This window comes from Pestalotiopsis fici, assembly GCF_000516985.1.
Source record: "Pestalotiopsis fici W106-1 unplaced genomic scaffold PFICI_Scf_7, whole genome shotgun sequence".
Lineage (NCBI taxonomy): Eukaryota > Fungi > Ascomycota > Sordariomycetes > Amphisphaeriales > Sporocadaceae > Pestalotiopsis > Pestalotiopsis fici.
In genome coordinates, this window is record NW_006917097.1 from 1 (window position 1) to 106,196 (window position 106,196).

Consider the following 106,196-nt stretch of genomic DNA (forward strand, 5'->3'; position numbering starts at 1 on the left):
TTTTATTATTAATAGCTTTTAAGCGTATTAGCTATTAAAAATTATAACGGTTAAAAATTATATTAAGCTTAAAATTAATAATAAAAAATTTTAGTATTTACGCTTTAAATATTTAGGAATAAATATATTTTAAAATTTAATATATCGAGCGAAAAATATTAAAATTTAAAAAATATAATAATTTAATTATAAAATATACGTTTAAATTTCCGTAAGCTAAATAACTTTTAAAAAAGCTCAAAAATATTAATTTATAAAAAATTTTTTTATCGAATTTTAATCGATATAATTTATTATCCGAAAGCTTTAAATAAATTTTTTAAAACGCTTATTTTTAAAAAAAAATAATTTAAAAAATAATTTAAATATTTATTACGATTAAAAAAAGCTTTAAAAGTTATTTTTATAATTTAAAATTTTATTATAATAATAAAAAAATAATATAAATTAAACGTTTTTATATTATTTTTCGACGGAAAAAGCTTTTTAATATTATATTAAAAAAAAGAAATTTTAAGCATTAAATATAATAAAAAAATATTAAATTAAAAATTAGCGCTTTTTATATTTATAAACCTTATAAAAGCATTAAAAAAATTAATAAAAAAATCGAATAAAAAACCGTAAAAATATTTTAATCGGCTAATTTTTTTAAATTTTTATAAAAAAAAGCTTTTAAAGCCGTTATATATTTATATAATATAAGCTTATTTTAATTAAATAGCTTTAAATCCCTAAATAAAACTTTAAATTTTTAATTTTAGGGATATTTTCGATAATATATACCGGAATTAATTAAAACTTTAACCGATAATTTACGGCCTAATTAAAGCTTAATATATATATATAAATACGCGTATTATCCTTTAATTAAAAATTAAAAACAAAATTTAAAATTAACTTAATAAAAAACTAAATATAAAGCTTATTTAAATTATTTAATAGGCTATTATATAAATAACTTTTTTTAAATTTAGGTTTTAAATATAAAAAATATAATTATAATACGTAATATTAAATTTAATAAAATACGGTTTTATAAAAAAAATATCCAGAAAAAAAAATTTATTATTTAGCAATATAAATACGATAATATTATTTAAAAAATTGTTTTAAGGTATAATTGGTGGATTATAAACTTAGGCACAGGGAAGCGTTTATATAATTCGTAAAATTAAGCCGTAAAAGGTAGTTATAGGGCTATATAACTGATTTATTAAAGCTTAAAGAAAGAATAATTAATTACGGAGGAATAACTACCTTTTATACCTATAAAATCAACTAATAAAAATATTTTGGAATATATTATTAATAAATTGGATTTATAATTAAATTAATTAGTAATAAAGTTAATTTATAATCGAAGAAATTATCGAAATTTATAGATTTTTATAATATAGGTTACCTTATAACTTAGGGCTATTATAGCCAGGTGTATTAGCTATATTTAATAGGGCTGGATTTAGTGGAATATTTTATTAGATTTTAATAGGTTTTAATGGCTATAATGGCTATAATAGTTAATTATAATAATTTATTAATTATATAGTATTATAAATAATAGCTATAAATGGTATTATATTAATTATAGGTTAATATAGGATAAATTTTACTAATTTCCTATATATTATTATTTAACGATATTTCGATAAGTTTTATAACTATTATAACGATATAATATACGTTATAAAGCTAATTTTATGCATTATACGATATTATATTAATATTTATATAATATTCCTTTTATTAAATAGTATTAGTTAAATTTAATAATTTAATAAACTTTTAAAATTTATTTTTAAAAAGTGGCTTTATAAGGCCGTTTACTAATATATCGTTAATTAAAATATATTCGATTTAAATATTTTTATTTTTAATTTTTTGCTATATATAAAAATACCGTATAGCCGTATATTTAGTACGTTAGTAATATTTCGGATTATATGCTAAATTTATAGCCTTTATATTATTTCCTTTAATTAATACGGTATTTATATTAATTCCGATTTTTATAAAAAGATTTTTTAATTATATTACTTTACGGGTAGCTTATTTTAATCCGTTAAATTCGGCTTCGGTAATTAATAAAAAAATCGTAAATTACTATTTTAATTTCTAATTTATCGGCTTATTATTTAAAATAAATAAATAACCGGACGTTAATTTACGGGTTTCGTAATTATTAGCAAAATCGGCATTAAAATAATTTATTAATCCGGGTTTTATTTTTTTATTAAAAATAATTCTAAAATAATAATAGGATTTTAAATAATTAAATACTTTTTTTACCCTTTTTATCGTAATTTTCGATAGGTTTTGCATATATCTGGCTAGATATACTATAGGATAAGCTAGGTCGGGCCTAGTTTGGATTATAATATATATTAATCCACTTAATAAATGCTAATATAAGTGGATAAATTCTTTTAAAGCCGGTTTTTCGTTGCTTTTTTTTGCCGTATATAACGATTTTGGGAATTTAGGACTAAATAATATATTAGCCGGTTTTATATCGGAAAATCCGTTAATTTCCAATAATTTTTTAAGGTAAATTGCCTAGTTTATATAAATTATTTTATTTTTTCGATTTCTTTTAATTTATATACCGAGAAAATAAAAAATTAGTTTTAAATCTTTTATTTCGAATTTTTTCGAAATATCCTATTTTAATTAGTCGATTTTACGTAAATTAAAATTAAAAATCAAAAAATCGTTTATATACGTAATAATAAAAATATTAGAATTTTTATTAAAATACGCTAATTCGTTTGAAATAAATGGATTAAATCTAAGCTTTTTTAAATTGTTTTTTAGTATGATTTGCTATTAGCGTAAATTTTATTTAAAGCCGTATAAAGCTTTTTTTAGCTGGATTACCTAGGAGTTTTTATTGATTTTTTATCCGAAATTATTTAAATCCGGGTTTTCGGATAAAAATTCGGATAATCCGTTTATAAAGGTAATATATACTTTTTCGTATAATTCCCTATTTAAAAAGGTACCGATTATATCGATTTATTCGATTTCCTAATTATAATAGGCTGCTAAAGCTAATAAAAGCCTTTAAATAATAGATTTTATTTTTATAGCAAACGTTTCAAAATAATCGATTTTATATCGTTATTCGAATTTACGTATAACTAATTTAGCTTTATATTTATCGATATTTCCGTTTTTATCGGTTTTTTTTTTAAATACTTATTTTATAAATAATAGGATTTTACCGGCTTTTTGGACTTTATTTCGATCGATAGCTTAAAAAGTTTTTTTTTTAAATTAATTACCGTAATTTAGCGTATATAGCCTAGTTCTATTTTTTAGGGCTTTTTAGCGCTTATTTTATAATTTTCGGTTCCGTATAGCCTAAATTTTTAATAATTAAATAATACGAAATATTAGCGAATAATTCGTTATATTTAACGAATTTATTTCGTTTGGAATCCGTAAATTTCGGAAAAATTACCTTAATATTTGATTTATTCGGAATAATCGAAAAAGTATTATTAATATTTATAAATTCGGAATTTATATTAGATTTATTATTTATATTAAATTTATTTTTAGGTAAATCCGGTCGATTATTAATTATAAATTTATTCGTAATAAATTAAAAAATTCGATTATTTCTAGAAGGTAAATTTATTAAATTTACTATTTTCGGGATTATTAATTAGATAAATTTACCGTTAATAAAATTTTTATTTAATATTATTTCCTAATCCGGTAATTCCGAATCCGGTAATTCCGAATTTAATAATTTTTCTCCTTTTTTTCGATTTTTAAATAATAATCGAATATAAAAGGTCTGTATAATTTATAATTTATACGGTCGATTAGGAAAATATACGTAATAAATTTTATTACTATTATATTTAATTATTTTCCTATTTTCGGTAATAACTCCGAATTTATCGGAATTTTTATAAATATTTTTCGGTTTATAAACTAAAACCGGTATTCCTAAGGCATAGATTTAAGATAAATTAAGCGTATTATCCCTTTTTAGCCAGAAATAATCGTAAAATTCCTAATAAAGGGTAAATAAACCGGATGCCGTAATAGTAAAATTTATTAAATAAATTATTATTTTTATAACAAATTCCTAAAGGTTTTTCGGGAGTTATAAATCGATAAAAACCGTTTTAGTTTTTTCGATAATAATCCGGTTTATACGTTTAGTTATATCGTTTTATTTTAATATATAAAAAGTTATAGGTTTAAAAATAATCCTTTTTTCGGTTAAATAATTTTTTAATTTAATTAGGGAAAACTCTTTACCGTTATTTATGCGAATAATATTTAGATATTTTTTAAATTAGGTTTTATAATATTCGATTTTATTTATTATAATATCGAATATATCGGATTTTTTTTTTAGAAAATTTAATTTCCCGAAATCCGGTTTTATTATCCGTAAAATTAGTTATATATTTATAATTAAAATAATTAAAAAAGGTAATATAAACCGTATCGATATAAATACGATATAACGGTTTATTAGCTTTATTCGGATTTATATAAAATTAGTTTTGGGTAAATTTTCCTAAAATATAAGATTCGCAATTTAAATTCTTTTTTTTTTAATTTCTTTTTAAAAAATCCTTATAATTATTTTAGCTATTTTAGCTAAAATATCGTAGCTAAAGTAGCTAAATCGTTTATATTATTTTTTTATAACTATAAGGAAATTCGAATAATTTAAAATTAATTCGATTTTTTTAAAATCCGTAATTTCGTTAAATTTTATATTATCCGAATTCGGTTTCGGATAATTTAAACTGGTTATACGGGCTTTTTTTATTATTTTTAGTAAATTTATAGCTAAATATATTATATTAGGTTTTAATTTATTAGTTAAATATAGGAAAAATTTACGTTTTTCTTAATTTAACGTAGCAAAAGGCCTAATTTTAAAATTATATAATTTATTCCCGTTTATAATACCGCTTTTTTAGTAATATAATTAGCCGGATATAATATTTAATAAAAATTTTAATATATAAAGCACGTTTAATAACGTTATTTTACGTATTTTCCGGTTAATTTCGAAAAAAAAGCGTAATATTTTTAATTTTTTTTTGGAAATATTTTTTTATTATTTATAATAATTAGTAAAAAATCCGATTTTATAATAAAATTATCGAATAAATGCTTATTATTCGATATATGGTTTAAGGAATTAATATCGTATAATTATTAATTTTTGGGAACGGAGGTTAATTTTTTTTTTAATTTATTCGAAATATTCGAAAAAATATAAAATAATTCGTTTTCGTCCAAATTTTCGTTATAGGGTAAATTTCCCCGTTTTTTAGATTTCTAATTTATAATAAAATTCGGCTTATTCGAATTATTATTCGAATTATTCGAATTATTCGAATTATTCGAATTGTTCGAATTATTGGATTTTTTTTATTTATTCGATTTATTCGAATTTTTTTTATTTCCGCTTTAAGTTCCCTGTTGATTTTAATTGGATTAGGGAAACCGGGATTTTTTATTATCCGTATAATAAGAATTTTTTATAGCCGTATTAAGGTTCCGTTAGTTTTTATTTAATATATCCGTAATTAACCCTTTAAAAATAAATAGATTTAAAGACCGTAAAGCATTATATTAACGGTTAGCCTATATAAGGTAAATTAATTAAAAGGTTATAATAAAAATCGTTTTTTAATCGATATTATCGATTTTTGCCCTAACGCTTAAAAGCTTTAAAATACATTTTTTAAAAATAAACTTAAATTTATTTAACGAATTATAATTTTCGAATTTAATTATATAAAATTTAAAATATAGTTATTAACGTAATACGGGACCGGTACCTTAATAGGCTAATTATAAAATAAATAAAGCCTTATATAAATTTATTTTATTAAATATTAAATTTAACGGTTTTATTATTAAATTTTAACAAATTAAAAGCAATACCTAGGCTTTTTAAATATCGGTTATACCGTTATATATATCGGTAATTTTAAAAAACCAATCGATTTCTAGCAATTTAAGATATAATTATAACGTAGATTTTTACGTATTTTAGTTTCCGGATCCGGAAAGTTTTTGTTTTTCCGGCATTTAGTATTTAATAATAATACGGATAAAGTTATTTATTTTGCCGAATTTTTTACCGTTATAACGGTATAATTATCGTTAAAAACGGTAAAGGAATCGTTAAAAAATAAAAATAAAAAAAATAATTTTTTTATTTTATCGATAAAATATATAAAAGGGATTTAAGTGCTATAATATAATATAATAAATGTTATAGGGTATTATAGCAAATCGGTTATTATAATAGGAATTAATTATAAATAACTTTATAGCCGTTATATAGTTATAACAGGTAAAATTATTATAATTAGCTATTTAATTATAATTTTCGATATAATTACGGTTTATATAGGCTTATATATAGGCCTATAAAAATCGGCTATTATAACGGAATTTTAAAGTTTATATTAAATTAATTCGTTTAAAAAAGCGGCTATAGTTTTCGATATAATTACGGCTATATAAGCTTAAAATAAAGCTTATAAAATCGGCTATTATAACGGAATTCCGGAATTTACGTTATATTAATTCGTCCGGGAAAGCGGCTATAGTTTTCGATATAATTTAAATCCGGTATTTAAATATAATCGATATTATACCGGACCGGGCTTATAACCTATTTTAAGGTATAATTAATAAATTATAAATTTAGGTATAAAAAAGCGTTTGTATAATTCGTAAAATTAGGCCGTAAAAATAATTATAAGGCTATATAACTAATTTATTAAAGTTTAAGGAAAAAATAACTAATTACGGAAAAATAATTATTTTTTATACCTATAAAATTAATTAATAAAAATATTTTAAAATATATTATTAATAAATTAAATTTATAATTAAATTAATTAATAATAAAGTTAATTTATAATCGAAAAAATTATCGAAATTTATAAATTTCTATAATATAGGTTACCTTATAACTTAAGGCTATTATAGCCAGGTATATTAATTATATTTAATAGGGCTAGATTTAATAGAATATTTTATTAGATTTTAATAGGTTTTAATAGCTATAATAGCTATAATAATTAATTATAATAACTTATTAATTATATAGCATTATAAATAATAGCTATAAATAGTATTATATTAACTATAAGTTAGTATAAGGTAAATTTTACTGATTTCCTATATATCGTTATTTAACGATATTTCGATAGGTTTTATAACTATTATAATAATATAATATACGTTATAAAGCTAATTTTATGCATTATACGATGCTGTATTAACATCCGTGTAACACTAATTTAATTATTATTTTTTTTATTATTTATAATATTTTTAAAATAACGCAATCGCATTATTTATAAAATCGATTTCGTAATTTTAATAAATTTAATATTTTTTTATTATTTATTTTTTATCGCTATTTTTTTTTTGCGCAAAAGTTTTTTTATTTTTAATATAATAGCTCCCAATATTAAAATTTTATATATTTTTTAATTATTTTTATCGTAATAGCATAATAGCCGATAATATTTTTAGTTAGATTTTTTTTAAAAAAGGAATAATTCGTAATAGCCGTCGTATTAGCTATATTATTCCTAACCCCGCAAGCCGTCCCTCGAATATTCCTTTTACCCGTAAAAGCGAAATAAATTTTTTGCAAATTTTCTATTATTTCTCTTAAAGTCCTTTTTTAACCGCGTTTTATTATAAAACTCGTTTTTTAAAAATTGCGGACGCGGTAAAAATTTTACTTTTAATATATTTACTACCGATAAATCCGCCTTTTAGGATATAAATACTCTTATAAACAATAATAAATTCGACGATACTCTTATTACAAAATAACGCTAAAGTAATAAAAAAGCCTAAAATAACCGTAAAATCGAAAAAATATATCCTAAAATTAATTTCGCTATAACCCGCGCCAACTTTAAAAAAATGCTTAATTTTAATATATTTAACTATATTAATTATAAATATAAAATATATAATATTACTAATAAATAAAAGCTTATTACTTTAAAAAATATAGCCGAATAGGAATTACGCAAATATTTTATCGCTTTTAAATCTAATAAATTAGTTTTTATAGCTATTAAAATAGCTATTTTAAAGCTTAATATATTTTCGTCTATTTTTTCCTTATTGCGTAAACATTTGTTCACCCGTTAAACCGATTAAAAATTCGATTTTATTATAAATCGGCTTTATATAAAACTTTTATTTCGTATATATTAAAAATTCGCTAATATAACTATAGGTATATATTTTAAAATTATTAAATTAAATCGGTAATTAGCTCGCTTATAATATTATTATTATAAAAGGATTTAATATCGTTAAAGCTATTATTAATTTTTATTTTAATATTAATTTTTACCGTTTTTTATACGGTAAATCTAATTATAAAATCCTAAAATTAAAAAAAGTTTTTAAAAAGCAAAATTAATAAAAGCTCGCTTTTTAATACCTGCGATAAGAATATATTAACTTTTTTTATAATTTATTTCCGGTTATTAAAAAAAAAAGATAAATGCTAATATAAATCTTTTAAAATTTATTTTTCGTTTTTTTTAAATTAACAATAATTTATTAATATTTATTTTATTTTAATTTAGCGTTAATAAAACAGCTTTTCCCTAAATTTTATATTTGCCTAAAAAAATTATATTTATTTTAAATATTAAGGGTCGCAAAAATTTTAATATTTTTATCGATTTTATAATTGCATTCGATTTTTTTAAAACTATCGAATTAAATTAGTTTTTTAGGTGAAATATAGTAATTTTATAAAAAAAAACGTAACTTATAAAGCTAGCGGATTGGCTTTTAAACGCTTAATATTTAAAATCGCTGCTTTTAATATATGTATTTTAATATTTTTTTTAAAATTAATAGCCCTTATATTAATAAATTCGGTAATAATTAAAGTATTTTTTTTAAAAGCATTTTTTAGGGCTTTAGTTTCGGTAGTCGTAATTCGGGCAGAATTTTTCGCTTTAGCGGTCGCTTATTTAAAAAATTAAGCTTTAATAATCCTTTATTTAACCGTAAACGTTTGCGATTTAATAATATTAATCCGGATTTGCTTATTAAAAATTAGCGTAAAATTAATAAAAAATAACGCCGAATTGCAAAAAAGCAGTATTTCGCTAAAAAAAACGAGATCGTATAATTAAAAAAAAGCTATAAGCTAAAATATAGCGTAAAACCGAAAAAATGCAAAAGCCCGCTAGTTAAAGCGAAAAGCGTAATAAAGGTATTTTAAGTATTATTAAACGTCGTTTTAGCCGCCGTAATAACGGTAATAATAATAATTAAAGCAGCTTTATTATTATTCGCAAATTTAACCGACGTTTTTTTAATATAAATTATTAATTATATCGTTATTTTATTTTATAAAAAAAAGAAAATTATATAATTTTTTTATAATATTCCCTTAACGCCTAATTTATCGTTTATACGAAATTAATATTTTCGAATTTATTAAATATATAAAAAAGGCAGTTTTTTTATATTCGATAATAATAGCGATTATAACGAAAATTATTAAGATTTTTTTAATTACGATAATTTTTAAACGATTCGAAATTTTTCGATTTTTCGTAATCGCTTTTTAAACCCGATTATTCGATATACCGAACGCTTTTACCGATATCGAGCAATATACCGTTAAATAGTTTTAATATAATTTTTTTATTTTTTAATTATAAATTTTATATTTTTAGCTTAATAAAATTATATTTTTTCGGTTTTATTAGTATAATTTCGAGTTTTTCTTTTTTAAAAATTAACTTTCGTTTAATTTCTAATTATATAATAGGCTATTTTACGCGAAAAAAAATAATTAATAAATTAATTAATTAATTTACTATATAAAAATAATAATAATAAGCATTTATAAAAGGTATTTTAATATATTTTATAATTATAAAATAAATTTTATAAGGAAAAAGCCTAAATTATATTATACGATATACCTTTTAGTAAAATTTCGCCGGGGGATACCTTAATTTCCTATATAATTATTATATTTTACCATAATTATTATGCCCTATAATAATTATTATATTGGCAAATAATTATTATATGCAAAACAATCATTGTGTAACCCCTCAATTTCCCGCTATGGTAGGTAGGGAGTCCCAAATAGTAACTATTCGCTTAGAACAAAACATGAAGTACACAACCATACCACCCTCAGTCCAGCAATAACTCGACGTCAAACTCGCGATCTGTTTTCAGCTGGTATTGCGGCAGCGTGGCTGGTCCACAGCTCGCAGTGCCCAGACCATGGTGATACCAGTCCAGCCTCACCATGGTGTCATCCCTCTTGACCTTCTTGAGCTCATATGGATGTTTGGCCTCGTCTAGATCCGCAGTGCTATAATGCATGGCGCTGAAGCTCGCGCCTTCGTGATCGCCGAATCGTGCCCGGAGGAGTCTTCCACTCTCACCCACACCCCACTCTTCGCGGAACTCGACCCACCGAACGTCTGTGCGGTTGCCGCAGTCCTGGGGAAACTCGTAGTTGGTGAAGAGACTATCTACAGTGGCGCCAAATGTGTTCACATGCTGTGCTTCTTTCTTGTCGATATATGACTCACCCGGTCCGCGGCCAAACCACTCCACAATCCGTACGTCCTTGAGACCGAGAGTGAGTCCAAAGCGTGCAAATGTACTGGGAAGTAAAAGCCCCTTGGGCTTGGCTTTGATGCTAACGCTACAGTAGTTTGCCGTGACGGTGTACGTCGTTACAGTGTCGACACTCCAGGCAAGCACAGGAGGAGCGACGCGACCTTCCACGACAATCTTGAGGACGCCATTGTGCTCATTTGTAGCAACCTTGGTGAAATGCTTTCGCGTTTGGTGGACCCGGCGATCAATCCATTCTTTGCCGTGACCGGGTCGATCGTTGTCTGTCAATGCACGGTAGAAGTCCAGACTTGGAGGCTCGGTCATGAGATTGTGATTGGGACGCCCAATCTGTGCAAGAGAGAACAAGTCCCCGTTGATCGTGTTGAAGCCAAATATGGTACCGTTTTCGAGCAATACATGGACTGCGTTATCTGTTCTTCGCATGCCAGGCATAGCCGGGTCCGAGATGGTCTTGAGCGTTGCAAGAGATTCGGGTCTGCTTAAAGGTAGCTGGCTAGTTGCCACTGTGTGTCCGGCATACGCCCATTTTGTCCTTTTAGACAGGACAAAGTCCAAACGCAGCCAGGCTTCACCTGCAAAGATCCGGGGTAAATCTGGAATGATCAGTGTGGCTTTCGTGTGTGGCTTGATTCCCTTCGGAAGCTTCACTCTACGACCAGAAATCTCCTGTCTGTCCATAATGACACCGCAGAAGCAGTCAATGTCGTCGAGGTTGAGGAAGTCATAACGGTTGATGATCTCGACCTCCCAGTTCTTGCAGCCAAGGACTTGGATGGGTTGAATCGCTTGACCATATTCCCACAAACCTGGACCGGGGCCATGATTCGCAAAGCAGAGGCCGTCCATGACGAAATTCCCATCGTTTGGATCGTCGCCAAAGTCGCCGCCGTAGGCCATGTAGTCCTCCCCATGCTCATTCTTTGTCTTCAATCCCTGCTCATGTGTGAGCTTGATGGTCACAGAGTCGTCGAGTGTCAATGGTACTCACATGATTAGCCCATTCCCAGACGAATCCGCCCATAAGTCGTGGGTACTTGTAAAAAGCCTCAATGTACTCCTTGACGGCTCCTGGACCATTGCCCATCGCATGCGCATATTCGCACATGACAAATGGTTTCTTCCAATCCTTCTCCTTGGCATACTTCACCATGTCATCAACGGAAGTATACATTCGACTGTAGATGTCTGCCGTCTTTGCGTCTTGGTCTCCCTCGTAGTGAATGAGTCGTGTGGGGTCCACTCGCTTGATCTCATCGTACATGGCCTGGTGGTTCCTCCCATAGAAGGATTCATTGCCAAGTGACCATAAGACAATACAAGGTTGATTTTTATCCCTCATGACCATCTGCCTGGCGCGGTCTACATAGGCTTCCTTCCATGCAGGGTTGTCCGAGGCGAAGCTAGCCGGATCACCACCGACTTCGCCGAAGCCATGACATTCCAAATCTGCTTCGTCTAGTACCCAAAGACCAATTTCATTTGCGATTTCATACAAACGTGGGTCATTGATGTAGTGTGAGGTGCGAAGGGCATTGATACCAAAGAACTTCATCTGGAGGAGGTCGTCCTTGAGCAAGTCGTAAGGTACAGTTCTTCCGGATTCGCTAAGAATATTATCAGTATCGAGGCAGTCCAAATGCTTCCTGACACCCAAATGATTAGGCTTACGGATGATGCTCGTGACGATTTACACCACGAAGCTTGACAGGCTGTCCATTGACACAGAACACGCCGTGAATCAGCTCGGCAACACGAAAGCCAACCTTTTGGGCTACGTGTATACCAGCTACAGACAGCACAAGAGTATACAAATAGGGTGTTTCTGCAGTCCACTTTTGGGGCGATTTCATATATCGACTGAATTTAAAAGAGGAGTTTTCTGACGTGTAGACGTCGCTGAAAATGACTTTTCCGTCCTCATCTAGAAGCTTTGCCGACAGATCAACGTTGGGCTTGTTGAAAATAACATCGATGGCTAGCTCAGCATCTTCATAATCTTCATCGAGGAGAGTGCGAACGTGGAAATCTTCGATGCGGGTGGACGGGAATGAGTGCAGCCAAACATCTCGAAAAATACCACTCAACCACCATTGATCCTATCATGTTTAGCAGAGCGAGAACAAATACAAGAAATAGTTGGCCTACCTGATCCTCAATATAACTTCCATCACAACGCTGGTAAACTTCCACGGCAAGATAGTTTTGCTCAGAGTCGAGGTCGAGGTACGTCGTCACATCGAATTCACTCGGGTTCCTCGAACCCTGAGAGTAGCCCACCTTTTCGCCATTGAGCCATACAGTGAAGGCGGAATCGACTCCTTCGAATCTGAGGCGCCATTGGCATCCATCCTTCAAGTGTTCTGGTACTGCAAAGGTTGTGACATAACGTCCACATTCATTGTCATCATACGGTACATTGGGTGGGTCTACCGGAAATGGATAATTCACGTTGGTGTACTGAGGTCCTTTGCCATAGCCTTGGCATTGCCTACGATAATAGTCATTAGCCGCGATCTCGGTCTGCAACCCAATAAGACCAAGGATGAGGATTTCTGAGGAGAGGCCAAGTCTCTCGAAATGGCTACGGCTGGACTAGATGAAGTCCGGGGCGGTGATCTAATGGTGGAGCGATGGGAGAACTAACCACATGCCCGGGACCTTGACAAGCGGCCATTTGGTATTATTGAAGCCCGGCTCATAGAAACTCGTGGGACCATTGAAGGGGCTGTCGGCCAGATCAAAGCCCCAAAGACCAGAGAGCAAAAAGCTTCTCGCCTCGGAAGGTTGAGCTGTGATGGCATCGTCCTCGGAATTGTACAGGGAATAGTGGCTCCTGGGTGGAAGGGTATTTCGATGGATAACACCCAGATTATTCCAATCCGGAGTCTCTTGTGGGTACACGCCTTCTGAGTGGGCGTTATTATGTAGTAGAGCGGTTGATTGACTGTGGCAGTCCGTGTCTTCCAACCCGTGGCAGTCGCCTTGGCGCGAAACACCGATATCCAGATCTAGACGAAGGCTTGCCTGTGAGCGAATCACCAAGGACTTGGCCGGCTGTTGACCTCCGGCGGAGGACGGAGGGGATATGGAAGTTTTCGGGGCCATGGGGACCGAGCGATGTGGAGACTGGGGAATGTGGTGGAATATTGTGCGGAAAACTGCAAGGCTAACGGGAACTTGTTTTTGATGTACAACCAACGGGACCAAGTGTTGTAATCAGTATACCTACTACTCAGGCATAAGACGGGTGAGATGATTGTTAGTTAGCTTTACTCTCTCGACAAGTGATCTTGTCCAAGACTGTCCAAGCAAAGCCGGTCTTTCAATAATACGACTGGAAAAGTATCCCGCATTTCCCACCACGCGGCGGCGCTACGTACGCGGGCGGAATGGACGTTGCTGCACGTATTGCACCACTCACTGGCTGTGGGTTGGGGGCGTTTGCGGGGGGCGTGCTGCGGGTGGTTTCCGTGCTAAAGTACCAGCCTCACGTGATTTGAGGCGGCAGGACGAACCGAAATCCAGTCAAATGCGCGCGCCCTATGAATGAAGAGGACGCAGCAGCAGTGAGCAGCAGATCATGTTAGGTAAGTTGGTAGGTAATGGGTGAGGAAAAGTTGCATGCAAGTTTGGGAAGATGCGAGGTTCAATTGCGTGTGGGGTTGGTTTGGAGAAGGAAAGCGGAGAAGGAAGCGGAGGAGCGCTAGACATTGCTGATTGGGCGGCTTGACCTAGGATAGCCCATGCGCCCCTTCCGAACCCACGTGAGAGTCAAAGATTCATTCAGGATGAATTTTACTCCCGTGTTTATTAAACTTGCAGTGAATGGGTGACGCTGTGCATGGATTATGCTGTCTCTCGATTACACTCTCGGTAATCATGATTTTCTATTCTTTTTGGCCAGTCACATGCCTCTTCTGCTCTCTTTGGAATCGAGGATTGAATGCCGATTTTGTTTGCTCGATCGCTTGCTACCTTGAGTTACGCAGTTGGCTAGTACAGAGTATTCCGTACCTGTAGTACCGGTAACCAAACTCCTTAACCACCCCCCGCCGTTCCCGTTTTGTAGATGCAAGTGGAAACATTTTGGCATGGCGCCAATATCGAACCATGACCATTCGAACGCCTACTTTTGCCCGTCCCTCGAGCTAGCGGCGGCCAAGTCTTACCTTTCCCAGTTCCTTGTCCCAACTTGTCGGAAAGCCACTTGCCGACGATTCAAGGTAGAATATTCCGTATACAATCGAAAAGTCACGATGTGTGATACGCGATGCTGCTTGTCGTTTGTGGGATTCCCTCCCAAACTACCGGCAAGGCGGTTCATCTGCAAGTCTCTTGTGCGGAATACTACAATGGGCAACCACCTCGGCAAACCTGAGATCTGAGGCTGGACCAGAGCAGAGCCCCCTTATGAGATCGATCACTCAGCTGCTCGTGCCCTTCCAAACCGACCGCCCAGATGCATCCACACAAGACAGGCCTTGCCTCGTCCGTGTCGATCTGGCGGTCTAGGCAACGGCACAGCGCACTGCACATATTATTGATCTTTCTACGTGAACTTCTTTCCCTCTTCTTATTGTCATGCCTTTGCGCCATGTGTGTGTGTGTGAGTGTGGCTGCAGTCCAAGAAGGGATGCAAGTAATTCAAACCGGGGGTCAGAAGCCGACTGAGCGTTGGCTGCCGTCGTCTGGCTGTTTCCCGCCTATTGATCTGCAAGTCAGTGTGAGAGGTGTCGCTCTTGGATTCTGACTCGGTTGAATTGCCCGTATACCTCTAGAGCCACGACCCCAACTCCCCTTCTGGCCAGTCCCCCGAAGCCATCGCCCCCTTCACCTCACGAGCTGCATCGGGACGTCCAGGGTCGTGTCGCTTGGCCATGTGGGGAAAAGCCAGAGCTGGGGTCGGCCTTCCAAGGGTTCGGCCACGAACTGGGGCAACGGCGCCGATCTGGGGAATATCTGGGTAGCCAATTCTAGCCCAAAGCTACACGGTGCGCACCGGACCGAGCAAGCATGCCTTTTTGTATAAGTTATGCCCTCGGCCCTCTCTCTGCTCTGGGTGCGCCGATCACTCCTCTCAGCATACACGCTCTTGGGCATACTGCTCCGTGAAAACTCGATTGTAGTTTCTCTCTCCCAGCAAGCGTCTGGTATCTCCAGTGCACCATGGCCACGACTGACGACCACAAGGCCGAGGTTTCCCTCGCGCATGAAGAGGTCCCCCATGGCGAAGTCCGTCAAGTCCAGGCGGCTTCCGTGGCCCTCGCGTCTGCCGTTGCGGAACAGAAGCCCAAGCTTTGGTCAAAGAACATGAGACAGCTGTATGCGATCATGGGAATTGGTTACCGGTAAGTGTTGCAAATGCCTTCTTGGAATGCTCTGGAATAACATGCTAACTGTTGTCATGCGTAGTACGTACTAAATACGAGTCGAGCTTTTTCGAATGATATCGTGACTTACACAAAGCAAATCTTTAGTTGTCTCCACCATGAACGGTTTCGATAGCTCGCTCATGGGATCAATCAACGCCATGAAACCGTATCAACAAACTTTCGGTCTATCGGGAGAAGGATCCAGCGCTGGTATCATCTTCATCATTTACAATTTGGGCCAGATTGCAAGCTTCCCTTGTAAGTCCAATGCGCATAGACTACAGGATGGAGGTGGCTAACTTGTCAAGTTTGCGGTCTGATTGCTGATGGCTATGGTCGTCGTGTCTGTATTTTCGTTGGATGTCTAATTGTCTTGATTGGAACTGCTATCCAGGCTTCAGCCCACGAAATGGGGCAGTTCATTGGCGGTCGTTTTGTCCTTGGTTTCGGTGCCAGTATTGCGTCGGCTGCTGGTCCAGCTTATACTGTTGAGTTGGCGCACCCGGCATACCGTGGTACCATGGCCGGCATGTACAACAACTTTTGGTGGTGAGTAGACATTTGCCAGTGTCACAATTTCTCTAGACCCTTATTCTGATCAAAATATCCAGGGTCGGAAATATTCTCGCTGGTTGGACAACATATGGCACCGACCTGCACTACACTACTTCGTGGGCCTGGCGTGTGCCGACCATTGTCCAAGCCGCTCTTCCTGCAGTTGTGATGTGTCTCATCATGTTCTTCCCAGAATCGCCACGTTGTAAGTTACCCTGATCAACGGCAACATGGACTGTCACTTACAGTACTAGGGTTGATCCACAAGGACCGTACCGAAGAGGCCCTCGCCATCTTTGCCAAGTACCACGGTGACGGCGACGCAAACTCTCCTCTTGTGCAGCTTCAGTACCGCGAGATTGTCGAGGAGGCTGCGGCGACCCATGATCCCAACCCATGGTGGAACTTCAAGGAACTTGTCAACACCCGTGCTGCTCGATACCGATTTGCTATGGTCATTGGAATGTCCTTCTTTGGACAATGGTCGGGTAACAATGTTGGTAAGTAGAAACGTCTGCACTGAAAAGAGAAAGAGAAGAGAAACAAGACTGACATGATTCAACTCTTTAGTCAGCTACTTTATGGTACTTTTACACCCGTCCACCCCTTGATTTGGCCCCAGACTAACAATATTAGCCATCAATGATTAAATCTGCTGGTATTCTTGACACAAGCAAGCAATTGCTTATTAATGCTGTAAGTTGTGGTCAAGGATACTTGCATATGCCCGCAAGAAAGCGAAAATGCTAATACCAGAACAGATTAACCCCATCTTCTCCTTCATCGCTGCAGTCTATGGCGCGACGCTGCTCGACAAGCTCGGCCGCCGACCTATGATGCTTTACGGCCTGATGGGCTCTCTTGTCTTTTATATCCTCCTGACGGCGTTCACCGCCGAGACTACCAATCACCCTAACCTAGCTTACGGAACCATTGTTTCCATGTGAGTAGTTAGACATTGTGGCATTATCAATTTTTTGCGTGCTCTTGGGAAGCTAACACGAGAATCGCCAGTTATTGCTTTGGTATCTGCTTTGCCTGGGGTTTCACACCACTTCAAACTCTTTATGCCGTCGAGTGTTTGGAGAACCGCACTCGTGCAAAGGGTTCTGGTGCCAATTTCTTATTGTAAGTCATCTCTGACCTTTGCCAAATGATTTTAGAGTCAGTCGTCTAACATGCATTTACCAGTTTGAACATTGCAATGGTCGTCAACACCTACGGTATCGCAGTGGGTATGGAGGCTATTGGCTGGAAGCTGTACCTGGTCTACATTGGCTGGTTGGTCGTCGAGATTGTCGTCATCTACTTCTTCTTCGTCGAGACTGCCGGCAAAACCCTGGAAGAAATGTCGGAGATTTTCGAGGCCAAGAACCCGAGAAAGGAAAGCACCAAGAAGACCAAGGTCGATCTCGACGCGTCTGGCCGCGTTCTGCACGTCGAGAAGACCATCTCCGCCTAAGCCGCGGGGGAAAGCTTTGAACGTGAGAAAATCCTTTTGGCGAAGGCAAAAGGCCTGGCTGGATCAGTGATTCTTTTATGGTTCATGCCTTTTGCTGCCACCTCATTACGCTTCTTGCAAGAGAATGCTTAATAATGATACCCATACAATAATGAACAATGATACTTGGCCGATGCAGTGTTGCACTCATGAAAATTTTCTGTGAACCTTATTCAAAGTGAAGACTAAAAAGGTATATTTCGGATTTAAATTATGTTTCCGCTCTAGTTACATCGGATGGTCCGGTCCCGGAAGCAAGAGTACCGTAGTCTGGAAGCATGCTTTTATTCACCTTGGACGACAAAGGTATGACTTCCGCCATCTACACTTTTCGGGTATCCAATACGCTTGCCGACAGCGCCAGCACTCCAAGTTGATACGTCTCCGTCAAACTGAACAGAGGCCTCGGTAGAAGAAGTGTTGAGCAGAGGCAGCAGCACCAAGCCCGACGTGCCACTTGGAGTTTCGACGGTGACATTGTAGCCACCTTCTACCAGGGCCCACGAGGCCCGGTACTTGCCCAACCACGTGGAGAAGCCGCCCTCGGCAAAGTCGAGGTCGCCGAGCTGCGGCATCAGGGTCCAGGCGGAGCCCGCGAGCCCCGTCACCTCGAGGCCCACGACAAAGTTCGTCAGCGCCGACGTCGGCCCGGCGCTCCAGCCGTGGGCGTGGCTCGTGTACGACGGGTCGCTGTAGCCGCGGTTGTATCGATAGGCAAAGGAGCCATCGGCCAGGTAGCCCTCGACCACGGTCGACTGTGTCCCGTTTTCATTGTTCAGGTACCAGCCCCAGCTACGGCGGATGAGATCGAGAGCGCGTCCGGCTTGGCCGGCCAGAAAGTGCGCCTGGATCTCAAAGGACGAGATGAAGGGTGATATGGTTCCAGGCAGCTCTGGCGAGACGGCACCAATGTCGTTCCAGTTGCCCGTCAGCTGTGACGAAATATTCTGGTCCTGCGCCGCTGTGGTCACGTTGAATAGGACGGCGAGGGAGTTGGCGTCTTGCGGAAGAAGCGTCGTCTCTGTAGCGTTGTCCTTGAACGCACCTGCATCGGACACCCAGAGATACTGGTTGATGGCGGTTTGTAGATCAGCTGCACGGCTGGCGTAGGTACTGCTGAGCTCCGAATCGTCAACTAAACTGGCAAGCTCAGAGCCAGTGACGAGTGTCCGGTAGAGCCTATACGCCCATTAGCATACCATTTGGCCACGGGCGTAATGGATTACCTACAGCATGTTGGCTTCGCTGTTGTTAAACCCTTGTTGCCAGCGCGCCCAGTCTCTAACGCCTGTTACATTGAGAAGGCCCGAACTCAAAACCTTGCCGTAGACATTATCCATGGCGGCGGTATACCTGTCCCAATTCTGAGTCAAGAAAGTCGTGTCGTTGGTATAGAGCACATATGTCCATGTTCCAATCATTGTCCACATGTGGTAGGCTAGAAACATTAATACTCTGATTCGCTCCCAGTGTTCTAGTTTTGGAGCAGACTTACTGTCGCTGCCCTGCTGCAGTAAAGGAGGGCCTGCTTCCGGCAGCGATCCATCGGCGTTCTGGTCGCATCTGTCAGATGAAATTTGATCTCGGGGCTCTAGTCAATAGTGGCTCACCTGATGGTCATACATGACCTGCAACGCATTCTTGACGCTGTCCAACTCGCCGATTGAGTAAAAGGCTGAGGGAACAGCGATTCCCATGTCGCCCGGCCAGACGGCTCTGTCACGCTTTGCCCCGTCCACAATAATGGTGCTTCCATTGCCCAGGATACCGTCATTTGCCCAACCCGAGGTGACAAAGGGCACACGCCTTCCAGTGTCGACAGGCACGCTATTGGTCTGGATCGTGTACGCTCCGCTGTACCAGATCTTGTTCAGAGTCTCGTCACTCGAGTAGAAGTACCCCTGGTATGCCTGCAGATTAGACCACGTCGGTTGAAAGCTGATCTCCAATGACACGTTGGAGATTTCAATACTCGCATCATCCTCGGTTAAAAGGAATAGTGTGAGGTACCGGAATCCTCCCCGGAGCTTGACCAAGGGCACCTCATAGGAGCCAGCACCACTTTCCGTGAGATTAACAGCCAAATATCCGTCCGGCGCAGCGCGGCCATTAGAGTAATCCGACTGTTGTCCGATGTAGTTCTTTGCTTCGCTCCAGGCTAGGCCGAGCTGTCCCGTGCCGCTGACGGTATAGTTGAGTGAAGTAATGCCGCCAACTTCGATACCAAAGTCCAACACTACTTGTGATTCATTTCCGTACAGCGAGACGGTTCCGTTGTATGCTGTGGATGACGTGGTGTCCGCGGAAAGAACGTACTTTGGGCCGACGTTCCGACTTGATGGTGCATAAATGTACGAGTCCCAAGTGCCGGGAAATGCAGGACCGGAATGGCCATCGCAGACTGTATCTCTCCAACACGAAGCAGCCGTGCATGTCCGGACCAATGTCAGTACAGAAGTAAGCCAAAAGTGCTTCATCGTGGTTGTGGAAGAGGCCCCGAGTACAATATCAGGGAAGAGCCAAGCCACCGGCAAATCGATCGGAAATACACCAATCCATGGTTTGTTGGATCCCTAGACTATATAACGAGAAATTTTACCCTGGCAATCGCACTGCGCGGGGCTCTATGATCCTGCTTCAGGCCTGGTCCAGTGATCAATGGCAACATATTGCACCGAAAACGTGGGGAACATGGGGAATGCGGGGGGCACTTGTCAAGATCAGGGGTATATGTTTGGGCATGGAATGAGAACAGGTCGATCGTGTAGACGTGCGATAGCGTCCACGGTTAGGTTCTTTTCGCCTTGTATCTAAGGGCCCTGCTTGGGCAGGGAAAGTAAATGCCAGGAACAACAGCCTTTCAATTGGTGGATTTTGCCCCACGAACGGGTGATCGGGGGGCGAGGACGCTTGGTCATTCATTTGAGTCGTGACATCTCGCTCCATCACTTGACGATCCAACTCTGTCACTTTCATTCTTCAAGTTGCCTGACAACTTATTTACTCCCTTATGGATAATGGCTGAATATCCTACGTTTACATCTTGTGTGGACAATCCAAGCGCGACCACCCAAATGAATGCATTCTTCACAACAATCCTATTACCCGCCGCCCGGGTTCGGATTGCATGCACAAGTCTAATTCACGACGAGAGTGGGCCTTCAGTACAGTCCGGCCAGACATGCAAAGGGGAAAAAAAGGTTGAATCAATTATGAACTATCCGAGGTCAGATAAGTGACCGGCTTCTGGAAGCTTCTCGAGATATGCAAAGAATGTAACTATCCACCTGCAACCTACAGCTATCGATGCAGACGCTTCAAGCATTTCTGCAAAGGTGGTACTGACACGGTCAGTACCTTGCGTCAGAACATCAATTTTGTTTTATGCAACTGGCCTATCTCCGGTGCAGTACTCGGTGTAGTGGACGTCGTCTATTGCCGTAAGCAGAGTGCTGGGAAGGGTCGTATTGAAGAGCTTAGATTGTTGGCCGAACCAATCCGCCCCTGGAACACGCCCAACGGTTTGGAAGGTGAAGCCACGTCCGATCGTCCACGACTGGTCGCTAGGTAGAGTGCATTCCTGTAATCCCGCGACCAAAGGTTCCGCGTTGGCTGGTACGGAGTCATAGGGGCAGACATGAAATTGGTTCGGGCCCGTTGCTTCGAGAGGATAGACGATGATCGCGCAATCAAAATGGACAGGAGGGCCGTTGCCTGACCGAATACCACAGCCGAATGAAAAGTTTCGAAGCCGCAGGCGTGTCTCTGATGCTGAGCCAACAATGGTCGGAGCTAAGGTCTTGTATGGCAGGCGCCCGTGAACTCCAATGAGGCTGTTGACACGTCTCTTCCACCACTTCCACGGCCCCGGGGGAACCTGGTCGACCCTGTAAAAGAGGGCGTTGTTGTTGGGCCCGATGTTACCGACGGCGAAGTGGGTATAGTTCACATCATAATGGGGGTTGAAACCTGAGACGATGCCCTTGTTAATCGTGTCAACCGGAAGGGCGGGCACGTCGTTGAACTACACAACTGTTATTCCATGTTCCATACAAGAAGAAACATTGGTATGGGGTGGGATTTACATTGGCAACTCGAGGTCCTTCCGAGCAACTTAAACCAAGGAATGCCCTAGCCTCGATCGCTGCACCGACAGCAACCAGAAGCCAACAGGGGAGAAGAATAGTGGAAAAAGAGAAGCGCATTGCGTATTGAATAGCGGGTGGACAGTGTGACCAGCAAGAAAATTGAAAGAACGGAAAGAAAGAATTGCATGGGCAAGTTTACATCATGAGGGGACAGTGATTACTTTTATTATTATTTTTAAATCCCAGTTCTTGGGGCGAGATCGTGGACACTCCCGACGCCAAGACTCTCTCACACCGATAGAGTTCGGTACCTTGTTGGAAAGAAAGAAGAAAAAATCACCTGCATAAATCATGAAGTATATATAAGGAAGCGCATCTTCATTTGCCATTGTACTGCTGCGTGTGCCGTCTCTACGGATACCAAAATGTAAAAATCGTACTAAATAGGCCAAGACTGTCTCGTCTTGGATGGGCTGACAGCCATGTCTCAGTCTCCTGCATAGACTCGGTACGTAAACGGTCTTTTGGGGAACCCGCTTGCTTTTGGATGCAATACCCCGAAAGCTTGAGGTTATGTGATGAGCATCATCGCTGGATTTGGTCCGCAAGAATGGAAAAGAATTGGGCGCGCGGCTCTGTTAAAAGTAAACACAGTTGGTCTAATTTGCAAACCTTTTCGCTTGTTTCAAAACCCCCTATGATCTCCCAATCCTATGGTTATATGTGAAGTTCAAGGAATTTCACACTGGGTCATGTCTGTTCATGCAGCCTTATTTTGCGATCTTCGGCCTCCAATTACCTTCCCTCTCTTGCAGCCTCGAACTGAGTCAGGCGGTCCGTAGCGTCCTCACTTGGGTTTTCTTTTCGGAGAAAAGGGAATGATAACATGACTTCTCTTCCGGCGACACTCTCACTTTTTCCTCCGGCTTTAGACCTTTGACAAAATGCAAAATGGGGCTGTAAGCAGCACTCTCGGTCTCGGTCCTATTGAAGAATGGTTAACAACGGCTAAGATCAGTTCGAGAGAGAGCACCTCCATACTTGCGACACTGCTATCATTGATGAGATCATACAAGTCCTCATATTTGCCATTACATATTCTTTTTTCCAGTGGTACGATCTGTCTCGAACGTCTAAAAAGGTGTACCCAGAGGGTTGTTCGCATGCCTCTTACGGTATCGATGGTCAGAAGGCGGGGAAGGGTGTGAAAACCCGACGCGGACATGCTACAAAAAGCTGCGATTGGTAGCTCCTCCTCACATACACCAATCAGCACAGTATAGCGTTTGTGATTGACAGACACCACTGGTCCTGTGGTGACATTGCAGGTACGATGGTAAGTGTGACGTACGCGCGAAGTACCAGCGCACCACCTCTGCTTATGATAGCACAATATCAAAATCCCATTCAGATCCTCTCCATGCTTCAATCTATATATTGTTCCCTGTCCAACATGAAGGTTGAAAAATGGTGCCGCAGTCTTCTCCGTCTCTCTGTGGCCGATGTCACCCTCTTAGACCAAACATCATCACCTCTCTTCTCAAGCACAGATAAACGTGCCACTTTCAAACAATCGCACAAGTTTTGAAGACACCCTTGCCTTTATCGCCATCAACACGACGATTTTACAAGTCATGGCACCTGGAGTGGTTGAAAGTGTAGAATCGTGGAGTTCACCGTCGCACATTCCATGTTCGTACGATGGACCGCCTCGAAATATTCCCTACATTGACAACATCGACTTTGACAAATCACTCCAGCCAAAGGACTATAATATCACAGGGACCGACCCCGAATCTAAAATCCTCATACTGGATGTCCAGATACTTGATGCAACCGGGAAGCTACCGTACCGAGGGGATGTAATGATCCATGGTAAGTCAAGTGTACCTCAACCGCCAGCCCAGCCATTGTAATATTTGGACTTTCTCAAACAAGCCGTAAGGGCAATATTTTGCGCATGTTGGCGTCGTTCCCGAAATTGAAACCCTCCAAAGGGATCCCGGTGTTCGCGTTTTCAATGGCAATGGTCGAACCCTGATGCCTGGTCTGGGCGATGCCCATACCCATCTCACCTGGGACGGTGGCGATCTCAATCGCCTCGGAGAAATGCCGGTCGAAGAACATACCCTGCTTACCGCCAGAAGCGCGCGATGCTACTTGGACTCTGGGTACACAATGTCAGCCGTCCTTGCCTCCTCCCGAGTCCGTGGTGTGTCAAACTAATGGCGAGAGACAGGTGTTACGGGGCCGCATCAGCCAAAGAGCGTCTGGATATCGTCATCCGGGATGCTATCAATGCCGGATATATTCCCGGTCCTAGATGTCTTGCCAACGGTATGGAAATGGCTCGGACCAATGGCGACCTTGTGGCGGGTATCACAGCATACGCTGACGGACCAGATCAGATGCGAGAGGTGTCAGTCATATCCATCATAGCTTGCAGCATGCACGTCGCATTTACTTACAAATTTGCAGAATTCGGCACCATATCAACCTGGGAGTAGACAACATCAAACTGTCGATGTCTGGAGAATCAGTAAGTGCTAACGACCACAGCTTTGTGTCAGTTGATGGAGCCCGTACCGGCTGATACAGATTCGTACAACAGTTGACTGAAACACGAGATGCGGAGGACTGCTACTATACCGACGAGGAGACGGCAGCATGTGTGGATGAAGCTCACAAGTCTGGAAAGAGGCTATGCGCGCATGCCAGAGCTCGAGAATCTGTCAAGATGTGCATACGTCACGGTGTCGATGTTATCTATCATGCATCCTTTATAGACGAAGAAGGTGAGTATTGATGTTTTTTCGTCCCGGGAGGATTCACATGGGAAAACTCCCTTGATCGACGTTGACCATTTACACAAAACCAGGCATGGACATGCTAGAAGCTAGGAGGCACAAACACGTAGTAGCTCCGGCCATCAATTGGCTGGTAAATACGCTATACGAAGCTGGCGCTTTCGGATACGCGACCGAAAAGGCTGAGCAGGTTGGATATAAAAAGGAGCTAGAAGCCGCTGTGCGCGGCTTGAGAGAAATGCACCGCAGGGGAGTCGTCGTTCTTCCAGGGGGGTAGGTTTGAGACTTGAGTTACCCTGCTCCGGTACGGAGGCATCAGAAATGTGCAACTGACCACTGAAGCTGTTTATACAGTGACTACGGATTTGCGTGGACGCCTCACGGCACGTATGCGCGTGACCTACAGCACTTCCGGGACCTACTAGGTTTCACTTCGCACGAAGCAGTCATCGCCGCAACCTACGGAGTGGCCAAGCTCTTTATGCGGTCCCATGAGATGGGCCAGATCAAGGCAGGAAACTTTGCGGACTGCATTCTGGTAGATGGTGATCCTTTGGAAAAGATTGAGATCCTCCAGGATCATGGTAAACTGGACATTATCATCATCAATGGTCGGGTACACAAAGCTTGAAGGATAGAGTGCCATACTGTTCTCAACCTGATCCTGCTCGAGATAGACCACCTCCTTCGTAGACCTCTAGGTTGTTATCGGCCCGGATCAAAGCCTGTAAAAAGGTAGAATTTGAGTTGCACCTAAAGTCCCTGGAATGTCGCGGCTGACGCTGGGAGCTCTCCTTTGCGTATCCATTTAAGCATGCCATCCCCCTCCACTCCAATGCCTTTTCAAAATTTTCAAGCATCTGACCTACCAAAAGCCATCAATCCATGAAGTCACATCTTCCTACCGAAAAGGAAATTCGATCCTGACACCGCTGAAACCAAGCTCACTTCAACCGCTCAATAACTATCTTGTCACAACTCGTCGCTGGCTAAAGAAAATGGGAAACAACCGGACGTGTTGGAGGTGCTGGAGCAAGACCTCCGTTTTGACTGCTAAACTCCTGTTCCACCTCAGCGGTCTGCCACTTTTTAGTCAACAACGAGACTATATACAATGCTCATTGGATTCTACGATGTATTATTTGGCTATTCTACTTTACATTTGTTTTGATCATTTTGGTCGTCATTGCCAATCTCGCAATTCGCCCTACCTGGTATGACGATGAGTTGCCGGAGGAACACTGCCATATTCTGGATTCACCTGACAAAATGGCACGGGAGATCGAAAGGCGCAAAGAGCTTCTGATCGATGTGCGAGACGATCTTCGTGCCGAGCGACTCTTTTTAGTGGGCCGGTAATCGTTTGAATAGGTGTCGCCGGGTGATAATCTGGGGATCTCGCTACATTTCAATCGTGACGGGAACATGATATAAACCAAATTCACCACAAGATCAATTACTTGCCTTATATTTCACGCTTTTGTCGACTATTACCACCACAGCCACATCACGATGAGCATTACGTACATAAGTAGACCAGGGTATAACACTTCCTTGGTCAGTCGAACAGGCATGGAAAGACCCCATTTGTGACGAAAATATCCCATCACCGAAAAGTGTTGAGACTGAGATGGGGGAATTCCTGCTTTATTCGCGTTGAAGGCGATGTCAAAGAAACTCACAATGTTACGATTGATGCATGGAGAAAGATGATGACTATTCGAAATCAAAGATATCGTTGCCGACCAGACAAAAGAAATATGTTGTCCAAATAATGTGGGGGAAACATTACAACAGCAGGGAGTCCCCAGCCGTCACCAATCTGAGTACTAATCCAGCGATTACAGGACATGTCTACCATGAATCTCGAAGTGCCTCTCGCCCAGAGTTTTGCATAATTCTCCTACATCTCAACTACCTTGGATGCATTGAAACCAGCAGACTGGCTGAAATAATAACCTCGTTGGTTCGTATATAACCGCTTCCCCTGATCATCCTCAAAGTCGCAGTTATAGTGCGTGTGACCGAAAGCCCATAAGCAGATCGTCTCATTCCAGAGAGAATTGTCACGCAAATCTGTTGAGAATGCTGACTTGATCGTGCTATTGCTATGTTGAGGATCTACGGCCCGGTTATCGGTAGTCGGGCTGAAATGGGTGAACACGGCAACCTTGCGCCCGGAGCCATTCAATCCTTCTAGTTGTGTCTTCAGCCACTGAACGTCGCGCCGATGCTCTTCATTATGCTTCTCGACATCCCATTCTTCGGTATAGTAGAAATCGTTGACCCCAAAGCTCACGTGATCGTGCGACGCAGGGTCGACATTGGAGAATAGCGTACAGCCTAGTATCGTGACTTTGTCTTCTCCAACATCGATATCGAATCTTTTTCGATCAAGGAGGACGAATTCACCCAGGTTCTCGCCACCCTCCTTTTTTCTGCAAACGTTCTCTTGGAACTTCGTCATGTCATCCTTCACCGTGGCCCAACTCGAATGATAAGGCTCATGGTTACCCAATACGAGCAACACGATCTTGAATTGACCTAGTTGCACTAGCAAAAACTTGCTGTAATCATCGAAATCTTTGGAGAGACAGCCGACATCGCCTAGAAGAGCTAAGCAGGGTGCGCGTGGTGTAATCTCAAAGATATCATAACTTTTTGGTGCTTCAAGATGAAGGTCTGAGAGGATCTGGATAGCGACCATATTGCCTTTGGGTGGGTGTCTGGAATATCGATGATAGTATGTTGGGAGCCGGGGTTCTAGTTTCTAGTCCCTAGGTCGTGAGTGCTATCTAGACGGCTAAAGACATCATTTGAGTCGCAAACTGAAAGATGCAGGTCTCAGGGCAGGACATTGGTACCTGCGCGTGGAGGAACAACCGGCGTACGGTTGCCTAGAGGGCAAACTGTTAAAAGCCCTCAAATTATGCAGCGAATAGCTAAAGTCACGTTAATACCTAATTATAAAAAATGCTTAAAGAAATTTAAAACGAAAAAAAGGGGAAATAAAAACGAAGAAAAAAAGAAGAAGAATAATATTTATATTTAAAATTTCGTTTTCTTTCAGGTTTTTCTTATAATAATATATTATTATAGCTGCGTAAATAGGAGTATATAGTGTTAAAATGGCATTTTTTTAAAGGTTGGCCTTTTACCAGTGACGCTTTTTCTTGGCAGCTGCCAGTGGCCCGCCCAGTGGTAGGTGGTAGCTATATCGTAAGGCAATATTCGAGGTTTAAATATTAGAGGCCTCTCACCAAACTTTTACCTGTATACCTGTAATAGGTATGAACGGGGAAATAGGATGGATGTATTTCCAGAATCGCTTACCGCATTGATTGCGCAACGTCTCAACCCCCGTCAGGTTCCATGTGCGCTGTGGGGCCATTGCCTTCTCAATGTCCATGGCGTTCCATCCATCATAGACGTGAGTCTATCTTGACCCTTGAAAGTCTGACCATCGGCTAGCTGTGTTGCTGAAAGTCGATAGACTTTGTTGTTCCTAACCACTGCTTGGAGATTGCGTCCAACGCAACGGCTCAGCTTGGCAGCCTGATAGCAGTTTCGGACTTGCAGGCTTGTCGTGCAAGCTCGCCAGACCGAATTTCGCCGCCGCCATCATTTCATCTGCTTATCAAGGACGACGAAATCATGGTAGAACTTTACGTACAAGCCGAGACACTCTGGTGCCTACCACCACTCTCTGCTCCCTTGTCCTCGGACTTCCTTGTCTGCTTCCGACCAAACTATTCTGCCATCAAAGCGGCCAGGTCGGGGATCTGGTGCATTCTAGCCAAGTCAATATGATGTTATGGTCCCGAAAGCGCACATCTTGCTGGAAGCTTTCCTACGAATATACGCGCGCGACTCAGGAAAGCGCGTAGGTGCTTTTGCGATGCCTATGATTTGTTATATGGAGGAGTATATGGACGATGATGGGTTCTTGGACGACAGCCAACCTCCAGAACTTCTAAGAACATTTTACTCGGAGCTCAGAGATGGGAGTAAACCAGCTAATTTGTGGACCCAGGAGCTGAAGGCAGCTATTGGAGTTTCTACTTAGGATTCCGAATGTGGTATATTATGTATGTCGTGGACAATGAAAAAGATTACCATGTTCCAACCCTTGATGTCAAGATTCCCGACACTCAAAGTGATAATGACCTTCCACGGTCTTTTTTAAACAAATATATCGGGCTTGGATCTCGTGTTCAGCATTTTTATGTCACCTAAGAAACTATAGGCGAATTGCAAGTTCGCCTTGACAACCTATAATAGTGAGCCCGCTATCTAAACCGCGAGGAGCAAATAGCCTCTAGCTCGGGACCAGCCCGATGCCTTCATTGTACTGCATGAGCTCTTTCGAATCGTCTTCCGATATGAGAGGTCGTCCATGCAATGCTCGACCAAATGTGCAGCATTTCGACAATGTATGAATACTTCAGCATCCATCTTGCAAAGGCATCTAGACCAGCAGTCTTCTACTCCGTGGCTAGCATGCTACGTATACTCCCAATTCCATTGTGCAACTTGTCACGCCAGTGACAAATCAAGTTGGCTTCGCTTCATGGAGTGGCTTCGACGGCAGTAGCAAACCCGTAAAAATCATGTCTTGAATTGTATCATGTATACAACTGGGTGGAGTGCAGTCAAGGCTTAGCTTCCTCGGTCTCGGGCCGCAAAACAGACTTTCGAGTCTGAAGGAAGGGAGAACGGGATCCTTCCCCCCTCCCAATCGGCCGATGTCACCATAAACCAGGATCATGTGCAGTCATGATGGTCGAGAGCCAACCTAGAAAGGATCATGGAGAGAAAAGATGGCTTGCGGACGAGACCCCATGTTACCGCTCAGTATCAGGAGGAGGGGTAAGGGGTGGTCAGCCCTCGTGATTGACGGCATGGCAGCTAGGATCATATATGTCGAGGTCATCCGAAAACAAACAAGAAGTGGATGCGACTGTGTGGTGTCAATCATATAAATCTTGTGCCGTCGATGCACGAAATTGGATAATGATGCCGGTAGATTTCTTAGGTCCCTTTTTTTTTTTTTTTTTTTTTGGTTATAAGCCTGCCGATTTGGATTCTTGTATAATGAGGATCAAAAATACATGCGATTCTACATCTGCTAATCTTCAGCTTACATATCTTGTTCCCGTTGCGAACAAGCGAGCACCGGGTCTAACCGTCAGCTGGATTCTCTATGCGTAGATATCGGATGAAATTGAAACTTGGGCACGAGATAAGGTTATCAGTCTCAGATCTACGGATGCTCGTCTCGGCCGAAGCTTCTTGACGATATAGATTCACATTTTATTGTTATGCGACATCTCCAGCTCAGAGACCATATCCTGAGCTATATCCACTGCGACCAAGCTATGTGCCATTGTCGCTTCTTATTGTTCTGTTATGGTCCGGGATCATCATGGATGTAAAACCACGCAACTCATTTATTGTTTGGTCGACGATCGCTGTACACTGACGTTCCGAGGTCTGAGCGCTGACGATCGGGACGCTTACCGAGTTCTTTTTTGTGATCCTCGCGACTCCACGGGCCTGGCAGGTTGCACAAACAGAGCAGCCGATTGATAGCCGCCTGTGCCTCGCTTGAAAAGCCCAATACCCGGGCTACCATTTGATAATAGTAGGGATAATATTGACAGTAGTAGCACTGCTGCCCCGCGTCCTAGTATACCGCCGCCGTCGCAGCCCAGTTCTGGTCCGAGACGAATCGGGTTCAGAACATCAGACGGGACGACGCGAAGTGCATCGTGACGTAGGATGTGCATCTTGGTCTTGCCCCGAGCCATGGCTCATCGTCTGTGCTCATCAAGAAAGCAAAAGACTTTGTACGGTCGATGCTGCACCCCGCGTTGTACGCCTTGCCTGCTTGTTTAGCACCTTGATTTGCCGTGCACGTTTTTGCCATGGATGATTTTCTGGTCAAATATTCACGCACGGGCCCCAGGCAAAGGCTCTTTTGATTTTGACATTGACAGTTTCCCCCTTGATTGCCGAAATATCCATGCCGATCTTGAAAGACTTGGGAGACTTTGCTGGGGGGTTCAACTACCAGGTTCCGTGGTGATGCGGAAACTTTTGGACCGCTCGTGTTTGAATATTTGGTTATAATGTGCGCGCAGCCTATATAATTTTGGGGTACTGAACGTTGTTGAGTAATCTTGGCGACCAAAGTACGAGTTCAAACGTATGTGCAATTGCAACAACATGGATAGGTCGGGGACGGCGTAACAGTATCGGGGAATAGACGACGACATGCCTCCGACAAGCACCAGGGTAAGGTATCTAGCGATCACGTAAGCTTGTCTAGGTCAAGGGAGTTATCTTGTTGTCTTTAGAGTTTCTGGCACAAAAAGAGTCTCGAAAGAACGTGTGTGTGCGCTGAGATGTGCTTTTGATAGACGGGTAATTGCGATGGACCTGGTAGCCTTTATGATCAACAGGCCTGATCTGGCGTTCCGCGATCTGTAAACCCTAGGTGCTCCCAACGTACGATGATCCGTGAACTATTGGCCTCATAGTGCACCCAGCTAGATCACAAAGACCAAGAAAAAGGCTCGAACCCACTTCGTCTGCTACTCCACGATTTGCACTGCGCCCAAAAAGATGATGCGGTATGTATGAAAATTGCTGATTGCTCTCAGCTGTGATGCCCTCTGCTTGGGGTCAGTTGAGGAGAGGGGATCTTTGGGGGGCCCTTGACATCGAAGATCCTGACACGAGACCCTGTGGACGGTGGGGAACGGAACACCTTGCCTGGGCAGACCTTGCGAAAAGGGTAGGCAAAGGGCCACCTTCAGGTCTGTCGGGCATGTGGAGTGCAATCTTGGATCGCTGTCAAGTGTCAACCCCAGAAACTGTGGAGCTACGGGTGACGAGTATCTGATTACAATGCGTATCCTGCAAAGCTCTCAGCCACGATATCGGTAATAGCGATCGTAAGACCCTGATCTTCACCCTCTGAGGTTGATTGTACTGTGTAGAGAGAGAGTGTGATAAACGATTGCCACCGGCAGAGTGTTCAGCGTATTGTCTAGTCCAGTCTAAAATATCATACTAGTCAACATGTACGAAATATGTAATGTAGGTACGGCACTCGTCTGACTGCATTCATGCAGCATCCAATGCTGGCGATCTTCTCGTGTGGCACCAGAACTTTATTTGCGCATATCGAAGATTCCATCACGACCTGTACCTAGGTAGGTATATCCTTGGAACTGATAATCTTGTGGACAACAACTAGATTCTGTACAGTACTTATAAAACATCAAGTATTGAATTTTACCTAGGCAACTAATGCACGTTGTTTTGTAATCCTTTCCTGGGTTGGATGCCACCAACGATGTAGCCGTCTGAATGAGGATAACGCTACGAGTCATTGCCCTTCCAGAAGGCGCATATCCATTCTGTCGGGTCGTCATCAAACCGGTCTTCTAGTGACGCTATCGACGGTCGTCAGAGATAGTTTGTAGACCATCGCGATAGTCTGATGGGAAAGCCTTTCTCGCAAGTCGCCGGATCGAAGCCCATCGGGGATTTCTTTGCGCTATGGTACTACTATAATGTAGCCTGCCTACGGTACCTACTACCTGGCTAAGGTTAGTTAGTCCATGTACCTACCTACATTACCAAAGGTATCGTCAGGACTCAGCTCCCCCCGTTCGTCATTTACTGGCTTATGGGGCAACTACTGCGCGTGAACGATACGCGAAATCGCATCTCGGCAACAAATCCACATCACCCAAGGATACCTAGGCAACGTGGACGATGTGTTATTCCGTCCAAGCGATACGGACACATTCGTGCGTCTGGTGAATCACGTCTTCTGGCTTGATGGTGGCGCTCCTGGTAGCAAGAAGATTCGTTCTGTAGGCACATGTCGATGCCAACTGCATGTCAATCTCCCGCCTGTTTGTTCAGTGTTTCATAGAAACATGTTCCGGTCGGCTCCTCCCCAACCTGAGACGTCCCACATATCGACGGCGGCCGATCCGAAGAGACCTCACCAGTGACCAGAAAGGCATCTACTGTAGGTAGGGTAGGTGGCAGTGTGTTTTTTCTCCCCCCTTCCCCCCCAGCTGGGTCAAACAAGTCGTATCCGTGCAATAATTTTTCTCTTTCACTTTTTTCCACAACTTCGGCACGCCGGAGTCAAGCGGACAGGGTTTCTGACTTCGAACCCTTGGGGGGATCTGGATGGACATTATATCTTCTATATTCGGACTGTGGGGCACTGTTAATGTACCATGGTACCGTACCTAATGCAACTAATAGCTCATAAGTGATTGATTGCATTTTGTTGTTTTATTCTTCGGGGTCTCGCGCGACTCAGAGCTGACTGACTTCCCACCAAAGAAAATCTTAAGAATTGTGTAGCGACCCTGCTAACATGCTTTGTGCTATCTAAACTGGAGCTGCTCCAACCATTTGCATGAGGCTATTCAAGCACTATTAGGTAGTAAGATGGTAATCGCCTGTCTGAAGCGGCCGTGTCTTTATTCAACGATATGAGCATTCTTTTAATTCAATCGTCGTGATTTCTTGCCATGGCTTCCAACTTGACTTAATCCGCGAATCCGCCGCAAAAAAAAGACTTCTCCATCACACGCAGTGGCCCTAGGCTCCTAAAGGGTTTAGCCAGGGGTCAACTCATTACCACCCACTCCAAGGCCTTCCGTAAGAGGGGGCATCTGAGTGTAGAGAACAAGGGGGTACCCATGCCTAGTCGCGCTGGTCCTTCTGCTTGCTGTTTTCCTCGAGCGCCCGTGGTGAACTCGACTGTTAGTTCAGATGTCGCCTGCACAAACGCTTCTATTAGCATATGCAGCGGCATTGTAAGGGCCGGAGGAAAATCTGAAGTTTGTTCTCGCCGGTTTGGTTTGTGATTACATACTACTACATTGCGGTAGAGAGGTGCTATACTAGGTTGACATATCATTTGGTGCCGTCGTCATCCGCCAGAGAGAGATAATACTACTGCCGTCCAGTGATTGCATCCATCTGCCGTTTGATGCATGAGCGGGAAGCCACCAACCTGATTATACCTTACCCGACCTTGCCTACCCTCGTCACTGGCTGAGGCAAGGCAAGCCAAGAGGGCATGGACATGGGCAATGGCATTTCCGTATCCCCCGTGCGTACCTGAGAAATACCTACGGCGTGCCCTGTCATTCACGAGATCGTCATGTCTGTGTAAAATGTAGGCAGCTTGCTAGGTAGGGGCATGTCGTTCCAGGGGGGAATCACACCCCAAAACCCTCGCCTTTTTTGGACCCCTGTGCCTGGTTGGCACTACTGTGAAGTACGCTGCGTACATGCCTAGGTTAGTGTATTCAGTACTGTACGCTGGAGGAGGAGTTGAGGAGAGAGGAGTGCGGGCACCCCTTCCACCTCCACTCAAAAAGCCAGTCCAGAATCAGAATGCCTGATGCTTGGCAGGCCAAATTGTGCATCAGTTTAGGTCGGTCTTGGTGCGTCCAGGAAAGTGGGTGTCCGCTGCAGACAGGCTCGATCTTAATTTATTGGCTCGGGAACTGCCTGGGCGTTCTTTTCGACAGCCATCGCCTCCGATCGCCAGAGTTTAATACTCATACTAGAAGAGCCATCGCAACGCCAGTTCCCGCACGTGGGAATTGGACAATCTCCTTTCTCTATCCTTTCTGCCTTCTTTCTCGACGTCTTCTTCCCCGGCCGTTCGGATCGTCTGCCACTGGTTCCCTTGCTATCTGTCTCAAGTGGAGACTCATCGGAGCAGCTCGAGGGAAAAAAAAAAAAATCAATCTTGGACCTCGAGTACGAATCAATCAATACACACACATACATTCATTCACTCACTCACCTTCTTTTACTCTTTTCTCTTTCTTTCTTTACCTCTCGGAAGTCGAGACAATCTCCAGACTTGTTTCTGGCTCGCGGAGACATTCTCTTCTAGAGAATGTTGGGGGAACAGGAATTACTTACGATACACATAACTATTCCGCAATCCCAATGACCGGTCGTCGCTTGGGTTCGTCTGGATAAAGCTTGGAGGACGAAACAGATTTGGCAACAACCGCCTTCGATCATTGGATCAGCATCGCACTCGACGAGAAAATCCCAAGACTATACGCAATTGGCGAACATTTGGAACAACCACGGTATTTTCCTCGACCACTTCTTCATCTTGCAACGACTTTTCCTTCGTTGCATTGTCTATCACCGAACCTACCCGTGGTGTCCTGGTGGGACTGATATGTCTGCTACTCAATACTTTTGTTGACCATGGGCAACAAATCCAAATTTACCTTCCCAATCCCGGGGCGGAAGGCAAAACCTCCAACGGATCCACAAGTCAGTGCAGTGCCACTCACAAAAGCACAAAAGATTCTGGGGACTGGCGGCGGCATCAATACTGCCTCGACAGCGTCTCTCCATCCAGGCTCGGCCAAACCCCAACATTGGGATTCAAGATCGGGCATCAGCATCGCAGTATCTGAGAGTACAGCGAGCTTTGCCGACACAGGTCTGAATGTTCTTGATGAGGAAGATGAGTTTGACCCTGGGAGATATAGGTCGAATGGGTGGGATGCTGAGTCCGACATCATCCCGCGTCAGCCCGTCGGCGGACACGGCTTGAGAATGCAGAGGTCGGCTGCCACCATTGGTAATGATTACAGGACAGAGGCCTCGAGCATGAAGCGACGTGAGTCGATTGCTTCGACAATCTATAGCCATTACGACAGGAGCAAAGTTCCCTTGTCCATTTCGCAGCAGACTTCGAATTCGGCCATGGCCAAAGGATTCGCCAGCAAGGCCAACTCGTTACTCGACATGGACGGGAGTCTCGCGGGCCCGGCGATCGCAAAAAAGAAGCCATCCCGACTAGATCTGTCCAAACTCAAGCCGCGGAGTCGCAAGGACCAAAATGCCCAGCCTGCTGCCAATGTTCTCGGCCACGGCTACGTGAACAGATCCCCATCATTCATTTCCCAATTTTCATCTTCTCATAATGTCTCAAAGAAGGTCGGAGCGTCGCCATCGGCAACCAGCACACGTACCTTTGATAGCCCCAAGGGTGTACAGGACTCGACCACCTTGTCCCAGTTATACGATCATTATGAGCAGATGACCTTCCGCGAGGATGATGATCTCTCAGGAGAGGATGAATTCCCAGACCGACCGCGCTTTGACTCGGTCGCTGAGGAACCGACACCTCCTCTCACCACGTCATCAACCATTTCCTTGGTCACGCCGCTCTCGAATCCGGCGGTTCGTGATACAAACCATCGTTTGGACCATGCCAGGAAAAACTCGACTGGAAGTCGAAACACGACCACATCAAACACTCCTAATATCTCTCAATCTCACCAACTTTTACCCGGAAGAGACTATGCGTCAAGTATCTCCAGTCGCAACACCAGGAACTCGAAAACGTCGAAGACCTCGAAGACCTCACGAACTCTTGAATCGGATCTGCAAACAAACAGCGTCTTGTCACTATCAGATTCCGACTCAGACGATGGTACTTTTAGTGATTCAGCGCCCAAGTCATCAATGTCTTCGCACACGAACATATCTCATGAAGATCTCGCTGCTCTGTCCGATGCACGAAAAGGAATGCCCAAGCGACCACCAGTGCCCCAGGAGAGAACCTCGAGCCGTCAACAGAAGCATGGAAACTTTGCGACTCTCAATGACTACCTTGCCGTCCCCGCCTCGGCTGGAAAAGGTCACAATGCCCGAATTCCTTCAAGTAGCACAGTGCGATCTTCTTCGACAGCGAGCACAGAAACGACAGCCAGATACACGGCTTCTGAAACCGGTCGATTATCGCGTCTCTCAGTGTCAACGGCAGGGACCTCAGACTCCCATCACAGTTCGATTTCGGGCAAGAAGACACTAAAGTCGCAATGGAGTCAGCATACTGGAGCTGACGCCAAGGCTGTTACAGCCAGGCCCTTGGCTTCCACTGCTGAAGCTCTAGATTCCCTCAGGGAACTGACAGCACAGGCTACAGATAAGCACCGCCGCTCATTTAGCTCTGACCAGTCAGAGTCGCCAGTATCACCGTCGAGCGGAGCTTCGTACAATGGTGGCAAGGATTCCACCCGTGACGAAGGCGCCGACTCTCACAATGGACGATATATGGCCGTGACTAAACAGGAAGAGGCACTGCTTGCAGCTCTGAGGCACAAGAGAGCCATGATGCGGGAAGATATCCTTGCAGAATTGGATGGCGATAGAAGCAGCGTCGGTAGTCGCCGTCGTAGCAGTGCCAGCAGTGGCGGCCGCGACAGCCAGCTACAAAGCTTGAGATCATCGAAGCAAACGAGCACTCGGATCACATCATGTGCTCCTCAACTACCCCCATATCAACCAAGAAACTCTTCCCTTGTTTCCAGCTTCAAGAACCTCACAGAACGAAAAGACAGTGTGCGCAGGACAGACAACAACGTACGATTTGCAGACGAACCTCAAAGCCTTAGTCACGATGATCCGATTGAGAAGCGTTCTAGCTCAGCAATGAGTAATGCTACTATTAAAGGCAACGCTGCCGGGCGGCACGAACGTGTGCTGCTGTTTCTCGATCGTCCTGTCTATGACATCGATTCTATTGACACGGCAGAGCCAAGCCCGGACCTGAGCGAGTTCATGGATTATGACCAGGACAGCGATGGCGAGATCATCCCAGAAAGCCGTCGCAGCAGGAGGATCTCGAAGCATACCAGTGCACACGGATTCCCAACCCCAGCACAAAGACGTGCTGATCGGCCTAGAGCAGACTCAAATTTGCTTGGCACCCGTGGTTCCAGTCTGCGAAGACAGCTGGAGAATCTGCCAGAGTCGAATCTGGAGAACGATGAGGAGGATGACATTGACTTTGACGGATTTTCTGATGTCATGGGCCCTCCGCCATCGGAGGTTTCGGACAGAAGAGAACGGGTTACTGCGAGACCTGATAGTCCCGTTCAACAGCACCTTGCAAAGACGCAAATCAAGGGCCACGTTCGAGGCAAGAGCAGCGCGGTGCGGCTGAGCGCTGTTGGCAACGCTGATCTATACTTGCCGCCCGAGGTTGGGCTGTGGGGTGATGATGGTTGAAGCGGTTGTTTTGGCTGGCTTTTGAAGCGTTTTGGAGTAACACGATTTTCTTTTCGATCACGAACGAGGGGACACACATACCAACCATTTATTTTTCATTTGTTCATGTACGCACGCATCTTCCAGGTTCAATGGGAAAGAAGCGACTGGCGCTATGGCGGTTTCCGATTCATGACCAAAACAACACAGCATCTCATTCATGGCCTCTTAATATTTTGTGGATTAATGGAGGAAGCATTTAGAGGATAGGTTAGGCCCTGCTGGGCAACACCCATTTCATGTGGTCATATACCCAGGTATCAAGGAGCACGATAGCTCGTATAATGGAAGATGATGATCAGTCCGATCTTGAATATAACTTCTGACATGGTCTCATGAAACCAAGCGAGAAACCAAAGCCATAAAAGTGATATGGGACCATATTTGCGACAATAGGACGCACACAAGGCACAGCACTTATACCAGTAGCCAGAGGACGCAATACAATATCTTTGCCCTGCCTCATTGAGCGGCACCCTCTTAGCCTACCAACCTCCTTGTTTAGATTCTGACCGATTATTCAACTACTGATACACGTTTCGGGCCCATTATTGGGAGTAGATGTGCCAAGAAGACACCAGCCAACCTAATCCTTCAAGGTTGGGCGATTTACACGGCCGGGCGGGATGAGACGACATGGTTACTTGTTGGAAGCGAGAATCAGCCGCTGCTCCTCGAGATGTTTGCAATTTTTTGTTACATTTCAACAAGCACTAGTTGACGACTGGCGAAGCCGACAACGCAGATGGCGGGCGAGTACAAGTCATCTGACCGATAACTTCAACCTCAATTCGGAAGAGGATCTGAATGGGATGGGACGAGCGATGAATAGTGCACATCTCCCCGCGCATTAGTATCACCGTTTCCTAGGTTGTGCTGGTGCTCGAACTCATGTGAGCTACTGCGATAACCAGTGACAGAGCAGCTCTTGAGCCATGGCAATCACTGTGGCTGCACCATCTGTGGCCATGTGGTTGAGGGAGAGGACCTTTTCACATGAGGACGGCGACGGGAGCTACTGCTGCCATGCGGATCTGCTCAACGTTTGATTGGCGTGCAGGAGTCCTGATGACGGCCAAGTGCCAAGTCCCGCACCGTCTTTCATCTAGAAAAGAATGACACCAATCCTCGTTTCCTGTTGTTTGTTCTAAGCGATGGAAGTTGCGTATGGCGCCAACTATATCGTGCCAAGATCTGTCTGCAAAGATGCATTTCTACGGTGTATTTGTACCTGTAACCACATTTACAGTATGCATAGCAGACGTCGGCCCAGACTGCCCCTCAATATGCTGGAAATCAGCAGAAAAAAACCGAACAAGGTGCTCGCGGGGGTCTCACAGACCTCTGACTGTTCAAAACCACCTGGTTCGAAACATTTCTTGTTCGAGAATCGTACCGGACGTTGCTAGGTCTAGGTGGGAAAGGAGGGTCTGAGAGATCCGACCCACCCCAAAGAACGCGGGGCATGAGCATCGAGGTCTGGCCTTTCACCTAGCTTCATAGTCCTCCATCTTGGCATTTGGGTTCAAAAGAACTATTTACTTAAGTAGGATCGATCCAAAAGACTCGATGACGTGACTTGCTATTGAATCGAAAGCTCCTCTTTGATACACGCGACATGCGAAAACAGATGACATGACATGAAATGAGCATTCAATCATCGGAAATACTGGTCTTAAAAAGCAGCGTCGTAATACTAGGTTACGTATTTTCCTCTGCCTTCCCTCAAAATCTGTAGTACTGTGCAGGTATGTAGGTAGTCAGCGGAGCTCGCGCACGCAGCGCAGCCATTTGCCGCCTTTTGACAGCCAACCAATGATCCCCTGTCTCTTTTTTTTTTTTTTTTCCAGGGCAAAAGCTACGACTCAACCCTATGCACGAACAAGTCGTCGCAAGCTCCCGCAGAGGTGATCGACGCACTAGGATCGACTTTGAGAAGCTCCCCCGAAGCGGCACCCCTAGCTGGTCAGGGGGTTCTGGACGTTCTGGGAAGAATTTCTCATGCTTGAAAATGATGCTGCTGCTTTGGCAAATCGAATAGACAAGTTGGAGTCATCGTTCCTGAATTGGTCAGACCTTTTCTTCTTTTTACACTACAAGCAAACAAGGCCAGCATTTACCGGCCCCTGCATTCGCCTATTGCCTGTGCCTCTGCGCTGTCCAGTCGTGCGTGCTGCAAAAGTGGGAAAATCCACATGGCCTGGATCTTCTTGCCTTGGAAAAAATCTGGGGAACGGCCCAGCCATTGAGATCATCATTCGGGCGAGCTTTTGTCGATCTACCTGCTACCTACGTACACCACAGCCCGAATTGAGCCTCTTGTTGCTTCTACGTCAAACCAACTCCTCCGCCCAGTTCAACCTTCCCGTCCATATTTTCCTTCCCTCTTCTACATTCTCCCAACACTATTCCACACTTTGCATTCTCGCTACGGCCAATCTCATTCCCCTTGGCTGGGGGTCTATCAATCGCTCTATAATCGGCGAGTAAGTCGACACAGCCAGGGTACCGACAACGAATCACGACTGCAGCTTGCTTTGTGGGCTCACCACCCAATTCCTGCAGCGTCGAAAGAAGGAGCCCAGAAAATTTAAAGGTACCGGACCAAAAAAAAAAAACCAGGGGTCAAAACGTCTAGGTTTTCAGACGCTGGTCTCATATGAGTACAACGGCCTGAACAATCTAACCTTTTTGGTTTTTGGTTTTTTTTTTGGTGGAATTCGACGCATTCCTTCCGAAAGCTACAGTTGCATACAGTCCGATCGTGCTGGCGTAGCACGTTGCTTAACAACGCCTTCAGCGACGCACGACATCGCAACGACCCACGGGCCGCCCCAGTAGCCCGGGAGACCTTCAACAACGTCACCACACTGGACACCACTATCCCTTCGCCATGGGCTTGCTGGACTTCCCACCGGCCAAGGGGTCGCCGACCTTGTTGGGCATGCCCATGAAGCAGGTCTCGCTCATTACTGTAAGTCAAATGCATCTCCATTATGGTCATGGCAAACGCCCCATGCGCCATCGTAAGGCACCCGCTAATAGTGATTGGTTTACAAGTTGACCTTCGAGAACTCGGCCTTGATATTGCTGATGCACTACTCGCGAATGATGAAACCCAATGGCGACCACCGATACTTTACCTCGACCGCCGTTTTCCTGACCGAAGTCATCAAGCTTGCCATTTCGCTCACATTCGCCATCTACGAAGTCTCGAGGAGTTTGGCACCTTCAACACCCGCCACAGTCCTCTTCACGCATATTTACAAGGCCGTGTTTTCGGGCGATGGATGGAAGCTGGCAATACCAGCCGCGCTCTACACCCTGCAGAATACGCTGCAATATGTGGCAATTGGCAATCTGGACCCGATCCATTTCCAGATTCTGTACCAGCTCAAGATATTGACGACGGCACTTTTTACAGTTACCATGCTTGGTCGATCTCTGTCGCCGAAGCGCTGGTTTGCCCTCCTCTTATTGACATTTGGTGTCTCCATTGTCTCCATTCCGTCGACGGGATCCAAGGATGGCTCGTTCCTGATCCATGATATGAGCGACCACTTCTTCCCTCGATCTGCACACGAGCTTGGTCAGATGGCGAATGGAGTAAGCGAGGCCGCCAGGGAGTTGACCAAGCGCACAATTGATGGCCTCTCGGACGCGGGAGATGCCTTGATGAAGCGCTCTGCCACCTACGCAGGAATCGAGGAGGACCAGAGTATGACCCCAATCATGAACTACTCCGTTGGCCTCTCCGCCGTCTTGGTCGCAGCAGCAGTCTCGGGCTTGACTGGCGTGTACTTTGAAAAGGTGCTCAAGGATCCTGCGGCAGTCGCCTCTGTTTGGATCCGTAACATACAGCTGTCATTCTATTCTCTCTTCCCAGCGCTGTTTATTGGCATCATCTTCAAGGATGGCCAAGAGATCGCGACGCATGGATTCTTCGATGGATACAACTGGGTTGTGTGGACTTTGATCTTGCTCCAGGCATTTGGTGGTGTGCTTGCATCCTTATGCATCAACTATGCGGACAACATTGCCAAGAACTTTGCGACCAGCATCAGCATCGTAGTCAGCCTGCTCTTTAGTGTTGCATTTTTCAATGTTCAGGTCTCCATCATGGTAAGCTTTGAAATCTCTCATCTCTATTGGTGACCATGATCTAACTATCTTATAGTTCCTGATCGGCACAGTACTGGTTCTGACCTCGACCTACTTGTACACGGGTCCAGATCGGAAGCGTGGCCGACCACCGCCAATCAACATTGCCACCTACGAGAAGACTACCATTGATCCAATGAACACACCAAGACCATCGGGCGACAGGCTGACGGTCCCTAATCCCATGGAATCGGCAAAGTCATTGGGGCTGTCTACGTCACGGCCCTCATCACCACTGCGGCACCATGTGCGACAGCCGTCGCCGCGAGACAAGAATTGGGATGAGTAGACCTCTGTATAGTGGTCTATGACAATGGTATGTGACGGTGCCATCCTGAAAAAAAAAGAAAAGGAAATAAGTATATGGCGTACACTGGGCAGGAAGGCTAGGAAAAGTTGAATGTGAGCCACGGGGTTGTGGCGGAGGATCCTTTGGGACTACGGTGACCACGAGCACATGAGCAATTTCTCCCTCCACAACACACAACAGATAGAGCGACCAGTAACTGGATTTATCCCAGATTGACAGTCGAAAGCTTTAGATCTTTACTGCGTCTCTTCGGTATTGTATTGATCGAACACGCGTGTAGGAAGGGCATGGCAGGTCCGAGAAACAAAAATGGAAAATTCTGGGAACGGGAACATGGACATTTTATCTTATATTTTGATACCGAGAGCAATTTCTAGATGGGTTAGGGTGCATGCTTACACCTTTTTGAGATATCAATGGTTTTTGAATCATGCGACAAAAAAAAATATTGAATCATCACAATATGCACTTGGATTTTCTTGAAATCACCCAGTGAATCTATAAATTGCATTTGCACAAAGACGGTCTTGCAGTGCTGCCTCGTTATTCATCGTCCGGGCCCTGGTTTGAAGAATTGGCGCGATCACAGATTATGTACCTAGGTATGTACGAGTCAGGGGCTTGTGATATCAACTCGGGGCAGGAACGACGACAACAAGACCAGACCATCGCGAGAGTGTTCCTTCCCTCTCAGAATTTGCGCAGGCAACAGCCCACCGTTTCAACAACTGGAAATATCTTCTGGCCGCTGCCAACTCGAGAAAGAAAACTTCTAGATGTATTATCGTTCTATGCCAGCAACAGCAGCATCATCGTTGCAAATCGAGCATTTACGTCTCGTTTCAGACCTGGTTCCTCTTTCACCATGTCCTCCACTTCCATGTAAGGCTTCTGTTCGTCTTGCGCTCAAGCACACATGTCCGCAAATCCTTGAAAGGTGACGCCATGTCCGGTCATACAAGCGGCAGTGGTAGCAGCCACAACTATGACTGCTACATTCAAGATATCATCAAATATGCCAGTGACTTCGCGCCTGGCCCAAACATCTCGCAATCTTCATCTTATGCATCCGGTGCCAACGAAACAACCACCAACGATGTACCACTCGGGGACCCGTTTACACATGTGCCAGAGGGGGATGATCATCTTGATGATTTTGGTGAGAATTTTATTGGATGTATCGTGCTGATGATGCTAATACCAAGACCAGACCGTCAGCTTCTTGGGGCATCTTCCTCTTACGATAGTAACCAAGCAGCACATAAACTACCTCTTGCATCTTCTTCTATTCAGCAACCCATTGTTCTGAACGATGCGAGCCACCACTTCAGGCAGTACGCCACTCGAGGTGACCGAGCACAACTTTCTCAATTCACCGCTGGTCACGCCAACCTAAACCAGCTGGATCATATTCCTGTAGCTCTGTCAACACTTGAAAGTGATGGGTCTATAAGAATGTCGGGGTTATCAGGACGATCGCAATTCGTGGCGCCTCCGCTCTACAGTGGTCAGTTACCAATCCCGGATATGATGGATCTGAAAATTCTGACAGTCCAAGCCAAACCGCATCAAATATCCCCCAAGCATTTGTCGTCGGACACTTCATCCCCATCATTGGGAATTTCGAGCCCCTCTGTTAGACCCAGCATCAAAAGAACGGCGTTGGAAACTGTCAACAGACCTTCAACGTCTCAGGTTCCCGCATCTATCACTGGGGGTACCTCGATGGACCTGCAGCATGCTTCTGAAAACCTGACATCAAGCCGCTACGATCAACGGACCGTTCTCTTAGCCAAGTACCGAGACGTCTTCCCATACGCCTTCAATTACGTGCAGTCCAAATGTTTCCCATACGTGTATGGGTCTGACGACAATGTTGTGGTTTCCGCCCCCACTAGTAGTGGAAAGACTGCAATATTGGAGATGGCTATATGCAATCTCCTCAATAGGCCGAATGGAGAGACTTTCAAAATCGTGTATCAAGCACCAACCAAGTCTCTTTGTTCAGAACGGGCCAGGGACTGGCGCAAGAAGTTCAGTCACCTCAACCTTCAATGCGTTGAACTCACGGGGGATACTTCCCCCAGTGAAGTGCGGAAAGTCGGCGGTGCTTCGATCATTGTCACTACCCCTGAGAAATGGGATTCAATCACAAGAAAGTGGTCGGATCATCATCGACTCCTCGACATGGTGCGACTAGTTCTCATCGATGAAGTTCACATTGTGAAAGACATCCGCGGTGCGACTCTTGAAGCTGTCGTTTCACGGATGAAGACGAGCGGTGCTAATGTGCGCTTTATCGCCTTGAGCGCCACTATACCAAACCTGAATGACATCGCAGTATGGCTTGGGCGTAACCACAGGCGCCAAGAACAGCCTGCCCGTCAGTTTGGCTTTGGTGAAGAGTTACGCCCGGTAAAACTTCAAAAGTACGTCCACGGATATAAGAGTTCTGGAAACGACTTCGCCTTCGATAAGGTTCTCGACGGCAAACTTATTTCGCTTCTCAGTCAATATGGAGAGCGAAAGCCCATTCTTGTGTTCTGCTTTACCCGAAAATCATGTGAGCAGACAGCCATTGAACTTACACGATGGTGGGCATCCCTCAAAGACATCGACAAGCCTTGGCCAGGGCCCAAGAATCGTGTTGCAGTCAGCAACAAAGATCTTGAACAGATTGTGACTCATGGCGTTGCATTTCATCATGGTGGACTTGACGCTGTAGACAGGAAATCTGTGGAGAGCAGTTACCTTAACGGCGACCTCCATGTGATTTGTTGCACGTCAACTCTCGCAGTTGGTGTCAATCTACCCTGTCATACGGTTGTACTCAAAGGGACAGTAGGTTATGTCGATGGCATCCGGCAAGAATATTCAGATCTAGAGGTGATGCAAATGCTCGGCCGCGCAGGCAGACCGCAATTCGATCCACATGGGACAGCAATTATCATAACTAGATTAGGAAACGTCCCAAGGTACGAGAAGATGATTTCGGGGCAAGAAGCTCTAGAAAGCAAACTGCATCTCAATCTCATAGAGCATCTCAACTCCGAGATCGGCCTGGGTACTATCAAGAACGTCCACACTGCCAAGAAGTGGCTGGCCGGCACATTTCTTTTTGTGCGTATGAAACAAGCACCGAAACACTATCTATCGGGGATGCCAGAGCTCGATATACGCTCCCCATCGGACTCTGAAGACTTGATACAAGCTTGGTGTGAGCGCGACATCGAGCAACTTCAGGTGCACCGCCTGATTACATCCGCGGAGCCATTGAGCTGCACACAGTACGGGGCTGCCATGTCCAGATTCATGGTATCTTTTGAAACCATGAAGCAGCTTTTAGAAATTCCAATGGCTGTAGATGCGAAACATCTTGTGAGTATAGCTTGCTTACCTACCCGGGCGCTCTTGGAGAGTCGTGATAGCTAACGATCCGTAACAGCTCATTTGTCTTTCAAAGACCACCACGTTCGAAGATCTGCGCTTGAAATCTCAAGACAAGGGCATTCTTCCCAAGCTCAACTCCGCAGTCATGTACCCGGTTAGTGGATCACCTAGGGAGACTTGGCACAAGGTGTATCTTTTTGTGCAATTCAGTCTGGCTGCTTTTGACATGCCCGCGGATGAGTCTGGAGCAATCAAAAAGCAGATTCTGACTGAAAAGAACGTCATATTTGAGCGAATCAACCGTCTGGTACGATGTGTGATTGATTGCAAAGTTCACGATGGTGACGGATTAAGCGTCAAGGCCGGCCTCGAGCTGACACGAGCCCTCGCAGCGAATTGTTGGGATACTCAGTCGACACAACTGCTACAAATTCCCGGCTTGGGACCAGTAACCATGAGAAGGCTAACATCTCATGGCATCAAGACGGTTTCGGATCTAGCAACACGCAGCTTTGTCGATATTGAACGATTCGTGGGCCGCAATCCTCCCTATGGCAAGAAGCTACTGCAGACTCTTGAAGCTTTCCCACGGCTCAGGATGACCAGCAGTGTTCTCACACAGAATCACGGAAAATTTTCAGAATCTGAAGATGCACTGATGATCACGGTCAAGGTCAACCTTGGCTATGAAAACCAGAATGTGCCACGTTGGAACGGCCGCGCCCCCATCTTCAACTTCATGGCACACGCAGCAGACGGAAGACTTACTTATTTTACACGTGCTAATCTCAATCATGTCGCGAAATCGGGCAATATCGAGTTGAGATTTCCAGTTGCCGTACGTAGCGTCGATGAGACCATCACCTGCTGCTTCAGTTGTGAAGAGATTGTGGGTACCATGGTCACCGAGGTGATTTCACCCAATCTGTCGCCACTGGCTTTCCAAGTCCTTTCGCGGAGACGCTCCTCGCCAACCTCCAATAACGAACCACTGGAGGAAATCGTCGATGGCATGGATGAAGAAGGCATCGCAGATGCAGACATGCTTGATGCCTTTGCTGCTTCTGAGGCCGATGTGAACAAAGGACCAGGGAAACAACCGCGGCTTGCGAAACAAGATGATGTAAAAAACATGGAATTTCAAGATATCGATGATCTCTTGGAAGATATTCCGGTCTCCGAAAAGCTCGATGGCACCGCGGCATCTCCAATCCTTATGAGCAATGGAAAGTGGAGGTGCCAACACCGCTGTGCCGGTGGTGCTCTCACCAAGAATGGCAAACCATGTACACACAAGTGCTGCCACGAAGGAGCCGTCCACAGGCCAAAGTTGCTGATAGAACACAAGAAATCCACCAAGGTCAAGGAGGACCAAGCAAAGAGTACAAGCAATACAGAACGTAATGCTTCTATGGCCCTGAACAAGACAATACAACACAAGAAATCCACCAAGGTCAAGGAGGACCAAGCAAAGAGTACAAGCAATACAGAACGTGATGCTTCTAAGGCCCTGAACAAGACCGCTAAATTTCGCCATTCCAAATATACAGCCATGTTGGATGTCGGCCCCGAAAGATCCAGTCTCGGCCCCAGTAACTCCAAACGAAGCTATTTTTTCATAAATCCCAACATGAAAAGGCCGCGGGAGGAGCCATCCACAATTGCAAACGAATCAAGGCTTGGTATCCATTCCAAGAAGCCTCGAGATGGTGCTGAAGATGACAATATTGAATCTCTTGACTTGCGCGGATCCAGTAACGATGAGCTAGAAGCCCAGTCAGCGAGACAGTCACATCAGGCATCTCCTAATCAAGCAAATAAAAGGCTCAGCGTTATTCACAATCCAATCCAGCCTCTGACTATTGTGCCCCCTCGGCTCATCAAAACTGGGAAAGCTTTGGCGACTCCCAAGGACGTACAAGTGATGACAAGAGAATCTTCCGATAAAAGCGACGTGTTCGGAGATGAGAGTGAGAAGTTTTCGCCTCCAGAGATCTTACAATCTGTTGAAGATGATCCGCAAGAGTTCAGTTCAATGCGAAAGGGGTTATTCCAAGACGAGACCCTAGCTCCTGATATTCGTGAATTGCTGGAGGATAGAGGCCGTGATTTGAGCTTCGCTGCTAATGAGCTCCAGAAGACATCCAGGTCCGTCAAACCGAAGGCTCTTGAGGATGTCATTTTGAAGCCAGGAAAAGAAGCGGCCAAACACTCGCAGAATGTCGATCAGAACATGCGGGACAAGCCTGGAGAGACATTTTCTAATACCAATGTGCCATATGATATGATGAACATCGACGACTTCACGGACAAGTTGCCGTCTCTCGAAGATGGGATGCGTGAAGATGATGATAAAGAACAAGAGTTGGTTGCTTCATCATCTGACAAACGGGCAACCCCGCTGCCTGGTGAACCTGCATGGGTTGGCGAATATGACCAGAACTTGATTGACGAGCTCAGAAGCTCCGTTGAGTTCATTGAGTAGCCAGGGCAGCTCGGGCGAAAAATGGCTACTACTACAAAGTATTATTCCAAGCATGGCAATATTGCTGTAGAGATTGCTGTATGGGTTGATTCAATGAGTATATAGTACCTTCCAATCAGATGGCATGATCGTTTGCATGCTGGCAGAAACAGAGCTCTGTTGATGGTCTGCCCAACTTGCCGTGGTGATTGGACAATGCTTACCTACATACCTAACCTACTATCTTCGCCACTATAGCGGTTGAGCGGTAAATGACAGGGAGCCTTATCGGGTATGCATAGCAGGGCATAGAAGAGCGCCTTGTGCTTGTCGTGCGCATGCAACGCGAATCCCTCTCAGCACACCGCCTCGACCGCCTTCTTGCTCCATGGCGACAGGACATGCGTTTTGGATCTATGAATAAAAACCCCCTCCCTTGGCTTCTCTCAGTCAGACAGTTCCAAAAGACTGGGACAGGCCAGCAACTTTCACGATATTAATAGTCGGTCAAAGTTTTTTTCTCCTCTTTGCCTGTATGCGGAGATCCAGAATGTCATCATCGCATCCACATGGCCTCGTGCACGACATTATAATACCTAGGTAGCTTTGCGCAAAGAGTATAGCGGTCGGCCCCTCTAGATAGCGCCGATTGATGAGGGTCTCTCGATTGTTCTTCGTTAGCCGTAGAAGCAGATCGCGCACCCCGACGACGACCAAGTTCAGTGGTCAGTGGCCACAATCTCGACCGTTGGTCATTTAATGTCTTGTCGTTTGATCAATGTAAGTGTGTCCAACAAGACTTGTTGGGTGCCTGAAGAGGCAGGGAAATCTCGCATACCTACCTACCTGTGGGCAGCGGCGGGAACTAAAATCTCACAGACCGCAAAGCTCAAAGTTCAGTAGTAGCTCTCTCTGGGTATGTGTGAGCGGGTTCCCACATGACAGAGGGGTGGTTGGTTGAATGGGCAGACAAATGCAACGGGCAGAGCAAGGAACGCCTTCTTTTCGGTCCTCACCTTAGTCATGCAAGCAAGTATCGACTGATCGAGGAAAAGACTCATCACTTGAATGAGGAATTACGTTTTTCTTTTCTTAGAGCGCCATGCGCAAGTACCTGAACTAATAACGGTCTGGTCACCCTTTCTTGCCGCACCACCCCGTAATCAGATGAGACCATCTTGCCGCGTTAAAAAGACGCCCGCTAATGGGAATGTAGAGAAGATCGGTTTCTCTGGACTCCTCGTGGCCCGCTGCACCCGCTGCCGAACCCAGTGAACAGTCGCGTGCTTCCCGAGGGGGGAAAAACGAGCCGTCTTTTCAGGACCAATCCCGCTTCGGTTTACGAAAGCGGTACGCCGGCCATGCCCGTTTCCGATACTTTTGTCAAGAGTACTAGAGGGCTCTGGAACATGTTCGTCTCATGTCAACGTTTGCTAAAGGACAGGTGTAAATCTCGTCAAGATGAGGAGTATACATGGTACATAACATACTACAAAGAGTGTAACATGATCATCTACTACCTAGCCACCACAGCTGGCCCCTGGTCCCGCCAATCGGCCAACCCTATCGCGGGGGATCCGCCAACGTATCTAGGTACGGACAGAGAAAGACGATCAACCCCTCCATTCAATCCATGCCACTGATTCCCCCCTCCCGACTCACAAGCTCAAGGTACGAGACTTGGAAAAACTTCCGCGTCCCCATAAAAGAATTACGGGACAAGCGACGACGACGACGACGACGAGGATGGTGACGAGAGGGTGAAACGTGATCTACTAGAGCCACTCTCCGATAATGCCGAATGATTCCAAGCCGGTCAATCCAAAAGTGACTCGCGAGACTCCATCAAGTCGTGGGAAGACCACGCGGATAACGATTAAAAAAGAGGGGACCCCCCTCTCCAGCCCAAAGTGGGAACGCCGGGAGCGCAGAACAGCCAGCCATTCGATTGCGGGGCAGAGAGAGAGGATGTGTGTGTGTCCTTGTCGATAACCCGTAGGATTAGATTGGGTTTCTCTCTTTTTGTTTATCTGATAGACTATAAACGTTGTAACTTTGACTATACTGGATCAAGCCATGCCAGAGACACAAACGGGCATGGAGGCTTTCCCACCCTTGCTCGTCTGTAAGCGCGTGAGAGAGTATTACTGTAAGTGTAAGTGTGTGTGGAGCTGCCGAGACGTGCGTGTGAGCGAGAAGGCGCGCGATCCTGCAGCAGCACCAAGGCAAGTATGCGAATAGCAGCTGCAGGACAAGAGGGACAACTGGCGGCGGTGAAGGAGGAATAGCTCAACACGAATCTGCCTTGTTGTAGTAAAACATAGAGAGCTTTTGGTTCTAGACGATGCCGAAGCCCTGTTATGAGGCAATGTAGCTGTAATGCAATGTCTCTCTCCCTAACCCCAAAAGGATGGATGCCCAACAGGGAGCTGCGGTCGAGACAATGGGAAACAGAAGAGAAACTAGCTGTTACCGCACGCTTCCGAGGAAAGCGACTGATGGACGACTCTGTTTCTGGCCCGACCCGGTGTCGGTCGGCAGAATATGGAGGGGGCGGACCTAATGTGACCATTTCAGGTACCCAAGGTGTGTCGTTCGTGTAAGTGACCGACCATCCCTCGGTTTAGTATAAACATGATGCACAACCACTCTCTTGTCACTCTCTTTCTTCCCTCTTCAGTTTTGAATACACGCTCAATCACTACACACAAAGCTTGAAACAATCTTCCAATTCACTCTGCTTCCTTCCAAGACCCAAGTCTTTCATCATCAGTTGCTCTACCCAGCTATCATCTAGACCAAACACACAACCAAGATGGCTGCCGCTTCTGTCATGATCCCCATCTCCGCCATCAACGGCACCCTGCCTCCCAGCGCTCTGGTCCAGCACTCTCCCCGCCACGGCCGCAGCCGGGCCGCCAGCATCAAGGGCAAGAACCGCTACAATGTCCTGGAGAACCGGGACGGCGCCATTATCAAGGCCGTGGCCTTTGTCATGAAGCGTGCCATTCGCCAGAGCGAGCTCGACGCCGAGAGCGGGGATGATGATGAAGAGACCGACGAGGACGAGGAGACGGACCGTCTCGTCTCCTCGGACGACGGTTGGGTCATGCTCCCGGATCTGGTACGTACAAAAACAAAAGCTTTGATACCTTGATAGAAAAAGGCCCTTCTGTTTTCAGTATATTCTGACTCTTTGGCACCTATAAACAGCTCCAGCACTCGCGCATCACTGACCTCCGCGTCACTGTTTCCGACATTCAACGCATCGGCGCCAACGCCACCAAGGCCCGCTTCGAGCTCCGGCAGCAGAAGCAGCAAGCCGGCGAAGACGCCGCATCCTCTTTCCAGATCCGCGACACCCACAAGCGGCGGGACAGCGTGCAGGCGCCGCCCATTATCGTCGAGGGCGAGCCCCTCTCGGCCGACGCCGAGGATCTCCCCGAGTACGTCGTCTACGAGACCTCGTACGAGGCTTACCCGCACATTGTAGCCTCCGACGGCATCCAGCGGGCCGCTGGCGCCTCGTACATATCCTTTTCCCCAATTGTTGCTGGCGCCGCCGCCAGCGACGCCGACGTCGGCATCTGGGTCCACTTGCGCACGGCGCTCGAGGCCGAGCCGGCCCTTGTCTGGCAGCGGACCGCCTCGGGTGCCGTAGTCACGGCCAACGAGGTAGTGCCCAAGTCCCTCTGGAAGCGGGCTGTGGCGCGCCGCCAGGACATTGGCCTCCTCTTTGAGGACGGCGAGGTCCGCAAGGAGGTGCCCGAGGCCCTTCGTGGCAAGGGATCCAAGGGCAAGGCCAAGAAGGGCAAGGGCTCCTTCAAGAGCCGAGGAGGTGAGGAGGCCTCGGACAGCGCCAGCGACGAGTAAAACAATACTCTCGCCGCCGCTGTGTCCCCAATTTTTGAGAGGGGGGTGGTCTCCTAGAGACAATTAACAAACTAAACACCATGATAACCGATACCCCCAAATTTTTTTCACTTCATTTACTCTCTCAAAAACACCATTATTAGCTTTAGATACATAGATTGAGTAAATGTACATTAATCCCGCCTCCTCAACATGGGCGGGATCTTTCTGGCCCCCCTCAAATAATTGTCTCCTTGCCCCGTGCAATTCTCAAGTATCATAAAAGTGAGCATTTGGGCCAGACTATCTGTACTGATATGCGCTTTGTCTCGAATGCAGATTTCCTCGCGACGAGCTCGGCTCGGTATGGAGCTGCGATATCCATCATGCATGTGGAGGATGAGCAGATATTCATGGATAAAATCAAGCTGGGGATTCCAGCGACGATATCCTAATAAAGTAAGTTTTTCAAGTCCATCAATTGTCCTCCAGAAGCATTCAAATAAGTTCTTCAGATGTTTCCCTTGAGGCACGTCGGCGCAGTTTTGGTACGACATCGGCGAATGCTTCCCGCAGCTCTGGGGAGGACCTCCACTCATTCAGCTCCTCCGTCATGCGGCGTATCTCTTCTTCCTCAGTTTTTTGCTTTGCGTACTCGATCTGCTTTTGATCGTTGGCCCATTTGCCGTAGGCCTCATCTTGGTGTTCCAAATCGCCGTCCTGGATCAGGCCGTGCACCGGTTCTGCTGGTCGCAAGAAGCCCCGCGCATCGGCTTCGATGATGGAGCGAATCATGATCTGGCCCATTCTGATATAGGCTGCGGATGTAGGGTGCATACCGTCCCAGGCGAGATCCGTGTCTTGAATGCCATCGGGGCCAGTCATGTCGGCAAGAACAACGGGTTTGCCCTCGCTCTTGAAGATCTTGTACAAGCGTTGCATTTGCTGATTGACAATGGCCACGTCCGCCGAGCCGTTGAACCGCTCCGTTTCAGTGGTGGGCAGCAGCGTTCCCATGACTACTGTCGCTCGCGGCGAGGCAGTGAGAAGGTAATCTACAAGAGAATAGTAGCGCTTGTAGAAGTTGGGAATGTCCCAATGCTGGAAGCAGTCGTTGGAGCCCACATTCACCAAGTAAAGATTGGGCTTGGTCCGGGGAACAACATCGAGAGCATGACGATGCATCTGACCTGTGCGGGCGCCGGGGTATGCCTCAATATCATTGTCCAACATACTTCCAATGCGCTGCGTGCCCACAAAGTTGACGGGATTTCCTATGGCAGTGAGATGCTCTCGGATCGGCCGGCGGAAGCCATTGTTGTCGAAGCTCTCATCTCCTCGGGTCGTCGAGGCGCCAATAGCCATGATGCGCAGTGGTATACCGTTGGCCAGCGGCGATTCATATCCCGGGCGTTTGTACCCTTGTCCGATGGGGATCAAGGTGGCGCTACTCTGGGGCGCCGTGGCGTTGTGAAGGGTGCCATTGGTGCCGTGTATTTTGCTGAAGGTGCCGCTCGAATTCGACCATGCAGTGACGTCCTCCTTTTCTGTCAAAGAGACGGCTACAAGAAATCAGCTGTTAGCAGAGCACACCCAAGGCAGATGCATATACTCTTTTGTATAAAGAAAAAAAAAAAAGCTCGAAGCCAGCTTACCTGTAAGTATTAAGAAAACTATGAATGTGCCAAACAAAAACTTCTTTCGCGCTACAAGAGCGGAAACGTAAGGCATCGAGGACAAGCGGTCGCCGATCTTCTCCATGATGTCTATCGGGGGGTATATTGGAGAAAGACACGGGTATTATGCAAGGAAATAGCACGCACGCCAGCAAGAATCGAGAGGAAAGAGAAATTGTATGCAAAAAAGGACAAATATGGACAAGAGAGAAAACAAAAAGAGAAAAGACGACCAAGCTACCAAAGATTTGGTAAGATGGGAGGAGGATAGAGCAGAAACAACCGTTCCACCACACTAGATGACGCGCTTACGATGGAGACAGCGAGACAGAAAAGCAAGGAGGATATCTAACCTTCTTGCGTGGCCGGAATTGATGCCTCAGCTGTCATGTAGGTACAAGACAGAAACGTGTGTATGTAGTTTTAGGAAGGAGAATTGAAGCGGCCGATCGGTTCCCTTTTTACCTTTACACTCTTTTTTTCCTGTCTCCTGCAAGCCGACTAGGCCCGGGCTGGCGACTCGATTAGAAGACGCTCAATGGTGCGCATGTTTCCGAACCTCCGTCTCCGAGCAGTAAGCGGTCCCTTTCCATCGGGTCGGTCAGTCAGTCAATCAGTCAGTCAGGGGTTAGGTCTTGCTAATAATTCATGGCCAAATGGCGCGGGTGGAGGATCACGGAGATGGATTGCTTCGTGGAATCTCTTTGGATGTGCCAGGTGGAATGGTTGATTGTCTTCCAAGAAATTTGACCCCAAACCAACGTGCTAAGAACTGCCAAGGCGGCACAATCGGCATTTGGGAGGTACACATAGGGGCTGGTTTGGTCATTGGTTGGCGCATCTGGGGGCAATGGGGGGCAACTGGCTGCTGGGAACTGAGTCGATCGCTGTTCAATTCCGCGTTTAGCAGAAGAAAATAATGATGGGCAAAGACCAAGCCTCGTGATTCCGATTCCCAAGGGTACGAAGATGGTTGTGTGTCTCTGCGCATATGTATTGTGAGATGGAGTGTTTGGCCGTGGTATCCAGTCTTCTGGAACAGCAGGGGAAAAAAGGTAGTTGCCGTTTACAGGTACAGGAGCTTGCAGTAGAGTACTAAAACGATGTCATTGGAAGACTTTCCCCTCCCCCTCAATGCCCTGCGGCTCCCCAGAAAAGAAGAGTCATAGAAGTTTGCACTGACGAGACCAATGTATCTACAGCCAAGTTACCACGTAGCGCCCTCTCCCCCAGCTCGTCCATGTGGGTGTCTCGCCGTCCTCGGCTGGAACGAAGAAGTACGGCCCCAGAAGCAGATCGGGCAGCCTGGTCCGCTTCCAACCCTGCTCAGACAAAGAAAGATCAGATGGGTTGAACAAAAAGTCAATTAGGAGGAGCTGCTGTTCTATTGTCTGGCTGGCGGTATCCTAGTGGGCTGTAGCCCTGCGGCTCCGACGCGCGGTTTCAGTGGTAAGGTTGCGGGGGAGAACCTCCTGAAGAGACCTTGGAGCCCCCTAAGCATACCTTACCTACTAGTTCGAGGTAGGCAAGAGGCCAGGGCCCCGCCCGATACTTTAACTCCCCAGATTAAACGAGTCTCTTGAAGTCTCGCCTCCTACTCTATTTTCCAACCCCTTTCGCCAATTCTAGAAGATTTATTAATATTCACATGTGGACCTACGCAAAAGCCTCCCCCCCCAAACCATTACACATGATCCTCGTGCCATCACAAATTAACAAAAAAGATCAGTCCTATGTCAGCTTGTACCAGCTGAATGTCTTATGCGCAATATATTACGCTGTCGTCACAGAGGTAGCCAAGGGCTTCCTTCCGATCGCGTGGTGGCCCAATCATATCTGCCTCGATTCGCCAACGGATCTCCGGCACAACAGAGGATGAAGACATGCATATTGAACCACTTGGCAGGGCGTATATACACGCGTCACGCAGCCAAACGAGATAAACGCACAGTAACTGCACGGAAAATGCGGAATTAATTGCAATCTGCTGCGACTGGAGAAAATTTACTTATTCATTTCTTCCGATTACTCAGGCAAAGAGTCTATATTTTACATTTCTCTCCGCGTGGCCCAGTGAGTGTGCAGGCAAGACAAACCTACGATACTGCATGTACAATCGCCTCATTGACCCCGAGGCTTAGTTGTTCCTTTCTGCATCTGCCGCGTGCCCGGCCGGGCCACTGGACGAGTAGTCGGACGTGACGAATGCTCGATCGACTTCAATCAGACCTTCGGCGCAATACTGCAAGGTCTCGGCAACGTCATGACACGTCCGCAGACTCGCCTTCTCGTCCATCAGAATGTCGTACTCTACCCATACGCCGTCTCCGCAGTGGTACGCCGTGACGTTTTTGAATCCTAGCACGACGGGCGAGAATCGGTAGGCTAGATACATGAGCTTTTGGTATGTCCGCTCCGATGCGGCTTCTCCCGAGAGTCTCGTGACATTTTCGAAACACGTGTGACCCCAGTCGTAGATGATGAACAAGGACAAAAGACCAGCACCCGCAGGCTGTTATCACGTATCAGCGGCACTCTCAAGAGGGTTGCGGCAGTGTTGGAGATAGGTACTTACGTCGAGCCACCACACGTTGGCCTTTTCTCCGATAAAGGGAAACAGAAGCGAAAGCGTGTTGAAGAATACATCGGTCTTGCAGTCCTGCCAAAGTGCCTGAACTTGGGTCGTCTTGATCGGATAACACCCCAGACCAATGATTCCCTTGAGCACAATAGTCGCAACCATGGCACCTATGGCTGTATATGGGAGCTTCTCTGGTTCTCCTTTCAAGGGCGCAAGCTTCTCAACCGACTCCTTCAATATTTGCATAAAGGAGATGACCATTATGATAGAGAAAACCAGAATGCCAATGGGCTCGAGTCGACGGCGGCCAACGGGGAATTTCTTCTTCAAGGCCCCAAGGCGCCAGCTGACGAGCTTGTTCGTTGACCAGATAATCATGGTGCACAAGAGGTCCAGAGCCGAATCCACGAGTGAAGCCACCAGAGACAACGAGCCAGTCGATGCTACAGCCACTATCTTTCCAGCAAGCAACAGGATATTGGCGATGACATTGATGTTGATAGCCCACTTGGCCTTCTTGGCCGCACTGGCACGTTTTGCCTTTTCATCGTCGGGCAGAAACTCGGCAATGTTTCCTTCCATGTTTTGCAGACCGCCGCGCCGCTCTAGATCTCCGTCGTGATCCGGGTCCGGGTCCATGGATTCCAACACATCATCGGCAACGGCCATGACCACGGCGTCGACTTCTAGCCAGTCATTGAGTCTCTCGTTCTGTTGCTCGTAGAATGATCGAACATTCTTTTTCTTGATATCCTTTAGTTCTGCCTCGCTCCGGCGGTACCTTTCCAGGCCGTAGCGATCGATATTGTGGAACAGCGCATTCTTGAGATCTTCCCGCCGTCGGTCATCCATGGCGGTCCGGGCCACATCCTGGAAACGGAAGACACGAGGCCGTGGACGGCCAGACGAGCTTGTACCATGCTGACTTGGACCCCTTTCCAGGTCGCGAGGGTGACGCTGCTTGGTTGCGTCGGAGCCGTTCTCATACGGCCTGTCTCGACCGGTGGCTTTGGACTGGCCATTGCCGACAAAAACTCGACGTTTTCCAACCATGATTTTTCTAATTTGGCCTGCAGTAACCAAAATCTATAGGGAAAATCAAGAACAAACGGTCTTGAAAATCGACTAGACTGTTTGTGGTGTATGCCGAAGTTCACAGCAACTATTATTATCGTGTGAGTTGAAAGAGTGAGTGACGTAATTTCGATGTTGCCAAGCGAGCGCGTTCCTGGGATTCTTGGCGTCCGTCTGGGGTAGATACGCAGCAGCGGATTGGATCCCGACAACTGTTTAATGCAGCCAACCCGGGAAGTACCAATAAAAGGAAACCCGTTTGGTCTATTGCAAAGAAAGTAAATAACTTGATGTTTTCTCTGAATATTTGTAGAACTGCAAAAATTGACGCTCGACCCGTGTTTGCTGAAAGGAACGAAAAGAAAACTTGGACGCGACAGCAAAAGGACCCGTTACACGTGGATTCGAAACTGCGCGTCATTGAATGCCAACGAAACCCCCCATGTTATTAGTTAGCTGACCACGGTCCCGGCAAACACGGATCACACGGCACCGGAAACCATCGCCTTAATCTCTCAGGCTCTTTCTCTCTTTTGTCATTTCGTTACCAAACCCACATACTACGTTCTCTTGAGTCTCCTGCTGCGTGATTTCATGTAGCGGGAATCAGAACACTTGATTTCAATGTTTGCTTGTATATAACAAAGTCATCCCCTGTCCCTGCTTTTCTTCTCTTCACTATCATTGGAGAAGATGCTTGAAGCAAAATTCTTTAGCGGCAAGCGCTACAGGCAGGCCACTGTAGCGAAGCGCAGCAAATGACCAGCCGAAATACTCCGTAGTTTAAATCAAGTTCAACACACCAAAACGAGACTGATGCGACTCAATCGCGGGACAAAGAAGCTTTTCTGACATGGTGCCCCCCAAAAGGAACGGACACTAAAGAAAAGCTTGGCCATATTCGCGCAATGATTCAACCATCACATTTGGAATAATGCGAAAAATTGGGTCAGTTGAGAGACACTGCCAGCACAACTCGCTGTCTTGCCAGCTTTTACAACCAATTATTGCAGCTTTAGGCCTGCGCTGCTCACTGCCATTGGCTCGCCGGGACCACTATAATTCAAGATACGACCCTGGCCGGCCAACTGCGCAATTCCCACCTACAAATGGGTCGCGTCTCAAGGTGAAAAGACCCGCACAGGTCAGCACCGAGAGCACCTTTTTGTTTCCTACTTCCAGTCATTTGGCATTAAGGACAGGTACCGCTCCAAGATTCTTCCCTGTTACCTGAGCATTGGTTTCCATGATCGATGAGAGTGTCGCTTTGCGTCAGAACTCCGTTTTTCTCGAATCTGAACTCTTAGGCTGTGGAACACATCGGGAAAACATGTGAAGCTCGGAACCCGGGCAGTTTTCAAGCAGCCTGATGTGGTCCGCATGTCTCACTGCTACATAGTAGTACCGAAGCAATCGTCTCTAAAAAACCACGCCCAAGACGAACAAATAAAGAATACTCCATCAATATATACTTGTGTATATGGGCAAGCTTCTTACTCTGGATTCAGAGCTTCTCTCGTCCATCTTCATTTCTGACTCTTCGAGCTCCTCAGAGGCACAACATTGGCAACATGCCCATCTCATATCAAAACCCTGACAAGTTCATTCAGATGCGAGACAATCTCATGTCATAGCTGCCTCGCGGTAGGATTCAAAAATCGATTAATGAATATATGTAGCGATTCGCCTTGCTTCCAATGACAAGGTTCTCCATGTGCAATACTATCGAATTAGAATCGCTCCAACATGTGTCCATCTACTCTTGCCAAAATTGCTTATACTAGAATTCATGTTGAAGATGACTCCCATATGGTCCTCGGTCAATGCCTTGCCTGCATTGTTCCAATCTTCAAACATCCCCTGAAGATGATGGAGATTCACGACGTGAGGATTACAGCCGCGGCCGTTGAGAATATCGTAAAAGATACTCAACAACCGGTTCCCGAGCGCCTGCTGCGATAAAGCCAGCACATTTTTTGCGCGCGCCCCAAGAAGAAGAAAATTGATTCAAGGATGAATATACCATCTGAGTATACTGGGTATGCGTTTGTACGGATTATGACCAAAGTCCATACATGAGCGTGACATAGGCCCAGGTTTGGAGCCGAAAATGGCGAGTCTGGACAGAACTTGATCGACAAAGGGGCAGTTAGCAGGCGTTAGAGTAAGCCTAGAAGACCGCGACCCGATATGAAGGAATCAACTCCGAGGTAGACTCTTCTTGCTTGGTACCATGCAGTCCATATGTGCAGTCACTAGACTGTCACCAGACGGCTTGGACGACAAGTGAGGTGCATCATTTTCTCCCATCGTCTAATTGATCATGGCCGGAAGAGATCGACTAGCGCTACAATTCGATATTCATGTCGCTGAAATGTTCTCTAGTCGCATAATCCTTAGTTTGAAGGTACCGTCCCTGAAGATTCTCTTGCTAGAATCATCATCCTATCTAACCTTTCATTTCCATTCGCATTTGTGACACCGTAATTCAAATTTTCTCTGAAAATGTACATAGTCTCTCATGAAATATCAAAGAGAAGCTGACTAGGCAAAAATTCCTGTTGTGGAGTATAATCATGGATATAATTTTCATAAAGTATACACTGCTCAAGCGTACACGCTTTACTTGACTTGCAAGATTGTATGTGATCACGCCACCTGACAGAAATCTCATTAGCTTCCAGTTCAACGCTTACCATGTCGCATCATAGGAGCGGGAACCCTTCAGCGGAAGGAAAAGGTAAAGAAACCGCACGCCTGAACTCAAAATTCATGCAACGAACATGATCTAAACGCTCTAGGCCCCGACGAGGACGCGACTGAAAACAGGTTTGGTCCAACTAGTGATCTTCCTCTCGATGGCGAGCTTTTTTCTAGCTTCATCTACAGTCGTGTGGAGAAGTAGGGCGTCTCGACTCGGTTCGCTTCCGGCAAGTGAACCAAACTCTTGCCAACATTGGGTGTGCCCATTCCCGCCTTGCTGTCTGCCGTGTGCCCCCTCCAAGCGCAACGAAAGGGCATAACAGCCCCGTATTATAGGTCATCACGCCTCTTTCTCAAAGGTTTTCGGACTCTTCTTCCACCGCTCTCTTTGCGGTCCACGGTACTCGAAAACGGTTCACATTATTTCCTTCTTCAGATAGACAGACTGTCCAATCGGGCCGCAAATGCCGCCCGCTTTCCGGATCTTGTGTTTGAATGGGAGATTCGGTCTTGATCTGGGCTGTCCATGACATATGGACGCCATCTTACCCCGACGCCCTTCTTTTTATGGGATGAGCAGAGGAGTTTGTGGATCAAGTTCTTCTCGACGCTCTTCCGAAAGCTTCACTGGCTGGTCAGTGGAAATGAGCACATGTGTAAAACAGGTTTCCACCACTGGTGGTATCTGACCTAATTGGCTGCTCTGGAAACTCCGTGGTCATTGCATAGTTTGATTCGACTTGTTCAAACTCGAGTGATTCGATTTTATCTCAATGTCCATTTCGAGTAATAATAAAACCTCGAGGAAAAAACAAGTTTTATCCCTCATTCCATCTTGAGAAGATGGAAACAGATCAACGTTGTTTTTCGCTGGCGACTCATGTGAGGGCTGATAAAAAACATTACGACTTGGTAATGACCTTGAGTGTCTAAACCATAAGAAGATGAAAAACGCGCACAGTGCATACATATGTCTTCCTTTTGTTCTTGAAGTCATACCAGGAAATAATCACTTCCAACCCCAATCACTTTTCAAAGGCACAAAACAATGATCAAATAGGACAACAAGTCGAGCAGTTTCGAACAAAAACTACGAGAAGCGACAGTGTTTCTATTTTATGCACACTTGCAGGTCAATCCATCGAGGACTGTTAAGAAATCCTTGAAAAGACTCAGTCTCTTTGATGGAAGTGGACCTCTTGGCCACCATTCAGAACATTGAGAAGAGGCTATCTCACGGTGTTTTTCCAAGTGTAGATAAATGCCGGTATCATGGCAACTCATTCCGAACATGGCTGATGCATGTCCAACATTGGAAAGATTTCTCGAGATGAGCTGTGAACCCCATGTCCCCCAAAGCCTCCGTATGCCGTCTTTGTGTGTCAAGCATCAAGGGCAGTGGTCTTCATTCGCATGATAGAAGCCGAAAGGCAGAGCAAGTCGGGGGTCATGACAATTGCCACAGTTGATCCTGTTTTCCTCTTTTGCGATCCATTGTCGATAGAAGTGACGTAGAAATTTTTCTCAATACCAACCTTGGCGGACATTCTTGTGAGTCGTCAACTGATGCAGGCAGGACTCATTCAATGCATCAAACTTCAACGCGTTCGTATAGATGGTTCAAGTCACACCTGGAGCATTCAAGATGGTGATGCTAGTCTTGTCTAGGATGACAGCATTTGATGCGATGTGCGCATCCCGACTGGTTTCTTATATCTTGAAGAAACGCTCTTGATAGATTCGAATTGCTGTATGCTATCTACCTAGACTAACAAGCATGAGGCAGTGCCGTGACGGTCGATCGACGGACAGAGCCAAACATCATCGTGAACCAAAAAGTCGATCTCGCCGGTTCGTGTCTCCCACATGCACATTTTGCAAATCCAGCACGATCGATTTTTGCATACCCAAGATGTTACTTGCCCTGGCGCTCCTACGTGCATCGCGACCGATGTATTGCTTTCCAAGGTCAAGAGTTCTGAAGCCACGTGTACTGCAAGGGCAATCTTCATCGACCAAAACTCCCTACTCTAGTGCTTGTGACGTTGGTGACGCAACACGGCGATCCGCGAATCCCATTCGATCGCGCATCTTTGGAACGGGCACGCTTGTCGCTCCATCGCGCTGCGTTGCTATTCACCAGCTTTGCACGATTGATCAGTTAGACCCACACGCATCGTGTTATGCACACATCATCCATACATTGATCGCAGTCCACATCTACATCTGCAGTCGTATGGCGTCGAGATAGACTCACATCCCAGGTGCGTATACTTACTGGCCATGATCTGATTTCAAATCAAGTCCAGTCAAATCTCATGCGCAACGTACAGGACTGAGATCGCATTTTCGATCCGTGGGCAATCATGCACGTCAGCATCAACGCGGGTAAGCAACAGCCCGTTGCCCAAATGATGACGGTGATGACAATGATGCGATAGATTCTGCATAGCTTCGAGAATATTCCACACGGCAGATCACACAAACCTGTGAGGCAGAATCGTCGCCTACTCGGCTGTAGCACAACAGGAAGAATCATCTCCGACTCGGTAGGCCATCTGAAGCATCTAAAACATTTTTTCATGGAGACACATTGACTCCTTTACGGCATGAATATTGATTTTCTTTTTGCATTGTGGTGAGGTATCTACTAGCAGCCATATAACAATAGCAACCTGGATATAGGCTTTCTAGAACGTGTATGATAGACCAAAATAAGGAGCGGAAATCCCGGTATTATGTGGTATGCCATTGCTTATTACGCGCATAGCCCTTAACGGGTTCTCTGTCGATGATGCAACACTCCATGAACATTGTGCCCGTGGCCTTGATGCGTCGTCGTTGGTACGCGGTAGTCTTGCATAAAATTCCTGGGAACGACCGGTCATGCCGGCAGGCAAAATTGCCTCACAGCCCGTTTATCAAACAGGCATTTCTCGAGAACGAGTCATGCGTTGACTGATTGTATTGTTACCATCCTGGAAAGCCGGAAGCAAGGAGAATTTTGCCCAATCGGTAGACTCGCAAAGCCCTGAATTGACTTGTCAGATGAACCATCGGAGAATTTGAGAGGGGGCATTCGGCAACGAAGCCGGGACCAGAATTCCATTCATGCAAGCGGTAGACGCCTAATGCATGACACGGGTTTGTTTTTCTCTTGAGGAGTTGGGCAAGACTTTTCCAGAGTGCGGCGTGAGATGATGGGTCCATGCTTTACCGGGCCGCCTCTGTCGTTCATGCAAAATCGTCGCAGATTGACCAGCTAGGCAGGATCGAGGGGGTGGGAAACGGCGAATGATTCGCAGCTCTCTCAGCTCAGCGCGGGCGCCGAGACGTCATTCCACCCTGATAACCGGCACAGGTTGCGCCCAACTATGACAGGCAGCGCAGATATCAGATGAACTTGCAACTCCAAAATGCCATGACGGGATGCGGACCGAGACGTTGGCGGACCTTGACCACTAACAACAATCACTGTTGCGGCCGCCAGCGTAGAGAGCCCACGGTCCATTTGGCAGATCGTCGTCGTCTCCAGACCTTGAAGAATAGCCCGATGTTCGAGCGGGTCTGCCAAATATAGCGCCAACTACTATCGAGTTTAGATGGACTGATCAACCTGAATGGATACATGAGCTTGATGCCCATCTCACAAGGCGTGTTCTAACTTCTTCTTCTTCCCCAGAGCCCATTTTATTTTTCTAAGCGAGGTGCGCAGGGCCCCCAGTCTTGCCCAAACCGTAGCGAATGGCAAGGGTTAAAGGCATGAACACCCAGGTAGACAGGGGCCTTCGCAGATCACACGGGAACCCAGCATATTCCAACGGGGAGGCTCCACACCAAGTTCCATAACTAAATTGAAATCTTCCGTCGAGCCCTGGGCTTAGGACGTGCATAGTGCCCGCAGTACACGGGGGAACAGAAGAAGCAAAGAATCCTGAGATGGGGACGGACCACACCCCCAGCGTCAATCTGTCTCTGTCCATTTGTGTCGTCGTCGTTCGCTTTCGTTTTCTCAGGTACTTCTTACCGCCAATCACTGACTTGCCAATCTGGCCCACGGCCGAAGCTTCAACTTTCGGTCAATTCTTCTTTCGACGACGTGAGACGTCTGGGCAGGGGACCGCCACCGAGGCTGAAAGAGGAGAGTTGGCCCTGCAGCGGCGGCTGTAGTAATATGGCCATGATATATTGTGGATATCTGTAACATCGCACCTCATCTCCGAGCCCGTGTTTCTGTCTGTTTCGTTTGCTTGTCCACCCGCGACACTGCGTTGGTCATCTCCAGTAACGGTGGTTTACTGGCCGCAGGCGTCACGCCGTCGTCATCATCATTCTCCTCCTCATCACCCATCGAAATCACCACCGTTACGGATTGAGAGAAGAATGAATACCACGTTCCTTCAAATCAGTCTCGCTTACTGGGAGCCGCCTCGGTGACCTATCCGATATGCGAACACGAACGTTCAGGGAGCTAGTGATGTTTGCTCTGCAGTGATGAATAGCCTTTATGATGTAAGTCCGCTGAGTCATGTTGGAGATATCTCGTAAACCGACATGGACGCCTCTGAAGTTGCTATGTTAAATTCCCGCTCGTGCATGTATGTATACACGCCTCGACAACAAAATCCGGTATGCAAGAGCTTTCATCAAATTCAGTCGTCTGATCGACCCGATCACAAGGCGCAGAGGATCGGTCAAGACCGAACTTTTTCAACTTCCGGTATCAGACGCCTCCTTCGGGAAGATCAAATCGCCATGTAGGACTATTGACATAACCAAGATCCGGTGCAGATTGGGAGGTCAGTCCAGTCGCATGGAACAAAGGTGAATCCATCATAGTCTCCTGCTGTCAGTCTAGAGGTAGATCTCGACCGAAGTCCTGAGGTAGAACAAGATCCTGGGTGATATGTCAACTGCGCACACTGTGGCGCGAGCGATCCGAGTGTTTCTGCGTGTAACCTAAACCAAGGTGCCATACTCCAGTGACCAATATCACATGCATCACCAATGCCTTTGTACATACCCATGTATTAATACTATGTATTTCCCGCCGGGTCGTGCGCTATTCCGTACATCCTTGGCAACGTAGAGTAGTGCACTGAGCGGGTATCGGGAAATTTTGACCAGTGGTAAATGCAGAGGGCATACCTAGGGAGGCGGTGTCAATAAAAATGCCATGTGGTCAATTCGTGCCATGTAGCACTTGTCATCGGAAAGAGTGATAAATCTGGTCTGGTATTAACCAAGGAGCTGTCACAGACAAAGTATTTTCCTGGGTGGCTGGTTGTGGTGGGCAAAATCTTTGCTAAATTCTGGTCTCGCTTATTAGGTTTAGCCATTTATTGAAAGTGATTTGGGGTTGGGAAATGGTATCAGAGATATGCCACAGACATGATAAGCCTGCTTTGGTACGGATACAAATGATCAAATATGGGCAAATCCAGATATCGTCTTGCATTCAGAGAGTCTATATCTCTTGAGTTGCAGGACATGCAGTCTTCTAAGGCGAGTGAGTATACGATTGACCCGCACATAACTGTACACATCGGGTGCACACATGCAGGTAAATAGTGGTACAGAGTACCTACATTAGGTTAGTTTGGCAGCATAAAGCTAAATGGGCCCGCATCAGTGGGGGTTCGATCACATGCGGACGACTTTGGCCGAAAGCGCAAGTGGTCAGATCCTGTAGGTATTACAACAGGTGCTGACATATCCGCTTGGAATGATACTCCAAGTCTCCTGCTCAGCGGTCCGTTGACCAGGCTGTGAACGGTGAGAGGATCCCGGTGATGCTGTTACTTCCACATATAAGCGAGTATGCAACTCGAGGGCTGCCAGGAACGATGGGTACATTGTATGGGTTATGGTGGCAAACATGGCTAAAAGCAAGGGCAAATTGAATCCGTTTGACTGTTGTACTGGGAAACTTTGTGCGAAATGCTTGATAGCACCCAATTGGACACGACCGGATGTCCCAGTCCGACGAGTGCGATTGAGAAAAACTTTGCAAAACCGGTCTGGTGTTCAATGTGACTGCAAATATTAGCATGCTGCATATATACCGCGTTTTAATCTGTATTGGAGCCAAGCCGCCGCCGCCGCCTATTTACCTTGGTCTGGAGTTTCTGCTGAACCTGGAACGCCTGAGGCTGTCAAAGTTGTCAAGTTGTCAAATTTGGCAGGGCCCCTATTTGGGATACTGCCCGATGAAACGATACAACAGTGTCGGGTCGGGCCTGTTCGTGTCGTGTCGCATCGTGCTGTCACGGTGCTTTGAGGCTTCTCGTCGTAGTAGTAGTAGTAGTCGTAGTCGTCGATGTCGCTTGCTGGGTCCTCAATGCCGCCTCAGGCCTGAAGCGTCGAGGGCCACTGCGATGGACAGGGGCTACAGTACTATGGTACTACCAAGCAGCACGGATCAGCCCCTGGTCAGAAGACTTGGCTGCCCTTTTGAAGATCCCCTGGTGCACATCTTTGGCATGGGGTGGACATACCGGAGCCTATGATGGGCTCTAAAACTGCGTGCATGCTCGGATGGCTCTGCCGATGTCAGGATGGTATTGGCTATCCTATGCGATGCTGTTGTGCAACAGGCAGAACAGCCAGCCAGCGTCATATACTATGGCATCTTGGCGGGGCTACTGACGGCTAACAGAAGATGTGCACCAGGGGAGCTTGGGGGAAAAGGACAGAGGACAGCCAGGGCCGACGTAGAATGACTGGTGATCGATGTGTATGAGTGAGTGCGACTTGCGCAAGGCACTTCTTTCTTTGCTTTATTACCCCAGTGCCTGCCTGTCCCTCTGGGCACTGGGGGGGACTGGAGGCTGCTGACAACCGCCACCCCGGCACTCGCAAAGAAAGGTCAGCAACCCCAAAGGTGCCGGCCGAGATTATGAGAGAACACTGTAATCTGCTATGGCATCTGTCGTCCCTTCACCGTTACAGTGGTCCGCGGACGGGAACAAAGCGGCTAGGTAGACTGTCTGAATGAGCGAGCGACACATTGGGCTGGTAGGTAGCAGGCAGGCAGGCAGGCGGACGGACTTTGCAACTCTGCGCCTGACACTGTGACCGTCAGCCAGGGTGATGAATGTTCGAAGTTCGGGTTTCGGGCGGAGATCTGTCATCTCGGGTACCACTTACAGCAACCAGCTAATTGCTGGGTATCATCGGCGCTCCAGACATGCCCGGGTCGGCCTGTGGGCTACCTACGGAAAGACTGTCTTGAATTCGAGAAGATTGGCAGATTGGCGTGGATGAGCCTCAATTGCGGAGTACTGTAGGTCCCTGCTGCTGTCTTTTTGTCCTTGGTTCGTCGTCTTGGCAGCTTGGGTAGGCCCAAAAGGCTGGCAGAAAATAGAAATATTTCCATCACAAGCTCAAAGAAAGGAGGGAAAATGCACTGCAGTGGGACCCTGAACTGACGTCCATTTGATTTTACATTAATGTTCTTTTTTTATTTTTCCTCTTTTCTTTTGCCGCACTGCATCATTTGTTCTTTCCTCCCCAATGATCCCTCTGTACATGTAGAACCCCAGAGATTAATGTACCATGGCGCTAGAAACGGCAGCGAGTTGTTACATGCCCAAGTACATCTGTGCTGATCCACTCGCGGAATAGCACTCAGAGCACTCAAGTTGCAGTAGGCATGTACATTGGTACCTTTCCACCTACAGTGGTCCCGTTCGTTTGACATTGCCGCAGCTTTCACAGTACGATCATTTTTCTGCTTGGCCATGGACTCCTCTAGCTGGACAAGAGTCTTTTGTGTTGACAAAGGATTTGGTAAGTGAATCTGTCTTGGTTCCCCTTCATGCCAGACCTTCTCTGTCTCTCTTTCTACCACTTCCCCTTTGCCGTTGAGTCGCGTGGTGGAAGCTGCCACAAAGCTTGTGTGGGTCCACCCAGTCCCGCGAGCCGCGCGACGCGTCTTTAGGTGGGCGGACACGATACCTTACACAGACGATGTGATCCTACCCATCAATGCGAGCAATTACTCATCATGGGCACTCTCGAGAGTATACGACACTGCCGTCAGGTATGTAGAGGTTAGTTCTGGATGGCTCACCAGTTGGCAGTCAGAATTATATGTTTATATGCATGTAAGAGTATATGCAGCCTCAGGGTAAGCATCAATGCTGGTATCGTCCGTCGCCCCCCATTCCGCCACTCCGCACTTGCACTGGAAGCACTCGACCAGGTCTGTCAAGTGTCCACTTGGTTTACAAGACAAGCCAGATAGGCGTCAACACAGAGAGACGGACGGACAGACAGACAGACAGACAGACAGAAAGATTTGATGGGCAGACACACTCGAGCAGGGCACCCCTGAATGCCTTCATTCTTGGTTCCAAGCATCCCGGCTGGGCTGCTTGCATGCCTCGATCGACACCGAGTACATAGTACATGCTGCAACATGCACACTTCCAGGTTGTGTATCCAAAGTACTTTTTCACTCTGCCTTGTACGACCTTGGGTTGGTTGGGATCCAGTCAATCAGTGGACACCCCCCGCCAAGCAGACCATCGAGCGAGGGGGGCAGGCAACTCTTTGCTAACACCCACGTCCTAACTGGGCGATCAAGTAGTAGTATTCGTGATCTCTTTTCACCACTGTGCAGTGAATCGAATGCATGCATGTAGGTAAGGTGGGTGGATAGCTAGATACCTGGGCAAGTAGTACTACGCTACGAGTACATAGTGTACTGGGTTAAGGTATTTACCCCAGTCTCCATTCTAGTAGAGAATGACTGCTAACCGGCATGCAAGGTACCTAACTTACTCGGCCGGAAGGCTGTCAATTGATTGCCAACTTCTCTTTGTCTCCTCAAGGGCCATGTCAGGATTCGTCTTATATCTGGTTCTATCAAGCTTTTCTGGGCGTCATTTGATCTTGTCCCTGTCTGCCACACTGCTTAATGCGCAGTACCTAGGTGAGTGCACGCCTTGCTGGTATGATTCTTCATCTCGTTACCGTGATATTGTGCTATATATTACAAATCCATGACAATGGCCAAGTTTGGTTAATATATCCCAACATTAAATTCATTACCTTTTATCCTAGCATGTCATCTGACTTCCCTGATCGCCACTACCCGAAGAGCTTCCTGGCGCTAATCGTTACAGCAAGAGCACGGCATTGTCCCATGCTTTGAAGGCCGGACTATGACACATTGATCTGCCGACTGGAAACCCGGTAGAATAACTTCTCTCCTAGCCTCAAGGGGTCAAACCGGCTATGCAAGTAGACAGCTAGGGTGATGTGACAACGGCCCTCAGCCCTGTCGAACAGCACTTGCACCTTCACGGCTCACAAAGAACTTTTCATAATCAGACGATAAAGTAGGATCCAGGGAGAGCCCTGCGTAGGTACCTACACCGCAGCTGCTGTGCCTACAGGAAATACAGCTTGATTTCAATGGCAGAATATAATTACTGATCGCAGAAGATCCACATCCGAATTTGGTATTTCACTGACAAATAGAAGCTCCGAGATGTCTTCGTGCTGTGGAAGGAAAAGAAGACCGCTAGTACCGACATCAGTCCACACGGGAAACCTATTCCAACACGCAAACTCCGCAGAAAGCCAGCAATTTTTTATTTTTATTTTATTTTTCCCTTTGTCTTCCTCACTGTTTTGCTGAAGGTCAATTAACCTTGATGAAGTTTTCATCTAATGGCTGCGAATTTCCCCTCCCACTCTGCCTTGATTCTAGACGTGAACCACAAGTGCGCTCGGTAGGCGCTCCTTGGGTGATGTCGATTTAGGATCACCATGCTACCTTGTCATTTTCTGGGGAATAACCAGAGGGGGATCATGACCATCCAATAAGCCTGGAGGGCAAAAGAGCAATCAATCATGTTCCTGCCCTAAGCTTATGGCGGATGAAGTACCGCGACTCACTCTTACCGGAACCAAAGAATAACGGCTCCTGTCATAATCCCTTCCTCTCCACATAATGTTCGGACCCTGGCCTTGTCTGTTAACCTCGATCTATCTGGTGCAGACCTGAGCCCCATTTGCTCATGTACAGTGTGGGCGGACCAAGTACTCGACCGTGTCTACCTTTGAGCCAGATACTTGTCGGGGTTACTCGAGTCGTAGTCGTCTCCGGCACATGAACTGAGCATGGCCAGTGTCCTATTAGCGCTGTAACACCCCTGGCAACACAGTACTGAACTACGAACAGGCCCATCCTTATATGAACTCCCCTCATGCAGTACCAGCCACACCCACATCATCCAATATTATTTTTACTGTCTACCTCACCAATCGTCGCCTCCATCATTCTCATTTGCTTGATAATACCCTTTCAGATAAATTCGCCGCCCCGACCCTCCATTCTTTGTCCTCCTTAAGTTTGCGGCCTCCCGGCGCCAGTCAAATGCTAATATTTGGAACAATACTGACAACCAACTACTTCTACTCACTCTGTTGATAAACATACCTAACGAGGCTACCGCAGCGGTTTCCGGAACTTTGCGGATCGGTTGCAACTTGCGATTTTTGTGATATCGTCAACGCATAGCTAAAGAAAACAAGACGATCTAGGTGCTGGATATATCGTGGTCTCAAGATCGATACGGAAGCAACCCTCTTCAGCGATGCGATCTGGAACTTGGCTATCATAATTGTTATCGGAACTCGAAGGCGCTTGGCATTAATTTGTATCGATAAGCGCAACCTGGATACCATTGTGCGCAAGAAATACCGACTAGATCAAGTCTCTTGCCTGCCCAAGCGATCCAGTCAAGCTGCCATTACTACTAGCTTCCTAGAGGCGAGCAGCGCCAGTCGCGAAGCATATTCATAACGATCAAAACTCTGGGGAAGACTCTATTGAAGGGCGCTCCTAATATCGCATGTCGAACGCTGTCATCTAATTTATCTCTCCCGAGCTTGCTTTCGCTACATAGCCGCGCTTCACGGCATATACGCCTGGAGCCTCCAGCGAGAAGGAAACCAAGGAAGGACCAAGACCGACACCCTTACCGTTCTCGAAGTCAGCCATTTCCCATTCTTTTCGCGAAAAGATACACCAATAATTTTGACGAAAAAGAGGTCCATGTCGAAGTTGGTCTATTCCAGACAGGCACGGAAGGGAGGAACCTCTCGCGGAGAATAACGGATCACCACGTCTACTGTCCTTCCAGGATAATTCTGATTCGAGTGCAACAAAGCGGACACCCAGCACTCAATAACAGCCTGCGCCGGCACCAAGAACGATTCTGGAGAGCGGTCAGCACACGGCACTTCCTAGACCATGGCATACTATGACGAGCCTGTACCGTTGGGATGGCCTGGCGCCCCCGTTCCCAGCCCGTCCCATCAGCGCGATCCGTAAGTTACTTTTGGTAGGCACCGTATTGCAATTGCTAATCTTTGCCAATAATTCTAGCCCATTCCAACTCAATGTCTTACAGCACCCCAGAGAGGGCAAAGCAGCAACAGCTAAAGATAAAGGTGAGTGGATCTAGATCCTTGCCAACCTATTGGACTGTTGATTTGCAAGCTACTAACACGAAAGTATAGATCGCAAGCCACTTGATCCTCCACCGATTGTACAACTACAACTTGTTGCCGACCCCACTCCAAATGCCCGATACCGTGGTCTTCTCAGTGAGTACCTATCACAAGTTGTGAATGCGACAAAGTAGCTGATTCTTTGGAAGCGCCAGACTTTCCTTGGACCATGTGCATAGCGCGACTGGAGGATGCCGAAGAGGACAGCACAGGAGGGCGAACAAACCGCCAAAATGCGTCATCAGCTTCGTCATCTCTCATTGGCAACATAGCTTCCTCTGTACATAAGGCGAAAATCGGTGATGATGACGACAAGAGAGAAGTTGGAGTCCTGGTTTTTCCAAATTTGTCTGTGAGGAGCAAGGGCAGATACCGACTGCACTTCACCGCTTACATCATGGAAACCTCGCCGGATGGAAGTAAAGAGGAGTGGGTAGCCGTGGCACAAACCAGGTCAGACATATTCAGCGTCCTCGAAGGTCGAGCCTATCCGGGGCTGGCAGAGTCAACATCATTGACAAGAACATTGGCGGACCAAGGAATCAAATTGCGCTTACACAGAGAGTCGGCTGCACGGAGAACCAAAAACCACAATCATGCTTTTGCAGAGTCACACGATTCAAGAGGTAATGTGGGAGGGAAAAGGCAGCGCATTTCGGGAGATGCGTCAACGACGATGTCTGGTGCCCGCAGCAGACAGCCGACCGTTCCGAATCAGTATCATCGTGAGCCATCATTAGGGCAGACCCAGACGGCGAGCAACACCATGGGAATGGGGCAGCCCATATTGACGAGCCAGTCTACAGCATCTTTCAATTACGCGCCAACCTCGATGGCACAGGCCGAAACCTTGTTCACCTCGCATTACCCATACCACAGCATGGCAGGCCAGAGTACGACAGGTCAGAGCATGGCAGGTCAAGGCATCGTACCGAGCCAGAGCTCTGCCCTTGAATACCTGTATGGCGGACCCAGGTTTGATAGCCCGGAGATGGTAGCTTCACAGATGACGCCTGCAAGCCTCCCGAGCCTGCCACAGTTTGGACAAAATATCCCGGCCGATCTCCAGTTTGACCCATCAAGGTTCAAGTTCAATCAGTAGGAAAGGGGAGATCAGCAGCAGTACTAGAAGAATGGCCAGCCCTGTTGAATAGGATCTTCACATCACTTGTTTATTTTTCCTTTTGTTTGTTCCATCGTCCTTTTGTTTGCCTGTTAGCATTAGACCACCGATATCCATCATACCCGACAGCGCTTCCTTTTGTCATTTGATTTTCCGCATGGGAGTTGGCGGATTGAGGCTTTGGTTCAATGGATACAGAACATGTCCCCAGGCAGCAAGGGGAATCATCTAAAACGGATGGGTTGAGGTTATTTAGAGGGGAGGCGGTCATTGTCTCACAGACCAGGTCGGAAAATATATCGTAATCATAAGGCCCTCACGAAATGGAATGGATCAAATCAATGGCATTCCCATGGGCTCACACATAGTATAATAGAAATAAAAAGTCCCACGAAGAAATTTTATGATCATGGGAAGACTCATGGTGTCGGCTGAAGTATCTCGTAGTTACCTGGTAGGTCTTACGAGGTGCCCTGTGTATACTTCAGATGGGGGAATCCACATGTCTCACTAGACTGTGCTTCAGTCATCTTTGGCCTGTTCAATTATAGACTGGGGTTTTGGCTAAGGATTCGCACAGGGAAATATTTAAGCATAAAACTCTTCCCTCGTAGCTATAAACAAACTATATGTCTTGGATCGAGAGAATACTATGGCGCTATGTACGATAAAAGTCGCACCAGTGTTGGTGGGACAGGCACTCGCTGATGTCCTCGCAGCTCTGCGTGCAGTGGAGGAGGAGTGAGTGTATATGCCATATCCAAAGTGACTGGCTGTGCTGCTCTGTCCTACATGCTGCAGCTTCACGAAAGGACGCTGTCCAACCTTCAACGCAAGCGGCGGTACTCAAGATGGCAGGCGCATGGCAGGTTTGTTCAGGGAACGCTTGCAGTCGGCTCCCCGATTGGCGGCCCGTACCCTCCCCGGATGGATGAACCAGACCAGCAAGCTCTTTTATGCGCCCAGCGCCTCATTCGTCAAGAGCTTTGGTGACAGGCGAATGAAGCATGCTCCCCCCCTACGGAAAACGGCGCCTTTTCTGGAGCAGCGGTATCTGTCAGTACATCGGCTGCCGGGCAATCATGAGGACAGATAGTACAGCAGACTTCCGCGAGCCTACACTACCCATTGTGGAGAGAGATCACGAAGAGAGAGAAAATCTACGGAGTACCTAACCTGACCTAACGACTTTGCCTGCACTGATTTTCCCCAAACCCAACGCCCCCACCCAATACCCAAACATGTTGTCAACGTGGGTTTGACCCTGGTTGTGAGAGGGGTGGGAAACCGAACCGTGCTTGGCAGATCAAATCCTGACCGGGTAGCAAGAAAAGCCAATATGGGGGGAAGCTGCGGAAAGTTTTCCCCAGAGCGCAGAAACACCGTTACATGTCTTGAAGTAGCCTCCTGGATGGAAAATCTCCCGACGGCCTAGAGCATATATTGGGCCATCTGGCTTTGACTTGTAGTCGGAGTCCCCCATTGCTCGAGTGCGGTGGATGATGAACCTCTCAATCCAGACTGAACAATCTAGCATCGTAACCAGCCAAGATATTTCACCACGATGATTGGTTTGCATTGATATTAAGCAGTGTCTGGTTTGGGACTCGAAGGCACTAGATCCGGCCGCCGACTCGCAGCGGTACTCGCTTCCAGCACATCCGTAGATGACTCGGCATTGCCATTTTCACCACTTTCAATGTTACCGAGAGCATCTTATTTAGGTTGAACTATTGATATTCATACTAAGATTGGTATTGCGACGGGCATTGATGCTTCCGAGGTCTGGGGAGCTCACTTCTTGTTGAGTTTTCCCATTTTCTTTTCGTGGCAGGTTGTCACTACTGCGAGGGCGGCCAGAAGACTTCTCTAGGGACTTGAAGATGATATCAAACGTCGGTTTGTGGTATTGTATTGAATTCACGGCGATTTCAAGTTGGTCTATAGGCATAGTTATAATCGTATTTGATACTTTGCGATGTCTTGTTTTGTACAGCTCTCGCCTTACCACCTGGCAACTGTTTCAATTTCGCACGCACTCTAGAAACACCACTCAATCATTCATCCATTTCTAAAAACAGGTTCAAATCTTTTCTCGTTGTTACTGCAATCATAATACGAGTTCATTGAGACTTGTTCCTTGTCTAGAACAATTAGGCTCGTTCAAATGCTCGGGCTGACATATAGATGACTACAATGCACTGCCGACCAACAACGCGCACAGCCAGGAATCTATTTCGCACTGTTCCTTCTGAACATGATCATTGACTGTGCTCAAAAGAGGACACTACTCAAGTGGGCAATGTAACATGGCCGTCCAATTAGCTCGCACTGACCAGGTATGCGATATCTGGTAGCTCAACGGGCAGCCTGCCTTGTCGCATGTCGGGTGACGCTTTTACTTCTTCCAGAGCCACGAAAAAAAAAGAATTCTCCATTCACTCTAGTCGCACAAGACTACTGCTCAAAACCTGGTGAAAATCAACTCGCTTGTAGGCATCCATATCAAGCATTCCGCAGAGGGGCGATACCAAAGATGGACAGGGGTCCTGTCCGGGTCCTAGTACTCAAAGGGGAGAGAGGACGATCCTCTTTTTTCTTGTGCTATAAGCCAGGGGTTGGAGCTTTCCGCGAGCCGCCGTTACATGGCGCAAATTCGCTACCATTGAATAAATGACGACAAGACCCAATCAAGGCCACAGAATCTCGCTTCGCTCCTGTCATCTGGTCCTAAAGTCTGGAGGGCTTTCGCGCTTTTTTCTGTTCTTTTCTCCTAATGTCCCAAAGCGGTAGTGCACTTGCAGGAACCTGAAGGGAAAAAAAGAATTGTTGGCACTCACATCCACCCCGGCATTCTCTTTTTCATCAGACGATGGGTCACTCACTACCTTGACCCAACCTGGTGCTTGTCCTTGATAGAAGTACTATAGTACATGAAGACATGGTTTGATGGATACCATGATTCACTCCCGGTCGGGAACCGTCGATCATGTATGTAGCAGCCTTGTCACCATGGGCAAAGTATCTACTCTCTCGACATGCAGATGCTGGGGTATTTCGGAATGTTACCGATGTTATCCTCCCTTACCATGGCTAAATAGATACCTTTAACATGTAGAAGCTCTGCCATCCAGCTACTTTTATTTCTTCTGATCCAAGAACGGCCGATCCTGCATCCTGCGATCGAGGCCATTTCCCTGGGAATTGTCGGCCGAGACACCTATGCCCCGACATCTTGCATCTGCGTGAATTAGTTTTCATCTCCAAAGCCGCAACGTCGGGAAATTTGCGAGTACAGACCTGGTGATTTTTGTGAAAGACATAGAACGACCCATCATGATCCGGAAAGTGGCGTGTCGCCGGTTCCGAAGAACATCAAATCTCGGCTGCGACTCCATGTCGCATTTTGAAAGACAGGGAATTTTTGACCAGATTCTAGCTACACGCAGGCATGTGGGTAACCATTTTGATGGCCATACTTTATGGCCCGAAACTCAGATCTCTTCGGAGCATTTCTGAATTGTGACAATATAGTGCAGGTATCTATAAAAGATGCGTCTCTTGTTGGCGCCCACGTGCTTTTGTCTCAAGAATAGAGTAGACCGAAACCGCTTCAGTCCGCGAGAAGCACGCATGCATGAGCAGATAGGTACCTAGTGGGCAACGGCTTTCAACGGTTGTGATCAAATCTCGTCCGAGGAGAAAAGAAAGAAAAACATACATACTTAGGCGCAAGCGAGCCCGAAAAAGCCGTGGTACACTGCTGGATACGTACGTACGTACGTATGTTTGCGCGTGATAGATATTAGAGACTGCGTCAAGCGCGGTTCTCACCACACCCCCCACCGGTACCCAAAGGTCGCAAAGGTCGGTGTGACATTGTCAATCTTTGCGGCAAGTCAAATACCACGCAAAAATCGCCCCTCCCCTGGCCTGATCTTTGGTACTTGTCAGATCAGATGAAAAGGGAAACTGATGAAACGTACTTTGGTGCCCCAGGTAATCGAGCACTCAAGTCAAGGCCAGAAGAGCGAGATACTGCCTATAAAGAGCGGTGAGTAGGATCAAGCACTGAGCGCAAATGCTTGGACCAAATCTTGCCATGCCGCAAAAGGGTATACCTAGATAGTATTCCTGAAAAGGAACGTGCTGACGCTACGGAGAAATAAAGATAACGTTCTCTGTGAAGAAGGGATCAAGGGCCCTTAGTAGACGGGACTGCGGCTTTAGGTTCCAGCGCCTCACAGTAGGTCGACTTGGTTCTTGTGCCGCTACGGCGCGATCCCCGTTTGGTGTTTTGTGGAACTCGATGCGACCGTATGTCGGTTGCCCCATGCCCAATTCTGGTCGCCAAAGTTCAAAGAGGGTGTCCCTTTTTGGAAATTGATCATGTACAGCTGCCGGAAAAAGCTTCAACTAGAGATGTATTGGCGTTGATACCCAAGCAGGCGCGGAAAAAAGAAAAACTGGGCGGTGATGAACAAGCTACCAGCAGCAGCGGCTAGTTCTAGGTAGGGACCATTACAGAACTCTGCTATACCCAGATGCTACGGTTGACACCGGTGTGGCTTTAGAAATCTCCGACGCCAAGGTGAACATGCATACCAACAAAATGATCAGTTTCCCGTCTCGCGAGAGCAGACAAGCGTCTAGAGCCATAGGGTTATCTGGGCATCACACAATTGGCCGTACCTTTTCCACTCTCGTCATTCAACTAGGTACCTACCTAGTGTTGGACCCAAGAGAGAAGTTTGGCTCTCGCATTTGCACCCATCGTATGTCCAAACCGATGTTGCCCAGCGACCTGTTCTGTTCTCAACGAGGATAAAAGTTTCAGCAGCATACCGGAGCCTTGAGCTTTAATTGAAACGCACCCTAAAGTGTGTGAAGTAGATATTGTTGGCAAATGTATCAGTCTCAGTGCATGAAATGTACGAGGATATAATCACACCACAAAAGCACATGTGGCTACATTTCACCCAAGTAAAGGTGCAGCCCTCAACCAATGCAGCCTGATTGAGTTAATCTATGTATCATACACGTGGCAAGCAAGACGCCTGAAGACTGTTGGCATACTATAGCTGCAAGGACCTGTTCTATCAGTGCCCCTAGTCAGGCTATAGCATTGTCATTTCACTGTGGCGCAGATCAACCTGACTGTTGTCATGCATCATGATAATTGATTCATAATTTCAAATCTATCAAGTGTCTCCGCGCAAGCAGTCTCAATCGCTTGCGACTCAAGTCCTTCTATGACGGCTGCGCAGGGAGAAAGCCAGCCCCGCGATACCTCTATGTCTATGCGGATGATTCTGCAGGCCAAGTCAAACCAAGTCTATCCATGCAAGCCTCTCTATTGAAATATCTTTCAGGCGACGGACAAGGTGGCAGCAATCTATGATTGCCGCACCTTGACATACTTGGTGTGGGTGCCGCTGGCGATAATAGGACTAGGCTCGCCGTCTACTAGCTTGGAGATGACGACCTTGGTAAAGGCCACGGAGCCGCCCACCTTTTCGGCGGTGCCTTCAATCTCAATCTCGTCGCCCTCGCCGGCCGACGAGAGGTAGCGCACGTGAATGTCGACCGAGACGCCCGTCTTGTCCCGCAGGTCCCAGGTGGCAATGGCCATGCCGCCGGCCCAGTCGACAATGGTGGCCGACACGCTGCCGTGGATGCCGCCGCCCGAGTTGATGTGGTTCTTGGTCAGCCGCAGCCGCGCCTTGACGTTGCCCTGCGTCGCGGCGTGGATCCGGACATCGGACAGGAGAAAGTTGTAAATGGGAGAGCGGGGTAGGCTCTTGGCCACCAAGCCCTCGATGTGGGCTTTGATCGTGTTGTCGTCGACCGTCATGATGTCTTATTTTCCTCTCCGGGAACCGAATGATTGGCGTGTTTGCGTTCTTGTCAACGATTGATTTCAGGGACCAATCCAGAGGCGTTTTTGTTCGACAGAACACATAAATGTACAAATCATGACCATTTCCCATTTGTTGAGCATTAAACCGCGTACAACTCTGTCCGTCAGATTGCATGAGCTGCAGCTGCAAGCAACTGTCGCATCCACCATTGTTCATGGCCGCAAACAGGTCAAGATTTCTTACGCGCAGCACTGAACACACAATCAATAACCTACCAAGAACTAACCTAGTGCAATCGATGCCAACAAAATGAAATCCCTTCCTTACCTTCATCTTTCGGCTGTTCCTAGAAGGGAACGAAAAGCCAAAAGAAAAAAAGAGAAAAAGAAGGGTCTTGCCGTGGATCGAACACGGGGCCTCGCGCAAACAATGTTCAGGGTGTTCCCTAAGCGCGAATCATACCACTAGACCACAAGACCTGTTGATTTGTTGAAGATTTGCTTCTTATCATGAATCAATACTGTGTGGATATAGCCCGGGGATATCGTGTGGTGTTGTTGGCCCGAAGCGAGGGTGGGGACGGCGGCCAGCAGAGACGAGTCCAGCGTTCAAAGGCTAGCTAGTTGCGAGACGGGGATTCGAATAATGTGGTCGTCAAAAGTTCCTACTCGGGCGGATAATCTCTTGGATATCTCTATCGAGGAAATGGAAATTTGAAAAAACTGCAAGACGCTGCAATGGTGAATCGCCTATGAACAAGAACTGTATTGGACAGTCAACAGCGCCAGCGTGAATAGCCTGGACCCATTAGCCCAGGTACCTGGTTCTACGAAATACAAACTGTGCCAATTGAATCTAAAGATATCCAGCACGTGCGATCACGCATACCCTATCAACGGACCATAGCTCTAGTCAGGAACATGTTCTGAGCGAAAATAGTGCAATCATGATATATATATATATATATATATATATATATTGACTCTGTATCACAACATTTGTCTTGATGCATCTTGGTTCTTGACCCGTTCCAACGAGACCTCTTGTCGCTCTGTGTAGGTGCCCATTGCCGCTGCGACTTACACGCCTGACCTTGCCCGAGATCAGCGCTACCGATTAGCCTCAGCAATAAGAGTCTCGGCGGTCCATTGAGGCCTGCTGAGGAAAGGAGAATGACCAGATTCGACTTCCACCACATTGTCAATCTTGTGCATTCCACTCGATTTTGCCGAAGAAATCAGATAGTGGATAGCAGCGACTGTCCCAGGTCTGTCCTTGGTGCAAAAAATGTAGCTGGTCGGAATGTGCCGCCAAGCCGCGTACGTGGTAGCGCACCAATAGGTACCCAGACTGTGCGGCCGAAGATCATGACCATACTCTCTGCTGATCTCATCATCCAAGTCCTGATGGAACATTTCTTTAATGTCTTCGGGCAAGACGGTCACGGTTCCTGCCTATTTCAAGAGAAGATAAATATTAATTAGCAAAGAAAATAGGGAGAATAAAAAGGAGAGAAAAGTTATCGGAAAACAACCTCAAAGTCCGTCTTCATCTCGGGAATCATATTATCGCGCGTGCCTCGCGGGGAGTGTTGAAAACCCTCGGACACGAGAAAGGCATTGATATGAACCACCCTAACAACGCCGCCCTTAAGACCTCTGGCAGCGCACGACTGCTTGTCGAGACGTTCAAGAGCGGTGCCGCCCGTCATACCGCTGAAGCTATGCGTGACCACGACAACATCGCGGTCGACCACCAGTTCAAGTACTGTTGTGCGGATTAGGTCCAAATCTGCAGACCAGTCTAATGGCAGCGGCGAGGCATTGGACGACGGCAGCGCCGGTGCAACAGATTCGTACCCTGCCTTGTCGAGCTCACTAACTAGCCGATCCCAGCATTTGGGTGTGTGCCAGGCACCATGGAGCAAGACGAACACAGGCTTGGACATGATTTGGATTTGGCCGGTATATTGAATGACTACGATTGCAAGAGTGAAAAAAAAAACGAAAACGAACTTGCTTGTGCTGCTGATTCAAACAATAGGCATGTATAAATGAAATGAACTGCTGATTCAGGGCTTACTTTTATGTGCTAACATGCTAATGTAACATGCAGTTGGTTTAGGGGGTATGGGGATGGCTGCAGCTCATTGGCGGCCTAGGCTAACTGCAGAGTTAGGGATAGATGTTAGGGACATGACTGCAGCAGAGTGCGGAACAATACAATCTGGACGTCTCCTGCATTTCAAAAACCACGTTCAAAGTACACACGCTCTTTGGCAGTTGCTAAGCACATATGTTATGTTCTGAGCAGTCTGGCGCGGAATGGCATGCTGGTATAATGTGTCGTGCTAAAACTCCCAGGCTTAGGCCGTCGAATTATAAAGTCGAAATAGAATATCGCCGAACAAGGAGAACTCGGCCATAACCTGAACCCAGCGCCGAGAGCTCGGCGACACTTTTTGAAGACACAAAGCCATGTCATATATACAAAATGAGACAATTTGACATTTGCATCGATCTGTCTCAAGAGTTCTCGTTCTTCCAAGACGTTGTGCCTCGGGAAAGGTGGCAATTCTGAAGGTTACTCGGCAGCATAAGATTCAACGTGGTTGGAATGAGATGGTGTTTGCACTACATATAGACTCTCAGTGACTCTGACCCTCACATACGACCACAGATAGTTGAAAACATGGCATCCCGTTCGCTCTGCCCTAATTAAGCAACTAATCGCCAGATCAGTACTCAGGTGGGTGACCACTGGGGAATCCCTGGTGTTGTATGTTTTTGTCGCATTGTTATGCTCGTCTTTTTTTCCCCTTTAGCCGTGGGCTATATAAATAACGCGTGAAATTCTTAAAGCACAATATCAAGAGTACGCGCAAAGGTGTTAAGAATAACAAAACTTATATTTTTGAGTGATAGTGGGACATTTAAAGAGAAAATTAAGTGACTCGGCACCTATTCCGACCCCCTTCCACTTTGAAGTCTACCATAAATGTCATCTTCCTATTGATTTACCGCTCCATCATGGCATCCGAGGCACCATTATTTCGTAAAGCCCTAAGTCGACGGATTGTTCCAAGGTAGCCGTCACCAGCAACTAGTCCTTGAAGTGCCTCGAGCACCAACTGCCCAATCAGTTGCGCCTTCTCCCTCGTCAGACACTCGGTACTATACTCCAACCTGACGGAGACAGTTCCATCATCCCGTGATGTGAATTCAACCATGAGCCGGAACTTGGCACCGTCGGCCCATGTGTGTAGAAATTGTGTGTCCCTGATGGGGAAGCGGAGACTCTGGTCAGCCTCGTGAAAGGTGACCATGGTATCGAAAATATGATGGTTTGGAAAGTCGGGTTCCAGTTTCAGGTGTTTTATAAGCTGGTCCCAAGGTACTGCATGTGAGAGTGCAGCTCTGCTGGATTGTTGCACGGCCCTGATGAATGGGTCTGGTTTCACCTTTAACGAAGGGGTGGATGATCCAAAGCTTTCACTGTGAACGCCGTTCTCTTCATCACTAGATGAGTAACGGACACGGATTGGCAGAGGTTCCAGGAAGAGACCGACAACTTCCAAGTCCTCTTCAGAGTTCCGATTGAGGTAAGGAGCGCCAACCACAATATCGCAATCCTCACTTTCTTGTTGGAGTGCTAGTGCGACAGCGCCTATCACTAACTGGTGCATGGTAACCTTGTTGGCAGAAACAAAGCTGATCATTCCCTGGTATGCGGCTTTGTCAATCTCGAAGACGTGAGATGATCCATTCCAAGTCTTCCTTTTCTTTCCATCGTTCAAGATGGAAGGCGTAGGCTGACAAGCACCATCAAGATACTGGGACCAGAATGCCAAATTATGGGGTGCCGCAGGAACTGACCACACCGTCTGAAAATATGTTTTCAAGACGGGAGACAGCTCGTTACTGTGGTACACATCTGCTACTTCTCGTAGTAAGATGCCGAGGGTTGTCAAATCGCAGATGATATGACTGACAACAACAAGCATGTGCTTTGACGAGACCAAAACTCGGATCAGTTCATCTCCTCGCGTCACATTGAAAGTGGTGTTGACCTCTGTCTTGATATCCATGACATCAACCTCCTTTGTAGTAGGCGGGTGCGGGAAGTATTCCCTGATCAAGCCGCGAGAACCCGAAAGCCGATATTTGCACCTCAGAATACGGTGACGACGCAGAACAAGATTCCAGGCTGATACCAATCGAAGACGGTCGAGGGATTGAGGAAGTTTGCAGGCATATGAGACGTTGAACGAAGATGTTCCGATGTTTTGTTGATACTTGTACCACCACTCGCTCTCAATAGGTGACGTGTGATGATCTTCAAGTGTCAAACCAGCGTGGTTATCGCCTGTGGGTTGGAGTCGTGCGACCGCCTTAGCCAAATCTCGGATGCTGACAGATTCAAGAATCATACTGACTGAGACATGTTGCTCAAAATCTCTGGACAGGCGATGTTTCAGGCGCATTGCGTGGATGGAATTCCCTCCGAGCTCACTGAAACTAGCCTCACAGTCTATATCCGTATTTTCAGATATTCCCAGCACGTATCTTAGCGCTGTGGTGATTTTCTTCTCTGAATCGACTGATATTTGATCTGGCATAGGTTCCTCGTTCGCCTCAGAGGCAAGAGCCTTATAGTCAAGCTTCCCAGTTGGTGTGGTGGGGAATGAATTCACAGCTATGATATGGTGGGGTAACGAGTAGACGGGAATGTGCTGGCGAATATGTGATTTGAACTTTTGTATGTCCAGGTTGGCAGGCTGGATAAAGGCCACAAGACTGTCGTCCTTGATGATCACGGCTGTTGTCGTGCATTGGCCGTCAGCTTTGGTCATTCGAACCTCCAGATCGTCCAGGTCTATTCGAAATCCTCGGAGTTTGACTTGGCGATCAGCCCTGCCCAAGAACAGCAGTTCTCCGCATTCGTTCCAAAATCCACGATCGCCTGTTCGATACATGTACTCGTCGCTGTACTCGGGGTTGATGGAATCCAAGGAGAATTTCTTCGATGTCTCATCAGGTTGCCCAACATATTTATCCGCAACTTGTATCCCGGCAAGATATATCTCGCCAATGACGCCTCGAGGAACTAGTTGTTTGTGGCCGTCGAGAATGTAGATTCTCGTTGAGGAGGTTGGAACCCCCAGAGTCACAGGCAATTGCGCAGTCAGCGGTTTGATGGTTGCGCCACACGTAGCTTCAGTTGGTCCATACATGTTGAAAAGTTGCCTCTGAAAAGCCCATTTATCACACACACTCTGAGGAACGGCTTCGCCGACGAGATAAACTACCTGTAATCCCTCAAAGTCGGCAGGATCAAGTGCCTGGGCAACCGAAGGCGTCAGGATTGCCGTATTGCATACCTTGAGATGATCAAATGGCCTCAAAGCGTCCTTCAAAACCAGAGTAGCGCCATAGCACAGAGCCGAGAATATCTCGTGGATGCTGCCGTCAAATCCCGGAGACATGAACTGCGCAACCCTCCATCCAGGTCGTGCACACAGCCGAACACGAAAGTCTTGCTGGAACGCTACCAGCCCTTCGTGTCGGCAAATGACGCCCTTGGGCTTTCCGGTTGACCCAGATGTGAAGCAGATGTACGCATTCGATCCCAGTCGTTCTTTCTGCGTGGGAAGGCCTCGAATAAAGGCAGGAATCCATTCCTCCACAAGTAGTTGTTCGACGGAAAGCCATACGGGGCACCAAGTTGGCTTGGCCGTAGGCGCTGCTTGTCCAGTTAGGTAAGCCTTTGCATTAGCGGCTCCAAACTTGATGGCTCGATCGGCGTCGGGGAGGTGTTGATCCAGTGGACAGTATGTTGCGCCTGCCTTGAGGACTGCGTAAATGGCAACGATCCAGTTCATGCTACCGTCAGCATGGACACACACAACGTCTCCAGGGGCGACGAAAGCCAGCAGCTGCCCAGCAACAACTGATGACTGGTGGTGAAGCTCTGCATACGTGAGAGTCCGTAAGGTATCCTGAACGGCGACCAGCTGGGGGTTAGCCTCCGCTGCGCGCTCGAACAGCGAGACCAGGTCCTCCTGGGTTGAGCCTCGTCTCGAAAGTATAGACTCCCAGTTCCCCAGACTGCCTAATTCTGCTCGTTCCAGTGGTCCGATTGGTGACTCGAGGCAGGCTTTCAAAGACAATCCTGGCGTTATGAGAGCATCAAGGATTCTGGACAGTGCGGTACTCATGCGTCCCATCTGAACATGATCAAATGACTCTGTGTTGTAGGTCAGGTAAATGCGCCCACATCTCGCAACTTCAACCTGTATCGGAATATCCGAAACTACCTGGCTGAAGGGTTCTTGTATTGGGGAAAATGAAGTCTCCTCAAATGTTGACTTTTCACACTGGATGTTCACAGCTGACGAAAAGTTCCGAGAATAGCCATGGTTGGGCGTACTCCAGTGAAATGACATTATCTCCACCAAGGAATTAAAGACCGCCCTTAGGTATTCATCTACTGTGATGTAGGTATCCAGAGAGATATGAAATGGTAGCATGTTCATCATCGGTCCTACAATAGACTGTGCCCCTTCTATGGGAAAGTTGCGTCCACAGAGAACAGCGCCGAACGAGGCGGAGTCCGAGTCAGCGTATCTAGCCACAACGAGGCCCCATGCAGCAAAGTAGAGTGATGGGAGCGTGATCCCCTTCTTCCTTGCATACTCTCCTAGCCTCTGGACGTTGGAGTTGATCTGAATTTGGCCGTTGAGTGTTGCGGGTGTGCCCTGGTCGCTTGGTCGATCTGGAAGCAACAGGCGCGTTGGTGCATGAGGCGAAGTACCTTGCTTCCGGGCCCAAAATGCCACTGCAGATTTGTGGCCCTTGAGTTGAATCAACCTCAATTTCTGAGAGAACTCCAAGAAGGAGGGGCCAGCCACAAGTGGCTGCCCAGAGAGTATACGCCGAATCTTTGAGTGAATCAAAGCAAACGAAACGCCGTCGACCATGGCATGGTGTACCCTCCAGATAACTGTACTTCGGCCCTGTTCCCCCTTCGGCTGAAGAGTTATGACTTTGAAACTTGAACCTATGTATTCCTCCGTGGGCAGCCATTTGCCCAGCTCTTGTTCATATGAAGAGGCGGTGCTGACCATCACCTCTTCCCAAACGAACGGAACTTGCGCAGCCTCATGCATATACCCATGTAATTCGTCCACCTCAAATACCAAGTTGAATATTGGCTCTGATTGCAAAACCTTTTCCCAAGCGATCCTTAGGGCAGCGATATTTTCGGGCCGATGAGTCTCAAAATATGCAATGATGTTACGGCCGGGATTCTGCCGAGTTGATTGTACCAAGGACAATTGCATCTCTGTCATAGGATGTCTTTCGATGGCCTTTTCATCGCCTGGACCTGCCTCTGCATGCTGTGGTCGGCACAGAGGCTTCTTGGGTTGCTCCAGGGCTTGTAAACGCTTGTGTTCCATCCTCTGAAGAGGCGCCGCGATCGGACCAGCGTCTTCAATGTGCTCAGGGTTATGCGTACTTTCATCAATCAACTGGAGCAGGTTAGTTGCTGCCAGTATTGATCCGACGGACAGGTGTATATGTTGTTTTCTGAGCGCGCTCTGAAGCTGCATAGATGACAGCGAGTCTCCGCCATTCTGAGTAAAGCTAGAGGCAAGATGTAGGAGTGACAAGGGCCTCTCGAGAACTCTGGATATCTCGTACAAGACAGTCATGTGCGAAGTCATATTGCTCTTAAGATGATGCATTGTAGGACTGATCATGAGAGCCGCGAAGAACTGCCGCCAATCAGCAGAGACCAAAACGGTAAGGCGTTGCTGTAGCTGGTTTTCTGTGGTACAATTACAATTATCGGACCAAGTTATTTCATTGTAATGGTGGAAATGAACATGGAAAGTTCTTACAGGTGACGACTCGGATGTCTTGGCACTCCGGCCTCCGGCCTATTTCTGTCGAAGAGACTTCGGATACCGACCCAGCGTACGTACATGCAGAAGTTTCATCTCGGAAAACCCGATACTAGTGAACCTGGCGATGGAGAAGGTCTGGCAGTACGTGTCTTGACTCCAGCCCTCGAGGAACCCGCCCCTAGACAAGAGCCCATGTTATATTCCTTGTAGATCGAGTGTGTAGCGTTTTTGGCCACTAGCAGCCTATCGCATGATGTTGTATCATCTTCCTAGTCTGCCTTTCTGTTACCACATGGTAGAGGCAGTATAATGCACGTACTCACCTTGCTCAGTCTACAGGGGGGATCAAGGAAAAACCAAAAATCGACGCCTTGAAGAAAGATTGGATTTCCTTACTTGTATCACCCAGTGTTCTGCTGAACCTTGGAACACCAATCATCCCAGACATACATACTGTGCACTAGACCTACAGTTCTGCTTAAGTGACTTGATTGTCAAATTCATTACTCTCCACAAAGTAGTAGCTGGTATCCAGCACACACAAAGACGGTTTATTCAACATACATGTCTTTGAGCGCTTCTCTTTGCAGATAGGCGTCGAAGCTGAAGTACTTATCGTCAAAAACTTTCGGGCAACGCATGAAAACAGCGTGCTCGGAGAGCCACGGCAGCCGACTTCTACCAATATGACTGGAAGGGTCGTCCAAGTCTTTCTGGCTTTGCACTCTTCTCCACCAAATATTTAAAACACGCTGAATACATGTGAGTATCTAGTACCTAGCGGCCTACATACGTAAGGTATATGACGACCCGTCAGATTTTAAGCTCACCCTTGCCGCAACTAAACTGTCCGTACACTGTACCAGTACTGGGTACACTCGAAACGTGAATGCATCGATTAGTTGTAGTCCCGGATCGTAAATTGTTCTTGCAAACTTTCCCCCACCTACAGCACCTGGAGCCTGGTGAAACAAACGCAGCGCTATTTCACGAATACTGTGTCGCACGAATGATCGCAATGCAGCACCCAGCATATAGCAATGTGCTTATAAAATCTCCGGTTCTAGCAGAAACCTATTACCATCCGCCGCCACTATCATTCCTCTCTTTATCTCTCACTCTTGGCGGACATTGTAGGTATTTGAGACTGCAATTCCTCTTCCCCTATTCTCGCCAAATTTGGGTTGCTCCGAGAGCTCAACGCTGTTGCCTCTGGCATCGACAGTATGTCCCAGGTTTTGTCCTTTCACATTGTTGAAGCTGGAGTCAACAGGGACAAACCTCGGAGTGGACTCATTCTCAGAGTTGGCTCGTGGCCAGCTCTCATCCGCTATGCGACTGCTAGATCCGCCACTTTGTCGGGTCAGGGAGAGCAGACGGGTTGTGAACGACCTTAGGGTGGGTGCAAGCTCAACCACTACAGGCTTTAGACTCGGCACACAGCAGCAGATAATTCCAATCGGAAGTTCCAGAGTCTGCAGCAGGATGGTAAGCCAGAGGTAGTCCGTGACGTCGGATGAAGGAATGCCGGTAAGATCGAAGACACAATCGATTTTAATGAGGGAAATAACCGTTGCACTAGAATTCATTAGCGCCATGCCAAGCATATAAGCGGCAGAAGGAACATAGCAAGATCAAAAAGCAACTTACACAAGTCCAAGTCCAAGCAGGCAAGATAACACAACTTTACTCGAGAAAGCTATTTTCAAATTCCAGATCAATGGCATTGGCATCACGACAATGGCCAAATCAAGCAAAACGTGGATAATGCCGACAGCCGAACAACTCTTGGTAGAATCAATGCAAGTTCCCTGTACGGTTGGGTCCCAAAGCACGCTGATTGGATTGCATGAAAATATTGCCAGGCAAAATCCAGCAATCCCCATACCAACAACCAAGAATATGGTTATGTAGCAGGCCCATGTGAAGATCTTGTGTACTCCGAAAATACGAAGATAAAAGGACAAGATGGAAAGCTGCACGACGGTGACGGTGAAAATCCAAAGAGAGAAATTCGCAACAACAATCTGGGAAGAAGGAATATAGATTAACAAAAATACCTTGAAAGGAGTATTGAAAGTTATGAAATAAAATATAAAATGAAAATAGTAGCTTAGTTTACCTTAAGATATGTATATAGCGCCTGGGGATCAACGGCCATGACCGTGGTGATTGGAAGTCCCGCGCCGCCAGCAAAAACTGCTGCCATGTTCACCCCTTGGAAGGTCCATGTCAAGACCTGTCACATATTGTTAATATTCCCTGTTATTCAATCGCCACCTAGGAAGAGACGCACAAGTGCGGCAAGTGCCAGCCAGTCATCAAACATGTACTTCTGCTTCTGAATCCGCCTCGAGCGAAATCTGAACACTACGGTCACCGTGGCTAATGATGCCATGATAATGGGCAATGTAACGATTGCCAGCTGGTGGCCATTTGTTGCCTCGAAAGTCGTTCGCCTGAGTAGTTCGGTCATCTTGTCGTGAGCTTGTTGATGCTACTGTGATGATGGGTCACAGAAGAGGCACGTGTATTTGATTCTGTGTACAGAAAAGAATGTGAAAGGCTAGTGAACAATATTGAAGAGACAGAGAGAGAGGGGAAGGGAGAGAGAGAAAAGGACCATGTCGGCATGAGAGTAACACAGATTGGCTGGTCACCTGGGTATTTTATTGCAATGGGCGACGAGTTGACAAGGAGCGACAGCGGTAAGGGGAGGGGGTCAGACAAGAGTAAGGCCTGAAAGAATGGCTGCATACCATTACCACACACCATTATTAGCGAGCTGCTGTCAGAAAAAAAAAAATTCACTTGGTCTGACGGACCAAATTCGGTGCCCGGATGGCTACGTTACCGGCTGCTGGGGGATTGTAATGTATGCGTGACCAAGCATGCGGGGCAGCGGCTCTTGCTGCATGAAGCAATAAAAGCAATAAATATCATCTGCATTGTCTGCGGTTGGCAAACCATCAAATGGCTTCATGACATCCTATCCAGGAAATCTGACCACCAAGCCACAAATTCGAACACGACATGGCGGAAGGGAAGAACCAGACCCATTATATCCTTGAAGGAAACCCTGAGGAACTCGAGCGCCTCAGACTTGGGCAGGCAGTCATCAGTAGCTGTCTCGGCCGAAATGTCTTTGCGCCAATCAACTTTGAAGAACCCGGTTTGCGCGTGTTGGACTCTGTTGAAATAAGGTGGCGGGGTGCGACCCACACTGTGGCTGTATATAGTGGGAGCCTTCCCCCGTCCCTTTAGGGTAGCATTGCTGGTCAATCTATGGAATATTGAACATACCTTTTGACAGACTCTGCAACAGCCGAGAGTACGTAGTGTAGAATAAGTAATTGTCTTATGCGACCACCCAACCACCCTACCCATCACCTCCACGTCCACGTTTTAAATTCCCGGGGGAAGCCAATTGCTGATGCCCCCTAAAATGGTAATGCAGGTCTTTGGTTACAGGAGCTTCGTGATTCGATACCAGTCTCGGTGCGCAACACGCACACCTTTATAGGCATCGACATCACCAGTATCTATTTTCTGAGGCCCCCGCCCGACGAAATTCAGCTGTTTGAGCAGTCAATGACGAAGCCGTGGCCGACCGAGTGGGTGGGGACTTTTGACCTCGTCCATGGCACTTCCGGCGGCAGGCAAGGCGGACGTGCACGAGGCCCTGAATTCGTTTATTGATCTCGTTCGGCCTAGAGGCTGGATCCAGCTGGTAGAGCCGGACCACTCCGTGTCCAAGTCGCCCGGGATGCAGGATTTCTTCCAGCTCCTGTCTGACGTGTTTACCTTTATGGACACAAGCCCTGATTATGCGCCTCAATTGAAGACCTGACTAGCAGACAGAGGTCTCGAGAGCGTGCAAGAACAGGTGTTTAATGTCCCCATTGGCAAGACCAGCCCGACTGAGGAACTGAGGCTCAAGAGCTCTAGGACGATAGAATTGGTTATGAAGGGGCTGGTCGAGGTTGCACAAAGTGAGTCTACGATCCCTGCTAGGCGTAGCACACTGAGGGTAATATGTTAACTTGTCCTCCTCTTAGAAGTACTTACATCGCTTTCGACAGAGCAACTCGACAATCTCATTCAGAAGACACAGAAGGATCTTCTCGAGACGGGTGACATATTTCGCCTTCACTGTGTATATGCTAGGGAAGGGGGGGGGGGGGGGGGGGACGTAGGCGGCTGAGATCTAGATTCGAGGCATGCAACAGGAGAGAGTAGACTGCCAGGCCCTTTGCGAATACCTAGTAAAATAATCTGGCCTCTTCCAATCAGACGTGACGCAGAATTTCATGAATAGAAATCATGTTATTTTATTTTATGATAGTTCTGGCCCTCGATTCTAGCGAAATGAGTGCAATGGTAGCATTCGGAAATACTACATACAATAACTATATCATTACTAGCATTGACTGGTAGTCGATACTAATCATCAACTTTTTATATATCCATGATACAACAAATCAAACCCTGTAGTTTTGATACCCCTAGAGGCAGAGAGTCTTCACGTGTAAGAGGCCCAGAAAGCGACATATACCACACGCATCACTCCGAAACAAACACGCGCCCGCGTAGTCCAGGTTATGCTGGTCATACCAAAACACCTCTTCAACATATGTTATTCCTTCCTTCAGGATAATTGATCATATTGGCCTCTGCCGAGCTCGAAGGGCATTTTCTACTTTGGTGCGCTTGTAGCTTCTATCATGCCATTTATATCACGGTTCTTAGGTAGTTCCCTCGCCAGCCCACATCCTGCAAATGAACCCATGCTCATGGCATTCGGGATGTTTCGCAGCGGAGAACAACAATCTCCTGCAGCGTACACTCCTTCCACGCTGGTGGAATTGAACGGCGGCGTGACTTTGATTCCAAGACCTGGGACGTACTCACAGCCGAGCTGATCAGGAACTGGGTTACCTGCTTGCAACTCGGGCTTGTGTACAAGAAATGCCAATATCTCCCTCTCACCTCCCTCGAACTCCACTCCGATTTCCCTACCACTCTCTGGTTTGTATAATCGCTCCACCTTTCGGTTGTCAATGTGTATTCCTTCAGCTGCGTCGCATGACAGTATGTCGGCTAGGGCCGAGTCCTCGTTTGTATATATCGTTACTTTATCGACATACTTCAATGCATCGCGTGCGTTTATCATGGCATGTATAGGATTGGTGAGTGTTCCTACAGCTAGAAGACCAGCCATGGGAGAATCCTTTTGCTCGTGTCCGTAACAGAACATGCAATGAAAGCTGGATTCGAGGATTATTGCGTGGTCCTGTCGAAAAGGAATGGATTGAGCTTACATTGATGTCCCATAGCTTTCCGCATAGCCCTCGATTTCGGGGTATATCTCCTGCACGCCCGTGGCTAACAACACTTTCCTTCCGGTCCATCTCTCTCCAGCATCGTCAACTACCTCAAACGTGCCAACAGACAACTTCCTGGCAGACGAAGCGGTTCTGGGATTGAAATGGACTAACCCTGACGCTCTAAGCTCGGAGCGGGAGGTCTCGCGCATCTCTTCCGGGTCTTTGCCCTCCCACCCTAGAGTTAGACGAGTTTGCTTCGTGAGAGCATCGCGTGGTGCGCCTGAATCAATGACTACACATGTGTGAAATGCACGGTATAAAGTCAATGCCGCGGAGAGGCCCGCATGGCCGCCACCGATAATAATGACATCATAAATCTTTCTCGGAGAGCTCATATTGAGTCGTGGTTCAGACACTGCGTTTGCTTCGAATTCACGTTTTGGAGGAGAAGCTGACCATGCGCAATTCAAACAAACAGAGCGGCATGCTCTATAGACGTTGGACGGTAGCTTGCGGGCATTGTACGCCGCAGACACTCGGCTTCCGGGCAACCCAAAATGAAACAATTGTCTCTGGTGAAAGTCCAAAAGTGCCAATATACATTCGGCTTCCGAGACAATAACTAAGATTCGACAGAAAATATCTATACTCGGTTTCCGGACATCAAATATACATCCGTATCTAGCATGACGCCATAAACTATGACACTCGTAACTTATCAAGATAAACGAGATATTTGAGAAACAGGCCTGGTCGCCATTCCCGTAGAGTTGTGCACGGCAGAGATAATTTTCAAAACTTTCTTACCTAGAAATTGATCAAGTAGTAGTGCTTCGAGCAACGCCAGAAAATGGGCTCAGTCGATTCAACCAAGGTCGTCGACGCTCTGATCATTGGAGGAGGTGTGTCGGGACTGGCAGCTGCACTCACGCTCGCCCGACAACAGCACACCGCCGTGGTCCTTGACTCTCAAGTCTATCGCAATGCGCCCAGCGGTCACATGCATAATGTCTTGACGTGGGATCGCGAGGATCCGGCGACATTCCGCGCGGCTGCGAAGAAGAACATTGAGGACGGCTACACCACGATTACGTTCGAGACGACCGAGATTGCCTCGATTGTGAACGAGCCCAATGCTCCTCAGCAGCGCTTCACGGCCACGAGCACTTCAGGAGCTGTATGGGTGGGAAGAAAGGTCATTCTCGCCACCGGAGTTCGTGATATATACCCAGACATTGACGGCTATGGCGACTGTTTTGGAAAAGGGATGTGCGTATTGTTTCAGAATCCATTTTCCAGACAACTATGACTAATCCTGTAACAGTTATCACTGCTTTTTCTGCAAAGGGTACGAAGCACGAGGCTCTGAGCACGCAGCCATTCTGGCCCTACCCGACTTATCGAGTGTGCCGGCGGCGCTTCACGCTGCTCGAACGGCTGCAAGGTTCACCAAATCCATTACAATCTACACACACGGCTCGGACGAGCTGCAAGAAGGTCTGATTGCGGCACAGGGCAGCAACCAGATATTTAAACTAGACAACCGTAAGATTGCTCGCTTCGAAAAAGGGCCGGGCTTTGCGGACGTGCTTGTGCACTTCGAGGATGGTGAAGTCGTGTCAGAAGCGTTCATTGGTCACAAGCCGCCCACAACAGCAAGCGGGAAGCTGCATGATCAGCTCGGTTTGGAGATGACGGCCGCAGGCGACCCTGTGATTAAGCCAATGTTCTGCGAAACGTCGGTAAAGGGAGTATTTGCGTGCGGCGACAGCGCCTCTCCCATCAAGATCATCCCGCAGTCCTTGTTCTCGGGATCCGCAGCGGCAGCGGCAGTCTGTGCCCAAATTCAAGCTGAGGATGCGAGCCAGTCGTGTATCTTCTAGTTACAGTTGTATATAGTACCCACTTACGTAGGCGCATCGGTGACCTTGCTTGATCAAGTCAACATCTCCGCACTGCAACTATACATTCAGTGAAAACCAGGACCAGGAGCAAAATAACGCCAATACCTGTTGGAGGATCACTGTGCGTATCCATCTCATTCCACTTTCCCTTCCTTGTGAGTTTGAAAACAACGTCCCTCGCCGGTGTTGGCCATCCGACGGTATCGATACGGGCCGGACCCCGAGCCTGAGACCCCTGGTTACACAGCGTGCCAGGCAAAATATCTTAACTTTCACCCATGCCAACGCCCAGCCAGACGAAGCCTGTTTCATTGCTCCTGAAAGACCGCCAGTAGCTAAATTCTCAATTTGCGTTCGCCCGCTACTCTTCCTGCGCCACATGCACGGGTCGGCGACCGATCTATCGAGATACTGTTAGCCACTGACTTAGCGACCCATCATTACCACACCATGAGCACCACAGACGTAGCCCCAACGCTGTCTCCAGAGGCCACCAGCGTAGAACAGGAAGATTCCGTGGTAGAGAAGCTTCCAGAAGTCACCGACAAGGAACATGATCGAGGTCTACAGTTTTGGCTCATCATACTGTCAGGATGTCTAGTGGACTTCGCGACTGCCCTAGATGCGACCATCATCACAACGGCGCTGCCCAAGATTACGGCCGATCTCCAGGCTGAGCAACAATATGTGTGGCTTGCAAATACGTACGTGTTTGCCTCAACGGTGGTGATGCCGTTTGTGGGCCAGACCTCCAACATCTTCGGGCGTCGCATGCCCATGATCATTTCTGTGGTCCTCTTCTCAATCGGCAACGCCATCGCCGGTGCTGCCACCAGTGCTGGCATGCTCATAGCAGCAAGGGTGGTGACCGGCCTTGGCGGGGGCGGCATCTTCGTCCTCAATGATCTGATTGTCTGTGACCTCGTTCCGGTCCGAGAACGACCCAAGTTTCTTGGCATACGGATCGCTATAGCGACGATATCGACCATCATCGGCCCCGTTCTCGGCGGCGCCCTGGCACAAGCATCATGGCGCTGGGTCTTCTTCATCAACCTGCCATTCTCCGGCATTGCGCTTGCCGTCATGATCCCATTCCTACGCCTCAAATACAGGCGCGAGGCGACATGGAAAAAGGCTGTTGCCCGTATAGACATCCTCGGAAACTTCATCTTCGCCGGAGCCATAACTGGAATTCTGTTTGGACTGATCATGGGCGGCGTACAGTATCCCTGGTCGTCCTGGCACATAATCGTGCCACTTGTGATTGGGTTTTGTGGTTGGGCTCTCTTCCACTTCCATCAGGCCTCCCCCATCTGCAGGGAGCCCAGCATGCCCCCCCTGCTCTTCAGCAACCGTACGTCGGTTGTGTGCCTTGCGCTGACCTTTATATCAAACACTCTCCTGGAGTGGATTGTTTACTTTCTGCCCATATACTTCCAAGCCATCAAGGGCGCAACCCCCCTCCAGTCTGGTGTTGATGTTCTGCCCCTCAGCGTCGTATACGTTCCCCTTGCAGTGCTGACGGGCGGCCTCATGTCCAAGTTTGGAAAGTACAAGCCGATACATCTCGTTGGGTTCGGATTTACGTCTCTTGCTTGCGGCCTGCTGTCTATCCTGGACGCTGCCTCGCCGACGGTTGAATGGGTCTTCTGGCAACTCTTCCTTGCCGTTGGTGCCGGCTTCACTATGATCAGCATCCTCCCCGTCATCCAGGCGTCGCTGCCAGATAGCCACGTGGCTACTGCCACCGGCACGTTTGCTTTCGTGCGAAACTTTGGTTTTGTATGGGGCGTGACCATCCCGTCTGTCATCTTCAACGCACAAATTGAACGTAACCTGCACTGGGTCCTGGATACCGACGTTCAGCAGCGACTCAGCAATGGTGCCGCATACGGTTATGCTGGGACTGGCGCCATTACCCAGCTCCCCCCGGATACTCAAGCCCAGGTCCACGACGTCTACAAATCAGCCATGTCTGCCATCTGGCAGGCGGCGGCGGTAATTGCCGCCATTGGGACTTTGCTTGTATTTGCAGAAGCCGATATCGAGCTTCGGATGGACAATGACACGGAGTTTGGCATGGAGGACGGAGGAAAGAAAATCAAGGAGAAGTCTCCCGAAGGAGTTGACACTCAAGAGACTGTTTGATTGCATTTCTACTCTACACAAGTTCATTGCCAGTTGCACGACCAGGACACTGTCTAGCAAGTCGGCTTAATGTGTACTGATTCACGTTTGCGGCTTAGAATGGCTTTGAAGAAATGTCTATTAGTGGGGCTGTAAGCTGCACTGGTGTGTAAGTGTAATAGTATTATGGTTAGGTGAAGGATATATGGTTCACAATGATGAAGCAAGGATCCGGCATCATTATCGCCAAGAACAACACCAAACACTTCAAAAATCATGATTCATGAGTATATATGTCGCACTAGACCACTGTAATAGCTGAACAAAATGTGAAGCTCCACACTCAGAACCAGCCTAATAGTGGCTATGGTACGGCGCAATAATATACTACACATGTGTATGCTGGCGAGGAGGTGTTGGGCCCCCCGCCTCGCATAGGTCTTCTTGAGTAATCATCTAAGCATTCATTGAGCTGCCAGGTGAATTAATCTTTTTGTTTTTTAATTAATCAAACCCTTTGCACGCAACCTCTATGCCGGTGTGCAGAGGTGAAATTGCCAGCCAATCGCCTTTGCGAGTCTGACTACATCGTACGACGCCTCGGTTCCCGGCCTGTTCTGAGCCTTATGCCCAAGGGTTGGCAGACCCGCCTCGCAATCACCCTCGCTTAGCACACTACGGCCGCCGGTATGGACTTGAGGTGAGAGCTAGGTATGTACTTGAATGGCTTCTCGAAACAAATGGTTGATTCTCGCACTCGCGTGACAGCAGACATATTAGCCTTCCTACGCCTTCCATGCAGGAATCCAAGATCAACCTCCGCTGGGCAACAGCGCCAGAATACCACCCCAGCCCGCGGTCCTGTTGGAGGAGAGTCACCGAGGCCGTAATTCTCATGCTCGTTGTCACTTTCAGTTATTTGCAGTGGCATCTCCGGTTTATACAAGCTCTGGTGTACCCTGGCAACAGCATTTTTGATAGGGTGCCTTTGATCGGTCAGTTGCATTTGTCGCCTTCAGTGAGGCCAGAGACGGCGAGCTCCTAACCTGGGCTGTGGTTGCAGATGGACACAACGACTTTCCCATATGGATCCGGGCGTACTATCAGAACCACATCTACCAAGACAACTTCACGCAAGATGCACCGCTTTATGGACAAGTAGATTTTCCGCGTTTGCGCCAGAGCCGCCTTGGAGGACAATTCTGGAGTGTATACGTTGAATGGTAATTATCCACAGCAAACGGGAATGGGGACTAGTAGCAGACAACTCATGCTAATGATGACCCCTGCGCAGTCCGAACAATAGCAGCGAGTACTCAGACTCAGCATACAGGGAGATCATCCACGACACGCTGCAGCAGATCGACCTGGTCTACCGGCTGATCGAGGAGTATCCCTCCGATCTGGTGCACGCACGCACAGCTGCCGACGTTTACAGGCAGTTCGGGTCCGGCGATGGGAGGATATCCTCACTACTTGGCATCGAGGGCCTGCACCAGATCGGCAACAGCGTAAGCATCTTGCGCATGTACCATGCGCTGGGCGTACGGTACGCCACGCTGACGCATACGTGCCACAACGCGTACGCCGACAGCGAAGCGCCGGCGGCGCCACTGCACGGCGGGCTATCGGCACGCGGATGGCAGCTTGTCCGGGAGATGAACCGGCTTGGCATGGCCGTGGACTTGTCGCACACGAGTGCGGCCACGCAGCGCGACGCCATTGCGGCCAGCGCCGCGCCCGTCATGTTCTCGCACAGCAACGCCTACGCGCGTTACCACCACTCGCGCAACGTGCCCGACGATGTGCTCGCCGCGCTCCGCCGCAACGGCGGCATTGTCATGGTCACCTTTTACCCCGCGTTCCTCGAGGCGGATCCAGCCGCTGCGTCGCTCGACTCGGTCGCCGACCATATCCAATCCATTGGCGAGGCCATTGGCTACCGCCACGTCGGCATCGGGTCCGACTTTGACGGTATGCCCGCGGGGCCGCGCGGGCTCGAGGACGTCACGAGATACCCTGACCTCATCTCTGCGCTGCAGGACCGGGGACTCGCGTCCGCCGACATTGCGGGCATCATGGGTCTCAACGTGCTCCGGGTGCTGGAGGCCGTCGAGTGTGTCTCTGAGCAAATGCGCGATGTACGGCCGCTGGAAGATGATGTAAAAGCATTCTTTGGTGCCTAGGTATGCACCTACACTGTCGTGGAACATGGATTATGCAGCAAGACCTTTTGAATGACAGGCATTGACGCGCAAGTACGTAAACATGACACCGAGGTCTGCAAAAACGGCCAACGACCAAGGTCGCTTGGTCGCTGGTCTCAATCGTGTGAAACGCGCTGGGCCTAAAAATGCAGCAGAAATGTGTAGATGGAGTCGATTGAAAATGGGAGATTTTAGCAGAGATAAGCTAGTGCAATATTATGCGGGAGTCTCACCTAGGTAAGCAATTGAATACGAGACCATATGACCGAAGGAGTATAGTATAAATGTCTTAGTTGATCCCAACTACTTACAAAAGACAAGTACTGATTGGTGAAATAGGAACTCAGCCTGCTTTATTTCGGGATTCACCACTACAAACTACATACATTTACCTTCCACTACTCCCATAGATACGTACAGAGACTCAAGCAGCTAATCAAACGCTTCACTTACCGTAACCGGTGCATCTCAATACTGACGAGCTATCCAATATATCCATGCAGGTGAGCTGCGGTAGGTACTAATTACGCCAGTTCGGCAGGATGAAAATGACATAAATTTAGAGTCCACTTTCTTGGCATCCGTGCCTTCAAAATACACCGGGCTGAAAAGGTAAGCTGACGATGATGCCATAAGCCTTGGGGGTAGCACGGCGCATAGAAGGATGGGAGTTGCCATATTTTTGTAGGCCCTTATTGAGCACTACCTTGCAGGGAAGAGCCGGCCCTGCCACTGAAAAGCCAGTTGAAAGAGGTCTAGGCGACTGTCATTCAAGATCTCCTTTGATACATACGTACACATCTGCAGTATTTCCGAGCTCATGGAACATTGTTTATTGGCTACCTTTGATGCACTGTGATTAAGATATGAACAGCTGGTGAAAACTTAGGATGATGCATGCTCGCTCTTTGCTAAAGAAAACGGAGTCTCTGATTGTTAAAGGCTGCAGTATCAAGGAAATGGCGCAGGGGGCTGTAGGCAGCATAAGGGTGGCTGCATCCCAGCTTTCTGTACAGCTTTCGTTCGATTTAACACTCACATATACTGCGGGTCTATGGGGAGAGAGTGGATCAAGAACAACAGTAATATTCGGTTTGTATCAGATTGAAGGTTAGACTACTATGGTAGGCATTATAACCTACGCTATCCCAAGACGTTTGATATTCCTAGGACTGTGGTAATACCCCTGCGTAGAGTGCAAGTTCGGAGCTGGTCCTGTGTTTTTCCAGCGGGACCTTGAAAGGATATTTATGATAGCATACTATTCAATCCCTGCTCAGTAATCCTTGCTTTCCCATACAGCCTCGATAATGGCGAGGCTGGATCCCGGGGGGTAGACGATGCTTTTAAGCACGAGTCCAGCGTCCGCGTCAGCAAAGAGAGTTTATCACTCAGCCTCAGTTCGCTCTTTCGCATAAAAAAGCGCGGCCATGCTCAAATCTGCCGATCTTCATGTACAGCGGGTTAGAAACGCGTTCATGGGTGATGCAAATAATGAGACACCTGTGTAGTTACACGGGTCTGGAACGACATACCTCAGATCCCTCTCTCTCCATGCAGGCCCAAAGCCCGGCTCGGGAATGCATGAGTCTTGTATGGCCAAGCGCGCTCCGGGCCGCAGCGCGGGTATCAGTGCGCGAAGGATGCGGATTCAGTACTTGTCGGACCAGTTGTGCATGACGCGACGAAAGTGGTAGACCTCAGCGGCTACGGTCTGGGTTTGGAAGAAGTCGTGCGCCATAAACCGCACGCGCCCGGCGGCGCCATTGTCCTTGTTGTTGTCGTCGCTGCTGCCTGCCGCCGCCACCACCTCATCCGGCGGCGGGCTCATGTCCTGCACCACGACTTGGAGCTTGTGGAACCGCCGTGCCAGCGCGTAGGCTGTGTGGCCGTCTGACCCGCCGACGTCCACGACCTGCGCTGGCCCCAGGGATGCCCAGTCGTAATGGTCGAGTAAGTGGCCTACATAGTCCTCCTGTGCCGATGCAGCCTTCATGGCGCTCCCAAAACGGACGGCGCGGTCGGGATCATTTGCAATAGCGTCATATATTGAGCCGTTGGTGTTGTTTGCGAGGGAAAATGCCTAGATTGACGAGGATCAGTGAGTTGATGGATCCAGTTTACTGTAAACAGGCATTCGGTCATCTCGAAAACTCGGATTTTCCAATGGTCAAGAAAAAGAGAAAAGCGATTGTGGGAGACTGGGCTAACCGTTTCGTTCGGTTCCTCAGAACCCGGCCATTTCCGGAGAGCGTCGAGCATCTTGGGAAACATCACCGTCAGTGCTTACTCCATAATGTGAGTACGTTGACTTATTAAGAATGATATCACACCTTGACTGCAGGGGGCCACATTTCCTCGGCTTGTAGCCTCAACCAGTCTCTGTTTTCCTGGGCGACGAGAAATCTCAACACCTTCGTGTGGGCAATCACACTCGGCTCGGGCTGACTAAAGATACGCATGCTAATTGCATGTTGAAGAATGCGCCGCACGATATCCTCACCTAGACCGATGGACTCAGAAATGGATTTGACTGTGGTCTGTCCGCCGACAGGAACCAAGCCAGCGATACCGAAGTGGCTAATGGCATGCAGACTGACCATGTTATTATGCTGAGAAGTTTAGGAGTATGATTGTATCGACAGAACGTCATGATGACATGATTACACACCGCACCTCTCCGGAATAACAAAGTAAAAGGATCGAGTAGGCGGTCATAAAACTCAGACGCAGCATCGAGAATGGCATCTCGCGCGGCCAAGGCCCCCCCGGTCAGCACTATAGGTTGCGCATCTTCGTCGAGGGATGGAAAAGGAGACGCATTGGACGCGAGAGCGTCATGCAATTCTTGGGCTGACTTGCTAATAGACGCTGCAAGTTCCAACAAGCGCGCTGCGTCACTGTTCGTAGCCATATTGCATGTGTAGATCTAGACTGTGGCTCGTGGAACGTGGAAAGTGGCGATGAATTGATTGTGAGGCTCATTTATATGACAGATAGAGCCGAAAGAATGCTTATAATCTATGTTTAATCTTTTTCTCGCCAGGTTATCAATCATGACACATCGGACATTCGGCTTGCGTAGTAAGATGCAGAACCCCGGTGCAGTGAAAGCCTCCCGGTAGGTACGGCCTAGGGAATCAGCTGAGCTAGGATATTTACTATGCCTTTGAGCATCCACTCGGTTGCGTGTGAAAAAGACTTGGTGGGACGTTATTAGAAACAACGGAAAGAGCTTCGGTAAGCGCACCAGCAAGGCGCTGTACGGGGGCCGGTGAAGCTGCCGGAGAGACGGTTGGCAAGACTGTCCGCGGGAGACAAAGCCATGATGGGGCGCAGCACGCTGAGAGTTGTTTTCTACAACATCTATCTATAAATGACCCATGCGCCTTATCAAAAACCCAGATGGAGACGGATAAGTACTCTGGTAGCGAATCAAGGCATGTTTGCAGTAATCGCCAAACGCGATGACATTTTGTACCGCCAATGCGCGCACTCGGTGCTTCCCAATTGGGATGCCCCGAGCTTGTTGGTACACCCCTGAGCCTGTGTATGCATTCATGTACTCCAAAATGGCACCCCAAATTCCTTCTGTAGTAGCATAAAGCCTTGCCTTTGAATGCAGGTGTCTCTCAGGCTTTGAGGTGTCGTGGTACTTCAATGGATACAAGGCTGTGCGTACTCGTGACATCTACTAGACGTACTGGTATACAGTTGGTAGGCTGCAAGGCTTTAATTTATGTGATAACAAAGACGAATAGGTACTATAGTACATAGTAGGTATATATAGGGTCAGTTGAATGTACAAGCCATCCGTTGTCGGTCGTCTGCATTTCGAAGTGGCTGTAATTGACGCTGAGTTCTCGTCAAATACCGTGATTCATCCACCCTCTTCCTCGTCAGCGGCTTCACAATAAAACTTACCAAAACTATTCCACGTTTACTTTGAGTTGGCCACCATGTTGCAAACATCTCAAAGGTACGTACATCCTCATCGCACCAGACCATTGTGAGTTTATATTAATAATTCCCGACCTCACAGCCGGAAGGGGGCGGCGGCAGCCAATACGCCGCAGCAGGTCAAGCTTCGAAGTGCATGCAACAAATGCTGCATTGCCAAGGTAAGGCTCAACGCACATTTCCTTTGCCCAATTGATCCCAGAATATCACTCTGAGCCATGGACAGGTAAAATGTTCGGGCGAGAAAACCGGATGTGCGCGGTGTCGCAACACGGGGGATAAATGTGTGTACATGGAATCAAGAGTTGGCAAAGTCCAAGGACCGAGGAGGAAGACAAGGGATACCAGCCGCAACGAACCCCGGCACCACCAACAGGACAGGACAGGCCTCTCTTTGGCCCAGCCGGCTTCTGTCATTACGGTAGCGACAGGCGATGAGTTGCAGGAGCACGACCCCGTTGAATTGATACGGTGGTCTGGCGACTGGCATCTTGCACAGTTGGAAACATCATCACCCGCCGAATTTCGCGACAATTTATCCAGCGGCGCGGAAACACGTCACAATTCCACCGACGTCTCTATGTATACCAGTCCGGAAGGATTTGGGATGCCTGTAGTTGACCCAAATCTGGAAAACTTCTTACTGGAATTTCCCGTTCCACGAGACTCGCTTGAGCCCACTAGCACAGCATCTAGTGGTGATGCCTCCGCATCTCCGTCACTCGGGATGCGGCCAAGGACCGAAGCCGACAGCCAGTGCTGCCTGGATTGCTGCCATATAATTGCAGATCTCGAGAACTACATAATGTCAGATCTGAGAAACTTCAAGATTATCCTTGGCATCATTAGAAACGTGCTCCAAAGGCTGGCACAGTTGATCGAACATCAGCAGAGCTCGGTAAACCATCGATGTCTCCTCCTGCTTAAGACACTCATGTACCAGATCCTGGAGCTAATGGAGGCTGGTCGCAAAAGTATTATAGCCGAGAAGACGCGGGAGCGACAGCGAAGCCTTGCAAGTGGGGGCACAGGCCTAGGTCTCGGGGACTATTCGATTGATGCTGAAGAGCAGTCAACACTCAGAGTCCAGACGGTAATCAAAGAGGTACGACGGGCTACCGAACTTTTGAGCAAAATGAAAAGCCTGAGTGACGGTTCGGGGCCATTATCTGATCGCACCGCACGAGAGAATCATTACATAGATCTCGAGGATCGTTTCCGAGGTCTGGAGGCTCTGTTAAGACCATAGTATTTGCCAAGATGAAACAAACATCTGTCAACATGTCAGCAAACCATCAGATGCAAGCCCTACATATTTCAGCTGACAATATTCTGCCTCGGATGCTATCAGCCAAGCCAGCTTGGCGATGCATCATCACATACTTCGGGCTCAAGCCCAGTCCTAGTGTCAAGCTGTTGAACTATGGCACTACGGGGAAGTACCAGCTGCCACGCAGCTGGTGAAAACCTTATATAATGGGAGTACTATAAAACCTTTTAGAAGTAGCCCTTTATATAAATTATTAAATTATATTAATATATATATATCGACCCCCTGTTTATTTTGCAATTATTTAATTATTAAATAATTATAAGCCCGGTTTATATTAATATTTTAATAGAATTTTGGATTAATACTAAAAAGGGAGATATTATAATTTTTTAATTATAAAAAAAGAAGCAAATTAAGAGCTTATAGCGATTTACCGGCAATTAAATAGCGACCTTTTTTAAAGCGAACGTTATATTTTTTTTCCGAAATTAATATTATAAATAAAAGGCCTAATTGCGTTAATTTATAACGCTATTAGCTTAGGAGTTATTAGATCCCGATAATTAAAGATAATTAATTTTTTAATTTGCGATTTTTTTAAGGACCGAACGGCGGAAATTTAAATTAAATTTAAATATTAATTTTTAACGCTATTTTTATTATATATAATAACGAAGGAATAGCTATTAAAAAAGCTTACGCGTATATCCGATAAATTATAGTATTATATTTTTATATTATATTAATAAAAAAAGAGCTATTATATAGCTGGATATTAGTATTATAGGCGGCGTTTCGATTTATTAAAAATAAAAATAAACGAATCGTTAAAAACGTATATAAAAAATTTATAAAAAAAAGTTTTTAAAAAATAGCCTATTTATAAACCTTAAACTTAAAGGATAAAATTTATTTAATATATTTTAAACCTCGGAAAAATATTTTCGACCGAATTAATAAGCTAAAAGGTTAGGTTCGGCCTAAAATAGGCTACGCTTATTTTATAAATAATATAAAAGGCTTATATAAAGCAAATTATATTAAAATCGACGTAATTTTATTATAAAGCTATAAACGACTTATAAAAAAAATATAAAAAATAAAGCTATATAATACGAAATAAAATAAAACCTATAAAACGGAAAAATATTCGATTAATCGCTACGGCCGATTATTATTTAGCGAATTTAGTAATTTTTAATTAATAAAATTTAGACTAAAAAAATCGAAGCGATTTATTATTAATTAAAAAGCCGAAAACGGAAAAGGAATTAAAATCGAAATTTAAGCCTAAACCGAAACCTAAAAAAAATAAACGTAAAAAATTTCCCGAAAATAACCCTTAATATATTGCCTATAAGGCAATTAGGCATTATTAACGCAATTATTTTTTTATCCGGAATAACCGCAAGGTTTTTAATTTAAAAAAATAGGAAATCTTTAACTAAAATATAAAAAAAAAAAATTCGGGCTAATATAATAAAAATTCGGGCTTTATACGAGAAAACGGCAAAAAATCCGTTCAAATAAAATTATATAAAAAAATAATCCGATAATATATTTAAAATAAAAAAAACCTTAAAGGGTATAATTAAATAAAATTAAAAATATAATATAATTTTATAAATATAATTAATATACCTAATTATTTTTTAAAAATTCGTTTATCGCTAATATAAAGGCTATTTTTTATATATATAATAACTTTAATAAATTTATTAATTTTAAAACCGCGGCAAATTCGTAATATATTTTTATAAGGAATATTAGGGTTTTAATTAATAAATAAAATATAATTAATATTAAGGTAAATATGCTAATATAGCATTAAAAAACGAAAAACGGCTTTATATATAAATAAGCGAAAATAAATAATATACGATTAATTAATATAATTTATATATTAGGTTTCTATTTTAGCTTAATATCGCTGCCGAAGCTTTAAAAAAAACGAGGTTTTTATTATAATAACCGAAATAATAAATTTATTTAATTTTATAACGAATTAAAGCCGGTAGCTTAAATATAAATAATTTACGGCTTTAACGTTTTAAAATATAAGCCGTTAAATACCCGCGTAATATTAAACTAAAAAAACGAGGCGTTTATTATTATTAACGGAATTTTGTATAATTTAGAAAAAGGGATTAAAAGCCGTTTTTTAAGAGATCCGAAATTTCCGTTAAGCGGTATTATAAAAATTTAGCACGAAAAAATAGGATATTTTTTTTAAAAGGCTTTAGCTAATTTTATTTTAGCGTTATTAGGATTCCGCCTAAAAAAACCGGTAACGTATAAATATAATATATACGGGATAGCAAAAATTTTAAAAATAATTTTTCGACGGGCGGTATTTAATAAATAGTTAATATTTTTTTCGAAATTATATATCGATTAAGAAAATTTATTTAAAAGCTAGGGGGATCGTAAAAAAAATCTTTTAATTAAATAAATAATATTTATTATCGATAAAATTATTAATTACGTAATAGCGTCGGTAACGGTAATTCGAAGCGAAAACGAAAATTTTTTATTATTTATAAATATAATTAATTAAATTATTATTTATAAAAAAGGAAAAATTAAATTTATTCGCTTAAATAGCTGTTGCACGGATGTTAATATAGCATCGTATAA

At 46.4% G+C, this 106,196-nt stretch overlaps 23 protein-coding genes across 23 annotated transcripts; 11 read left to right on the plus strand and 12 right to left on the minus strand.

The window, feature by feature from the left end:
• Positions 1-10,206: 10,206 nt before the first annotated feature.
• Positions 10,207-13,770, minus strand: PFICI_09648 (uncharacterized protein; the record flags this gene model as incomplete). Its single annotated transcript, XM_007838229.1, has 5 exons — positions 10,207-11,598; positions 11,654-12,269; positions 12,334-12,761; positions 12,811-13,153; positions 13,310-13,770. The coding sequence occupies 5 exons, from the start codon at positions 13,768-13,770 to the stop codon at positions 10,207-10,209; spliced, it is 3,240 nt and encodes a 1,079-aa protein (XP_007836420.1).
• Positions 13,771-15,831: 2,061 nt separating this feature from the next.
• On the plus strand, positions 15,832-18,054 carry PFICI_09649 (uncharacterized protein; the record flags this gene model as incomplete). The annotated part of the gene is made up of 10 exons (XM_007838230.1): positions 15,832-16,013; positions 16,132-16,295; positions 16,346-16,586; positions 16,649-16,797; positions 16,847-17,092; positions 17,163-17,176; positions 17,229-17,288; positions 17,354-17,535; positions 17,607-17,720; positions 17,784-18,054. The coding sequence occupies 10 exons, from the start codon at positions 15,832-15,834 to the stop codon at positions 18,052-18,054; spliced, it is 1,623 nt and encodes a 540-aa protein (XP_007836421.1).
• A 323-nt stretch (positions 18,055-18,377) lies between these two features.
• Positions 18,378-20,570, minus strand: PFICI_09650 (uncharacterized protein; the record flags this gene model as incomplete). The annotated part of the gene is made up of 4 exons (XM_007838231.1): positions 18,378-19,272; positions 19,324-19,531; positions 19,589-19,646; positions 19,704-20,570. 4 exons carry the CDS (start codon positions 20,568-20,570, stop codon positions 18,378-18,380), a joined length of 2,028 nt encoding a protein of 675 aa, XP_007836422.1.
• Positions 20,571-21,475: 905 nt separating this feature from the next.
• On the minus strand, positions 21,476-22,298 carry PFICI_09651 (uncharacterized protein; the record flags this gene model as incomplete). Its single annotated transcript, XM_007838232.1, has 2 exons — positions 21,476-22,117; positions 22,179-22,298. 2 exons carry the CDS (start codon positions 22,296-22,298, stop codon positions 21,476-21,478), a joined length of 762 nt encoding a protein of 253 aa, XP_007836423.1.
• Positions 22,299-23,815: 1,517 nt separating this feature from the next.
• Positions 23,816-25,619, plus strand: PFICI_09652 (uncharacterized protein; the record flags this gene model as incomplete). The annotated part of the gene is made up of 7 exons (XM_007838233.1): positions 23,816-24,056; positions 24,127-24,361; positions 24,421-24,600; positions 24,660-24,720; positions 24,793-24,976; positions 25,060-25,261; positions 25,343-25,619. 7 exons carry the CDS (start codon positions 23,816-23,818, stop codon positions 25,617-25,619), a joined length of 1,380 nt encoding a protein of 459 aa, XP_007836424.1.
• Positions 25,620-26,891: 1,272 nt separating this feature from the next.
• On the minus strand, positions 26,892-27,695 carry PFICI_09653 (uncharacterized protein; the record flags this gene model as incomplete). Its single annotated transcript, XM_007838234.1, has 1 exon — positions 26,892-27,695. One exon carries the CDS (start codon positions 27,693-27,695, stop codon positions 26,892-26,894), a length of 804 nt encoding a protein of 267 aa, XP_007836425.1.
• A 7,574-nt stretch (positions 27,696-35,269) lies between these two features.
• Positions 35,270-38,089, plus strand: PFICI_09654 (uncharacterized protein; the record flags this gene model as incomplete). The annotated part of the gene is made up of 1 exon (XM_007838235.1): positions 35,270-38,089. One exon carries the CDS (start codon positions 35,270-35,272, stop codon positions 38,087-38,089), a length of 2,820 nt encoding a protein of 939 aa, XP_007836426.1.
• Positions 38,090-41,021: 2,932 nt separating this feature from the next.
• On the plus strand, positions 41,022-42,578 carry PFICI_09655 (uncharacterized protein; the record flags this gene model as incomplete). The annotated part of the gene is made up of 3 exons (XM_007838236.1): positions 41,022-41,102; positions 41,189-42,250; positions 42,306-42,578. The coding sequence occupies 3 exons, from the start codon at positions 41,022-41,024 to the stop codon at positions 42,576-42,578; spliced, it is 1,416 nt and encodes a 471-aa protein (XP_007836427.1).
• A 966-nt stretch (positions 42,579-43,544) lies between these two features.
• On the plus strand, positions 43,545-48,474 carry PFICI_09656 (uncharacterized protein; the record flags this gene model as incomplete). The annotated part of the gene is made up of 3 exons (XM_007838237.1): positions 43,545-43,758; positions 43,810-45,977; positions 46,045-48,474. 3 exons carry the CDS (start codon positions 43,545-43,547, stop codon positions 48,472-48,474), a joined length of 4,812 nt encoding a protein of 1,603 aa, XP_007836428.1.
• A 2,794-nt stretch (positions 48,475-51,268) lies between these two features.
• Positions 51,269-52,326, plus strand: PFICI_09657 (uncharacterized protein; the record flags this gene model as incomplete). The annotated part of the gene is made up of 2 exons (XM_007838238.1): positions 51,269-51,577; positions 51,667-52,326. 2 exons carry the CDS (start codon positions 51,269-51,271, stop codon positions 52,324-52,326), a joined length of 969 nt encoding a protein of 322 aa, XP_007836429.1.
• Positions 52,327-52,803: 477 nt separating this feature from the next.
• Positions 52,804-54,066, minus strand: PFICI_09658 (uncharacterized protein; the record flags this gene model as incomplete). Its single annotated transcript, XM_007838239.1, has 2 exons — positions 52,804-53,867; positions 53,961-54,066. The coding sequence occupies 2 exons, from the start codon at positions 54,064-54,066 to the stop codon at positions 52,804-52,806; spliced, it is 1,170 nt and encodes a 389-aa protein (XP_007836430.1).
• Positions 54,067-56,118: 2,052 nt separating this feature from the next.
• On the minus strand, positions 56,119-57,615 carry PFICI_09659 (uncharacterized protein; the record flags this gene model as incomplete). The annotated part of the gene is made up of 2 exons (XM_007838240.1): positions 56,119-56,493; positions 56,557-57,615. The coding sequence occupies 2 exons, from the start codon at positions 57,613-57,615 to the stop codon at positions 56,119-56,121; spliced, it is 1,434 nt and encodes a 477-aa protein (XP_007836431.1).
• A 13,993-nt stretch (positions 57,616-71,608) lies between these two features.
• On the plus strand, positions 71,609-72,970 carry PFICI_09660 (uncharacterized protein; the record flags this gene model as incomplete). Its single annotated transcript, XM_007838241.1, has 4 exons — positions 71,609-71,685; positions 71,744-71,808; positions 71,878-71,964; positions 72,018-72,970. The coding sequence occupies 4 exons, from the start codon at positions 71,609-71,611 to the stop codon at positions 72,968-72,970; spliced, it is 1,182 nt and encodes a 393-aa protein (XP_007836432.1).
• A 5,416-nt stretch (positions 72,971-78,386) lies between these two features.
• On the minus strand, positions 78,387-78,845 carry PFICI_09661 (uncharacterized protein; the record flags this gene model as incomplete). The annotated part of the gene is made up of 1 exon (XM_007838242.1): positions 78,387-78,845. The coding sequence occupies one exon, from the start codon at positions 78,843-78,845 to the stop codon at positions 78,387-78,389; it is 459 nt and encodes a 152-aa protein (XP_007836433.1).
• A 1,116-nt stretch (positions 78,846-79,961) lies between these two features.
• On the minus strand, positions 79,962-80,800 carry PFICI_09662 (uncharacterized protein; the record flags this gene model as incomplete). The annotated part of the gene is made up of 2 exons (XM_007838243.1): positions 79,962-80,306; positions 80,387-80,800. The coding sequence occupies 2 exons, from the start codon at positions 80,798-80,800 to the stop codon at positions 79,962-79,964; spliced, it is 759 nt and encodes a 252-aa protein (XP_007836434.1).
• A 1,068-nt stretch (positions 80,801-81,868) lies between these two features.
• Positions 81,869-86,578, minus strand: PFICI_09663 (uncharacterized protein; the record flags this gene model as incomplete). The annotated part of the gene is made up of 1 exon (XM_007838244.1): positions 81,869-86,578. One exon carries the CDS (start codon positions 86,576-86,578, stop codon positions 81,869-81,871), a length of 4,710 nt encoding a protein of 1,569 aa, XP_007836435.1.
• Positions 86,579-87,876: 1,298 nt separating this feature from the next.
• PFICI_09664 (uncharacterized protein) lies at positions 87,877-89,237 on the minus strand (the record flags this gene model as incomplete). The annotated part of the gene is made up of 4 exons (XM_007838245.1): positions 87,877-88,339; positions 88,412-88,788; positions 88,884-89,000; positions 89,058-89,237. The coding sequence occupies 4 exons, from the start codon at positions 89,235-89,237 to the stop codon at positions 87,877-87,879; spliced, it is 1,137 nt and encodes a 378-aa protein (XP_007836436.1).
• Positions 89,238-91,457: 2,220 nt separating this feature from the next.
• PFICI_09665 (uncharacterized protein) lies at positions 91,458-92,483 on the minus strand (the record flags this gene model as incomplete). The annotated part of the gene is made up of 2 exons (XM_007838246.1): positions 91,458-92,028; positions 92,083-92,483. The coding sequence occupies 2 exons, from the start codon at positions 92,481-92,483 to the stop codon at positions 91,458-91,460; spliced, it is 972 nt and encodes a 323-aa protein (XP_007836437.1).
• Positions 92,484-92,938: 455 nt separating this feature from the next.
• On the plus strand, positions 92,939-93,971 carry PFICI_09666 (uncharacterized protein; the record flags this gene model as incomplete). Its single annotated transcript, XM_007838247.1, has 2 exons — positions 92,939-93,357; positions 93,413-93,971. 2 exons carry the CDS (start codon positions 92,939-92,941, stop codon positions 93,969-93,971), a joined length of 978 nt encoding a protein of 325 aa, XP_007836438.1.
• Positions 93,972-94,442: 471 nt separating this feature from the next.
• PFICI_09667 (uncharacterized protein) lies at positions 94,443-96,140 on the plus strand (the record flags this gene model as incomplete). The annotated part of the gene is made up of 1 exon (XM_007838248.1): positions 94,443-96,140. One exon carries the CDS (start codon positions 94,443-94,445, stop codon positions 96,138-96,140), a length of 1,698 nt encoding a protein of 565 aa, XP_007836439.1.
• Positions 96,141-96,915: 775 nt separating this feature from the next.
• Positions 96,916-98,305, plus strand: PFICI_09668 (uncharacterized protein; the record flags this gene model as incomplete). Its single annotated transcript, XM_007838249.1, has 3 exons — positions 96,916-97,114; positions 97,183-97,342; positions 97,414-98,305. The coding sequence occupies 3 exons, from the start codon at positions 96,916-96,918 to the stop codon at positions 98,303-98,305; spliced, it is 1,251 nt and encodes a 416-aa protein (XP_007836440.1).
• Positions 98,306-99,977: 1,672 nt separating this feature from the next.
• On the minus strand, positions 99,978-101,240 carry PFICI_09669 (uncharacterized protein; the record flags this gene model as incomplete). Its single annotated transcript, XM_007838250.1, has 4 exons — positions 99,978-100,409; positions 100,538-100,588; positions 100,660-100,938; positions 100,998-101,240. The coding sequence occupies 4 exons, from the start codon at positions 101,238-101,240 to the stop codon at positions 99,978-99,980; spliced, it is 1,005 nt and encodes a 334-aa protein (XP_007836441.1).
• A 1,045-nt stretch (positions 101,241-102,285) lies between these two features.
• On the plus strand, positions 102,286-103,535 carry PFICI_09670 (uncharacterized protein; the record flags this gene model as incomplete). The annotated part of the gene is made up of 3 exons (XM_007838251.1): positions 102,286-102,305; positions 102,369-102,447; positions 102,513-103,535. The coding sequence occupies 3 exons, from the start codon at positions 102,286-102,288 to the stop codon at positions 103,533-103,535; spliced, it is 1,122 nt and encodes a 373-aa protein (XP_007836442.1).
• Positions 103,536-106,196: the final 2,661 nt, after the last annotated feature.